General features: G+C 42.9%; 3 protein-coding genes and 5 non-coding genes across 10 annotated transcripts; 2 read left to right on the top strand and 6 right to left on the bottom strand.

The window, feature by feature from the left end:
* Positions 1 to 4957: 4957 nt before the first annotated feature.
* Positions 4958 to 59994, top strand: LOC121572352 (heterogeneous nuclear ribonucleoprotein L-like). Its single transcript, XM_045214957.1, has 13 exons — positions 4958 to 5369; positions 32583 to 32701; positions 35575 to 35812; positions 39878 to 39963; positions 42075 to 42171; positions 42289 to 42361; positions 49719 to 49790; positions 51032 to 51252; positions 51613 to 51734; positions 53289 to 53490; positions 53958 to 54015; positions 54457 to 54555; positions 58543 to 59994. The coding sequence occupies exons 1-13, from the start codon at positions 5160 to 5162 to the stop codon at positions 58596 to 58598; spliced, it is 1653 nt and encodes a 550-aa protein (XP_045070892.1). The 5' UTR covers positions 4958 to 5159; the 3' UTR covers positions 58599 to 59994.
* Positions 59995 to 77002: 17008 nt separating this feature from the next.
* On the top strand, positions 77003 to 96674 carry LOC121572350 (atlastin-2-like). Of its 3 annotated transcripts, XM_045214955.1 has the most exons (14): positions 77003 to 77098; positions 83306 to 83580; positions 85980 to 86114; positions 86485 to 86589; positions 86929 to 86979; positions 89054 to 89110; positions 89325 to 89417; positions 89720 to 89858; positions 90441 to 90568; positions 91695 to 91751; positions 92321 to 92392; positions 93742 to 94173; positions 94830 to 94844; positions 94960 to 95634. In XM_045214955.1, the coding sequence occupies exons 1-14, from the start codon at positions 77026 to 77028 to the stop codon at positions 95068 to 95070; spliced, it is 1743 nt and encodes a 580-aa protein (XP_045070890.1). In that variant the 5' UTR covers positions 77003 to 77025; the 3' UTR covers positions 95071 to 95634. The 3 variants fall into 3 exon arrangements, with proteins under 3 accessions (XP_045070890.1, XP_045070889.1, XP_045070891.1); XM_045214954.1 differs by lacking the exon at positions 94830 to 94844 and having other exon boundaries at positions 95542 to 96674; XM_045214956.1 differs by lacking the exon at positions 94830 to 94844.
* An 8052-nt stretch (positions 96675 to 104726) lies between these two features.
* On the bottom strand, positions 104727 to 112728 carry LOC121572349 (eukaryotic initiation factor 4A-III). The gene is made up of 12 exons (XM_041884408.2): positions 112459 to 112728; positions 111838 to 111910; positions 111406 to 111472; positions 111024 to 111086; positions 110103 to 110235; positions 109384 to 109464; positions 108918 to 109059; positions 107848 to 107986; positions 106816 to 106931; positions 105963 to 106070; positions 105177 to 105304; positions 104727 to 104951 (listed from the first exon to the last, which is right to left on the bottom strand). Exons 1-12 carry the CDS (start codon positions 112610 to 112612, stop codon positions 104935 to 104937), a joined length of 1221 nt encoding a protein of 406 aa, XP_041740342.1. The 5' UTR covers positions 112613 to 112728; the 3' UTR covers positions 104727 to 104934.
* LOC121573092 lies at positions 106280 to 106413 on the bottom strand. Its single transcript, XR_006001971.2, has one exon. It is a non-coding gene; the product is annotated as a small nucleolar RNA SNORA54 (small nucleolar RNA).
* Positions 107046 to 107179, bottom strand: LOC121573091. Its single transcript, XR_006001970.2, has one exon. It is a non-coding gene; the product is annotated as a small nucleolar RNA SNORA54 (small nucleolar RNA).
* Positions 108238 to 108371, bottom strand: LOC121573093. Its single transcript, XR_006001972.2, has one exon. It is a non-coding gene; the product is annotated as a small nucleolar RNA SNORA54 (small nucleolar RNA).
* Positions 109163 to 109291, bottom strand: LOC121573127. Its single transcript, XR_006001993.1, has one exon. It is a non-coding gene; the product is annotated as a small nucleolar RNA SNORA63 (small nucleolar RNA).
* Positions 109745 to 109878, bottom strand: LOC121573094. The gene has a single exon (XR_006001973.1). It is a non-coding gene; the product is annotated as a small nucleolar RNA SNORA54 (small nucleolar RNA).
* Positions 112729 to 113501: the final 773 nt, after the last annotated feature.

The following is a 113501-nucleotide window of genomic DNA, read 5'->3' as shown; positions in this document are numbered from 1 at the left end:
ACACTGCAAATATTGACTCTTTGCATAAACTTAATGTAATTGTCAATAAAAGCCTTTGACACTTATGGAATGCTTGTAATTATACTTCAGTATACCATAGTAACATCTGACAAAAGTATCTAAAAACACTGAAGCAGCAAACTTTGTGAAGACCAATACTTGTGTCATTCTCAAAACTTTTGACCACGACTGTACTGTTTGATATAAACATTTCAATTTGTATTACTACAGAAAGAGTCAAACTGAAAATGCTTAATAGATAATTAAAACTATGTATAATTTGTTATTCAATACATTTTGTTTTGATTTGATTATTTGCTTGAAAGAAAATATATTTTACCCTGTAGCACTCTAACTCTGTAGCCTAGTCAAATTTGATAGTTACATTTACAATTTAGTCATTTAGCAGACGCTCTTATCCAGAGCGACTTACAGTTAGTGAATGCATACATTTTTCATACTGGCACCCTGTGGGAGTTACAATGGAACTTATGCAACCACACTGTAAAAAAAGTAATTTCAACTAATTATTATTAACAGCCTTTTTTTCAGTTCAAGTGTTAACAGAACTAAAAAAAAATAATGGCCAAACTTAGCTCCAACTTGAGAAAACGTCGGCCAAAATTGTGAACTTAAAATGATGTGTTTGCTCAAATTGTCTCATACGTTCAATCAACTAGAAATTATTATTTTACCTAAAAATGGCAGTGGAACTAGTTACACAGACACAGTACTTTTAACATGCAATGATTACATACATGATTACATTGTGCATGTTAATTTAGACAGTAATGAATATTCAACATTGGTTTTGAAATCACAACCTCTTGGTTCACGGCATTCCAATCTTCCTGCTTTGTAACTGTGTCAATTACTGATTTCACCTGTATTGCTACACTTTGCACTTCAAAGTAAATCTCAGCTCTGTTAAAAGTACACTCAAGAAAATATATTTTATTTATCATAGTGATTAAGGAGTAACATTAAAACAGAGTAATATGCCCCACCAACATTAGACAACTATACAGAAAAACCTAACATTGCCAAAATAATTAAATCAAATTAATAATGAGAGAATAGTCAGATTAACTGATAATCGACACAGACATGGTAGCATAGCAGGAAGATCGGAACGTCATGAACCAAGAGGTTGTGAGTTCAAATCCCTGTTGAGGAAATGTTAAATTCAAATTATTGTATAAATGAACATGCACAATGTAATCATGTGTGTCAAATATGTAGGTTGAGAACATTGTATGTGAAAAGCACTGTGTGTGCGTAACATGTTCCCTCTCAGGGCCGGATTGAGAAATCATAGTCCCTGGGAGATTGTTGCTTTTTTATAACCCCTCCCGGCACACCATTATTTTCTGTAAACAAATCTGTGCACCAAGAAATAATTTGATGTGTGGTAAATTTACTGTAGAAGAAAAGCCCCTTTATAATAAAGCCATAATAGCGTTTGCCATGTGGCATAGGCTATAGATGAGCAGAGGCATTAAAAAAATGTCCAAACATGGGGATTTTTTTTTTGCAGGGTGCGGGAAAAAATGATCCTTTTAAAAACGCATTTCATGCAGTTCTACATCATTTACATGACAGAAGACAATATCTGAATATTTTTTAATACCACACAAATTACCGAAATGAGTGGCTACTCAGACACTGACAAACTGAGATCAATCTGGTCTTGAATTTAAACAAACAATAGCCCAGGCCAATGAAGCAACACACAGATTGTACACTATTAGGAGGCAATATACAGTATATACAGTATATATATAGCATAGGCTACAGTAGGCTACTAAATAACATTTCCAGTGGCACACTGACTCACCTAATGATGAAGATGAAGCCATAACCACTCACGGTGATGGCCGATGATGCTCATCGAGGCAATAGCTTATCTCAAGATGAGCTACTTTGAAAAACAGTGTTGCTGTTAGCTACAAATTGGGAGATTTGTAGCTAACAGCAGATTAGTCTTCTCTTTTCAGCAGGAGGCATTTTCCTTCCAAACTGTGCGTTTTTCCGGGATTGTATTTTGAAATCTGCAAAAAGCAAACCGACAGCCGCAACCAACCATAGAAATATAATCCATCGATGGCAGTTCCCATTCAAGTCATGACTGGCATCCATTGCTAGTGTACCCATGGGTTCAACAGTCAAATTGCCAGGGTAACAGGTTACAAAACCCTTCTATGGATTATATGTCTATGGTCGCAACGCAACAAGCTGTAGCCTATATTTGGCGAGCATGCAGCCTTCCCGAATGTAGGCAATCTGGTAACTGCCTAAATAAAGAAAACACTTGAGTAAACAAGGGATACAAAGTATATGTTATGGTGTGGGGTGCATATTCGTAGCATGGTTTAAGTCCACTTGTACAGTCGTGGTCAAAAATGTTGAGAATGACACAAATACTAATTTTCACAAAGTATGCTGCCTCAGTTTTGATTATGGCAATTTGCATATACTCCAGAATGTCATGACGAGTGATCAGATGAATTGCAATTAATTGCAAAGTCCCTCTTTGCCATGAAAATGAACTTAATCCCAAAAAAACATTTCCACCGCATTTTCAGCCCTGCCACAAAAGGACCAGCTGCCATCATGTCAATGATTATCTCGTTAACACAGGTGAGAGTGTTGACGAGGACAAGGCTGGAGATCATTCTGTCATGCTGATTGAGTTAGAATAACAGACTGGAAGCTTTAAAAGGTGCTTGAAATCATTGTTCTTCCTTAACCATGGTTACCTGCAAGGAAACACATGCCGTCATCATTGCTTTGCACAAAAAGGGCTTCACAGGCAAGGATATTGCTGCTAGTAAGATTGCACCTAAATCAACCATTTATCGGATCATCAAGAACTTCAAGGAGAGAGGTTCAATTGTTGTGAAGAAGGCGTCAGGGCGCCCAAGAAAGTCCAGCAAGTGCCAGGACTGTCTCCTAAAGTTGATTCAGCTGCAGGATCGGGGCACCACCAGTGCAGAGCTTGCTCAGGAATGTCAGCAGGCAGGTGTGAGTGCATCTGCACGCACAGTGAGGCGAATACTTTTGGAGGATGGCCTGGTGTCAAGAAGGGCAGCAAAGAAGCCACTTCTCTCCAGGAAAAACATCAGGGACAGACTGATATTGTGCAAAAGTACAGGGATTGGACTGCTGAGGACTGGGTAAAGTCATTTTTTCTGATGAATCCCCTTTCCGATTGTTTGGGGCATCCGGAAAACACCTTGTCCGGAGAAGACAAGGAGAGCGCTACCATCAGTCCTGTGTCATGCCAACAGTAAAGCATCCTGAGACCATTCATGTGTGGGGTTGCTTCTCAACCAAGGGAGTGGGCTCACTCACAATTTTGCCTAAGAACACAGCCATGAATAAAGAATGGTACCAACACATCCTCTGAGAGCAACTTTTCCCAACCATCCAAGAACAGTTTGGTGACGACCAATACCTTTTCCAGCATGATGGAGCACCTTGCCATAAGGCAAAAGTGATAACTAAGTGGCTCGGGGAAAAAAACATCGACATTTTGGGTCCATGGCCAGGAAACTCCCCAGACCTTAATCCCATTGAGAACTTGTGGTCGATCCTCAAGAGGCGGGTGGACAAACAAAAACTCACAAATTCTGACAAACTCCAAGCATTGATTATGCAAGAATGGGCTGCCATCAGTCAGGATGTGGCCCAGAAGTTAATTGACAGCATGCCAGGACGGATTGCAGAGAAAGAAGTCTAGAAAAAGAAGGGTCAACACTGCAAATATTGACTCTTTGCATAAACTTAATGTAATTGTCAATAAAAGCCTTTGACACTTATGGAATGCTTGTAATTATACTTCAGTATACCATAGTAACATCTGACAAAAATATCTCATAACACTGAAGCAGCGAACTTTGTGAAGAACAATACTTGTGTCATTCTCAAAACTTTTGACCACGACTGTAGAATCTCTGCCAAGGCGCATTGAAGCTGTTCTGGCAGCTCGTGGGTGGCGCAACACCCTTTTAAGACACTTTATGTTGGTGTTTCCTTTATTTTGGTAGATACCTTTCTGTGCTTGTGATAAAACTTAATCCACAATAATGTTTTGTAAACTATTGATCCTCTGTGGCTAAATTATGCTCTCTGGTGTATGTTGAACATTGAGAGTGGTATCCTGTGGTTGAATAAAAAAATTACGTAATTCTTATTTTAATTTTATTTTGCCTCTTGGGCTCCTTACGGGCTTGAGCCCAGCCCCTGACTCACACAATTAACCAGTCACATTTATTTATTATGCTTTAAAACAAATATTAATCAATTACCCAATCAAGGCAGGGTCCACCAGTTACCCACGTGGGCCCCCTGCCTCCTCTCCTCCCCCATCTGATGATTAGCAGAGTGGCAGCAGGCAGCAGCAGGCTGTATCTAATATATACAGTATATATTTCCTTCATATATATTTATTTTATTTAAATTTAAAATTTAAAATTGCTGCCTTTTGGGCCCCCCACGGGCCTGGGCACAGGGGCTTGAGCCCCATTAAGCCCCTGCATTAAGCCGGCCCTGCTGGTTCCACAGCCTTTTTTAGGTAAGATGCCCAAATAATACTTTCTAGTTGACTGAACATATGAGATAAGTTGAGCAAACACATAATTTTATGTTCACAGAATTGTTCGGTCACTTAACCATAATTGCTCCTGTAAGTCAGCGCATCTGCTAAATGACTAAAGTGTCATGGGATACATTTGCTTCATTGTTTACCTTTTAATTAGGCCTAGTGGTCCACTCTTTGATGGTATGTCTTCGGTATGGCTCGTCTGCAGCGATCCAGAAGCTTCTATCATATCTGCGCTTTTTACGCATAACCCCCATAGCCAATCAACGACTGTATGCAGAAGAGAAGCAAAGGTTGTCCAATGGAAAACCTGCTGCGCGCTCGGGTTGTCAAATCTGCAATGTGAACAGAAGAGTGAAGATGCACGCACAAAAAGTGGGCGGCATATTGGAGGGTGAATACAGTCAATGCGCACAGCTGTCAGAATTATTGTTCGCTTGGTCGACGTTCTATCGTAGAGTCACATGCATGCAACTTTCCGGACTGCTTTTTGTGATTTCTTTCTCAGGTGGAGAATTCATTTAACACCTTTTTTTGTTGCTGCTATTCATCTACAATGTCTCTCATTGAGGAATACGAGGAAGGGGAATACGAGAGAGCACCTAAGCGTCTCAAGACGATGGATGTGGAGGGAGAGGATTTGGAGGAGGGGGAGGATTCAGACACAGCTTCCGCGGGGCTGCTAGGAGACGAGGAGGATGCTACGCGGACCGGCGGGGAAAACCGGGCCCGGTGGTCAACAAAAAAATATGGGTCTGGAAGAAAGGTGGGTGTAGACATAACATTGCCCATTGTCTTATGGTCCTTTAATGGATGCTTGGCTTGGAAAAAGAAAGTGAGCACCATCAATGACCAGATAAAAAAAAAAAGTATCTCATACATTTATTGGGCAAGTGACAGTCTTCAATAAACTTTTTTGACTATTTAAGGACTGATTTCCAATAATGCATATTTTGTTATGTGTCAAATATATTATGCTAGAGTCTAGCAATTTTCTTTAGAAAGCATACAAAATAAAAATGAAAGATATCAAACATAGGCTAAAGAAAGTGTGTGGAGCTGTGTAGCTCATGTCTGCCAGAACAAGACTTGGGAGTTCTCAACCGAACGAAGCACGCTATTTAACTTCGTTACCCCGTAATTTGATTTTACATTAGTGTCCCCGACAGTCTGGCGGCTTGAAATCTATTTTGTCTCAATAATAATGAACCAAATACTACGCAGGCTACCAGCGTTCATCGATTAAGAGACTGTCCCCCGAAGCAATGTATCCGTGGGTGTCTTTGCTTAACTGAATTTAGACAAACGCTATGAACTGGGGCTTAAAATATTTATTATAACATTTGGATGAATGTCACTGTGAAGCACCATATCCCGTTTCTCACCCAAGGCTAACATTCTTTCACCAAAGAGGATGACAGAGATGTACATACATATCAGTCTGTCCTCTGATGTACGTACATTCACAGTCACAACATAATATTCTCCTCATAAATATGTATGTACATTGTTATCTACAAAAGTATGAACACATATGTTTATCCACATGCTGAAATAGACTTCAAAACCCATGGTATTCTATATGCAGATTTGTGGTCTAGGATCCTTTATGAGAAATACGGGAGGGCTTGTTCAGGATTCCAAATCACACATGCTGCATCGGGTCCATCTCCTGAGAGAGCTGTAAGAGAAATGTAACCATTTGAATACAGAGTGGTCGTGGAGTCTGCCTGGTTGAGCACTGCTTATTTGGCCATATCAGAAAGCACCTTTTCCCCCCTCCACCACCTCAGATTATACCTTCGCTGCTCCCCGGGAAGCCACAGGACACTGCTGTCACTCGTCCAATCAACCGAAAACACACACTCTTGTGCAAACTGTGGACCAGTACCTTTGTGGGCTGCCAATACATCCGATGTGTTCCTCCTGGCATGTCTTAAAGACCCACAGTCTAAATAAATTAAACATTCATTTTAAACATTTGTGGCCTAGTCCTGGAGTAAAAAGTATTCTCAATTGAAAGTGCTTTTTAGTCCAAGACTAGGCCTAATCTGTGTCTGGGAAACTGGCCCAGATGTTCTCAATCTTGGATATTGGATATCCTTTCCCCAAGCTGTTGCTGTAATAAGATAATGTGTTCTTAGTCAACCTACCTAGTAAAATAAGGGTTCATAAAATAAAACAGATTTTTGTACACCGCCCTGATGCCTCAGATTGGTAATTTAAGAAAGAGTCAAATCAAGAGGGAACACTTTTCCTCTTTGACATACTTTGACACATCGCACACCTCCCCTGTTTTCAACAGTAGCACGGTGACATGTTTGTCTCCACTCCCCTTTTGATAGATTGTCCGTTAAAGGATTACCAATAAGAGTCAAATCAAGGGGAAACACGTTCCCACCATGGCATAACACATGACATCACACCCTGTCATGTGTTCAACAGTAGTATGGTGTTACGGTTGCACTATGTAAGGGATAGGGTGCCATTTGGAATGCAGCCAGACAGTGTCCCCTTTGTGACAGCGATGCCCAGCCCTGACAAGCACATCAAAAGAGCCTAGGTGGGCAGCGGTAGGCCTTATCGGCGCCCAACAGAACATTAACATTTTATTACGTGCCTAACAATGAGCCTCGTGGGTGTGTTTGATATGGAGAGATAGTTTGAGGTGAAGTTTGCATTCTTAATCATATCCCATTGGCATATGCAAAGAGGGAATTACATCGTGGTCTCGTGGATGATAGTAATGCCACTACTGGTGCGACACTATCTCATAAAGCCAAGGGCCCTGGCTGATAAACATCTGGGTGAGCGGCAGAGCTTTGTTCAGATGCCGGGATGAATCACTGAGTCACGGCATGAGTCCCACATGGGCCCTGGTCAAAAGTAGTGCACTATATAGGGAATAGGATGCCATTTGGGATGTAGACACAGTCCCTCATGGGGTTTCAGTGTATAACCGTTTGGCATTTTGTGGGCACAAAAGATAGCAATGTTTGCATTTTGTGGCATGGAATTAATCATATCCACAAAATATAGGATGTTACAAACTTTGGCTCAAACCAGTGTGACTAAAGCCTCAGCTTTGAGCTGCATGGAACCTGCTTTCTGAGATAGGACTGCGGCAGCTTGGCTAAGAAATTGGATCTGGGTGGCACAGCTCTGGGAGAACAATGACTGGGACTATATTCCAATATCCATACTAACTATGGACATTAGATCGAACGCTACAAACATATATTTTCTCAATTCAGACACTTTGCTCTCCATATCCCCTTCCCCAGGTGTAAATATTTTACTGTAAATTAGTTTGAGTACCTTCCTTGTATTTATATGTTATTCTATTTTATTCTAGATCGCATAAACAGATCTAGGACCAGGCTAGGTTACCAGTGTCTGGTCTACTTCCTAAACTAGATTTGGGCATTTCCATGTAAAAAGACCCATGAGCATTAACGTGAGAAGTTCATCGGAGCACATCAAATAGGGTGTCAAATGAAAGCTAAGAATCGATACTTTTGAGAAATTAAGGCATATATAAATGTCTCTACATTTTACATCCTAAAAAATTGGAATAAGCAAAGGCTTTAATTTCTGGTCAAACAGATGGAAAAGTGGTCTTAGAAAACATCTAACAGAAACAGTCTTAAAAAGTATTAGAAATACATCAAAACACAATAATGTTGACGTAAAACTCCTGCCAACTAATATCATTTCTATTTAGTTTTGTCAAAATTATTTGCCTTCTGTAAGTTTAGGAAATATTGCCTAGTGTCTTGTCATTCTGTTACCAAAACCCCACATATCTTTAAGATATTTTCTAATGTCTCTCCCTCATGAGGAGGGAGGATAATGAAAGTTCACAGAAGTAACAAGTGAAGGTAGACCTACCACTTAGTTATAGTGTTTTTACGGATAACAATTTGGTTTATGATTTATTAAGTGATTAAAGTGCGTAATTAAAAAAAAATCAGTAACAGAATGACCGCAACTGAATTGGCTACAATGGAAATTCATAGTAGTCCCAAACCACAGTTGGGTTACCTGCTACGGTCCTCTCATTTCCATTTTAAATTAATATGTAGTCAACATTTAGTTGCATCTAGTGCTATGGCCGTTAGCATGACAGCACAAACAGATCTGGGACAAAGCTAGAGCTGTAATGCCACAGAAATGCACATTTTGAAACCTAGTCTGTGAAGATGTTGTATGGTTTGTTTAACCTTGCAATCAGTGGTTTTTGTTTGGCATACTTTTAAAGTGGAAAAGTCTGTTACCGTAGAATTGCCCATTTGTCAAAGATGGGCTGAACCCTCTGTCTCTGCCTCCATCTGACATCCTGTCATTCTGAGGCAGACTGAAGTATACCAACCAGTCTTTGTCTTGGCCTATACAGTACCTGTGTAAAGTATGCTGGTTTGCACTGAATGTGATCCAATCCCATGTATTGTCTTCGGTCAATATGAAATCTGAAATCGTATGGTTTTATCCTGTCATAAAGATGAGTATCAGGGACAGGCAATCGGTAATCTAGTATTACACAATTATAAAAGAGAAACCTTCAGAAAATGTGTTACATTCAAGGAGCGATGTAAAGTTGTTAGAAACGAAAAACCTACATTTGAGCTGAGATAAAGGAGACTCCAAGGGGTTTCATGTTTGACGAACCAGCAATCAACACTGTCAAGGTTGAAGAACACGTCTATGTGTTGCTAAGTGTTGTTCTGTTCTCTCAGTCTAGTACGCTTGTTTTCCACATTCCCCCACAAGGTAGTTACAAAGCAAGCATCTGTTAACCTCTTAAAAAATACTACTACCTATGACAGATGCTGAAGATGGCAAGATGGCTTATTTTAAAGTGGTTGTGGCGTGTGTTTTTCTTCTTTCCTTTTGACTTCAACGCACCAGAGGAAGCATTCAACTGATGCTATCTTTCTTAGCAACGCTTTGTGCTCTCTCGTGCTCTCTCTCTCTCTCTCTCTCTGTCTCTCTGTCTCTCTCTCTCTCTCTCTCTCTCTCTCTTTGTCTGTCTGTCTCTCTGTCTGTCTGTCTGTCTGTCTGTCTGTCTGTCTGTCTGTCTGTCTGTCTGTCTCTTTGTCTGTCTGTCTGTCTGTCTGTCTGTCTGTCTGTCTGTCTGTCTGTCTGTCTGTCTGTCTGTCTGTCTGTCTGTCTGTCTGTCTCTCTCTCTCTCTCTCTCTCTCTCTCTCTCTCTCTCTCTCTCTCTCTCTCTCTCTCTCTCTGTCTCTCTGTCTCTCCTAAGTTCATTGACCTGTAGTGGAAGGCTTAATGCTCCCAGGGTGGCGTTTGAAGTGAATCCGAGAAGTAAGTTTCATTATCGTCAGTTTTTTCTCTCTCCTCCCTTTCTTCTTCTTCTTCTTCTTCTTCTTCTTCTTCTTCTTCTTCTTCTTCTTCTTCTTCTTCTTCTTCTTCTTCTTCTTCTTCTTCTTCTTCTTCTTCTTCTTCTTCTTCTTCTTCTTCTTCTTCTTCTTCTTCTTCTTCTTCTTCTTCTTCTTCTTCTTCTTCTTCTTATTATTATTATTATTATTATTATTATTATTATTATACCCTGCTGACAGGCTCTTGGGCAGATTCCCACTGTGCTGATGTTACCAGGAGTCACTTAGGAGCTTATGAATTAAACTCAGCCGAGGCCTGAGTGTAACAAAATTCTCCACTTGTCCACCATTCTCCTTCAGTCTCTCGATCTACCCTCTCTTCCTTTTCCTCCAGGAGCTTAGCTGGCCCCATAAGTGTCAAGCAGTGAGGCAGTGAAGCAGCTATGCCCCCTGCGAATGCCTTTCTGTGGACACTGTCAATATTGGACAGTTTTCTGTTTGATATCATTTTATATTGCTCCCAAATCAGTAGGGAAAAGGAGGTATAGCAGTCTAATCCCAGAACTGTTTGTGCTCTGTAGCCAACTCCTATCACTAGAAAAGCTGGGCCTGGAGGGACCCCACTTTGAGCCAATGAGCAGTCATTTTGACTGCAACATTCTAACAGTCTAATAAATACATTTCATATATGCTATCACATATGCTATTTGGTTGTGTTTATGAAGGTATTGGGTAACATTAGAATAAAAAATATATATATTTCAAAGAACACAATAGCATTTTCATTAGGTTACTGTAGGCTATCTGCTGCCGCATATGTGTAGTGCATGGAACAGCGGTTATTCTTGGAAAAAGTGATATTTTGAAATAGAGCTAATCTCTTCAATTTTGAGAGTTATTGTCAAAGGTAAGTGTTTTGGAAACTTCGGAATCTGCTCTTTCTGATGCTATATACAAATCCAAACATCTTACCTGCATGTGACTGTAAGAGGATTTGATGCTCCGCGGAACAAAATGACATATCCTCTTAAAACTGCTTATAACACAAATTCTGTTAGTGATATCGAAATTCTAAGAACATACCTGTGTTAAATAGTGTCACGCCCTGGCCTATAGAACTCTAGCTAGTTTGGTCAGGGTGTGAATATATTCTAGGTTTGTATTTCTATGTTTGGCCGGGTGTGGTTCCCAATCAGAGGCAGCTGTCGCTCGTTGTCTCTGATTGGGGATCGTACTTAGGCAACCAATTTTCCTGCCTGCGTTGTGGGATTTTGTTATGTTCATGTTTAGGCTTGTGTGTTAGCCTTTGGACCGTCACGGTTAAGTTTGTTATTTCGTTTACTGTTTTGTGTGTTTATTAGTTAATAAACATGTTCGCCGTTCACGCTGCACCTTGGTCCGTCCCGTTCCTTAACGTACGTGACAGAAAATCCCACCAGACCTGGACCAAGCAGTGTGCCGAGGAGGAGCAGAGAGGATGGACTTGGCAGGAGATGAGAGAGGAGCTGGCAAGAAAGAGGGAGGCCCTGAAAGGGATCAGGGTGGAGAGACAGCCCCAATAAATGTTTTTGGGGGGGCTAAAAGGGTGGTCGGGGAGCGACAGAGAGGAGCCCCGACCACTGCACTCGTGGGGGCTCAAGGAGGAGTCCTCACTGGAGGAGGACGGGGCGCAGAGTGTAAAGGACGGAGACAGTCATAGACCTCCAGCGCCGGTTCCCAGTCCGGTACGCCCCGTACCTGCTCCCCGCACCAAGCCAGTGGTGCGTGTTCCCAGTCCGGCCCGGCCTGTTCCTGCTCCTCGCACCAAGCCGGTGGTGCGCGTCGCCAGTCCGGCCCGGCCTGTTCCTGCTCCTCGCACCAAGCCGGTGGTGCGCGTCGCCAGTCCGGCCCGGCCTGTTCCTTCTCCTCGCACCAAGCCGGTGGTGCGCGTCGCCAGTCCGGCCAGGCCTGTTCCTTCTCCTCGCACCAAGCCGGTGGTGCGCGTCGCCAGTCCGGCCCGGCCTGTTCCTGCTCCTCGCACCAAGCCAGTGGTGCGCGTCGCCAGTCCGGCCCGGCATGTTGCTGCTCCTCGCACCAAGCCAGTGGTGCGCGTCGCCAGTCCGGCCCGGCCTGTCCCTGCTCCTCACACTAAGCCAGTGGTGCGCGTCGCCAGTCCGACCCGGCTTGTTCCTGCTCCTCGCACCAAGCCAGTGGTGCGCGTCGCCAGTCCGGCACGGCCCGTGCCCGTTCCACCGGTGCCTGGTCCGGCACCGGTCAGCGGCTCCACTCCGGAGCCAGAGCAGTCCGCTCCACCGGTGCCTGATCCAGCTCCGGTCAGCGGCTCCACGCCGGAGCCAGAGCAGTCCGCTCACACCGGTGCCTGATCCAGCTCCGGTCAGCGGCTCCACTCCGGAGCCGGAGCCGCCACCGAGGCTGGAAGCCCACCCGGACCCTCCCCGATTCAGTCAGGTTTGTGTGGCCAGAGTCCGCACCTTTGGGGGGGGGGGGGTACTGTCACGCCCTGGCCTATAGAACTCTAGCTAGTTTGGTCAGGGGGTGAATATATTCTAGGTTTGTATTTCTATGTTTGGCCGGGTGTGGTTCCCAATATTATTAGTTAATAAACATGTTCGCCGTTCACGCTGCACCTTGGTCCGTCCCGTTCCTTAATGTACGTGACAAATAGACTTATTTAGGAAAAGTCGAGGAAGGTGGGGGGAGGATGACTTTAAAAAGAGATATTTCCTTTTTAAATTAATATGTAGTCAACATTTCTGCCTCTGTGCATCTAGTGCTATGGCCGTTAGCATGACAGCACAAACAGATCTGGGACCAAGCTAGAGCTGTAATGCCACAGAAATGCAAATTTTGAAACCTAGTCTGTGAAGATGTCAAGTGATGTTGAGATCGCCTAAAGCTATTGGACCTAAAACATGAAAACAGTACTACTGTCCAATTGAAGAGTGTAACAAGAACTGAGAGGCCTGTGCTGTGAAGCGTATTCCCATCGGAAATCACTGCGCAAACAATTGAAAAAGCAAACATTAACATATGACTGTAGTAGAGAGAGAGGGACCGACTCGCTTCATCACCAGGATAAGGCTGTGTTTATCTCTGTCCAACTCGCCCTCTCTTTTGCTAAGGCCTCCCCCTCGGTTTTAGGCCTCTCCCTTTCTCTCGTTCTCCATCTCACTTTCCCTCCCTCCCTTCCTCTCTCCCTCTCTCCATCTCTCCCTCCCATGGGAACACAGTACAGCAGGAGTTGCAGCGTCATAGACAGAGGATGCCCCAAGTTCCATTAAGCTAGAGCTTGATAAAACCACTGCTGTGAGACATGGGGAATAGGGGGAGTCAGACTCAGTTCGCCCTTCCCAAGACTGACATGACGATGTTCTAGGAAATACTGGTTAAGATCTCTGATGACGGTCGTGAGGCTGAAATGGCTGCATTCAATAAATAAGTGATACTCTGCAAGCGCAGTGAGAGACAGCTTCTTTTCTTTGAACTGTTATTCAACGTTTCCTAGCCTACACACCTACAAAGCAATGCCGAGATGTAAAATTGCAGTGCATTTCAATTATGGGAAATATTGTTTTATAACTTGCGTTCATTATATATACAACAAACTTTGTTGGGGGGTTGCTACAGTGGTTGTTGTGGCCACTGGCCATTTTCTATGGTGCCAGTCCAAACAAAGCAACATGGAAAATCTCTTGAGGCAATACTGGTACCACAGAAATGGTTCTACAGCAATTCAATGGTAACATTAGCAAGTATTCAGAGCCCTTGACTTTTTCCATATTTTGATATGTTACAGCCTTATTTTAAAATAAAAAATAAAATCCTCATCAATCTACACCCAATACCCCATAATGACAAAGCAAAACCAGGTTTTTATACATTTTTGCAAATGTATACAAAATAAAAAATGGAAATATCACATTTACGTAAGTATTCAGACCCTTTACTCAGTACTTTGTTGAAGCACCTTTGGTAGCGATTACAGCCCCAAGTTTTTTTGGGGTATGACGATACAAGCTTGGCACATCTGTATTTGGGGAGTTTCTTCCATTCTTCTCTGCAGATCCTCTCAAGTTCTGTCAGGTTGGATGGGGAGTGTTGCTGCACAGCTATTTTCTGGTCTCTCCAGAGATGTTAGATCGGGTTCAAGTCCGGGCTCTGGCTGGGCCACTCAAGGACATTCAGAGACTTGTCCCGAAGCCACTCCTGCATTGTCTTGGCTGTGTGCTTAGAGTCATTGTCCTGTTGGAAGGTGAACCATCGACCCAATCTGAAGTCCTGAGCGTTCTGGAGCAGGTTTTCATCAAGGATCTCTCTGTACTTTGCTCCGTTCATCTTTCCCCCCAATCCTGACTAGTCTCCCAGTCTCTGCCACTGAAAAACATCCTCACAGCATGATGCTGCCACCACCATGCTTCACCGTAGGGATGGTGCCAGGTTTCCTCCAGACGTGACGCTTGGCATTCAGGCCAAACAGTTGGCTTACTCCTGGCCACTCTACCATAAAGGCCTGATTGGTGGAGTGTTGCAGAGATGGTTCTCCGTCTGGAAGGTTCTCCCATCTCCACAGAGGAACTCTGGGGCTCTGTCAGAGTGACCATCGGGTTCTTGGTCACCTCCCTGACCAAGGCCCTTCTCCCCCGATTGCTCAGTTTGGCCGGGCAGCCAGCTCTAGGAATAGTCCTGGTGGTTCCAAACTTCTTCCATTTAAGAATGGTGGAGGCCACTGTGTTCTTGGGGACCTTCAATGCTGCAGCAATTTTTTAGTATCCTTCCCCAGATCTGTACGTCAACACAATCCTGTCTCGGAGCATTACGGACAATTCCTTCGACCTCATGCCTTAGTTTTTGCTCTGACATCCTCTGTCAACTGTGGGACCTTTGATAGACACGTGTGTGCCTTTCCAAATCATGTCCAATCAATTGAGTTTACCACAGGTGGCTCCAATCAAGTTGTAGAAATGGATGATCAATGGAAACAGGATGCACATGAGCTCAATTACGAGTCTCACAGCAAAGGGTCTAAAAAGTTATGTAAATAAGGTTTTTCTGTCTTTTATTTTTAATACATTTGCAAAAATGTCTAAAACCCTGTTTTTGCTTTGTCATTATGGGATATTGTGTGTAGATTGATGAGGGACATGTTTTATTTAATCAATTTTAGAATAAGCCTGTAACGTAACAAAATGTGGAAAAGGTCAAGGGGTCTGAATACTTTCCGAAAGCACTGTAGGTGGTGTTGGTTGTGGCCTGGCCAGTGGCCACCATCTTCTTCGAAACCCCCTTTAGAACCATACAGCGACTGGTCTGGCAACTCTCTCAACACAAATCAAATCAAATGTTATTTGTCACATGCTTCGTAAACAACAAGAGTAACTAACAGTGAAATGCTTACTTACGGGCCCTTCCCAACAATGAAGAGAGAAATAAAATAGAATAGAAAAATAATAACACATATAAATAAAGGTAATAATAAATACACAACGAGTAACGATAACTTTGCTATATACAGTACCTATAATAATCTATAAGTATATACAGTACTTTACTATACAGTATAGTATGGGTACCAGCATGACTTCAAGGCTGTGCTGCTGAACTTTGGCTGCTCGTCATTGCACTGCAACCAGCCAGGGACCGGGCAGCGCAGCTCCATATTAACTCTGTTGCCCTGTCTCTGTTCATTAAAGCTTCATGTTGCGACTCCAGTGGGGGTGGGGTGCAGGAGGGAAGGGGATGGAGGTGGGGGAGTTGAAACGCAGGCGCTTTATCTCCGCAACTCTGTGATCTCGGCATCGTCTTCACAGGGAGAGCTTGAAAGCAGCAGTTCGCCCCCTTGGAAAAGGAGAGTTCTGAAGGCAGGCGGGCTGGCGGCGGCAGCTCCCGACATGCCCTACTTAGCTGGCACATCGCACTGCGGGTCGTTATTTCTCCCAACCCTTTCTGACATCAGAGGGACTGGCGGAGAGGCGTTCCTTAGTATTCCTTAGTTTTTGTGAGTCAATGTCTTATGCAATCCATCTCTGGAATTAATGCTGATCCCGACAGTTTCTTTTTTGCTGTGGTTTATCCAAGTATATGGAAATGAGGCCTGTGCCCTAGCCTAGTAATGCTTCTCCAAAACTAACATCAGGTGGAAGCCTAGAGACGAAATGTTGGTTTTTCTGCCCCATTTATGTTGTTTTTAGTGTTGTTAACCATGGTAAATGTCACACGGAGGTAGGCACACATACTGAAACAGGTTGTCTGAGGATGTGCTTGAAGCAGAGATACATTTACAACTAATTTACATATAGTAGCTGTTGGCATTTTGTCAATACAACTTAGCATTTTACAACGCAAGAACACCAAACAGACGAGAGGAGGGGATTTCATATGTTGTTATTGCTGCTGATTTATTTATACATTTGCATTATCTTCTTTGATTTCCTGTTAGGAGAAAGTACTGCATTCATATTGTATGTGTAGAAGGAGATTCACTGCCATTAGTAAGATGAAGTAAGGTAAACCTGTAGAAAGCTGTAGTAGATCAGAGACTGACTGGCCATAGGGCAATTCTTTACCCCAGTTGGCCTGTCTAAATTGGCTAATAATGGGGGCCTGGAGGGGGGAAAAAATGGTCTGGTGAGTTAGAAATGCTCGGCTGATTTCTGGTCCCAGTCTTTCCCTGCAGTAGTTGGTAGTAGTGGTAACGTGCCATAATGTAACTTGGTAGTAGTGGCAACGTGCCATAATGTAACTTGGTAGTAGTGGCAACGTGCCATAATGTAACTTGGTAGTAGTGGCAACGTGCCATAATGTAACTTGGTAGTAGTGGTAACGTGCCATAATGTAACTTGGTAGTAACTTGGTAGTAGTGGTAACGTGCCATAATGTAACTTGGTAGTAGTGGCAACGTGCCATAATGTAACTTGGTAGTAGTGGCAACGTGCCATAATGTAACTTGGTAGTAGTGGCAACGTGCCATAATGTAACTTGGTAGTAGTGGCAACGTGCCATAATGTAACTTGGTAGTAGTGGCAACGTGCCATAACGTAACTTGGTAGTAGTGGCAACGTGCCATAATGTAACTTGGTAGTAGTGGTAACGTGCCATAATGTAACTTGGTAGTAGTGGTAACGTGCCATAATGTAACTTGGTAATAGTGGTAACGTGCCATAATGTAACTTGGTAGTAGTGGCAACGTGCCATAATGTTACTTGGTAGTAGTGGTAACGTGCCATAATGTAACTTGGTAGTAGTGGTAACGTGCCATAATGTAACTTGGTAATAGTGGCAACGTGCCATAATGTAACTTGGTAGTAGTGGTAACGTGCCATAATGTAACTTGGTAGTAGTGGCAACGTGCCATAATGTAACTTGGTAGTAGTGGCAACGTGCCATAATGTAACTTGGTAGTAGTGGCAACGTGCCATAATGTAACTTGGTAGTAGTGGCAACATGCCATAATGTAACTTGGTAGTAGTGGCAACGTGCCATAATGTTACTTGGTAGTAGTGGTAACGTGCCATAATGTAACTCACTGTGAGATTGAATGGCCGAGCCCTTCCCTTCACGATCATCATCACTCTACTTTTTGTTTTACTGGACAGAGATAGTAAACAGAGACAGGAAAGTATGGGTGCGGTGCAAACTAAATTCAAACGCCAACACCTATATGTTATATCTTAATTTGACCAGTTTCTCACAGCAGGAGGTCATTCTAGATAAGTGTGTCTGCTAAATGACTAAAATGTAAATGTTGGAAAATAATCCTCCAGTAACAGGAAATGTGAATTATTATGTGAATTATAATTAATGGACATTTTGGTAGGGGTTGATACATTTTTTGTTTTAAAGTGGAAATTACAAACTTTAGAAGCCTTTTTAAACCTCTAATACACAACAAGTTTGCATTTCCTGCTGCGCAGGAAAATTATCTGCAACAACAGAGTGATCAAATTAACCTGTACAGTGGGGAAAAAAAGTATTTAGTCAGCCACCAATTGTGCAAGTTCTCCCACTTAAAAAGATGAGAGAGGCCTGTAATTTTCATCATAGGTACACGTCAACTATGACAGACAAATTGAGATTTTTTTTCTCCAGAAAATCACATTGTAGGATTTTTTATGAATTTATTTGCAAATTATGGTGGAAAATAAGTATTTGGTCACCTACAAACAAGCAAGATTTCTGGCTCTCACAGACCTGTAACTTCTTCTTTAAGAGGCTCCTCTGTCCTCCACTCGTTACCTGTATTAATGGCACCTGTTTGAACTTGTTATCTGTATAAAAGACACCTGTCCACAACCTCAAACAGTCACACTCCAAACTCCACTATGGCCAAGACCAAAGAGCTGTCAAAGGACACCAGAAACAAAATTATAGACCTGCACTAGGCTGGGAAGACTGAATCTGCAATAGGTAAGCAGCTTGGTTTGAAGAAATCAACTGTGGGAGCAATTATTAGGAAATGGAAGACATACAAGACCACTGATAATCTCCCTCGATCTGGGGCTCCACGCAAGATCTCACCCCGTGGGGTCAAAATGATCACAAGAACGGTGAGCAAAAATCCCAGAACCACACGGGGGGACCTAGTGAATGACCTGCAGAGAGCTGGGACCAAAGTAACAAAGCCTACCATCAGTAACACACTACGCCGCCAGGGACTCAAATCCTGCAGTACCAGACGTGTCCCCCTGCTTAAGCCAGTACATGTCCAGGCCCGTCTGAAGTTTGCTAGAGTGCATTTGGATGATCCAGAAGAGGATTGGGAGAATGTCATATGGTCAGATGAAACCAAAATATAACTTTTTGGTAAAAACTCAACTCGTCGTGTTTGGAGGACAAAGAATGCTGAGTTGCATCCAAAGAACACCATACCTACTGTGAAGCATGGGGGTGGAAACATCATGCTTTGGGGCTGTTTTTCTGCAAAGGGACCAGGACGACTGATCCGTGTAAAGGAAAGAATGAATGGGGCCATGTATCGTGAGATTTTGAGTGAAAACCTCCTTCCATCAGCAAGGGCATTGAAGATGAAACGTGGCTGGGTCTTTCAGCATGACAATGATCCCAAACACACCGCCCGGGCAACGAAGGAGTGGCTTCGTAAGAAGCATTTCAAGGTCCTGGAGTGGCCTAGCCAGTCTCCAGATCTCAACCCCATAGAAAACTTTGGAGGGAGTTGAAAGTCCGTGTTGCCCAGCGACAGCCCCAAAACATCACTGCTCTAGAGGAGATCTGGATGGAGGAATGGGCCAAAAATACCAGCAACAGTGTGTGAAAACCTTGTGAAGACTTACAGAAAACGTTTGACCTGTGTCATTGCCAACAAAGGGTATATAACAAAGTATTGAGAAACTTTTGTTATTGACCAAATGCTTATTTTCCACCATAATTTGCAAATAAATTCATTAAAAATCCTACAATGTGATTTTCTGGATTTTTTTTCTCTCATTTTGTCAGTCATAGTTGACGTGCACCTATGATGAAAATTACAGGCCTCTCTCATCTTTTTAAGTGGGAGAACTTGCACAATTGGTGGCTGACTAAATACTTTTTTTCCCCACTGTATATCATGTACACCTGTACATGTGCTCTGAAGCCGGCAGCAACAGTAACTGCTAGACCAATTCAGGCCACTGTCTTTACTGTTTCTGTCAGCCTCAAAACAATGGACCAACATCATTAAAGTCTGCCAATCAATAATCAAGCAAATGCTTAGTATTCATTGCCACTTTCAGCTTGAAATGCAATCAGGCTACATAATGGCATGTCTGATAATGTGTGGCCTAAAATGAGTAAGAGACGGACACACCTCACTGGCCCTTCTGAAACATTTGGAACATTCGTTTCTTTTGAATAGCTAGGTTTCATTGGCTGTTTCAGTATGGTTCCGACCAGGGTTCGAAGCAGGGTCTCTCGCGTGTCACAAGAATGCTAGCTCGCTGAGCTAAAGCCAAGGCTAGTCATTAGCTCGGGAAGTTAACACAAATCCTCAGGCCTCTGGCAAGCTTAGTCATCACATGAGCATGGTTTCACCTTATTACACATTCACTCATCTAGTAGTAAAGGTCCTCTTCGCCTTTTCCCTAATGTATGTTTTAGACAGCGTCTGAGGAGAATAAGAATTGTTTTGTTATCTCTTCGTGTGATTAGGGTGATTATGCGTTTGAGTGATAAAAAACACTCGTCTGATATGTAAAAATATGAGAATGAATATTCCACCACATCTGTTGACAAGTTTGTTCCTTTTTTACACTGGCATAATTACAGAACATTTGCATTTCAGAGAGACCTGCACGCCAATGATGTTACCCAAATTAAAATTGGACGATAATCTTTTTCCTTCTGCAATAATTAGAGGTCAAAGACACATTCCAATGTTGAGCCACTGAAGGATATGGCTAGTGTGCATGTCTGTGTGTGTGTGTGTGTGTGTGTGTGTGTGTGTGTGTGTGTGTGTGTGTGTGTGTGTGTGTGTGTGTGTGTGTGTGTGTGTGTGTGTGTGTGTGTGTGGTGTTAGGATGTATGTAAAGCGTGTTCTCTCTAATGCTAAGTAGTTTATTAACCTCACATTCAAAAGATATGCTGATCAGTGGGGACATTATTTAACTTCAAGGTTGAAGGTGACATTCTCAAAACTGCATTGGGATGTATTCACTCTGAATACATTGAAATCAAAGAGAGGAAAAGCAATATGGTGGTAGCTGCACTGATGTTTGAATTAAGTTAAAAGACAATTATCATATTCAAACAGCAGTGGGAGTGGGTGTAGGGATATTTTCAATCCGTGCAACCGGAATCTTTACACAAAAAAAATCAAGAAACCAAAAAGCATCTCGGATCTTAGATCAGGTCCCCCCACCCATTAAATCTTATCATGATCTAAAAGGCAAAACTGATCCTATATGCAAAAAACCTCACACCTGTACAGGTTACCCACTTGTACATACAGTGAAACAAGACTATATACAGTAAGCACCCCCAAATTATTAATATTATTATTATTACTATTATTATCATGCCCTGGTCCGTCAGAAAAGACCTATGAACAGTTATCATGTTTTTCAAGCAATTCTTTGTCAAAGGTTGATGATCAATTTCATGGTGAATATGGTGATTGTGACAGGCCCTCACAGATAACGACCTTGAATGATTTTCAAAAATACACACATTGATTGCAATGCACCATGAGCACCGCAGTCTCTTTAAGCCCAGTTTTTGTGCGTGCCAAAACTCATTATCCTCAATAACATTTTCATTGTGCGTGCAACATCACAGAAACAATCCAAAAGCCTGCAGCCTTGTGAAATTAGGCTTCCCCTTTGAAGTGAAAATAAAAAGCAAGCTTCAGCGCGCACAACGTTGAAACAATATAGAAAAAGAGATGTAGGAGAAAAAAAATCTGTGAAGATCATCAAAGCGGTGGAAAATTCCTGCCGAATGTCAATGTGTAATTTTAAAAGTAGGGCATAGAATCCAATCATATCCATATTAATAACCTCTGTGGCTGCATGGGTGAGAAGGAAAGGAGAGAGAAGGTGTACATCCCCAATGACATCCTATTCCCTGCACTACTTTTGACTGGGGCCCATAGGCAGAAAGGGCACAGGCAGCTGGACAAGGGGGATATTTTATGCCTTCCTCTCGTCGTTTGATGATGGTAATCACCCATGCTCTGTTCTTTTATTTATTTTATTTTACCAGGTTAGTCTCAATATAAGAGAGACCTGGCCGAAATAGTAGCACACAACGTTTCCGACACTGGTGAGTCACTCACCACCTTCTGGAGACACTTGAAACCCCACCTCTTTAAGGAATACCTGGGATAGGATAAAGTAATCGTTCTACCCCCCCTTACCCCACCCCAAAAATAAAAAATAAAAAATAAAATAACAATTGTAAAGTGGTTGTCCTACTGGCTATCATAAGGTGAATGCACCAATTTGTAAGTCGCTCTGGATAAGAGCATCTGCTAAATGACGAAAATGTAAATGTAAATGTTTTACAGCATCCTCTGGAGCTCAGCTGGTAGAGCACGGCGCTTGTAACGCCAAGGTAGTGGGTTCAATCCCCGGGACCACCCATACACAAAAATGTATGCACGCATGACTGTAAGTCGCTTTGGATAAAAGCGTCTGCTAAATGGCATATTATTTATTATTTATAAAACACAAAGCACTACTGTTTAAAAAGATACATTTACACATTGAGCAGCAAGATGTTTTGGGGAGGTGTGGAGAAACTAGGGTTAAAATGATTGACAGCCCCCACTTCATTTCCCATCATAGTGTTTATCTTACCTTTAAACTCATTTAAAGGGATGAGCTCCTGTAATTTCAGGACCATTTGAAGCTCATTCCAAGCGGAAGGGGCTGATAACTGGATCTGTACAGGACTAAGGCACAGTCAACAAGACACAGTCATGTGAGTGCAGGTGATTGTTGACATTTGTCTGCTGGACAAATGTCAAATGGGAGCCGGCTCACTATGGCCTTATTAATAAAAACGTACCAATGACTTAGTCTCCGAAGAGCTAAGGAAGGCCAGCCCACTCTCATATAGAGGATACAGTGATGAGTTATAATTTAGTGGATGGCGCTCTACCTTAGAGTGGGAAAAAGTCCAGAGTCATTGCGCTAACGCTAGTTAGCATTGGCTCGTGAAACTACCTATAACTTCCTTTATACTGGATGCAGATACATAAAAATGGTATCCACAAGTTCATCTGACTCTGGGGAAGTAGATAAAGGGCCTCATTGTGTGTGTATATTACACTGGAGGGTTGTGTGCTGTCCCAATTGCCCTCCAGATGATTGTTTGAGAGAATAGCCATCTATTTTATGAAGAAGGATACAAAAATAGCCTCCAGCATTAGGATAGGGACACTGTAGCCCTTTCTTGAGTTGTGTTTGTGTCTGCTGTGGCCTTAGCCTGATGACGCTAACACTGTTTGAACATTGTTAGTGTTGATTACCATGGCTGCGGAGGGGAGTCGACATTGGCCAATGCAGTGCAGTATTTTTCTGACAGCCGGCTTCGAAGGCGTCTCTAAGTGATGTATTGTGCAGGATATTGCTTGCTATGCCCACACTCTGCAGTTCTGGGTTGAGATGTTGAAAGAGATTCGGCCATGTGTGTGTGGGTGTGTGCATGTGTGTGTGTGTGTGTGTGTGTGTGTGTGTGTGTGTGTGAGAAGCACTCTCCTGTGCTCAAGGACTTTGGGAAAATATCTACTTCCATTTTTGCGGGAAGCGGCTTCATTTGAACCAAACAAACAATGGTCCATCTTTTCTCAAATGAAAGACTTGAAGCAGACCACTGTTCTGTATACCTATTCTCAGTTTGTATATTTCATTAAGACGTTTTAATGGAAGGATATTGGGATTCTGGAAGTCACATTGCAAAGGCGCTTCTCAGAGTGCCTGAAACACTAGTGGAATTCGTAAGTGTCCGCGTTCTCCCTTTACCTGAAGAAACACAGATAGGAACCGGGAGAGAACAAAAGCTTCAAAATGTCTTCTCGTCTCACCCTATGAGCCCTGGTCAACAGTAGTGCAATATATAGGGAATAGGGTGCTATTTGGGACGCAACCGGAGACATTATCAGAATGGTTAAATTAATGACGACTCTCGAAAAACGGCTCTAAAACAAATGTTGCCTCATCAGATTGTTTGTTCCGTGGAACCCTGGCTGTGGGCAAGATAAATTATGCATTACTTCTGCCTTGTTAGCCCTGTTTGTGCAGCGTTTGACCTGGTAAATGGTTACCGCTCTCATTTAGCAGTAGCAGACAAGGCCAGGTTTAATGAGAACATCACTGGAAGAGAAGGAGGGAGAAAAAATAAATGAGAAAAGAGGAATTCGGTTTAGTTAATGGCCCTCGCACGGCAAAACCAAAATGCCTGTTAGTTGCAAATCAACGGGGGCCTAGAAACTAAGTAGCAAGCCAGGGATGATGAATATGTATGTTAAAATGGTAATTATACATCTACATCCGTCCTTGATCGCAAATGTCACTGTAAGGGATGTGTCACTGCTTGTCACCCCCTCACTCCTCATTCCTCCCAAAAAAGCTGAGATCCTGTTGCTATGGAGATGGAGAAAAGGGCAAGGGAGGGGAGCGGGGGGGGGGTGGTACTTAATGCCCTTTGCCGCGGCCGTGCCCCGAGTATGAGATAGCTGTTCAACTGTCATATCCATTCTGTTCTGTCTGATAGTGGTGGTGGTGTGTGTGTGCGCGGGTGTGTGTGTGTGTGCGCGGGTGTGTGTGTGTGTGCGCGGGGGGTATGAAGGGGGGACCACAACACTCAGGGGTCCTAACCCGAAAAAAGGCTAGAGGATGTTCTTCGCTCAGCAGAAACATGGTCGTCTCGCCTGGCACGGATGCTAAAACCCTGACCCCCTACTAACATCATGTGAAACAAACTGCCACAATGATTAATGCCACAGGCTTACGGTTGTCAGGATGTTTCGCTGATGACCTACAGCTAGCATCTCCCTCTGCTCTACTCTGCTGCTCTGGTCCCAAAGGCTAAGTGCTAGCGAGCTAGCTAGCAATGACAACAAAAAGAGCCTGCTCTCAATTTAATTCTAACTTTATTGTCCCATGTGGGGAACTGCTTTAAGACAGTTATTGCGTTATAAATTGAAAATGTTCCAACTTCCAACTCAACCCTTTGGTCTGAGTAGATTCGGTTGGGGACACCCAACCTGAACGGAAAGAGATGCGTGAAGAGACTGGCTGGCCCGGACGGTGACTGACTCAGCAGAAAACCACATCCAGCCAGTGACAGGATGGGTCCTGCTTCAGCAGGCAGGGCGTTGCGGTGAGCACAGAGCCTGAGCCAAGAAGCAACGCTGTATGGTTTTCGATGCATTTGGGCTGGCGGGCTGTGCAGTTAGAGAAAGTATTGGATATTTGTGTCTCGAAGTTGATAATCTGTTGGTTTCTAGATTGGTTCCTCTGTAAAGAAATACTCTACCGTTGATTTTATGGTGTAGACACACACTCTCTCACAAAGATGGCGCCCACAGATATGGCTGCTCTGCTTCTAGCTCCCAAGCAACTTTGCAGTATTTCGTTTTTTTGTGTGTTATTTCTTACATTACTAGCCCAGAAAATGTTTTGTGTTATTTGTCATCAAGGCAAAGGGTGGCTACTTTGAAGAATCTCAAATATAAAATATATTTTGATTTGTTTAACACTTTTTTGGTTACTACATGATTCCATATGTGTTATTTCATAGTTTTGATGTCTTCACTATTATTCTACAATGTAGAAAATAGTCAAAATAAAGAAAAAACCTTGAGTGAGTAGGTGTGTCCAACCTTTTGACTGGTACTGTACCTACTCTCACAAATGCACACTCTTTCTCTTTCTCTCTCTCACACACACAAACACACACATACACACACTCTCTCACTCGCACACACACAAACAGTATATCAACCTTGCAGATAGCATTACTGGGTGATCTGAAAAGTCATAGTCAATCAATCAATAATATAATAATACTTTTAGCAAAAATGTTTATTTTTTATTCACAATCTGTAGAAGCAATGAGAATAGAAAGGTTCAGAACTTTTGTAAAACATCACAGTACGGTTGAAATATATATGGCAAATATAAATCCTATATGGATGGTGTTAAGAGATAGATGGGAGGTATTGAATAGAGTTGAAGGATGGGACTAATAACAAATAACAACAAATAATAACAAAGATAGCTAATAATGTAAGCATACTGTGTCCATAATAAGTATATAGGTTGTATGTTGGGAGCTTTTGGGAGGGAGCGCGGTTGGGGGGGATGTGGCGTGTGGGGCGGGCCGGATGGACATCGTGGAAGTGATCGGAGAGGTTGAGAGTAGAAGAAGTTCAGGAGCAATAAAAAATAAAATAAATAAAAATATATATAATAGAATTATTGTAAAATTGACTCTGTCCATGGGCTGTAGGTGGTGGGTATGGACCGGAAGTGGAGGCCTGGGCGTTGTTGTTCACTAATTTACTCCAAGTAGGAAAAGGATGGTGGGGTTGAAAAGTAATAAAGGGGAGTATATATATATATTTTTTTTAACTAAAAAAAAACATGGGGGATTGGAAGTGATGCAGACAATTACATTGATAGAAGAGACAATCTATCTGCAATATTAAGCTGATCCATTCCCCCCCCAAAAAATAAAAATAAAAAATAAATACTCTACCGTTGATTTTATGGTGTAGACACACACTCTCTCACAAAGATGGCGCCCACAGATATGGCTGCTCTGCTTCTAGCTCCCAAGCAACTTTGCAGTATTTCGTTTTTTTGTGTGTTATTTCTTACATTACTAGCCCAGAAAATGTTTTCTGTTATTTGTCATCAAGGCAAAGGGTGGCTACTTTGAAGAATCTCAAATATAAAATATATTTTGATTTGTTTAACAGTTTTTTGGTTACTACATGATTCCATATGTGTTATTTCATAGTTTTGATGTCTTCACTATTATTCTACAATGTAGAAAATAGTCAAAATAAAGAAAAAACCTTGAGTGAGTAGGTGTGTCCAACCTTTTGACTGGTACTGTACCTACTCTCACAAATGCACACTCTTTCTCTTTCTCTCTCTCACACACACAAACACACACATACACACACTCTCACACGCACACACACAAACAGTATATCAACCCCTGTATCTGGCCTACTGTAACACAACACTAAACATGTATATGTGTCTATTCTCTGACAGAGCCCTGTTTGCCCTAAGTTGTTCTTTGAGTGTCTTCAGCGTTCTAAATATAACATGTGCAAGTGGAGAAGAGATATCTGATGCTGACACCTGATGTTAAAGTGCACACTTTGCTTAGAAGGCTTCTGGAGAGGTTAGTTGTTTTTGGGGATGGTTTTGTCAAATTATTCTATATTGAACCCTTTTGAGACAGTTCTATAATACCTAAAAAGGATAAAAATCTAAAGTGTGTGTATGAGGATTGTAAAAAGGGGTTATTGAGATGTGCTTTGCGGCAGGCAATGGTTATATCTACACTAGAAAGTTTTTTAAAGTGTACTTTAAAGTGTACTTTAATGAACCTTTATGAGAGTTATACCGAAAAGGTTGCTCAAGCAGCAAAAAAACAAAGTGTGTGTGTGCGTGTGTGTGTTTAGTGTTGGCCTCACAAAGCCAGTTGCCAGAAACAAGGTCGCTCTCTGCATCGAGCAAAAACTGCACGCTCTCGTGCTTTTGCTCATGCTAAGGTGTTAGTGTCGAAGCTTTGGAAGGTTGACATTTTGTTTTTTCGTTGTTGTTTTTACCATTTTGACTGAGGTGATTTTCCGACCGCAACTGCCATGATTGTTCAGAGAAAACGGAAAAGAACTCCTGAATTAGCGAGTCTCTCAGAAGACAGAAGAGTTACTATTTCAACATCACAGGGAGTGAATCAGGTACCCCCTAGCTTTTTGCTAAAAAAATACTTTATAAGAATATCACTCAATGGTATTGGCAGGGCATTGTTCTGCAGAGTGTAAGCCAGAGGGACGTGGCATAGCAGTAGAGGTGGAGTAAGTGGTGCGAGATCCTTTGATGTAGCTATGTTTCAGATCAAACTGCAAACAGATCTGGGGAGGTGTGTATCCTGTGTGTGTGGCCTGCGAGGTCCTCTGCTACTGTGTGCTTCTGGATGCTGTTTCACAACAACAGCAGCAGTGGCTTGTGGCTGCGGTTGAGTCTGAATCAGTGGGAATTGTCATTATCAGCTACTGTGCGAGAGGATTGAGTCATTCACATGTGAACAAATACTATTTATGTATTTCTTTGTAAACACATTCGTCTGATCCAGTGGTCTTATCCAGTGTCTGTGTGTGGTTTGTTTGTGGTGTGTGTGTGTGTGTGTGTGAGATTGGGGTTGTGCGCACCTGCGTTAACCTCTTGTGACATTGCTGGCTGCCGTGGATTATTGGCTGGAATAATAGGATGAATCGTTGCTCCGTCACGATTCATCAGTGCCATTTTTAAAGGAGAGAAGAGGCAGACTGAAAGTGTCAGTTGGTGAAAATAGCTTTGTGCATGGGACTGACAAAAGGCACTGTAATGTCTCCTTAGAGCTGGCGGTTACCCATTTGCCTAGGTGAGAGAGAGAGAGAGAGAGAGAGAGAGAGAGAGAGAGAGAGAGAGAGAGAGAGAGAGAGAGAGAGAGAGAGAGAGAGAGAGAGAGAGAGAGAGAGGAGAGAGAGAGAGAGAGAGAGAGAGAGAGAGAGAGAGAGAGAGAGAGAGAGAGAGAGAGAGAGAGAGAGAGAGAGAGAGAGAGAGAGAGAGAGAGAGAGAGAGAGAGAGAGAGAGAGAGAGAGAGAGAGAGAGAGAGAGAGAGAGAGAGAGAGAGAGAGAGAGAGAGAGAGAGAGAGAGAGAGAGAGAGAGAGAGAGAGAGAGAGAGAGAGAGAGAGAGATGAGGGAAATACAGACAGACAGAGTGAAAGAGAGGAAGGAGGAGGAAGAAAGAAATAGTATAGACTATAGACAGGGAGAAAGTATAGATAGAAAGAAATATGTTTAAAAAAAATAGGGAACAAGGAAAGAAAGAAATGGAAGAATGAAAGGTACAGAGAGATACTTTCAGTTTTGAAGACACCCTTGAAAGTTTGGGTAGTTAAAGTAGTGGTAGGTATGCCTGACTGTGTTCAAGTGCAGGCATCAAAAGAAGACAGCTCAGATATTTTCCAAACAGCAGCTGCTCGAGAGCCAAAAAGCGGCTTTTGAAATAGTTTCTATGCTTAATTTTACCCCAGTGAAAAGCACACCACTTATTCTATTATTCGTCATCTGTCTCAACGTGTCATAGAACCGCACAAAAGAAACTTGAGGCTTTCCTTTACCACTGTGACAGGCGACAGTTTTGCATGTTTTTTTTCCCACTCTCCAAGTTCCCGAGCATTAAAGAGATCACCAGGAAAGGGATATGAATATATCAGTGTCTTTACAGGAGCTTGTTGAGCTACACATTGCTTTTGGAATGAATTGACGTTCTTCTTCAGACAAACACCGTCCCTGGATTGCGGTTGTCATTTCTAGAGCTTATTTTAGTTATTTCATTTCCAGAGACGTTTGACTGCGTCCTGATTCTCCACACTTTTCCAAAAGTGTGCACTCACACACTTCCCATCATGGATTTAAAAGCTAATGATTGGTGTAAGCATTGGCTGTAGGGAGTTTCTATCATTGTTAAATCCCTGGAAGAAAGTGTGCAAGTGCACACTTCGGGAGAAGGGTGGTGAATCTTTCTAGAGAGGCTGTGGGTAAGAATGTGGTCAATTGTAAACAAATCTCGTCTTAAGCGCAGTGCCTGTCGGTGAGGATTGAATTTGTCTCTGTGTCTGAAGTAGAGCCGTGTGGGGCTCAGCGTTGTCCCAGAGCGCATGGAGGGCTAGACTAGACAGGGGAGGAATTTGTCGCAACGGACAGCTCCAGTAATGAACCGTCCTGGACTTCTGGAAGAGCTAGCGTCTAACAAAGAAGAGGGCCAAGTAATTGGTTGCCTCAGAAGTGCTGTGGCCCTTGTCAATGCGGTTTCTCAAAGCCGGGCTATGGTGGAAACAAGGCAGCCCAAGTTGTCTTGAGAAATTGGGAGACTGGATGTCAGACGATCTGTTTTGTTGTAGAGCAGACGCTTTGCTGTCTGATTACAATTACTGTTAGCTTATTTTCTTATGTACAGTAGGTCCAGTCTCATCAGGGTGAATTCCCAACATATTGCATCCATTTGGAAGATTATAAGAATGGATGCTATAACCTGTTCACTGCAGCTGCTGTTTTTTTGGTTCATTGTGATTATTTAAAAATCTCATTACTTAAAATCGGCTGAGGTCATTAATTCATTGTGAAGTGGTTTTATAGTAATTTCATATTGGTCTCCCCAATTTTACTCCTCTTGTTTCATAGCGGCTTTTAGTGGATACTTGCTTTTAATTAGTTTTTTTAATGTGCTTTTCCTCATTGTTTGTAATCTGTTATCCAATTTAATTGGAGTCTAAGAAAAGCTTTTTGAATGTACAGCGTTCACTTCGCATATTAATTGTGTCATTTTTAGATATCAGCTTTTGGTACTGTTGCAAGACTTGCATTTACATGGTTGGTCTGTGAAGCATATAAGCAATATTGGCAATGACTCAGAACACTTTTCTTCTTTTTTTTTTCAACATACATATTTGAATCCCTGAATAGCCAGTCCAACATGAATGTATCAGGTGAGCATTCAAATATGGTTTCCCGCTACTTTCAATTCCGCTTGTACTGTCATACGTATAGTCCCGTGTAGCTCTGTTGGTAGAGCATGGCGCTTGCAACGCCAGGGTTGTGGGTTCGATTCACACGGTGGATCAGTATGAAAAATGTATGCACTCACTAACTGTAAGTCGCTCTGGATAAGAGCGTCTGCTAAAATGTAAAAATGTACGTAAGCATTCATTAATTTTCAAACAGAGCTTACAAAGGTGTTGCGCAACAGTTTACAAAGTGATTCTCATGCTCAGCAAGTTGCTATTTCAGAAGTCCTTCCCCCTAAAGGCTTTCATCATTAGCATATTTTCCTCACTTTGAGAAAAGTGTGAAGGCACTGTAAAACAGGTGTGAAGCGCTACTAATTTTAACAGCCTGTGCTGCGATTTAACAACATCCAGCTGCAAGACAAGGACCCACAGTCTGAAGGCTTGCAGTAGAGTTGGGCTTAAATTATGTTACATTTAGGTTGTGTGACAGACAAGGATATACAGTGCATTCGGAAAATATTCAGACCCCTCTATTCCTTTCTCTTATCCGGATATTTCTTTCTCCGGATATTTTCTCTCTTTCACCTCTGAAACCCTCTGAAAATCAGTAGTTCTACTGAGAGGTTCTCAAGTTGTTCGCCTAAAATGAATGAATGAAGTACAGTGCATTCGGAAAGTATTCAGACCCCTTGACTTTTTCCACATTTTGTTACGTTACAGCCTTATTCTAACATTGATTTTTTTTTTTTTATTCTCATCAATCTACAGACAATACCCCATGATGGGGTAAAATGATGATGAAGCAAAAACAGGTTTTTAGAAATGTTTGCAGATGTAATAAAAATAAAAAACGGAAATATCACATTTACATAAGTATTCAGACCCTTTACACAGTACTTTGTTGAAGCTCCTTTGGCAGCGATTACAGCCTCAAGTCGTTTTGGGTATGACGCTACAAGCTTGGCACACCTGTATTTGGGGAGTTTCTCCCATTCTTCTCTGCAGATCCTCTCAAGCTGTGTTAGGTTGGATGGGGAGCATCGCTGCACAGCTATTTTCAGGTCTCTCCAGAGATGTTCGATCGGGTTCAAGTCCGGGCTCTGGCTGGGCCACTCGAGCACATTCAGAGACTTGTCCCGAAGTCACTCCTGCATTGTCTTGGCTGTGTGCTTAGGGTCCTGTTTGAAGGTGAACCTTCACCCCAGTCTGAGGTCCTGAGTGCTCTGAAGCAGGTTTTCATCAAGGATCTCTCTGTACTTTGCTCCTTTCATCTTTCCCTCGATCCTGACTAGTCTCCCAGTCCCTGCCACTGAAAAACATCCCCACAGCATGATGCTGCCACCACCATGCTTCACAGTAGGGATGGTGCCAGGTTTCCTCCAGACGTGACGTTTGCATTCAGGCCAAAGAGTTCAATCTTGGTTTCATCAGACCAGAGTATCTTGTTTCTCATGGTCTGAGAGTCTAGGAAGAGTCTTGGTGGTTTCAAACTTCTTCCATTTAAGAATGATGGAGGCCACTGTTTTTCTTGGGGACCTTCAATGCTGCAGAAATGTTTTGGTATCCTTCCCCAGATCTGTGCCTCGACACAATCCTGTCTCTAAGCTCTACGGACAATTCCTTCGACCTCATGGCTTGGTTTTTGCTCTGACATGCACTGTCAACTGTGGGACCTTATATAGACAGGTGTGTGCCTTTCCAAATCATGTCCAATCAATTGAATTTAACACAGGTGGACTCCAATCAAGTTGTAGAAACATCTCAAGGATGATCAATGGAAACAGGAGCTCAATATCGAGTCTCATAGCAAAGTGTCTGAGTACTTATGTAAAAAGGTATTTCTGTTTTTTATTTGTAATACATTTGCTAACATTTCTAAAAACCTGTTTTCGATTTGTCATTATGGGGTATTGTGTGTAGATTGATGAGGAACATAAAAAAAAAATCAATTTTAGAATAAGGCTGTAAATGTGGAAAAACTCAAGGGGTCTGAATACTTTCCGAATGCACTGTATTTGCCTTCCGGTCTGTAAATGGCCCTCGTGTCAAGGAATCTGAAGAGGCTGAATTTCCTTAGGCCTCAAGAATGAGTTAAATAAAACAATTATGATTGTAGTCATTCAAACCAGACCAAATCAAACATTGCTACAAAACACAAACAAATTCACTATAAACATGCAGAAAACAGTGTTACAAGAGAACATGCGATTTCACTCCTTGTACACTCTAACAGCATGTCAAAGGCACTAAGTGCCGATGCTGACGATGACTTTGGTGTTTGGTTGCATTTACGTTATGTTAAACCTTCTTGGCTGTGAAAGCGGCCTTCGTATGTATCCATGTGGTATACCTCATTTGACCTTTGACCTTTCAACCCCATTTGACCGCTGTCCCCCCTCTCTCCTCCAGGACAATGGGGAGGATGCCCACAGGATCGCCCCCTCTCCGGTGGTCCACGTGCGGGGGCTCTGTGAGTCTGTGGTGGAGGGGGACCTGGTGGAGGCCCTGGAGAAGTTTGGCAACATCTGGTAGGTGATATTTCTTGTTGTCTGTTCTGCTTTGATGGACATGTGGCAATCTTTTGCCTCATTTCCATTACATGGTTGCATGTGCATATGATTATTTTAAATGTACTATATTTTAAATGTACTACACTGTAGTGCATTACATAACTGTATTCATAGTTCAGATTTGCACTTACTGTAACTCAGTTTTCACTTACCAGGAAGAGCCAACTACTATATTACTATACATGTTAGTTAGTATTCTAATACTATTATGCGTCTGAGCAGCTCACTGATTGAACGCATCAACAGAATGTATTGAGATGCATATTTTTTCCCTGTGTGCAGTTTGATTGTTTTTCTGCAACAAAGCCAATGGGATTGGAATCTTTGTCCTGTAAGAATACAACTCCCTCTTTCTGGATTTTTTTATCTCCCATTGCCATTTCTTCAGTGTTGGAAATCCATTTTTAATGCATTTAAATGCAATAACAATCTCCCGGTTATCATATTTCTCGTAGAAAATGACCATTAAGGGCTTGGAAAACCTGAATGTATGCCATTTCGGACAATTTTTTATTTTTAGCTCATGTCTGTCCTCTAAATTGCCTGCTTTTAACATCAGACCACACATGTTTACTCAAGGGTATAAGTGCTCTGGGGACAAACATGATAATGATACTCTTATTGCATGGGACTGCCTGGGGAAGTCTCATTTGAGCCACACACAACGGGGAATACACAGCAGAGGCTTATTTGCAGAGACCCTTCACGTTCACTTAGAGAATCACGAACGTTTTGATTTGAAGTCGAGGTGAATTTGGGTGAAATTTGGAAAAAGACAATGACCCCGTAGACGCACTCAAGTTGCTCAACTGATATACAACGCATTCGGCACAACGGTTGTGACACAAGGGAGAGTTTTTCTACACAAAAGTATTGATACACACGTTTTGTGGAGACACTGCACAATGGTTGGGTAAACGTTTTTATGCAGACAAACTCTCCATTGTATCACAAACATAGCAGTTGTATCACAACCATTGTGTAAAAATGCGTTGTACATCAGTTTTACAACCTGAGTGTGTACGGGGCCAATATGCCTGGGATTATTGTAAATATCTTCCTGCCACCATCCATCCCAGTGTCACTTGATATTTCCGTAACTCGGGGGGTCGCCGCTTTGAGGATATTATGGGATGTGGATTTGATTGCAGAGGACTTGACTTGTGCGCTGGTAGAGTACGTTTCCCAGTGCTGTAGTCGGAATTGAGATCAGGCAAGGGTATTTTTAGGTCGGTGCAATATCGATATACTGTAGGTCTCTGAGTACGCCACAGGCAGACATATTGTGACACGGTGAACGTGAGCTGTCAGCTCCACTCAAACAGTAGCTTCAAGGACAGCATTCACATTAGAATGATGGGGAGGCTTTATTGTGCAATGCTATTTATGGGGGTGAAGAGTGTGCTCTGTCTGCAATTTAAGTAGTGCATTATCTGGTACTTTTTGTTGTTGTTTAAAAAACAATAAGGTATATATATTTTTTGCCTGCGGGTATAATGCAGTTATAATGCAGAGATGACCACCTTCTAATGTCTTATAAACACAATCATTCAATACCAGCCATTCTTAGTAGTAGTATAATGTAAGATACTAGCTAGATGAATAGTTGTTGACTGTAAAATAAAGCGTAACCAGGGGGACATTTTATTTTTTACTAATGTTGAACTCTTTCTAGTTCAACAAAAATAGAATGTGTGGTGAATAAGCAGCACATTTAAGAGAGGCGAGAACTTACATAGAGTTTGGTTTCTATCTGCCGTGTTAGAATCTCTCCACAAATGTTGAGTTGCAAAGCAATTACATCAGTTTGGTTTGAGGTTCTGTTAGACGAGACAAATTCTCACACGAGCATCTACTTTTAGAGTCTGTATAAGAAAAACATTGAGTGATCTAACTAGGGAATTGGGGAGCTAAAATTGAATATGGGCCACTGAGTGAAACACTGGCTAGGTCTTCAGTGTGTGGGGATTCTTACTGTGTATGAATGCTGTCTCTGTTTCCCGTGGCAGGATGTAGTTGATTCGTGAATGCTGATTCTGATTGATATGATTGTTGCCAAAGGAGAGCTGTGTAAAGAGATATATTAGACGTAGGGCTTGTTGCTTACTAATTCTAAAGTTATGAGGATGATAGTATGGTTGTGGATTGAACATCAATGGAAGAAGGTTTCTTTCTTTTAGGGAGGTTTTTCCTTTTGCTTGCTTTTTGGGAGGCTGAGTGACTGTAAAGCACTTTGTGACAAATGTTGTAACCATTGTTTTTTGGGTTGTTGTTGTTGTAAAAAGGGTCATAATTTTCTTTGGATTGATTGAGAAGTACGAACATGGATTGTTGCTTGACAATCAATAAATGTCTGTAACATGACTGAAACCAGGTTTGTTGATTGATTTGTTGATTGATTTAATTTATTAGATCACTAAAAGTAGCAGGCTGCTCCAGCCGGTGACAACATTACATGCAACATTATTGAGGATAAAGCCCTAAGGCTTATTTCCATTGTGGTTCTCTTTGGAAGCAAGATGACGGGTAGTTTCAACTTAGTTTACACTATCACTGTTTTCAACAGATATTGCATCACAGTCTGATTTTTTTGTCGAGTGTCGCATAGCATCCAAAAAAAAGGGAAACCTTTTCTCTGTCATGAGACAAAATAACGAAACTCGCACGACAATCGTGTGTCGTATTCTATAGATGTAATCTCAGAACCCATAACCACATTTCATGCTAGGTAGCTATCAAAATGTTCTACATTTCATCGGTCACCAGAGATCAGCCTCGATGTTGTAGTGGGTTACTAATTGTGTCTTTGTCATTGGGTCTTCCTTTGACAGCTACGTCATGATGATGCCGTTCAAGCGCCAGGCGCTGGTGGAGTTTGAAGCCATGGAGAGCGCCGACCAGTGCGTGACATGCGGCACCAACGAAGCGGTCTACATTGGCGGCCAGCAGGCCTTCTTCAACTACTCCACCAGCAAGAGGATCACGCGGCCAACTAACGCCGATGACCCCAACAGTGGCAACAAAGTCCTGCTCCTGTCCATTCAGAACCCTCTCTATCCCATCACCACTGTGAGTTCATGAACTTCATGCCAGTTCAGTGCAATGGTTGAGTTTACAATGTTGACAATAGTTTAGATCACTATGGTTTAGTTGACGATGGTTTAGTTTACAATGGTTTAGCTTTCAATAGTTTAACTTACGGTAGTCAACCCACTGGGCACAAGCTGGTTAAATCAACGTTGTTTCAACATCATTTGTTAACATATTGTGATGTGGAATCTACGTGGAAAATACATTGGATTTGAAAAATGTCATCAACAGTTGTTTTGAGGGGTAACATTTCAACCACAGGATTATGTCATCATGGTAACCAATTTTCAACATAGACAAACCTTGTATAAAATATGTTGAATTTGTACCTTTGAAACAACTTCAGATCTTCAACCTAATACCCACTATAAGAAAAAAAACAATAGGCTGGGCAACATCTCTTACTGGACAGTTGATCTATTTACAGCTATTCCTTCGGTCTCCCATCCAGGGTTTTAACCAAGCCCTGCTTAGCCTTGATATTTGTCACTGACTATTACCATAATATATAATAATATATATGCCATTTAGCAGATGCTTTTATCCAAAGCGACTTACAGTCATGCGTGCATACATTTTACGTGTGGGTGGCTCTGTGGGTGGCCCAGGGAATCGATCCCACAATCCTGGCGTTTCAAGCGCCATGCATTACCAACTGAGCCATACAGGACCACTTTGTTGGCGCCGCATGTCACGCACTGGTCGGCGCTCTCCATGGCTTCAAACTCCACCAGCGCCTGGCACTTGAACGGCATCATCATGACGTAGCTGTCAAAGGAAGACCCGATGACAAAAACACAATTAGTAACCCACTGCAACATCGAGGCTGATCTCTGGTGACCGACGAAATTTAGAAAATGTAGATAGCTAACTAGCATGAAATGTGGTTATGGGATCTAAGATTACAGCTATAGAATACGGCACACGATTGTCGTGCGAGTTTAGAGATTCTGTCTTTACCAATGTGCTATCGTGAGAATGATTGTTGAGAAATCTCACTGTTGCTATCAAAGTCATTCCAAAGGGTAGGTTCACAGAGCAAATTAAATGTAACCATACTGTATCAATCATTCTGTATATCATCAATGATACTATTTAGGCCTATATAGCATTTGGGAAGTAATCAACAGCTATTGTTTAAATTCAGCCAAGGATTCAACTAAAAATAGACAATACATATAAGCCTAGGGTTTCAAGCTTTGGTTGATTTGAAATGGAATCTACAAGTGAATAATAAATATGTTGGTTTCACGTCTCCATCTCAACCAAAATTAAAAGTTGAAGAATAGGTTTAAATCAAATAAAACTGTATTTAAAGTTAATTTAAAGTTTGATTTGGTTTACTATTCTTTAACATATATTGTTTGGTTGAAATGGAGAAATAAATTATTAATTTGTTGACAAACTGGAATTGAAGCGAAACTCAGTGGCACAGATGGTGCTATCCAAGCAGAATATGCACCTCCTTCAAAAGTGGATATTTGGTTGTGTTGACAACCAAACACAATTCAATATCACTTTTGCAATATGGTAAATAGCCTATTAACTTGTCGACAAGTTAACAAATTATATGTTTGATTCTCGTCTCCATCTCAACCAAAAATTAAAGTTAAAGAATAGGATTAAGCCAGTGGCCCAGATGGAACTATCCAAGCAGTAGATACAGTGGCTTGCGAAATAATTCACCCCCCTTGGCATTTTTCCTATTTTGTTGCCTTACAACCTGGAATTAAAATTGATTTTTGGGGGGGTTTGTATCATTTGATTTACACAACATGCCTACCACTTTGAATATGCAAAAAAAATTTGTGTGTGAAACAAACAAGAAATAAGACAAAAAAACTGAAAACTTGAGCGTGCATAATTATTCACCCCCCCAAAGTCAATACCACTCGAGTGTTGCTTTAGCAGTATGCTTAGGGTCATTGTCCTGCTGGAAGGTGAACCTCCATCCCAGTCTCAAATCTCTGGAAGACTGAAACAGGTTTCCCTCAAGAATTTCCCTGTATTTAGTGCCATCCATCATTCCTTCAATTCTGACCAGTTTCCCAGTTCCTGACAATGAAAAACATCCCACAGCATGATGCTGCCACCACCATGCTTCACTGTGGGGATGGTGTTCTCGGGGTGATGAGAGGTGTTGGGTTTGCGCCAGACATAGCGTTTTCCTTGATGGCCAAAAAGCTCAATTTTAGTCTCATCTGACCAGAGTACCTTCTTCCATATGTTTGGGGAGTCTCCCACATGCCTTTTGGCGAACACCAAACGTGTTTGTTAATTTTTTTCTTTAAGCAATGGCTTTTTTCTGGGCACACTTCTGTAAAGCCCAGCTCTGTGGAGTGTACTGCTTAAAGTGGTCCTATGGACAGATACTCCAATCTCCACTGTGAAGCTTTGCAGCTACTTCAGGGTTATCTTTGGTCTCTTTGTTGCCTCTCTGATTAATGCCCTCCTTGCCTGGTCCGTGAGTTTTGGTGGGCGGCCCTCTCTTGGCAGGTTTGTTGTGGTGCCATATTCTTTAAATTTTTTAATAATGGATTTAATGGTTCTCCGTGGGATGATCAAAGTTTCAGATTTTTTTTATAACCCAACCCTGATCTGTACTTCTCCACAACTTTGTCCCTGACCTGTTTGGAGAGCTCCTTGGTCTTCATGGTGCCGCTTTCTTGGTGGTGCCCCTTGCTTAGTGGTGTTGCAGACTCTGGGGCCTTTCAGAACAGGTGTATATATACTGAGATCATGTGACAGATCATGTGACACTTAGATTGCATACAGCTGGACTTTATTTAGCTAATTATGTGACTTCTGAAGGTAATTGGTTGCACCAGATCTTATTTAGGGGCTTCATAGCAAAGGGGGTGAATACATATGCACGCACCACTTTTCCGTAATTTATTTTTTAGACTTTTTTGAAACAAGTTATTTTTTTCATTTCACTTCACCAATTTGGACTATTTTTGTGTATGTCCATTACATGAATTCCAAATAAAAATCCATTTAAATTACAGGTTGTAATGCAACAAAATAGGAAAAACGACAAAGGGGATGAATACTTTTGCAAGGCACTGTAGATATATCCTTTAAATGTTGATATTTGGTTGCATTGTCAACCAAACACAATTCAATATTACTTTTGTAATACAGTAAATAGCATAATGTTAAGGCTATCTTACAAACTAATATAACAGTATTTATTCAACCTTAAAATGAGTAACACATCCATGGTTACATTTTGAGGTTACTGTAACAATAAATGTCTTCTTATGTAATCATAGAAAGCGTTCAGGGTCGCAGGTCTGTAGAAATCTTTGCAATTGCAATAATAATCTGTACAAAATCTCAAACGGCATTGATCATTTCCACCATGTATTTAATGTATTCTCAGGTAACTGCAATCCAGGTCATGTGATTGTGCTATTAGATCAAGCACAGTGATAACACATTAAGTTGTTGTATCTAAATAAACGAATTTAAATTATTTATTATTTTAAACTATTTAAAATATTTTAGTTCACAATGGTTTGGCTTACGATGGTTTAATTCTTAATGTTTTAATTCATGATAGGTCTGCTTATGATGGTTTGTTTATGATGGTTTAGGATACAATGCTATGGTTAAGTTTGCAATAGTTCAGCAATGGTTTTGTTCACAATAGTTTACATTGTTTAAGTTCACAATGGTTTAACTTTACAATGGTGTTGCTTATGATGATTTAGTTTACAACGATTTAGCTTGGATTTCCCGAAAGCCTTGTAGCTAATGTGGCCATGTTATTTATCTCAACAACCCAGCTGCTCAGCCACAAGAGAGTAACGTAAAGTCTCAAATGGATGTTTAACTGACAGCCAATCTTCTATCCATCAACAAATATAATCAAAAGAAGCAAGAATAAATACTTTTCTACTTGTGGTGTTGGTCTGGGTCATCGAGGAAAATACCACATGAACTACTAAGCTTTCAGGAAACTCACCCCTGAATTGTTACTTATTATTGTGTTCATTATGGCATTAGTCAGAACCCAGTCATTGCTCTTCTGTCTTCTAGGATGTTCTATACACAGTCTGCAATCCCATAGGCAACGTGCTGCGAATTGTCATCTTCAAACGCAATGGAATCCAGGCCATGGTGGAATATCCTTTCTGGAGTCAAGATGGGCTACTGCAGGCGTGTGTGCGTGCGTGTGTGTGTGTCCGTGCATGCACTGTAGATGCATGTCTATGTGTGTGGATTCAGGAGTCTGTCTGTATGAGTGATTTTGCGTAAGAGTTCTGTGTATGTCTCCCTGTGGGTTTGTATGAGTATACACTCCTACATTAGTATAGTAACAAACACACACACACAAACACTCAGGCTGTAAAAAGGTTCAGAATGTCGGAAGCAGTGTGTGTGCGTGTGTGTGTTTGTGTGTGTGTGTGTGTGTGTGTGTGTATGACTGTGTGTGTGTGTGTGTGTGTGTGTGTGTGTGTGTGTGTGTGTGTGTGTTATGACTGTGTGTGTGTGTGTGTGTGTGTGTGTGTGTGTTATGACTATGTGTGTGTATGACTGTGTGTGTGTGTGTGTGTGTGTGTGTGTGTGTGTGTGTGTGTGTGTGTGTGTGTGTGTGTGTGTGTGTGTGTGTGTGTGTGTGTGTGTGTGTGTGCGTGTGTGTGTATGACTGTGTGTGTGTGTCTATTATGGTTTGCACACCTCCAGTATGTGAAGTGGGTTAGAGGCCCTATTTCAACCTTCTCTTCATTACGCAAGCCTTATATCAGATTAACAACCTATGTAATAATTAGCATGTTGTAGGCCAGTCCGTGCATGCAGTTCTGGAGTGTGAACCACATTTGTGTTCAGTTTTGGTATTTTCTTGGAAAACATTATCAACAATGGGAAACTTTTTAACTGATATAATGAAGTACTGATAAACCTAGTTCATAGTAATTTGATAACTAATTCCCACATTGTTCCCTTATTTATAGTCACATTGTAACACTATGGGCCTCTGTTTATATTTACTGTCTAGCATTATAAAACATTTCACTTTGTCCCCAAGTGGGCTCATTATGTGGATCATGTACAGCAGGGTTCTTCAATTCCGGTCCTGGAGGGCCGAAACACTTCTGTTTTTTATTTCTACCTGGTAGTTAATTGCACTCACCTGGTGTCCCAGGTCTGAATTAGCCCCTGATTAGAAGGAGAGGATGAAAAACAGAGGTGTTTCGGCCCTCCAGGACCGGAATTGAAGAACCCTGATGTACAGCAATCAGTTTCTAAAGTTTCTTGTTAATGGTACCACTAGGAGCAGAGATTGGCCAATTGAAAATCAGGAGACAAGGGATTGTGTCACTGTTGTGTCAGGTTTGGGTTTTATGGGAGATGGATGCGTAAATCCCCTGTTTTATTGCCACTGGGATGTGGTTGCTGCGGTAATGGGGGTTTCTAAGGCACTCTGTGTTGCATGTGTGTTTGATCTGATCTGTGGTGTGTTCCAATGGGTGTACCATCACATACTGTATTTGATCATATAATATTTTAAGACATAGGCTCAAGAAGCGAGAAATAGAAGACAATTTGGCCCACCTCGATTAGATTTCAATGCTATTATATTAGCACAACCATTTTGGACCTTTTTATGCTGTTAGGTTTTTATAGTGATTTTTTACTACCTAATTTGCATAACGATCTGCTCGTCTGCATTTTACTGGAACCAGAGCAGATTGATAAGATTTCATGATGGTTAGAGTCACTCAGCCCATTGTGTAATTGTGCTTTAGAGTAGCTGTAATCAGCTCAGTCACTGCCAATAAGGTTCTAGAATAGGGCCTTGTTCAAATACTCTTCAAATGAATCCTTCCTTCCTCCCTTCTTCAACTAATCACTGATTTGACATGAATGGATTGATGTAAGCAAGCTTTCCATTGTATTGCACCAATTATGCCATGTCAGATCAGTGATTACAAGAAAGCGAGGGAGGAAAGATGCTTTTTAGGAGGATTCGAACAGGGCCCTATTCTATTACCTAATCTGCAATTGCTGAGCTGATTACAGCTTCTCTGAAGCAGAATTACATTGGGCTGAGTGACCCAAGAGTATGCAAACAGCCTTAGTCGTCTGTAGGGTGGCTTGTGGTTCTTGCTCCATCTCCTATGTTATTGCCTTCTGGTCATTGTGATTCTACACTGATCTACTCTGTTTGCCACACAAAGTTTTGAATTCCACTGAGATCCTCCCGGTTGCTCTTCCTTAATGGTGTCGCCACATTTGAAACTGTGAAAAACGCCCAGAAGGCGAAATCGGCTCTCAACGGAGCAGACATATACTCCGGCAGCTGCACCCTGAAGATCGAATACGCTCGGGTAAACACACATACTCACAAACCCACATACACACACAGTGCTCACACACACTCCACCAGCATCCCTGTGGACCCCTAACACACATGCAGCGGTGCTCTGCTCTCTCTCCCCATGCAGCCCACGCGACTCAACGTCCTCCGCAACGACAATGATAGCTGGGACTACACAAAGCCCTTTCTCGTCAGGCGAGGTACGATATCCTTCCTTCTCTGCTGAATCTCTTCCTGTACTAGGGTTGTATGCATTAGGTAGCAAACTGAAGAAAACGGACTGGAACAAGGAGAGACTACCTGGACTTGTCCTGTAAAAAAACGCTCATTGTAGTTCTCTGTTGCAAAACGTTTTAAACCATTCTCAGTTGCATGCTCTAATGAATACGACATTTGTGTTTGTGCGTTGTGTGTGTCACAAATATGGGGAGCAGAGCAACCCGCAAATCTGTAGCCGTGGTTGTCAAACCATTTCAAAACCCTTTCAACCTTCACACTCCTACAGACACATAATCAGTTGAAATGGGCTGTGACAAGAAATGAGTTCCGCCATTGTGGTTTTACATTCATTCCTTAAAGAGCGGCCATGAATCTCAACTTGCCAGTTCGTCTGTTGTTTTCTCTTCAACATTAGGCCTCAGTCTTTGTCCCTGCCTCTTCATTGCCTTACTAAAATGAGCCAAAATAGCCTCTGTTAAAAAAGATTTGTTCTCTTTCAGTCGTTCGCACTTGTTCCATCAGAGAACATTGGTTACATACATATCCTTCTGTTTTACGTATTAATTGTCAATAGAAATGTCAGATTTTGCTGATGATGGGCACACTGTCTGTGTACCACTTCAAATCAAATCAAATCAAACCAAATGTTATTTGCCACATGCGCCGAATACAACAGGTGTAGACATTACCGTGAAATGCTTACTTACAGCCCTTAACCAACAATTCATTTATTTCTTAATAAAAAAGTAAAATAAAACAACAACAAAAAAGTGTTGAGAAAAAAAGAGCAGAAGTAAAATAAAATAACAGTAGGGAGGCTATATACAGGGGGGTACCGGTGCAGAGTCAATGTGCGGGGGCACCGGCTAGTTGAGGTAATATGTACATGTGGGTAGAGTTAAAGTGACTATGCATAAATAATTAACAAAGTAGCAGCAGCGTAAAAAGATGGGGTGGGGGTGCAAATAGTCCGGGTAGCCATGATTAGCTGTTCAGGAGTCTTATGGCTTGGGGGTAGAAGCTGTTGAGAAGCCTTTTGGACCTAGACTTGGCGTGCGGTAGCAGAGAGAACAGTCTATGACTAGGGTGGCTGGAGTCTTTGACAATTTTGAGGGCCTTCCTCTGACACCGCCTGGTATAGAGGTCCTGGATGTCAGGAAGCTTGGCCCCACTGATGTACTGGGCCGTACGTACTACCCTCTGTAGTGCCTTGCGGTCGTAGGCCGAGCAGTTGCCATACCAGGCGGTGATGCAACCAGTCAGGATGCTCTTGATGGTGCAGCTGTAGAACTTTTTGAGGATCTGAGGACCCATGCCAAATCTTTTCAGTCTCCTTAGGGGGAATAGGCTTTGTCGTGCCCTCTTCACAACTGTCTTTGTGTGTTTTGACCATGATAGTTCGTTGGTGATGTGGACACCAAGGAACTTGAAGCTCTCAACCTGTTCCACTACAGCCCCGTCGATGAGAATGGGGGCGTGCTCAGTCCTCTTTTTTTTCCTGTAGTCCACAATCATTTCCTTTGTCTTGGTCACGTTGAGGGAGAGGTTGTTATCCTGGCATCACACGGCCAGGTCTCTGACCTCCTCCCTATAGGCTGTCTCATCGTTGTCGGTGATCAGGCCTAACACTGTTGTGTCGTCAGCAAACTTAATGATGGTGTTGGAGTCGTGCCTGGCCATGCAGTCATGGGTGAACAGGGAGTACAGGAGGGGACTGAGCACGCACCCCTGAGGGGCCTCCGTGTTGAGGATCAGCGTGGCAGATGTGTTGTTACCTACCCTTACCACCTGGGGGCGGCCCGTCAGGAAGTCCATGATCCAGTTGCAGAGGGAGGTATTTACTCCCAGGATCCTTAGCTTACTGATGAGCTTTGAGGGCACTATGGTGTTGAACGCTGAGCTGTAGTCAATGAATAGCATTCTCACATAGGTGTTCCTCTTGTCCAGGTGGGAAAGGGCAGTGTGGAGTGCAATAGAGATTGCATCATCTGTGGATCTGTTGGGGCGGTATGCAAATTGTAGTGGGTCTAGGGTTCCTGGGATAATGGTGTTGATGTGAGCCATGACCAGCCTTTCAAAGCACTTCATGGCTACAGACGTCAGTGCTACGGGTCGGTAGTCATTTAGGCAGGTTATCTTAGTGTCCTTGGGCACGGGGACTATGGTGGTCTGCTTGAAACATGTTGGTATTACAGACTCAGTCAGGGACATGTTGAAAGGTGGTCTAGAGTTTTTTTCCCTCTGGTTGCACATTTAACATGCTGGTAGAAATGAGGTAGAACGGATTTAAGTTTCCCTGCATTAAAGTCCCCGGCCACTAGGAGCGCTGCCTAGTGTTGTAGCTTGCTGTTACTTTAGCGGCCCCTACTGCTCAGTGCTGCAGGTCAGAGTGGGTATGGCCCAGTCGTCACTGTCTAGTACAGGGTTTCCTAAACTCGGTCCTGGGCCCGGGTGCACATTTAGATTTTTGCCCTAGTACTACACAGCTGATTCAAATACCCAACTCATCATCAAGCTTTGATTATTTGAATCAGCTGTGTAGTGCTAGGGCAAAAACTAAAACGTGCACCCAGTGGGGGCCCTAGGACCGAGTTTGGGAAACCCTGTTCTAGTAGTACCTTCACTTTATAATCACAAATTGTATTTTATCCACTAACCCCAATCTTATATTATCCAGATGTGTTTGCATTCTTAGTTAGGAAGAGAGACATCTGATTGAATTAAGTCCTGATGGTGTATACATACTCTAAGAAGCAAATAGATATTTTATTGCAACCAATCAATCCCTTTTTACATCAGCAGTTGTCACAAAGTGCTATACAGATACCCAGCCTTAAACTCCAAAGAGCAAGCAATGCAGATGTAGAAGCACAGTGGCTAGGAAAAACTCCCTAGAAAGGAAGGAACTGAAGAAAAAACCTAGAGAGGAACAGTCTCTGAGGGGTGGCCAGTCCTCTTCTGCCTGTGCCGGGCGGAGATTATAACAGTACATGGTCAATTAGGCCAGATCGTTTTTCAAGACATTCGTAGATGACCAGCAGGGTCAACAGTTTAACACCTCAGGAGTAAATGTCAGTTGGCTTTTCATAGCCGAGAAAGGATTCGAGTATCTGTGAAAACAGATAAATAACAGATATATTCATAGTCGCACGTTTCGTCACAATATTGTTTTGAATGTTCGTTTTAGGACTGATGCCCAGCTGAGCATTCTACTCAATGCAATCTCAATGGATGCTGATTTTGTCGAAAGTGCATTATTGTAGCTTTGAAACCCGATTTCAAAAGGAGGCAAATAATTTGTAGGACAAGCTTTTGTCAAATTGTCAAAGACTCCAGCCACCCTAGTCATAGACTGTTCTCTCTGCTACCGCACGGCAAGCGGTACCGGAGTGCCAAGTCTAGGTCCAAAAGACTTCTCAACAGCTTCTACCCCCAAGCCATAAGACTCCTGAACAGCTAATCATGGCTACCCGGACTATTTGCACTGCCCCCCCACCCCATCCTTTTACGTTTATGGAAACATTGGATGTTTTTATCTAATACAGCCAGTCTTTGAAAAATAAAAGCATTCATTTGGTGCGAAAAGTGCAAATCAATCCCAGAACAACAGCAAAGGACCTTCTGAAGATGCTGGAGGAAACAGGTACAAAAGTATCTATATCCACAGTAAAACGAGTCCTATATCGACATAACCTGAAAGGCTGCTCAGCAAGGAAGAATCCAGTGCTCCAAAACCGACATAAAAAAGCCAGACTACGGTTTGCAACTGCACATGGGGACAAAGATCGTACTTTTTGGAGAAATGTTCTCTGGTCTGATGAAACACAAATAGAACTGTTTGGCCATAATGACCATTGTTATGTTTGGAGGAAAAGGGGGTCACTTGCAAGCCGAAGAACACCATCCCAAGGGTAGCAGCATCATGCTGTGGGGGTGCTTTGCTGCAGGAGGGACTGGTGCACTTCAAAAATAGATGGCATCATGAGGAAGGAAAATGATGTGGATATATTGAAGCAACATCTCAAGACATCAGTCAGGAAGTTAAAGCTTGGTCGTAAATGGGTCTTCCAAATGGACAATGACCCCAAGCATACTTCCAAAGTTGTGGCAAAATGGCTTAAGGACAACAAAGTCAAGGTATTGGAGTAGCCATCACAAAGCCCTGATCTCAATCCTATAGAAAATTTGTGGGCAGAACTGAAAAAGTGTGTACGAGCAAGGCCTACAAACCTGACTCAGTTACACCAGCTCTGTCAGGAGGAATGGGCCAAAATTCACCCAACTTATTGTGGGAAGCTTGTGGAAGGCTACCCGAAACGTTTGACCCAAGTTAAACAATTTAAAGGCAATGCTACCAAATACTAATTGAGTGTATGTAAACTTCTGACCCACTGGGAATGTGATGAAAGAAATAAAAGCTGAAATAAATCATTCTCTCTACTATTATTCTGACATTTCACATTCTTAAAATAAAGTGGTGATCCTAACTGACCTAAGACAGGGAATCTTTACTAGGATTAAATGTCAGGAATTGTGAAAAACTGAGTTTAAACGTATTTGGCTAAGGTGTATGTAAACTTCAGACTTCAACTGTATACAATATCAATGTCCCCACACCAAATATTATAGCATTACACAATGCTCTAAAATAGAACCCTTGGTCTCTGATTTTGAAGCTCTCATGTACTGGGGAAGCTTCAACAATATGAGGTGCCGTAGAAAGACTACAGCCCATAATCATATTAATATCAATGGGAGCATGGTTTTTAACCAAGCAGAAAGCCTGCCTTGTATGACTTGGGTTTGATTAAACATCCGTTGGACGGTGTGATTGACACACCAGCCCCGATTCCCATTCTCTCTCCACAAATGGAGGGTAAACAATGTCTTATCACCCACAATCCAGGGCTGCTTTCCAATCGATCGCCTTGCCGTGTATTGGATTTGAAGGTCTGTTTGACTTTCAAGGACTTTTTGGCGTAGAGTTGAAGGTGTGTGGTCAGCTTCCAATTGTTTTTATTGACCGGAGGAAGGAGAGAGACAAGCAACTAGAAAAATAGCAAGAGGCTGAAAATATAATGCTGACATGAAAAAAGGCTGAATAATAACGGTTTGGAAGCCCTTTAGTGCAAACAGAGAAAACTGAAAATAAAACAGCCCCACACAATCCTATTTAGCCGCAGACGGTAAATGTAAATCCTAATCAGCTTGCATTTTGGGGAAACTGAAATGCTATATTCGCACTTGAGGCCCTTACCATATCAGATGCTCTTCAAAAAGGATTTGTTCGGTGTATATACAGTAGCTTATTATACAAACATAGAGAAGGACAGCCTGTAAATAGATAGAATAGATGTATGCCTTATTAAACATTTTGCTAAGACACGAGAGACATGTCATGTGTGTTCCACACATCTCTTACCCCTTATCGTTAAAAACCGTTTCACAGTATAATGTTTGTCGCTCTATAGTTTATTTATTTATTGATCCCCTAAGTACTCCCAGGTTTATGTGGGCAGATACAATTTCGATAGATTTATCCCAACTACTGGGATGACGTCATAGTCAGAGGCCTCTCTCTCTCCTCTCCTCACTCTCTCCCCCCTCCCTCTTTCTCTCTCTCTGCCGCTCTGTCAGGTGAATGGCGAACCTGTCGGCTCAGCGCAAGCATCAAGGTCACTCCTCCTCTCCTCTCATTTAATCCTTCTCCTCTCCCCTCTCTTTATGGTTTCTGTACAAATATGGCAACCTACCAATCCCACCGGTTCCTACCCGCCTAACTGCTCATTTTGTACCAATTAGCTTAGCTCTGCATGAGCTCGGTCCCCCGTGGCCCGCGGGAGCTGGCGAGAGGAAGGCACGCGTTCTCGTTTCACTCAGCGCCGCACCTTCCGTTTGTGTCTGCGCGTGCAGCACCAGTTCTCTCCCGCATTGTTGAAATTAGACTTTGAAATGACGTTCAAATGATGTAACACAGGTTGAGTCGTTGGTGCGTGTGCACACACACACACACACACACACACACACACACACACACACACACACACACACGCAGTCTGGCACACACACTTCTCTCAAGTCCTCAGTGTAACAGGGTTCACTGAGTTGATGATTGTGCATATGTCATTGAAATACTCACGCCACCAACTCCACCAACACCTCTAAAATGTTAATGAACCCTTTCATTTTAGATGACGTTTGTTTGATGAGTAAGGGATGCAGTGAGGTAGCCTGGTCCTATATCTGCTTGTGCTGTTCACACAAAGCCCCATAGAGGTATACAGAACAAACAGATATAGGACCAGGCTAACAATGACAGAGGCTGTTTCCAGCAATGCTCCATATAGTAGTCTGTAACTTGATCGGGACACCTTACATAAAAACAATTACATTACACATGCTTCGGTTTTAGTTCGAGTGCACCCCAATGGTGGAACAAGCTCCCCCACGACGCCAGGACAGCGGAGTCACTGACCACATTCCGGAGACACTTGAAACCCTACCTCTTTAAGGAATACCTGGAATAGGATAAAAGTAATTATTCTACCCCTCCCCCACCCCCCCATAATAAAAAAAAGTGGTTGTCCCACTGGCTATCATAAATTGAATGCACCAATCTGTAAGTCGCTCTGGATAAGAGCGTCTGCTAAATGACGTAAATGTAAATGTCTGTCTGTGACTCTGTGAGTAAGCTGCAAAAAGATAGGCTAAAAAATACCTTTGTCTTTGTTCTGTTTGTCCTTTTCCTGGTGCACAGTAAGAGGATTAGGTTAGAAGGGTGCTTAATGTACCTTTTTTCAATGCGTTTTCCCTCATATCTGGGTCAATGTTTCCACCCGAGGCCATTGAACTGTAACTGTGACATTTTAACTGTCATTTTAACACACCCCTCTTCCCGAAAAAATACGGTTTTATAATTCCTCTGCAATTCAACCAGGCTCAGTCAGCCAAGGAAGAGAAATTTGTCATTTGAAGTGAAAGGACAACTTTGAACCAAAAGTGTCTAGTTTTGCTGTTGTACCAATTACCAAAAGTGTCAAGTAGTGTCTAGCTGTTACTAAATCTAATCTGCTTGCGTAGCGTGGTTTTATGATTTATGGCGTGCAAATGTGTGTGTGTGTATGTGTGTGTGCGTGAGTTTGTGTGTGTGCGTGTATGTGAGCGTGTGTCAGTCTTGTGTGTGTTAGTCCCATGTGTGCGCGTGTGTGTGCATGTGTCTGTTAGTCCCCGTGTATATGTGAGTGTCTGTGCATTTTGAGTGGGTGGAGGTGCAGTTGGCACCTGGCGGCTTTGTCACTTTACAGTTGCCTTTCACTGTGTATCCTGTCTGTGTTGCAGAGCGAGGGAAGGGGAGACAACGCCAGGCCATTCTGGGAGAGCATCCGTCCTCCTACAGCGACAACGGCTATGGTCAGTGAGAGCTCTTTCTCTCTTTTTGTCTCATGTTTCTCCCTCACACGCACACACACACTCCCTCTCTCTTTATCCCCTCTCATTCTGACTCATCTCTCTTTCTCCGTCTCTCGCTCCCTCTCTCAGCATCTCTCTCTCGGTCCCTCTCTTTCTGTCTCCTCATCTCTCTCTTCTTCCACCTTCCTTTCTCCCCGCATCTCCCTTTCTCTTTATCCCTCTCTCATCACCTCTCTCTTTCTCCGAATTTCTCGTTCTCTCTCTTTCTCATTCTATCTGTCTCACCACGTCTACAGTATCTCTTTGCTCTCCCATCCCTCTCTTCATCCATCCATCCATCTCTCTCTCTTCTCTCTCTCTCTCTCTCTCTCTCTCTCTCTCTGTGACTGTCATTGTGCAGCTGGGCTTTGGGGATCCTGTAATTAAGCTCTGTCACCCACAGACACTTACATCTGGAGGAGATGGTGGAGGTTGGGTGGATGGAAAAACATGGGGGAGGAGGGGTGGTGTCTGCGGATGTGTGTGTGTGTCATACAGTCATTGGTGTGCATGTGTGTGTGTGTGTGTGTGTATATGTGTGTGTCGGGGGTTTGGAAAGAGTGTGATGATGTGATGTGAGCGGCCGCTCTTGAAGGCACTTGGTAATTAGCGAGATCTGCAGGGGAAACAGGGTGCAGTGGTGTAGAAAATGGTCTAGGACCTTTTTTAGTACTGCTGGAATTGTTTCTCCTTCTTCATGGTGGGCTGGGGGCTGAGGGGGGAAGTTTGCACTGTCATCTCAACCATCCCAAATAAGGTCCTCCTATGTCTGTGGCAGCTCTCGCACTCTCTCTATATTTCTCTCTCTCTCAGCCCCCTCTGTCACTCCCTCTCTCTCACACACACTCTCTCACTCTCTTTCTCTCTCTCTCTCTCTCTCTCTCTCTCTCTCTCTCTCTCTCTCTCTCTCTCTCTCTCTCTCTCTCTCTCTCTCTCTCTCTGCCCGCCTCTGTCTCTCTCTCTATCGCTTTCTCTCTGCCCCCTCTGTCTCTCTCTCTCTCTCACTCTATTTATTTTTCTCTCTTTCACTTTCTCTCTCTCCCCCTCTCTATCTTTTCTCTCTCTCTCTCTATCTCTCTCTTTCTCTCCTGCCCCCCCTCTCTCTCTCTCTCTCTCTCTCGCTCCCTCTCTATTTCTCACTTTCTCTCTCATCGTCTTATTCTCCCCCCCTACCCTCACCCTCTCTCTCTCCCACTCTCCAGGGTCACAATGCCCCCTGTTGCCCCTGCCCAGCAATAACAGGTACAAGAGGAGATCCCCCCATGACGCCCAGGAGGTGGTGGCCTACCCTCTGCCCCAGACCTCCTCCTATATGGGCCACGCCTCCAGCTCGTCGGTCGCCATGGTGAGCGGCCTGCACCCCGCCAAGATGAACTGCACCCGCATCTTCAACCTCTTCTGCCTGTACGGGAATATCGAGAAGGTCAGTGTCAGCGTCTGTTTTCGCACGCGATTAAAGCTACTGTCTGCAATTCAAACAAGGTCATTCATTTAAAAGTCAAAAAATGTATGTATCAATCCTGGATTGCCCCTTTAAATGAGAGGGTTGAGGGCAGTAGAGTAACAGCTAGTGTGACTAGGGGCTGGATGCAATCAAAGGTGCCATGGCAATCTTTATGCAGTAGCTTTGGTTACAGAATCACTGCCAGCAACCTACCACTGTGAGGGGAGTACCTAGTTTGTTTCAATTGACCCCTGACCCAAGATCAGCGTCACCTAGTAGAATATCAGAAGGTCTGTATGGATTCACAGTGATGCCATTCGGTCTTATTTACGCCCCCAGGTGAAGTTTATGAAGAGCGTCCCGGGCACCGCACTGGTCGAGATGGGAGATGAGTACGCTGTGGACCGATCCATCACACACCTCAACAGCATCAAGGTGTTCAGCAAGAGGCTCAACGTCTGGTGAGGAGGCTACATGTTTCACCTTTGACCCCCACCCCGTGAACCCTAGCTTGATGAGCATGACATTTCTCTTTCTCAGTTCATCTTCCCTCGATTCCTCGGGTCATCTCTCCTTGCCTCCTTCTCAAAATACATTGGAAGAACAGGTGTAAGGGAAGCACCTTGGATCTTCTCCTCAAATGCGTTTTGAGAAGGAGGCAAGAAGAGAGGCCATTTCTTGAAAGAGACATTGTTTGAATACTTATAACCTAATGGTCCCCTTGGTTTCGTCTAGTTTTAGATCAGTAATTACTTATAGAAAGGAAGGAAAGGAGTATTTTAGAAGGATTTTAATAGGGCTTATGCCATGATACTTAACAGCATGCTTTCGCTAAAGCAACAGAAACAAAAATTGATAGTTTGGCTCACATAACTTGTAACTCTTTATTTTGGTCTTACATAATAAAACGTTCCTTAAGTAAATGTTGTAATTTATAACCTAAATATAATATTCTTACATTTAGATTAAACATTTCAACATTTCCTTTAGAAACATCATTATCATCAATCTGTTGCTTAGCAAGTTTGGGTTTTGGAATCTTCAAAGCGTTATGAAAAAAGGACCCGGTAGGTGCACAAAGGCCTTATTTGTCTCGACAGCGTTGGCTGTTCAAAGGCTCTGTATGGGTTGCGTTGCGTTGTCCTATCGAATTGGCAGCCTCCGTCCATCAGAAAAATTAATTGCCTTAGCTGCTAGATCCAATTTAGATGAGGCTTCGTTCAGCTGCGCTGGGCTTAAAACCAGCCGCAAGGAATTCAAAAGCATTGCATTATGTTGGCGGACGGTCCACCACCATCTGAATGCATAGCCAATCTGAAGACATTGCTGCAACATATGGGGCGTTGTTTGTAACATGCTATATGTTGTGAAAGAGATGGATTTTGTGGCATGAAATACATATTTTTCCATAACATGTTATAAACAATGCCCCAAATAATTATAGCATGTTAAAAACGGCACTCCCATAGCAACACTTCTATATCTAGGCCTCTGAATGAGAGACTGCATAGCATTGTAAAACCTAAAGGGCATTTCATAAATCACCTTCAACCTGTTGGGAGTTAGTCTCTCGCAGCACTAAGCCGATACGTACCTAACCTCTCGCTCCCCTCGGCCCTTGAGAGCCAATTTGTTATTAGAGGTTCGGACACGTTTTTTTCATGTTTACTCTTCCTATCCCTATCTGTGCCTTGGCCTCATGGATGTATAAACCCCATTGAAAATGCTCTCTTTTTGTTCACCCACTATAGGAGAGCTGCAAACATAGAATTACATATAGATTCTCTACGGCTGGAAATCTATCAGCTGTGTTCTGATTCCTCTCCTTTACTCTTCCCCCATCCCTCCCTTCCCTTGTTTATCATTCCTTCTGTTACACACTCTCTCCCGTCTGTCCGTCCGTCCGTCTGTCCGTCCGTCTGTCTGTCTGTCTGTCTGTCTGTCTGTCTACCTACCTACCTATTGCTCTATCCATTGATCCCTCCCTCCCTTCCTCGATCTTTCCCTCCCTCCAGTGTGTCCAAGCAGCACGCGGTCATCCCGAGTCAGGTGTTTGAGCTGGAGGACGGCAGCAGCAGCTACAAGGACTTCGCCATGACCCGGAACAACCGCTTCAGCAGCGTGGGCCAGGCGTCCAAGAACATCATCCAGCCGCCCGCCGCTGTGCTGCACTTCTACAATGTCCCGCCCTGCATCACTGAGGACGAGCTGCAGAGGGTGGGTGTGGAGGGGAGGGAGGGAGGGAGGGAGGGAGGGAGGGAGGGGTGTTTAGGCTGGAATGGTGACTGATGTCTAGAGAGGCGGGAGGTGGGGGTAAGGGGAGGTTGAACCCTTTCTATAGTGGAATTACAAGTTTGGATGACCCTGAGAATGGGTAACAGGAGACACCTACCTATAGGGTAGAGAGGACACAATCCACAGCAAGTGGGGAGATTGTTCTTACATTTTTTATAAACAGGCATTCAAATGTTTGCAATATGTCAAGTTATTTGGCATCAGACAGACATTAGCCCCGTGGCCCTCCAATACCAGGTTTGAATAACACTGGCCTGTAGTAGCCTATTTATTGTCCAGTGTTGAGATTCATATCATAACATCGCCATCTAGTGGATTATGTATACAAAACACTGAATGAAGCAATGACGCAATAGCTGAACCCTTTCTGTTGTGCGCTTTATCTTTAGTTATGTACAGAGCACGATGTACCCAGTTTCATCAAGTTCAAAGTCTTCGATGCAAAACGTAAGTGCTCATTTCATTCATTATGTTGGTCTAAATGGACGTTATATAACATGAGTCAATTCAGCTGTTTTTCTAAATAATGTGTCAGCAACAGCACCTAGATTATAAATGTAATTAATAAGGAATAATATAAATAGATAAATTATATTCTACTATCATTGATATGAATAGACCATTATGAATGCTTTTCTATAAATGTTTATAAATGCTTTCAGAATTATCATACATGTTGTAAATGCTTATGAATTGTAATGCGTATCAGTGTTTACAAATGAAATACTTATTTATGAATAGTTTATAGTTTATTAATGTGTATTCATGAAAGATATTATAAAGCGTTACCGACATATTGTTATTTATTATTAACAATCAGTTTCTCATGTTATCTTTTCCCATCACTATCTTTTGAAGTGGGCTGATGTTTTTCCCTCTCCCTTCTAGCCAGCTCCAAAACTATCTCAGGCTTATTCGAATTTGACAACAAGACACACGCTGTGGAGGTTTTAACAGTCCTCAACCACCACCAGATCAGAATACCAAGTAAGTACTGTGTACTACTCCAGAGAGGATGACATAAGAATGCTTGCTTCAATGACAGAAAAGTAGCGAGAGATAATGAAAAGAGCAAGAGATAATGAAAAGTAGCGAGAGATAATGAAAAGAGCAAGAGATAATGAAAAGAGCGAGAGATAATGAAAAGAGCGAGAGATAATGAAAAGAGCGAGAGATAATGAAAAGAGCGAGAGATAATGAAAAGTAGCGAGAGATAATGAAAAGAGCGAGAGATAATGAGAGAATGATAGAAAGAGAATGTGTCACAAGGCTCAAACCTATACCAACACCGTATGTGGGCCAGAGACTGCAGCCATGACCACTAGACAACCCATGCCACCTCCTCTGTCTCTTTTAAGTGACATCTTCCAGGCCTTTAACATGGTTCTGACTGCAACTATCCACCTTAATAAAAAAAACTAAGGTCGATGTCCGCGCCCCCGCGGTAATCTACATTTACATTTTAGTCATTTAGCGGACGCTCTTATCCAGAGCGACTTACAGTTAGTGGATACATTTTTTTATTTTTTTTTATACCCCCCGTGGGAATCTAATTAGCATAATAAAACATTGCCCATCAAAATCTGTTAGTTTAAGCTAGAGATATCATATCGGTATATGATATCTCTAGCTTAAACTGACAGATTTTTATGGGGAATTGTATGGTAGTATAATGTATATGGAGACTGTTTAATGCCAAAAGTATGGGGTTAAATACATGTACAAAAATATATATATATATATTTCTTATATCTATCAGATATATGAGAGACACTTCAGAAAAACTTCCTTTTTATATTTTTTTGGGGGACAATCTGTTGTTCCATGTAGTGAATCTGTTATTCAATACGTTTGAATGGACTAATAGCAGTAAGGCCCAAAATAATTTCTCAGCAAATATAGATATATTTTTTTGGGGGGGGATACTTCATGGGGTCTTAAAATTCTAAATCAAATAGCTAAATGATTCTTGGTATGACCTTCTTAAAACAAATACATATAGCTTAGTAGAACCCCCTCCCCCAGCTTAGACAGGCCTTAGACTCTTATTGGTTAACAAAACAACTATGCTACCCAAGCATAATGGTAATAATCAATAGCTGACTAGTGCAGTCTGATTGCATAGAACCAAAACATTTTTTATAAGATAGTTGAATTGTATATGTTAACATTAATTCTGATACTGTAGGCCTCATCTAAAAATATATTTTCACCAGATCTTTTTCAGAGATTATTTGATTGCTAAAAAGACCAATTAGTGAAAAAAATTATATTAGAATTGGGCTGCTCGTCTAAACGCAGCCTAACTGACTTTCAATGTAAACCATTGTTTTTTCAATCAGATTTGGAGGACATTTTTTTGGAGGAAGTCTCACTAACCTGTAGCATGGAATAAAGCTAGGTAGTAATGCTAGCCTGTGCATGTCATTGACAGGTGCTTAGCTTTACTCCATGCATTACACTTCTTCTGAGGGGTTTCCCTAATACAACTCCCAGTCATACTGTCGGTTGGTGGAAATCCCCATCGACTGAGGATGAGGGGTCACCATTATGTAGCTGTGTAGAAATGATGTTGAATAATAATACACTACATTTATCAATCGGACGCCATTATTATGTGAATAAATGCAACAGACCCTGTGCGTCTCTGAAGGATCTAGCAAGATAGTGAATCATTGCATCACCGACTCAGTATGACTATAATGAACATGAACATGTCTAACTTGCACCGTTATGCAATTATAAAGAGACTAGATACAAATAGCTAATCCTGGCGACCACCTTCAACTAATATAATGTATCAGTCACGAAATAATTGACACTCAAACAATTACAGTGTACATGAAATACATGATACATTACAGAATAACACAGAGTAAATGACTATCACCAACAGGTTAAGACTTAACGTGGTTACACATGTCTTCTGTTCAGAATGTCTGATGGTAGCAAGTTCTCAAAGTATGAGCAAATTCACTGCCCTTTTAACCAAATTCAAGCAGGAACACACCCCCAACCTGAATTAACATTTCTTAACACTTTGCTAGTGAAAACAAAAGGCAGTGAAACACACCCAGATTCATATCTAATCAACTCAATTTGAATGTTATGACTGGACAACAGGAATGTGCCTGATAACCAGTCAACCCAATATACAATTTCAATCCAGTTACTTTAAACATACATAAACCAGAAAACATGCAATGCATATCAAAATGTGCAGCTCTTCATAAGGTCTTGAAACAAACACTACAATTTTATTCACACAGTAACAGTCGTCACTCCTCTCATCAGTGACCCCAGGACTTCTGTGGAAACGTCTCATCCTGGAGATTGCCACTGTGAAGGTGTGGCTCTCTCTTGTGAGATTTTTATTTAACTAGAAAAGTCAGTTAAGAACAAATTCTTATTTACAATGAAGGCTTACCCCGGCCAAACCCTCCCCTAAGCCAGATGTCGCTGTGCAATTGTGCTCCCGATCACGGCCAGTTGTGATACAGCCCGGGATCAAACCCGGGTTTGTAGCGACGCCTCTAGCACTACGATGCAGTGCCTTAGACCACGACGCCACTCGGTCCCCCATATACAGCCAGCCATCCAGACAATGCCAAATTGAATCAACACGCCAGGCTAGCCGCTAGACGCCTCTTCATCACTGGCCTTCATCATCGTTCACATTTGTTCACACTCTCTATTTTTCGACTACAATACAAGTTAAATACATTTTTGTTTTATTCTTCACTTGTGCTCCTCCCTTACACAGCAGGTATTCACCTTCACACGGGCCGACAACACAAACAAAAGCCAATAGACAATTGTGAGGCAAAACAAAAGTGGACCCCCCCCCAAACACCTCCATTGTGTGCTTTCATTATTTGTTTAGTGGCAGAGGAGGAAAATTGCAGGAGAAAGCCTTGTTTTCTGTAATAATAATGTCTGTCATACAGAGAGCCTGATGGGGGTGGCAGACCTAAGGTCCCAGTTAGATGGAAATAGTCTGAATACAGAATATAAGGAGTAACCCCTTGAGGCAACACAACACACACACACAAACACTCACTCCATCATTTTCTCACTCACACATAATATGCACATACATTTCTACTGACTCTACACACCCACTCACATACAAGCTGCTGCTACTCTGTTTATCTTATATCCTGTTGCCTAGTCACCTTACCCCTATACACATCTACCTCCATCACTCCAGTATCCCTGCACATGTAAATATGGTATTGGAACTGTCTTTTTAAATATTCCCTGTATATAGTAAGCTTACTTAATTATTACTTTATTGTGTATTTCTTATTTCTTATTCTTATTTCTCGTGTTTTTGTTTAGTTTTTTTGTAATACATTGTTATGGATTATTGCATTGTTGGGCTTTGAGTTAGAAAGAAAGGCATTTCACTCTACTTGTGCATGTGTCTTGAAACTTGAAACTGGAAACATGATCCTGACTAGTAAATACCAGGCATTCAGTTGAAATGTTGATACATAAAGAGACATTCCATATTATAAGCGTTATTATAAGACACTATAAAGGCTTGTGCATGCTTATAACAAGTAGTAAACAATTATACCTGCAGGCTACCTCCCCTGTGATCTAGAAAATCTATAGAGCAAATGTTGCTACCGAGTGTTTTATCAAAGTTAGCTCGATAACTCATTGATCCTGTCTCTTTAAAATAACACTCTGTAACACTTTACTTAATAAAAAGTTGGCCTTTTATATGGAGTGGTTTCAGAATCTTTAGCTGGCTAACTTACTGCCTCTGCTTCATGAAATATGCCACCAGGGCATTGCTCAAACGGACTCTAGTGTCAACACATGATTATTTAGAGCAAATGTTCACACACACGCGCACACGCACACACCCCACAAAGTAAATGTATAGAGTTAAACGTGTGTGCAAGTCATGCCTTTTTTCTCCTCTCCTCATCCCTTCTTCCTATTCCGTCTTTCCGCCTGCAGATGGCTCCAACCCTTACACCCTCAAGCTTTGCTTCTCCACTTCCTCACACCTCTGAGACCTGGAAAACCAAGATGGCCGCCGCATTAGTTCGCCATCAACAAGGGGAGAAGCGGATAGGGGAGAACGGAAGAGCACCCAACGAAGGAGAACGAAATAAACAACGCAAGAGTGGAGAGTCTACACGCTTTTTCGGACCTGAGAATGGAAAGGCGAGGTGTTAAAAACCCTCATATGAGCTATTTTAATGGATTATTTTTGTTGTCTTTTTTCATTTGGTTACAAAAACTATTTGAAGGAGCTGCGAGTGGTTGGGCTGACAGTTGTAACTGACAGAGGGAGAGGAAAGCCCAACTATGCATCCCAGCAGGGCCGCTTACTCTGCACTACAATTGATTTGATGTTTCCTGTGCTGATTTGATGAGGTCCGAATTTGACTTCTGTCTTTTTGTTGCGTGACCTATTTTAGTGGTCAAAAGACAGTGGCCTACAGTACATTTTCATTCCTAAACTGATGTCAATGGCCAGTGGCCAGTTTTACAACTTTCAGAAGGTTCCCAAAGTTGGAGCATGAGAACTGTATACCCAGTGTTTCCCCTATATTAGTTTCTTCCTTAGGCGGGATGCAAAAGCCCTCGAAGCAACATCTAGGGCAGCTGGGATAAAAATTACAAATTGAAACCAATGGATGGCAAAACAATTTAGGCGGTGGAGGGCTGCTCTAGCTAGGGGAAACACTGGTTGAAACTAGTGGAAATGCGTGTGCCTAACTCTGTAATAGAAGAGATTACTCAGTGTTTGTAAATGAACAACCCGTTCAAAGACTGTAATTTAACATCACATGATATTGTACATATGTGTGTATAGCAGTTGAGTGGGTGTCCTTGCACTATGTTAATTAGAGCAGTTCCAAAAACACATGTTTTCCACACGGTTTCTAAACTTTTTCTGCTGATGGTCCTCTTCTTTGGAGGGCCATTTGAATTCAAACTAAAATTAACACTTGAGACTTGTGTCAGAAGTTGGTGTCAGCTTACTATCTGATGGTCAGCAGCATCCCGCCATGTCAGTCCCTGGATCTAGGGTTGGGAAACACTGAATCAGAGGGGTGAAATACTCAGCCGTTACGACACGTCTGTCTTCTCTCAAGACGACATTCTTTGAAAAGGACGTTTGCTTTTTTCAAACTGTGTTTAGAGATTTTCAAACCCTGAAGGTCCATGCGGGTTGTATGTGTTTAGTGTTCCCAGTTATACTGTGTCTCCATGTTTGTACTTGGCACACCACCACCACGTCTGAAGAACTCACTGTGAGCATGTGCAGTCATTGAAACATTTGCCAGTCGATACACAACAATGTCATTTTATTGTCTTTCCAATAGGCGCCTATCCAATTAGCATAGTATTATATATCCGGTTCTGCTAACACTTTGCAATAAGGTTACCTTTAAGTGGTTATAATTTGTTTATTATTTAATTAAACATTTTTAGAACATTATATCATTACTAAATTTCATTTGAACAATGAGAACAGTGAGACTTCTTGAGATTTCTGCTACTTTGTCATGTTTCATGATACAGAGAGTGAAATTCAGCAGTTTAGCAAGATCAAGGTTGGACTGTCAGCTCCTGACCTAGAATTTCCTGACATCTGGGTCACCGGGTTATGGAAAACACTTCAGACCATTTTAAGTTATGTGTAATCAATTAAACAGGCAAATCATATGATGATTATAAGCAAAAAATGTTTAGGATATAGTCGTCGTCGATATTGGTCGGGGTAGAAGGATAAAGTAATCCTTCTACCCACCCCCCCTTTACTCCAACCCACCCCCCCACCCAAAAAAAATAAAATAAAAATAATAATAATAAAATACATTGTAAAGTGGTTCTCCCACTGGCTATAAGGTGAATGCACCTATTTGTAAGTCGCTCTGGATAAGAGCGTCTGCTAAATGACGTAAATGTAAATGTAAATGTAAATCTTGGCCTCCGGCTGGCCCCCTCAGTAAAGAGGTTTGCAAAGCGTCTTGCTTGGAAAAGCAATTGCCAAACTATCCATCTATATAGCTCTGGGTTACATTATCTAGAGCAGTGTTTCCCAGACGTTTCCCAGAGTACCCCCAGTTGTTCCATTTATTTGATATATTCCTGTACCAGCACACCTAATTCAACTGGTCAACGTTTTTAATTAGTTGAATCAGGGGTGCTAGTACTGGAATAGATCCAATATGTGGAATAGTGGGGGGTCCTCGAGCAGGGGTTTGTTAAGCACTGATGCTGGTACTTTGGGAGAGGTTTGGGAAACAATGATCTAGAGACCATCCATCTGTATCTCTGCTCTGTATTCAACTATAACCACGGGGGCCCATGGTAGTGGCTCCTGCCCGGCTGCCCCTCTGGTCTTCGGGTCTTGAAGAGATGTGTGTGGGGTAAACACAGCTGTGTCCCGAAAAGACCAAACCCACTCTGCATGACTGTGTGCTTCAGTGAAGCATGAAAAACAACCGTCTGGCCTCCCTTATTTCCCTCTCTTCCCTCTTTTCACACTTCCCTGGCTCTAGCAATCCATGTTTTTCTCACCAGGGTCATATTCACTAGGCACAAACAGAAGAAAACAGACTGAAATCCGTTCCAACACTTTTCGCTACATTTTGCACTAATGAATACGACCCAGCTGTGGGAGCCTGAGCTTAGATGATCTGGCTCTAAATTAACCTCAGCCTGCTATCGTCGTTGACGGCACTAGGCCTTTGTACATTTCTAAAATTACAAAGGCCTACTGCCACAAATTTGTTTTTTACACCTGCCCTGGCACTGGGAATCTTAAGGAAGTCAGCAGCAGTCATGGGGAGCAGGACAGCCAATGTTTGTTTACAGTGCAGCCAAATTGGTGTGTTGCATTCCAGCTTTGGCTTTTGAATTATAACCTGGGTTCCCCCCGCGACAGTGAGAGAGTAGCCTAGCTAGCCTATGGTGTGAGTAGCCAAAACGGGCTACTAATGTGGCGTGACTTCGTAGGCCATGCCTGACCCCTTTGAAATGTACAAATAGAGAGCAGAGAGAAGATGAGAAGTGAGAAGAATTCCTCTTGAGCCATCAGAGAGAGAGAGGGAAAGAGAGACAGAGAGCGAGAAAGAGAGAGATTATGGCTTTCAGTCACCCGTGTCATAGACACTCTCCGCTGTAGAACTCTGTGGCCTAGTTTTGTCAGAGTTGATTTTCTCCCTCAGGACCTCACTGGAGTATCAAAGGCTCACTACACACAGGCAGACGAAGAAAACCATCAACTCTCTTTCTATCTGTTACATGTGGCACCTTACTTGTAATATACAATCACAATGAGTTCCCAGAACCATCAGTTTATTATTTCAGAAACTTGTTTCTTTTAAGCTTTTTGGTAATATGAATTGTTGATGGTGGATGTGTAACCCTTAAAGGGACACTTTACTCGAGAACAAAAAAAAAACATATTTTTCATTAGTCCACTTTTGATACATTGCAACAAAATTGCACATGTCATTGTTCAAGTTTTTTAAGATATTACTTTCAGCCTCCTGGGCCCAGTTTTTCAAAACATTTAATCCAGGTCAAAATGATCCTGTCTAAATCCTGGATCCCCCATAAAATTCTGTTCCCCCATCATTTTGGACACTGAACATTTTTTTTGGGCCCACGTCATGAGATTATATAACATGATCTGTGTTGCAGCATATGATGTGTTATATTAGAGATGATGTTCAGTTATCGCTTAAAATTGCCCCGAAGAACAAGGAGGGACCAAATCTGAAGGGGGAGCACAATTTAACCCAACACAGGATAATTTTGATCTGGATTAAATGTTGTTGTTTTTACTGGGCCATGAAGCCCAAAAATCAAGCAAGAGCAAGAAGTTTTATGATGATGCATTTTGCATCATCAAGAGACTTTTCCAGGAAGTAAACACAGGCCTGCTATTAAAATAGCTAATTGTATTTTGAGACGATATTACTGGTGGACTGACAAGAAATATAGGAAAAAATGTTATTTGAATAAAATGTCAAATTAATGGCCTCCCGAGTGACGCAGCAGTCTAAGGCACTGCATTGCAGCGCTAGAGGCATCATCAACTGGCCGTGATCGGGAGTCCTATAGGGCGGCGCACAATTGGCCCGGCGTCGTCCGGGTTAGGGGAGAGTTTGGCCTTCCTCTGACACTGCCTAGTATATACAGTTGAAGTTGGAAGTTTACATATACCTTAGCCAAATACATTTAAACTCAGTTTTTCACAATTCCTGACATTTAATCCTAGTAAAAATTCCCTGTATTAGGTCAGTTAGGATTACCACTTTATTTTAAGAATGTGAAATGTCAGAATAATAGTAGAGAGAATGATTTATTTAAGCTTTTATTTCTTTCATCACATTCCCAGTGGGTCAGAAGTTTACATACACTCAATTAGTATTTGGTAGCATTGCCTTTAAATTGTTTAACTTGGGTCAAACGTTTCGGGTAGCCTTCCACAAGCTTCCCACAATAAGTTGGGTGAATTTTGGCCCATTCCTCCTGACAGAGCTGGTGTAACTGAGTCAGGTTTGTAGGCCTCCTTGCTCGCACACACTTTTTCAGTTCTGCCCACACATTTTCTATAGGATTGAGGTCAGGGCTTTGTGATGGCCACTCCAATACCTTGACTTTGTTGTCCTTAAGCCATTTTGCCACAACTTTGGAAGTATGCTTGGGGTCATTGTCCATTTGGAAGACCCATTTGCGACCAAGCTTTAACTTCCTGACTGATGTCTTGAGATGTTGCTTCAATATATCCACATAATTTCCCTTCCTCATGATGCCATCTATTTTGTGAAGTACACCAGTCCCTCCTGCAGCAAAGCACCCCCACAGCATGATGCTGCCACCCCCGTGCTTCATGGATGGGATGGTGTTCTTCGGCTTGCAAGAAGCCCCCTTTTTCCTCCAAATGTAATGGTCATTATGGGCAAACAGTTCTATTTTTGTTTCATCAGACCAGAGGACATTTCTCCAAAAAGTACGATCTTTGTCCCCATGTGCAGTTGCAAACCGGTCTGGCTTTTTTTATGATGGTCTTGGAGCAGTGGATTCTTCCTTGCTGAGCGGCCTTTCAGGTTATGTCGATATAGGACTCGTTTTTACTGTGGATATAGATACTTTTGTACCTGTTTCCTCCAGCATCTTCACAAGGTCCTTTGCTGTTGTTCTGGGATTGATTTGCACTTTTTACACCAAAGTATTCTAGGAGACAGAACGCGTCTCCTTCCTGAGTGGTATGACGGCTGCGTGGTCCCATACTTGCGTACTATTGTTTGTACAGATGAACGTGGTACCTTCAGGCATTTGGAAATTGCTCCCAATGATGAAGCAGACTTGTGGAGGTCTACCATTTTTCTGAGGTCTTGGCTTATTTGTTTTGATTTTGCCATGATGTCAAACAAAGAGGCACTGAGTTTGAAGGTAGGACTTGAAATACATACACAGGTACACCTTCAATTGACTCAAATTATGTAGATTAGCCTATCAGAAGCTTCTAAAGCCATGACATCATTTTCTGGAATTTTCCAAGCTGTTTAACGGCACAGTCAACTTAGTGTATGTAAATGTCTGACCCACTGGAATTGTGATACAGTGAATTATAAGTGAAATAATCTGTCTGTAAACAATTGTTGGAAAAATTACTTGTGTCATAGACAAAGTAGATGTCCTAACCGACTTGCCAAAACTATAGTTTGTTAACAAGAAATGTGTGGAGTGGTTCAAAAATGAGTTTGAATGACTCCAACCTAAGTGTATGTAAACTTCCAACTTCAACTGTAGGTCCTGGATGGCAGGAAGCTTGGCCCCAGTGATGTACTGGGCCGTACGCACTACCCTCTGTAGCGCCTTAGCAGTTGCCATACCAGTCGGTGATGCATCCAGTCAGGATGCTCTCGATGGTGCAGCTGTATAACCTTTTGAGGATCTGGGGAACCATGCCAAATCTTTTCAGTCTCCTGCGAGGGAAAAGGCGTTGTCGTGCCCTCTTCACGACTTTCTTGGTGTGTTTCAACCATGATAGTTTGTTGGTGATGTGGACACCAAGGAACTTGAAACTCTCAACCCGTTCCACTACAGCCCCGTCGATGTGAATGGGGGTGTGTTCGGCCCTTCTTTTCCTGTAGTCCACGATCATCTCCTTTGTCTTGCTCACGTTGAGGGCTTGTTTCATACCGGACCAGGCTAGTAGGGTGAGCAAAGGGGCTTAAAAACTTGTACTAACGATTAAGGTTTGAAGGTTGTATATGTACACTATGTCCCTGGAACTCTAACACCATGTCTTAGCTTTACACAGGTCCCTGCAGAATTCTGCAGTATTGCTAAACGAGCTAAGACCAGCGCCTCAGCCAGCCCTGAGGTCATTAGCCAAGCTAGATCAATAGGAAGCTACCGAAAACAACATATAACGACGAGGAATGTGTGCCACTCCATGTTGCCCTCATCACTTCAGCAGACCTGTGTGCGTTCCAAATGTCACCCTATTCCCTACATAGTGCACTATTTTTGACCAGAGCCTTATGGACCCTGGCCAAAAGTAGTGTACTATATAGGGAAAAGGGTGACATTTGGGACACAGAGCTGGTATTGATCTCTTACCGGTCCACTGTATATCACTCTCCTAATGAACTCACCCACACACCAAAGGGCACAGATAAATACTAGGCCGTGAGGACTCCATTTTCCACCCCTAGTCCATGTAACCAATCGCCTCGGAGGAAGACGGAAGATGTCTCTGTTATTGTTGTAAATGGTGTTGGACTTCAGAGATGGGAGTCCAGCAAAAGTATGTTTGGCTGGCTGTAGTGTTTTAAACTTTAAAGGGTGTTCCACTTGGCTGAAGTCTTATCCCTGATACAGATGTTGGGTATACAGTTCCTTCGGAAAGTATTCAGACCCCTTGACTTTTTCCACGTTTTGTTGCGTTACAGCCTTATTATAAAATGGATTAAATTATATTTTTTCCTCATCAATCTACACACAATACCCCATAATGAAAAAGTGAAAACAGGTTTTTAGAAATGTTAGCAAATGTATAAAAAAAAAAAAACAGAAAACACTGATTTTCATAAGTATCCAGACCCTTTGCTATGATACTCGAAATTTAGCTCAGGTGCATTCTGTTTCCATTGATCATCCTTGAGATGTTTCTACAACTTGATTGGAGTCCACCTGTGGTAAATTAAATTGTTATGACATGATTTGGAAAGGCACACACCAGTCTATATAAGGTCCCACAGTTGACAGTGCATGTCAGAGCAAAAACACAAGCCATTAAAATTTTTACATTTACATTTTTTACATTTACATTTAACATTTTAGTCATTTAGCAGACGCTCTTATCCAGAGCGACTTACAGTTAGTGAGTGCATACATTATTTTTTATTTTTTCATACTGGCCCCCCGTGGGAATCGAACCCACAACCCTGGCGTTGCAAACGCCATGCTCTACCAACTGAGCTACATCCCTGCCGGCCATTCCCTCCCCTACCCTGGACGACGCTGGGCCAATTGTGCGCCGCCCCATGGGTCTCCCGGTCGCGGCCGGCTACGACAGAGCCTGGATTCGAACCAGGATCTCTAGTGGCACATGAGGTTGAAGGAATTGTCTGTTGAGCTCCGAGACAGGATTGTGTCGAGGCACAGATCTGGGGAAGGGTACCAAAACATTTCTGCAGCATTGAAGTTCCCCAAGAACACAGTGGCCTCCATCATTCTTAAATGGAAGAAGTTTGGAACCACCAAGACACTTCCTAGAGCTGGCCGCCAACCAAACTGAGCAATCGGGGGAGAAGGGCCTTGGTCAGGGAGGTGACAAAGAACCCAATGATAACTCTGACAGAGCTCCAGAGTTCCTCTGTGGAGATGGGAGAACCTTCCAGAAGGATAACCATCTCTGCAGCACTCCACCAATCAGTCCTTTATGGTAGAGTGGCCAGACGAAAGCCACTCCAGTAAAAGGCATATGACAGCCCGCTTGGAGTTTGCGAAAAGGCACCTAAAGGACTCAGACCATGACAAACAAGATTCTCTGGTCTGATGAAACCAAGATTGAACTCTTTGGCCTGAATGCCAAGTGTCATGTCTAGAGGAAACCTGGAACCATCCCTACATGAAGCACGGTGGTGGCAGCGTCATGCTGTGTGGATGTTTTTCAGCAGCAGGAACTGGGAGACTAGTCAGGATCGAGGAAAAGATGAACAGAGCAAAGTACAGAGAGATCATTGATGAAAACCTGCTCCAGAGCGCTCAGGACCTCAGACTAGGGTGAAGGTTCACCCTTCAATAGGACAACAACCCTAAACACACAGCCAAGACAATGCAGGAGTGGCTTCGGGACAAGTCTCTGAATGTCCTTGAGTGGCCCAGCCAGAGACCGGACTTGACCCCCATCGAACATCTCTGGAGAGACCTGAAGATATCTGTGCAGCGACGCTCCCCATCCAACCTGACAGAACTGGAAAGGATCTGCAGAGAAGAATGGGAGAAACTCCCCAAATACAGGTGTGCCAAGCTTGTAGCGTCATACCCAAGAAGACTCAAGGCTGTAATCGATGCCAAAGGTGCTTCAACTACTGATAAAAAGGTCTGAATACTTATGTAAATGTGATATTTCAGGTTTTTATTTTGTATACATTTGCAAAAATGTATATAAACCTGTTTTTGCTTTGTGATTATGGAGTATTGTGTAGATTGATGAGGGGGGAAAAACTATTTAATAAATTTTAGAATAAGGCTGTAACGTAACAAAATGTGGAAAAAGTCAAGGGGTCTGAATACTATCCAATGCACTGTATATTTCACTTATTTCATATTGTGTTTTGTCAGAATCATAGTATGACACTATGTATACTACAATATGTACACTATATGTACATATTTGTGAATAATGTGTACACTATAATACACTATAATCACAATATGATATTACCCTATTCATTCTGAAAATATGTCTGAACCAGTGTACAAACACCCTAATCCAATTCATATTACAAAATAAAGTAACTTTTCATAAATCTAACCAAATCTAATATACAGCGAATTAAAGTAATCACAGTCATGTTGTTGCAAATGCTTGTCTAATAATGATGAAAATGGTTGCAAATATACAACTACAGACTACAGTATAGTGAATAATACTGCTATACATAAATGTTATCTACCAAGATTCATGTAGATGGGCAGTTAAATGCCTCAGAATGTGAAAATCAACTGTAATTTCATTAGATTTGATTGTATTAGTCACGTGCACAGGGTCACAGATTTAGTTGCAGGGTACAGTGAAATTCTTAAGCTCAGAGCTCCATGTGAATGAAACAATAAAAATAATCAATAATAAAAAAATAATCAATTGTATTTTTAAATACATATTTACAACTGCAACAATGATAAATGTCCATTGGGATGGGGGCATGGTAAATGTCCATTACTATTAGTAATAGCTGTAACATGAAAGTGGTGGCCTTTAGAATCTCCCTGTCCATACATTTTAAGCCTTTGTGTACTTGCTTTGGTAAATGTCTTTATTTGTGTGTGTGTGTTAGTCCTTGTGTGTGGGTGTGCATGTGTATCAGGACAGCTCCGGGCTTTGAAATTTCTCAGTGTCTCGGTATGATTCAATCACCCTCACTTGCCCAGGTTAGGCCCCCTTCACATGACATGGGTACAGGGCTTCCTAGTGCCCCAGGCCACTCGGATCAGGAAAACACGAGAACCAAGTCAACACTGTGTGAAATGGCTGCCATTACGGCTCTATTCTCTATTCTCTACCACAGAAAGGCCTGTGAAAACCCCCTGTTCTTCTGTAGGTTCCCTAGTCCAAGGAGGAAACTGACATGGGCGAAGGTCAACCAGAGGGCACTGATGCTAGTATTCACGATTTGGACACATAATGTGATGTTACTAATGTGTTCCAAAGGTTGGATGATGGGGTTTATTGATTTGACCACTGACTGGTGTTTATTGACAGGTGTGTTGCCATGTGGTTGTTGGGTGCAATGTTGAACTTGTTTATGACCATATATGGGCTTACACTGCATTCGGGAAAATATTCAGATCCCTTCACTTTTTCCACATTTTGTTACATTACAGCCTTATTCTAAAATGGATTAAATTGTTTTTTGCCCCTCATCAATCTACACACAATAACCCATAATGACAAAGCAAAAACAGGTTTTTATACATTTTTGCAAATTTATTAAAAAAGAAAACCCTGAAATATCACATTTACATAAGTATTCAGACCCTTTCCTCAGTACTTTGTTGAAGCACTTTGGCAGCGATTACAGCCTTGAGTCTTCTTGGGTATGACGCTACAAGCTTGGCACACCTGTATTTGGGGAGTTTCTCCCATTCTTCTCTGCAGATCCTCTCAAGTTCTGTCAGGTTGGATGGGGAGCGTCACTGCACAGCTATTTTCAGGTCTCTCCAGAGATGTTAGATCGGGTTCAAGTCCTGTCTCTGGCTGGGCCACTCAAGGACATTCAGAGACTTGTCCAGAAGCCACTCCTGCTTTGTCTTGGCTGTGTGCTTAGGGTTGTTGTCCTGTTAGAAGGTGAACCTTCGCCCTAGTCTGAGGTCCTGAGCACTCTGGAGCAGGTTTTCATCAAGGATCTCTCTGTACTTTGCTCTGTTAATCTTTCCCTCGATCCTGACTAGTCTCCCAGTCCCTGCCGCTGAAAAACATCCCCACAGCATGATGCTGCCACCACCATGCTTCACCGTAGGGATGGTGCCAGGTTTCTTTCAGACGTGATGCTTGGCATTCAGGCCAAAGAGTTCAATCTTGGTTTCATCAGACCAGAGAATCTTGTTTCTCATGGTCTGAGTCCTTTAGGTGCCTTTTGGCAAACTCCAAGAGGGCTGTCATGTGCCTTTTACTGAGGAGTGGCTTCCGTCTGGCCACTCTATCATAAAGGCCTGATTGGTGGTGTAAGAGGTGATTTGAAGGAGTCAGGCGCAGGAGGGTAAATCACAGAATACAGAGTTACGTCCAAAGTTACGCTGGATAGCGTCAAAACAGGCGCACTGGAACAAAACAGGCACACAGGGAAAATATACCCCGGCAATACAAAGTACATGTAGCTCAACCGAGCTACTCTCATCTCACATTCAACAATCACCCACAAGGACAAGGTGGGCAGAGGGAACACTTATACATGTACTAAAACCAGTCATCCATCACAGGAGCCTCGGTCTGGCTCTGGTGCCACGGTGCCAGAACCGGTTGGTAACCTAAAACACATTGGAATGGCGTTAGGTTAGTGGAGGAGTGACGGAGAGAGTTCTGGGCATATTTGGCCCATGGCAAGAACACCGACCACTCCCCCGGCCGGTCCTGGCAGTAGGACCGCAGGAACCTACCCACATCTTGATTAACCCTTTGCACCTGCCCATTACTCTCGGGGTGGAATCCAGAGGTCAGGCTGACCGAGACCCCCAGACGTTCCATGAATGCCTTCCAGACCTTGAATGTGAACTGGGGACCCCGGTCAGACACTATATCCTCTGGTACCCCGTAGTGCCGGAAGACGTGTGTAAACAGGGCCTCCGCAGTCTGCAGGGCCGTGGGGAGACCGGGCAGAGGAAGGAGGCGGCAGGCCTTGGAAAAGCGGTCCACAACGACCAGGATGGTGGTGTTACCTTAAGAGAGGGGAAGATCAGTAAGGAAATCAACACTCAGGTGAGACCATGGTCGTTGTGGAACTGGTAAAGGCTGTAACTTACCCGCTGGGAGGTGCCTAGGTGCCTTACTCTGGGCGCACACTGAGCAGGAGGAGACATACACCCTCACGTCTTTAGCCAAGGTAGGCCACCAGTACTTTCTGGTCAGGCAGCGCACTGTACGACCGAAGTGCGATATCCCTCCATCTCCACACCTGAGGTGGTAATACGGTATCCGAGGAAGGAGACGGACTGCTGAAGAAATATACACTTTTCTGCCTTGGCATAAAGGTCATTTTCCAACAGTCTGGCCAGTACTTTGCGAACCAGGGACACATGCTCTGCGCGCGTAGTGGAATACACCAGAATGTCATCGATGTAGACCACTACACCGCGACCAAGCATGTCCCGAAACACCTCGTTCACAAAGGACTGGAAGACAGATGGAGCATTCATCAAACCGTACGGCATCACCAGGTATTCGTAATGCTCCGTGGTTGTGCTGAATGCTGTCTTCCACTCATCCCCTTCTCGGACACACACCAGGTTGTACACACTCCAGAGATCTAATTTGGTGAAGAAGCGCGCCCCATGCATTGACTCGATCACTGAAGGAATGAGGGGGAGAGGATAACTAAATCGTATCGTCTCCTTGTTCAGTGATCGATAATCAATGCAAGGGCACAGATCGCCGTCTTTCTTCTTCACAAAAAAAGACTTGAGGAGGCGGGTGAAGTGGAGGGTTGTATAAACCTCTGGCGCAGGAACTCGGTAACGTATGTTTCCATAGCCTCCGTTTCAGCCTGTGACAGGGGATACACATGACTCCTGGGAGGCACAGCGTCTACCCGTAGGTTTATCGCACAATCCCCCGCCCGATGAGGTGGTAACTTGGTCGCCTGCGTTTTGGAAAACACGTGCGCCAAATCAAGGTATTCGGGGGGAATGCGCACGGTGGAGGTACTGTCTGGACTTTCCACCGTGGTTGCACCAACCTAGCGCCTTACACTGGGGAACTACAATGTGATCAGGAAAGTGGATGGGTAGGGTACAGTGTGCAGCAGAGGGCTCTGAACGAGTGTGGGTGTTCGATACCTGGGGTGATGCGAGAGTGCCCTGCCTGCCGCCTCCAGACCCAAAAGAACGCTGACGACATTGTGCGGTGTAATGTCCCTTCGTGCCAACAGATTGACATTGGCGCTGTCGTCCTCCGCTCTCCCGGATCTCTCCCAGCTCCATCAGCTCGTGATCCGAGTCGGGCGGGGTTGGAACGGGCCAACCCCCTCCAGGACGTCCTCTTTTTTTTTCTTTTCTAAAAATAAAGAAATGCTAAAATTTCTAAAAACCTGTTTTCACTTTTTCATTATGGGGTATTGTGTGTAGACTGATGAGGAAAACATATAATGTAATACATTTTAGAATAAGGCTGTAACATCACAAAATGTGGAAAAGGTCAAGGGGGTCTGAATAATTTCCGAACGCACTGTACATTTTACGGACACAGTATATTTTACATTACTTATCTTTGTTGTTATTAGTCCCAGTCTTCAGCTACATTCAACCCCTCCCATCAATATTGGATTTCTATTTGCCATATATTTTTCAACTGTGCTGTGATGTTTCATTAAAGTTCTGAACCTTTCTATTCTCATAGTTTCTACAGATTGTAAATGAAAGATAAACATTTTTGCTAAAAGTATTATTGTATTATTGATCGATTGACTATGACTTTTCAAATCACCCAGTAGTGCTATCTGCAGAGTTAGCTCAAGGTAAATGTTGCAATTATTTAGCCATTCCTGGACCTGTGACCAAAAACAAGCTATGTATGGACAGTACCAAAATAAATGATCTAATGACTCTGCCTCTTCGCAGCAAAATCTGCAGAGCTGGGAAGGTTGTATCCCCCATATATATAGCATTATATTGGTTGCAAGAATTTTGTATAATAATTTAAATTGAAATATTCAATTTTCTTTAACCACATTAATGCTTCTTACATTAAAACAAAAAGTGCCAAGCAAAACTGGCATGCAAAGTATTGATAATAGCCCTCTGATTACAGTGACGAGCAAGACAATAACCGCTCAAACGTTCTGTTTTTAATGCTTCATGACAAAATAAGTGCATACAGCTGAAGTCAGAAGTTTACATACACTTAGGTTGAAGTCATTAAAACTCGTTTTTTAAGCACTCCACACATTTCTTGTTAACAAACTATAGTTTTTGCAAGTCGGTAAGGACATCTACTTTGTGCATGACACAAGTCATATTTCCAACAATTGTTTACAGACAGATTATTTCACTTATAATTCACTGTATCACAATTCCAGTGGGTCAGAAGTTTACATACACTAAGTTGACTGTGCCTTTAAACAGCTTGGGAAATTACAGAAAATGATGCCATGGCTTTAGAAGCTTCTGATAGGCTAATTGACATCATTTGAGTCAATTGAAGGTGTACCTGTGGATGTATTTCAAGGCCTACCTTCAAACTCAGTGACCCCAAGCATACTTCCAAAGTTGTGCCAAAATGGCTTAAGGACAACAAAGTCAAGGTATTGGAGTGGCCATCACAAAGCTCTGACCTCAATCCTATAGAAAATGTGTGGGCAGAACTGAAAAAGCGTGTGCGAGCAAGGAGAACTACAAACCTGACTCAGTTACACCAGCTCTGTCAGGAGGAATGGGCCAAAATTCACCCAACTTATTGTGGGAAGCTTGTGGAAGGCTACCCGAAATGTTTGTCCCAAGTTAAACAATTTAAAGGCAATGCTACCAAATACTAATTGAGTGTATGTAAACTGACCCACTGGGAATGTGATGAAAGAAATAAAAGCTGAAATAAATCATTCTCTCTACTATTATTCTGACATTTCACATTCTTAAAATAAAGTGGTAATCCTAACTGACCTAAAACAGGGAATTTTTACTAGGATTAAATGTCAGGAATTGTGAAAAACTGAGTTTAAATGTATTTGGCTAAGGTATATGTAAACTTCCGACTTCAACTGTAAAATCAAATCAAATTGTATTTGTCACATGCGCCAAATACAACTGGTGTAGACTTTACCGTGAAATGCTTGCTTACGAGCCATACCCAATGATAATAGTACAAATTAAATAGTAACACAAGAAGAATAAAATAAAATACACAAGAATGTGTATACCTGCAGGAGCGCATACCCGTAGTATGCGCTCCAGCAGGTATATCTCACTGGTCATCCCCAAAGCCAACACCTCCTTTGGCCGCCATTCCTTCCAGTTCTCTGCTGCCAATGACTGGAACAAATTGCAAAAATCTCTGAAGCTGGAGACACTTATCTCCCTCACTAACTTTAAGCATCAGTTGTCAGAGCACCTTACCGATCACTGCACCTGTACACAGCCCATCTGAAATTAGCCCGCCCAACTACCTCATCCCTATATTGTTATTTATTTTGCTAATTTGTACCCTAGTATCTCTATTTGCACATCATCTCTTGCACATCTATCATTCCAGTGTTAATACTAATTGTAATTATTTTGCACTATAGCCTATTTATTGCCTTTCCTCCATAACTTGCTATATTTGCACACACTGTATATATATTTTTTTCTGTTGTATTTTTGACTTTGTTTTGTTTTACCCCATATGTAACTCTGTGTTGTTGTTTTTATCGCACTGCTTTGCTTTATCTTGGCCAGGTCGCAGTTGTAAATGAGAACTTGTTCTCAACTGGCTTACCTGGTTAAATAAAGGTGAAATAAAAAATAAAGTTATATACAGGGAGTAGCATACAGCATAGACCTGATTATCCAACCATTTGGATCAGTTATGGGTCTATTCTCGACAGTTTACAAGGTCCAGAAAGGTACATTAGCAAGTTACTCATTATGGTGTATTTTGATCACACCATCGCATGCACTCTCTCTCTCCTCCAAGCCAGGGGTGTATTCATTATGGAAACCGTTTACCGTTTATAACCAAACTGAAGCAAACAGAGCAAAACGATTCTATTGGACAAATTCAGATAGTTCCCTCCCTGTTTCATTCCATTTGCTTCCGTTTAAGAAACATTTTGCAACAGAATTGGTGTAATGAATATGCCTCAGTTCTTTTGGTTTCTGTATTTTACATTCAGAAAGCAAGACCAAGCTGTAGTAGTAAATAAAATGTGTGAAATAAGTGTACAACAAGCTATTGTAAGTCTAGCTTTTCCTGGGACTCCAAGAGTTAAAGAGGAATTATTAGGAATAATACTGCAGTGAATAGGCCAACGAATTTACACAGTGAAATCTTTTTTTATAAATCAGATTTACATGAAATGACAGGCAGCCTATGATAAACATATCGATTGAAAAAGAAGGATAACAATTCATAGGCATACAGATAGTTCAGCCATCCACATGGACTGTTGTCCCCCCCATTTGGTAGCAACACCTGATTTAATCCATTCACTTTTTTTCCGCATTGAGGAACCATCTCCTTTCGACTCCAAAATTCCATTGAACTTTTCTAGACTCTCTTCAGCGTACAGACACTGCAAGAAACCCTTACATTATTGTGAAGATTATTGTTTCCCGAGTTCTTAGTTGTCTTGAACGCACTGAAGTCGGAAGTCAGAGATTTCAGTTTCAATTCCCAGTTGTTTTGAATGCAGCATTTCTGTTGCGCACTAGCTCCGTATGTCATCACTACAAGCGCTATTTTATTTGCCAGATACTCTACATGCACATGTGCTGGATAGGCCAAGCACAAAGAGGGACTGATCGAACAGCCAACGGAAACGCAAAAGCGAAATGCCCACCCAGCCAGAGACACACAGAGAGAGAGAGAGAGAGAGAGAGAGAGAGAGAGAGAGAGAGAGAGAGAGAGAGAGAGAGCGAGAGCAGGGTTATACACCAAAGTTACACATAGTCAAATTCAATACGTCAATTCCAAAATGCTGACAAATGCTGACATTTAATCGATAACAAATTACATGACCCTCCCATAGATTAAATAAAAAAATACTAAACCCTTCCCCTGAGTGAAATTGAAAAAGCACGACCCTCCCCCATTTTCCTCCCGGTAATAATTGTGAACATTTCGACCGATCCCTAAGAGCCAATCAGACTCATTGTGCTCGGTTACATGCGCACAATAATTCGATTATTGTGACGGATAGTCAGGTTAATATAATAGCTCGTCTGAAACGTTTACATGCTTTGCAAGAAGAACGATTTCCCTAATAATCCTGTTTACATGGACACATCTGAAACCAGGCTGCTGATGGGACTTTTGATAAATGCAGAAAATCGCCAATCCAGATAAACGTTCAACCACAGTGACCATATTATTTTTACGAAGACTATTTGATTATGAGTTCGGACATATAAAGTTTGTATGTGAAAACGATTTATAAGATGCATACTTTCCGAACTCACTTCACTCGAGCATACAGTGGGAAGCTTGCGCTACCCGGTGCTGGCACATGCGCAGATCAAATACACCGCTGGAACGCCGATTAAGCTGTTTACATGTCCTAATAATTCGAAAGATTTCTCAGAAAACCAGGTGTTTAAATCGGCGTATGCTTACTTCGATTATGACCTTACGCCGATTAAGATAAGAAGAGTAAGGTGTTTACATGACTAATGCCATACTCGGCTTTCAGCCATAATCAGTTTAATATCGAATTATTAGTGTGCATGTAAATGCACTCATTGGCTTCTATTTAAAAGGGCTGAGTGCTTTGATAGTGAAATGGCCAATGCATTTGCAAGGACTTTTCCTAACACCACTTATTTGCTCACATGGCATGCTCCACTTATCTCGTGCCACAAACTAACAAGGGTCCACGAAGATGCACACTTGACTTTGTTTGGGACTGAAAAAATGTTTGTAGGCTTTAATCCTTTAATCAACAATTTAGATTTGCCTAGTTAAATAAAGGATACATAAAAAAACATGTAACAAAAAAAGGATAGAGAACATTTCGGATCAATATGGGAAGACCACTGAGTCAATCATTACTTCATTGACTGTTTTAATGTGTCTACTCAGTGAAGCGTGAAACATAATATTACAATCCCCTGCTTGCTTTGCTTTATGTACCACAGTTAGTCATATAAATATGATTGATGCTTTAGGTTGTTCTATTGGTTCACATGTGCTTCCACTTGTTTTGATGGCTCGCTGCCCTCACAATACCGGCATATGTCTAATAATGGATTATATTGGGCTGGGCCTATTTCTCTTTCAGTCCTTGTACATCTGTGGAGTTGGTGATAAGTGACATGGAGTTGAACTATTTCTGTATATTTGTATTTTACGTTCCACGGTCTGTCTATATATTCTGTGGGGAAAATGTTTCATTATTTTGGTCTCCCATTTACTAAAATTCTACAGTCTACATGGTTCAGTAATTGGCACACATCAACTGAAAAATGCATGAACATCACATGGGCAACTGCATAATCACACACTACCATCCTAGATCTCTAAACACTAAATAATGATTTTCATTAAATGATATTTAATAAATGTAACATATTTAAAGGCAACATTTTGTTTTGGCATTTGTGTGTGTGTGTCTGTATGGCAAGAACAATGCCCATTATCAGACCATAATAAACAAAACAAGTCAATCAGAAGGTTGAGTCTTTCAATCAATGCACAAACAATGCTCTTACATATTCCATTCATTAATTTAGGACCCCGCGGAAAAACCCCATCGTTTGAACTTGATAAAGAGGCAAGGGGGTTCGGGGTTTTTGACGTCAGCTGAATTTGATTATTTTGAACGGGTCAAGATGGCGGAGGAGAGCGGGTTGAAGCATCGGAATCACTCTCAGCAAAATTGCAAAAACAGCATTTTCGATGAAGGTATTATTTATCCTTATGTAGTAAATTATATCTGAACATATATACAATTAGGTTGTTTTGTGGGATTGACGATAATATCCCTGTTATTTTCATTCTGAGCTAACGTTATCATGGACGAGGGAATGCTATCGAGTTCCAGTGCACAGCATCCATCCCATTATTCGTTTCCTACTCATCCCCTTTCAATTTTAGGAGGAAAATATTTTGAATGAACATTAACGTCTTGATTGTGCATGACTGAAACTAAAATATTATGACAACCCAAATGTTTCGGTTCAACAAAGTCAAACGCCTCAACTAACTTTAGCAAGCTAGCTAGCCAGCCAGTAATAATAAGTTAGCGCTACACAATAAGCTGTACTGACTGTTCCTTTTTGTAATGCTAGCTAGCTAAATTATGTTAGCTGGCTGACATTTGTCTTACTTGTTGGTTTTAGTAAATCCAGGTAATCTTAGGATTTTGATATCTAGTGAACTACCAGTATGGCTTGCCCCATTAGCCCACACTGGTACCGTATGTGAAGGCATGATCCACCTTATGTCAAAGCAATCTTCAAGTGTCAATGTCATTATTAGATAGCTACTGTTAGCTAGCTAGCATGAGCCTGTAAACGTTTTAAATGAAATATCAAAGTACAGGATGACATGAGTGGCATAAGTGTTTTGTGTACCTAACTAGCTAACTATTTTAGTTGGATATCTAACTAACCTGTTAGAAGGTAAGGAGGCCAATGAACCTATGTTCTAACGTTAGTCTACTGCAAACATAATTAATTTGGCCAGCTAGACGTTAGTTAGCTGCTGTAGTAGCTGGTCTTATCTTCTGTTACACAACCCTCTCAAGAGGATTAGCTAGTTTGCCTGGCCAGTTGACCAAAGATGTTGGAATACTTGATACTTTAGCTTGCCAACTATTGTATCATTAACTGTTTCAATACTGACTGCATGCAAACAAGCATGGAAGTAAGCCATTACACTTTCACTGCTTCCACTAAGCCCTAGAGATCAAGTTTGTTTACTTGCAGCAGTTGTTCCTGTAACCTTACCTAGCCCTGCTGCTTTGATGCACAACTCTAGGGCTATCTTACATGGTGTGTTTTTGAACATTGACCTAGCCAGTCATACCATGGGATTGCATGGTGGATTGGAGGAATGGCTTGAGTTGGGGTGGGTTGAGCTCATGTTTTAAAGGGATACTTCGGGATTTTGGCAATGAGGCCCTTTACCTACTTCCCCAGAGTCCGATGAACTTGTGGTTACCATTTCTATGTGTCCAGTATGAAGTTAGAGGTAGTTTTGCGTGCCAATGCTAACCAGCGTTGGCTAGCAGATACCCATAGACTTCCAGTCAATGCGCTAATATTAGTTAGCAATTGCGCTTGTTAACAACTTCCTTCAAACTAACATAAAAATTACATAAAAAAATATATGGTATTCACAAGTTAATCTGACTCTGGGGAAGTAGATAAAGGGCCTCATTGCCACAATCCCGAAATATCCCTTTAAGTTGGTTCTGCTGGACTTCTTAATTTGGACTTTCTTGAAATGAGCCAAGGTCAGAGGTGTAGGAATTAACTTAATGGAATTGTTAGGAATAGAAATGTTCCCATACAAGGAGAGAACTACGTCTGACCATCCGTCCAAGCGTGGGAGATTAAGAGGATGGCAAATTTGTAAAAGGAAAGCTATGATTGGGATCTTTTGCCTCTAAGAAGTAGGCTATGCCTTGTCCGAGGCTCGAGCCAGGATGGACCATAGGGCAGGAGCCCATCTCCTGTTTCTATAGCATGAGGCAACTCTGTCTTATGTCTGGCTATCCAATTAAACTTTTTCCTATCCAATTTTCTCCCCAGTTCCACCCTTAAGACCTAGGCCAAGCTTTTGCACCTCTTGGCTAACATTTTATGAGCTAGCTAGCTTAGTTGGAGCAGGCATTTGGCATAGCTTACACTCTCAACCAACATATCTCCCCTGCAGTAACGACAAAGTGAGTATGCTTTAATTTGTGTGCTTAGACTGCCTACTGCTTAGCAAGAAATTGTGCTTGACTGGTGCGAGTTCCAGTTGTGCGAGTTGCGTCACTGCAAGGCACAGATTCTTAAAAAGGGGAGTCCCGTCATCATCCTAACATGGCATTTTCTCTAACATAGCGGTCTCAGTGGACAACTGCTGACGGAAGAGATCTCCGGCTATAGGATGATGACTAGGATCATCTTCCCCTCTCCCAATCCTAACCTTAACCATTAGTAGGGAAAATATAAAACTGACCCGAGAGCAATGTCTATGTGCAACTTTGGCCTACACTGATATCTGCACATGCATCTGAACAGAGTGCTGATAAGTGAGCAAGAGAACATTGGCCTAAGTGAACAACATTGCAGGGCCCTAGGTTATAAATAGCCTAGGTTAGCTCCCTTTGACCTATGGCATGATTTTGTTGTCTGGTTTCGTTTGGATTACCAGATTAACGTCCCTACCCCGTTGACGTTTTAAATTTAAGCTTAACACTAAGATCGTATTTTATAACTTGTCAATAGAACAAGCTTTCAAATTATGCCCACCTGACCCAAATTGTGATTTGTAATGAGCTGTTTTTGGATTGCATAAACAACAGTAATTGCGTGATGGTGGGGATGGAGGAGTTGTGTTCCAAACCAGTGTGCTTGCTCTAGTTCCTCAACAGCACAGCTAGGAGAGCTCAAAAAAGCACCTTATAGTTGAAGAATCTATTGAGTCATTTGAGTCACTCGCACCCTTGGCTGGTCCCCTGACGTTTGGCATGATGACGTGTTGGTATATGAGCAAAGCGCTCTAAATAATGCAGCAAGTCTTCCTCAGCCGTGAGAACTCTCTTTCATCCCGTACTTAGTCAGATCGTTCATCACCCGCTCCTCCCAGCAGCATTGGCTTCCAGCTGTTCATTTGGCCAAATGAGCTTCTAGCTTCAACACTTCTATCCTCAAAACTAGGGTTCCGGGAGGGCTGCAGTGTGTGCAGGCTTTTGTTCCATTCCAGCTCTAACAGTGCGACTCCAGGTGCGTTTAGCTAGTGCTGGTCCCGAACAAAATCCTGCACACACACTGTGGCTGTGGATGCCCATTCCGGTGCTGCACTAGGTGTAGGCCTATGCCTATAGGGACATTCTCCGGCCACAGGATTCTCAGTTGAACGCGCTTTTTAGTCCTGGTTTAGGTTTGTGTCTATAGATGCTTATTGAGGTGCCCAGTCAAGCACCCTTGACTGGGCAGTAGGCTGTTTCGATACTGCAGCACATAAGGCAGGGTTATTTATACGAAGGGTCCGGTCATGGTGGTCAAATCCCCCCATCAGTCATGGTCTGTCAAGGCCATGGCTATGATGAACAGTTGCTTGTTGTGTAGATGTCTATCAAGCTATTCGATTAGCAGCGCAATTAGCACAAGACTGGTTGCTTTGCCCTTAACCCCTTAAATGTTGTGCTCATGTTGTGTTGATCTAGTCTGAAACGACGGGGGCTTTATTTGTCTTGCGTTCTTCCCGACCTTCTGGCGATTACTGCCGTGTCATCAACTGTAATGTGATGAGGGTGGCTACGTGTGCGCGCGCCCCTCATGATCCCCCCCCCCTCCCAATGGGCTGACTGTCCTTGGGAGGACAGGGGGAACCGAACCAGAGCCCACAGACTTTATTAATGAAAGAATTTGGCCGGGGAGGCCGATTGATGTGGCGCTGGCAGGGCTGCACCGTCTGCCTGCTAGACGTGGGCATTTTGGTCCATCTGCTCTAACCAATGTTTGTTTCTTACCCATTTGTGAACTGCAAACTTTGCAACCCAGTTCCGGTCACTTTGTTTCCTGTTGTGCGTTTCTGTGAGCGTATGGTACAGACAGTATTTTCATCTTTCAGCTCTGTTTCACTCAAAGAGCAGCTCAACTATTCAGAGAACATCCGCATACAGTGCCTTCGGAAAGTATTCAGACCCCTTGACTTTGTCCACATTTATGTTACAGCCTTATTCTAAAATTGATTAGTTTTTTTCCCTCATCAATCTACACACACTACCCCATAATGACAAAGCAAAAACAGGTTTTTAGAATTGTTTTACTTTGTTGAAACACCTTTGGCAGCAATTACAGCCTCGCGTCTTCTTGGGTATGACGCGACAAGCTTGGCACACCTGTATTTGGGGAGTTTCTCCCATTCTTCTCTGCAGATCCTCTCAAGCTCTGTCAGGTTGGATGGGGAGCGTTGCTGCACATCTATTTTCAATTCTCTCCAGAGATGTTTGATCAGGTTCAAGTCCGGAATTTGGCTGGGCCACTCAAGGATATTCAGACTTGTCCCGAAGCCACTCCTGCGTTGTCTTAGCTGTATGCTTATGGTTGTTGTCCTGTTGGAAGGTGAACCTTCGCCCCAGTCTGAGGTCCTGAGCACTCTGGAGCAGGTTTTCATCAAGGATCTCTCTGTACTTTGCTCTATTCATCTTTGCATCGATCCTGACTAGTCTCCCAGTCCCTGCCGCTGAAAAACATCCCCACAGCATGATGCTGCCACCACCATGCTTCACCGTAGGGATGGTGCCATGTTTCTTCCAGACGTGATGCTTGGTATTCAGGCCAAAGAGTAGAATCGTGGTTTCATCAGACCAGAGAATCTTGTTTCTCATGGTCTGAGAGTCTTTAGGTGCCTTTTGGCAAACTCCAAGCGGGCTGTCATGTGCCTTTTTACTAAGGAGTGGCTTCAGTCTGGCCACTCTACCATAAAGGCCTGATTGGTGGAGTGCTGCAGAGATGATTGTCCTTCTGGAAGGTTCTCCCATCTCCACAGAGGAACTCTGGAGCTCTGTCAGAGTGACCATCGGGTTCTAAATCACCTCCCTGACCAAGGCCCTTCTCCCCCGATTGCTCAGTTTGGCCGGGCGGCCAGCTCTAGGAAGAGTCTTGGTGGTTCCAAACTTCTTCCATTTAAAGAATGCTGGAGGCCACTGTCCTTGGGGACCTTCAATGCTGCAGACATTTTTTGCTACCCTTCCCCAGATCTGTGCCTCGACACAATCCTGTCTCGGAGCACTACGGACACTTCCTTTGACCTCATGGCTTGGTTTCTGCTCTGACATGCACTGTCAACTGTTGGACCTTATATAGACAGGTGTGCCTTTCCAAATCATGTCCAATCAATTGAATATACCACAGGTGGACTCCCAAGTTGTAGAAACATCTCAAGGATGATCAATGGAAACAGGATGCACCTGAGCTAAATTTCGAGTCTCATAGCAAAGGGTCTAAATACTTACGTAAGGTATTTCTGTTTTTATGGGGTATTGTGCGTAGATTGCTGAGGATTTGTTATTTATTTAATCCATTTTAGAATAGGGCTGTAACAAAATGTAGAAAAAGTAAAGTGGTCTGAATACTTTCCATAGGCACTGTATATTGTAGTTCAACTTCATTGAATTGCATCCATAAAATGAATCATGAAAAGATAATGATAGTCAATTAGGCCTAATCTTGGTTACTGCTCTCAACATTTGACTTGAATGTTGTTGCTTTGGCATACTGACATGTCTGAAGTCAAGAACGTTTGACATCAAAACTTGTGACATATGACTGGGACCCATTTATTGTTCTGTCTGCTGTTTCTGGTGTTTAAAGGGACGGTTCCCAAAAATTAAACTATTTTCATCTCGTTCAAGAACCTTACTGGTGTGATCAGAGCGGGTGTCTCTCAGACCATAGACTACCTGTCTAAACCACACCGTAGAGAAACAGGAGGCAGAAAGGCAACCAGACACACCAACTCGCTGCTAGCTAACACAACATTTAGAAAACAAAATAACCTTTGACATCCCGGCGTTTTGATCGGGTTCTCTGCAGAGTACCGTTGCTGATGTCTTTTAAAAGGATACTATAGAACCAAGATTTGGCCTAGTTCCAGTAACCCAAGATTTAGACTAGTTAGATTTAACGAGGCTACAGATTGGTGTTAGCATCGTTGAGTGAAAAATGATGGCGTAGTGCCCCAAAAATCTGGTTAAAGTAGCACAGTTGAATTGATATTGGGTGAATTAGTAGGCATATGCAGGTATGTGTCAATAGCCACTTTATCTAACCAGTAACCACTTTCAGGTTTGAAAATGTTTAACAGACTGATTTGGGGGTGGACCTTCTCTTTTAAGTTATGAACTAAGTGAAGACTTTCCCTTTTAATGATTCTAAACATCTCTCCCAGGTGGGCATGGGGTGGATGATGTGCCTCATAAGATGAGCCCTGAGGAAGAGGAGGCCCTGTTGTCGGAGGAAGACGTGTTGTCGGCCAGGCCGGTCCAGATCGTTGTGGCTCACGAGGACGACCACGCCTTTGAGCTCGACGAGGCGGCGCTGGAGCGCATCCTGCTGCAGGAGCATGTGCGCGACCTCAATGTGGTGGTGGTGTCGGTGGCCGGTGCCTTCCGCAAGGGCAAGTCCTTCCTGCTGGACTTCATGCTGCGCTTCATGTACAACCAGGTGAGGCCACACACAGTTTTACTTGTACAACCTGTTGAGGCTAGACAAGCTTGTATAGTATACATGGACAACTAGGGCCTAAAATGAACTTTTTGGTCCACCAGCCACTGTGGTAGGTAGGTTTTAAAATCTACCAGTCACTCAGATTTTTTTACCAGCCAACATGTTTTTGCTCAAATTACACCAACAAAACGCAGTAAAATGGATTAGCATTCTTTGTAATGTTTCTGAAACAATAAATGTATTACTAGTAAGAAGTGATGTGGTATATTGTTTATTTTTCTATAATTTGTGACAGTCTTTTAACCAAACTATCACAGATGAGACAATGTTCACAGGTTACCGTGGTAATGCGACTGGAGTCATGTTTGTGCCTGTGAGATTGTCTGACTAGTAGCTGCGTTGTCTTCTCTAGCAGTTGAAACATTGAAAAAAAAAAAACCTAGCTTGTGAACAAAAACAATGTAAGTAGCCAAGAAATACAAGGACAAAGTCTCACTTCAGTATATTAGACCAACTTTTATGCCAGTGCTTCTATAAATTAATCTTTCACTCAGCTCCTCACGGGCACAAAGCTCCCAGCCAGGCAGTGTTGCAGCGCGAGGTGGGATAGGCTATAGGAGTCATAGCTCTTTGACTTTGTGCGATGAATTTACCAGCTACTAAACAAAATGGCTACTGCAGCATTTATTTTGCTGTAAATGTGATCATACATGACTTTTTCTTCACCAATGTGAGTGAAATGCTCGCACTGGAGCCCTGACCAGCCGACAACGTGACTGGTGAAATTGATATCTTACCCGCCAATGCCAAAATCTACCTGCATTTGGCGCGTCGGGTTTCAATTTGAGGCCCTGTGTGCTAGATGAAAGCATGTAAAGGTAGGTGAACCTGCACACAGGCCTATATGTATAACCAGGGCTTTTATAGTACATGTACATTGTACAACCAGGAGAGGCCATATAGGTGTAGAATTAGTTGTATTTTTGCCGAGGCAGCAGCTACTCTTCCTGACGTCCAGCAACAATAAGGCAGTTAAATAAATTTAAAAATCTTACATGACATTTACATTTCACAACACATTAAGTGACAGCCTATACTGACACACACCTGATCTGACCCACCAAGTATTGAAATGCACAGGTTGCAATGCAAACACAGTGGCTGTCAACCCGCCAGTCTGGGACATACTAGAATATGAGGCAGGATTCAACATTAACGCTCGCCCGCTTTTTATTTCCCAGAGAAGGTAAACGCGTGCTTTGGGATAAATTGATAGACGACAGTAGAAATTCACTTGGTAGCCAGTAGACTTTTTACCTACTTGCCCCCGAACGGAGAAAACCCATTGACGTCAAAACCCTGTGAGGACTGGAGCACGGCTTATGTCACATGTCTGGTGAACTTGATGTGGGTCTGAGTGCTTTATGACTGGTGGGGTTCCGCAGCATTGAAGAGCTATTTTCTGCAGCTTGCGCTGTGAAATTATCCAGTATCGCTTATTGAAAATATTGTTTGTTGGACTACTTGGCAGTGCTTTGGGACATCTGCTAACATGAAGAGTGCCCTTTGAACAAGTAGGACATTCAGGAGACTCCGGGCCCTGCTAGAAAATGTTAAAAGGATGGACTTCAGACAAACTCGTTAGGTAAAACGCCACAGCCAACCAGAGATGATACTTCTCTTGAGTTGGAGAACATTGTCCTCATATTTTTCACTCAGTGAAACTATTTAAGAGCTGCGAGGAATTCATTCACTCCATTCATCGGACGCTAAGGGAGTAAACTTATCAGGATTTCTCAACATGTCCTTCCACAACTTGCTAAACCCTTGTCAGTGAATTAGCGGTCTCTGTTCATAATTTGTTTAGGGGGATGATCGTAATCCATATGAGCTATGCTTAAAGCTGGGCATTTTCTGGGCAGCACAATGCTTTGGACTGTGGCCCGCTTTTGCAAGAACACTGCCCTTTTTATTCCAGGCATAAAGGCTGCTTTTGTGTGTGCCCCTCGATGTTTGAGCAGGGATCACGTCCAATATGCCACTCAAGTATGCTAACAAACAGGAGAGCCTGGGTTAGGGGTGTTCAATAGGAGAGTAAGGGCCTGTCCAGAAAAAACCCCTAGCCCCTAGATACTTCATGCATATCTGGAATACATCTGATGGGTACAAGCAGGTACTGTAGTATTTCTTGCCATCTAATAGGCTTGGTAGGGCCTTGACCATATTGCTCGCTTATACCTTTCAGGTTTACATGAATTGTCTAGGGGAAATGGCTCGAGGTTGTTTCAGGGCAGGGCCTGCGAGGACTGCTTCAGCCAATGAGTCTCGATACTGTAGCTACATGGCTCATATGATCGCTAAGGCCCTGCTTTGATGTGTCCTCTTCCTCCTTTCAGACATCCTGCTCCTGGCTTGGTGGGCACGAGGAGCCACTGACGGGCTTCACCTGGCGGGGGGGCTGCGAGAGGGAGACCACGGGCATCCTGGCCTGGAGCGAGGTGTTTGTGGTGGACAAGCCAGATGGGAGCAAGGTAAATACAAAGTCACTTTTTCCTTTTGGGTGGGCACACGTTTTCTCCAACCAAGGATTGAATTGTTTTTAAAAGAGATTACACTCCTAAATCAAAGTTTGTCCGATACAGTCAAGATGAGTCCATATCAAACGGCATCAGTTGTGAAGCAAAATGTGGAAATGATATGCCGCTTATCGTCTCCATCCATTTTGGGTTGCGGCATATAGCTGGATTTACGAAACAGATTTACAAACTTTGATTTGAGTGTAATGTCCCTTTAAACACACAATGTAAGATTTCCAGTTGTCCATTGGTTATTGCAACTGATTTAATACCCCTTGATTGGTGAAGAATATGACTTATTAATTGATTTATACTTTCTCTGCAGGTTGCTGTTCTTCTAATCGACACACAGGGGGCTTTCGACAGCCAATCGACCATCAAAGATTGTGCGACGCTGTTTGCGTTGAGCACCATGACCAGCTCTGTACAGGTATGATGCTCTCCCCTCCCACAGTGTTGTGTACCCTTTTATATTAAGGTATTCACTTCTCAAATAAGTAGGGGAGATCCACAATGTGCGATTTATTATAGGCTGTTTGGACGAGGAATGCCTCTACCTATCCCCCTTTCGTCAGTAAGTATCCGAATTGAAAAATGCTAAATGCAGACAGTTTATGAAGTTATATTGTTATGTGCTAGTTCTAGACAGATTGAATACCAGACCTTCCTCCTCCCCGTACCAACTTTTCAATTCATACAAAACATTGATTGAAAATGTGATCCATGTAGACTTTAGTACAGGTTATTGATGATTTGTCCCCCCCGTTAGGTTTACAACTTGTCTCAGAATGTGCAAGAAGACGACCTTCAACATCTCCAGGTGTGTGTGCGTGCACGCGCATGTTTGGATAGTTTTGGAAGGGGGACTTACAATCTTCAACACTGCTTTGGCCATGAGCTTTGGACATTGAACTCCACGAGCAGATGATGTAACTTGAAATGGCTCTTTACTTTGTTATACACTGCTCAAAAAAATTAAGGGAACACTAAAATAACACATCCTAGATCTGAATGAATGAAATAATCTTATTAAATACTTTTTTCTTTACATAGTTGAATGTGCTGACAACAAAATCACACAAATTATCAATGGAAATCAAATTTATCAACTCACGGAGGTCTGGATTTGGAGTCGCCCTCAAAATTTAAGTGGAAAACCACACTACAGGCTGATCCAACTTTGATGTAATGTCCTTAAAACAAGTCAAAATGAGGCTCAGTAGTGTGTGTGGCCTCCACGTGCCTGTATGACCTCCCTACAACGCCTGGGCATGCTCCTGATGAGGTGGCGGATGGTCTCCTGAGGGATCTCCTCCCAGATCTGGACTAAAGCATCCGCCAACTCCTGGACAGTCTGTGGTGCAACGTGGCGTTGGTGGATGGAGCGAGACATGATGTCCCAGATGTGCTCAATTGGATTCAGGTATGGGGAACGGGCGGGCCAGTCCATAGCATCAATGCCTTCCTCTTGCAGGAACTGCTGACACACTCCAGCCACATGAGGTCTAGCATTGTCTTGCATTAGGAGGAACCCAGGGCCAACTGCACCAGCATATGGTCTCACAAGGGGTCTGAGGATCTCATCTCGGTACCTAATGGCAGTCAGGCTACCTCTGGCGAGCACATGGAGGGCTGTGCGGCCCCCCAAAGAAATGCCACCCCACACCATGACTGACCCACCGCCAAACCGGTCATGCTGGAGGATGTTGCAAGCAGTAGAACGTTCTCCACGGCGTCTCCAAACTCTGTCACGTCTGTCACATGTGCTCAGTGTGAACCTGCTTTCATCTGTGAAGAGCACAGGGCGCCAGTGGCGAATTTGCCAATCTTGGTGTTCTCTGGCAAATGCCAAATGTCCTGCACGGTGTTGGGCTGTAAGCACAACCCCCACCTGTGGACGTCGGGCCCTCATACCACCCTCATGGAGTCTGTTTCTGACCGTTTGAGCAGACACATGCACATTTGTGGCCTGCTGGAGGTCATTTTGCAGTGCTCCTCCTTGCACAAAGGCGGAGGTAGCGGTCCTGCTGCTGGGTTGTTGGCCTCCTCCACGTCTCCTGATGTACTGGCCTGTCTCCTGGTAGCGCCTCCATGCTCTGGACACTACGCTGACACACAGCAAACCTTCTTGCCACAGCTCGCATTGATGTGCCATCCTGGATGAGCTGCACTACCTGAGCCACTTGTGTGGGTTGTAGACTCCGTCTCATGCTACCACTAGAGTGAAAGCACCGCCAGCATTCAAAAGTGACCAAAACATCAGCCAGGAAGCATAGGAACTGAGAAGTGGTCTGTGGTCACCACCTGCAAAACCAGCCCTTTATTGGGGGTGTCTTGCTAATTGCCTATAATTTCCACCTGTTGTCTATTCCATTTGCACAACAGCATGTGAAATGTATTGTCAATCAGTGTTGCTTCCTAAGTGGACAGTTTGATTTCACAGAAGTGTGATTGACTTGGAGTTACATTGTGTTGTTTAAGTGTTCCCTTTATTTTTTTGAGCAGTGTATATCATAGCCCTCTGGGGGAAATGTCGATATGATATTCCTTTGATTATCAACCATGCAGTTGGAACTATTGTACTTAGTGGGCCACAAGTAGAGAGCACTTGTATGGAAGTGTATAGCTGATTCCTCCCTTTGTTAAAGATAAACAATGGATGTTTTTAATTGCTATCTAGCAATTCATTTGAACGTCAAATTTTGGCTTGAAATGTGACTATGGGACCCCTTTTGGGTCAAGCGCACACCCAAACCTACTCAACAGAAGACTCTCTTAAGGGACGTGTTATTGACATCACTATCCTATTAGATGGCAACAGTCAGATTGTTTGACTGACTGTTGACCTTTTTTGACGAGGATGTGGACTAATACTTTTGTTTTTCCCTACCTAGCTCTTTACCGAATATGGAAGGCTGGCCTTGGAAGAAATCTATGAGAAACCCTTTCAGGTATTGTCACATTTCTCTGCTGCCTTTCCGGAATGAATGGCCTGCAACACATTTCTTATTGGATAATAATAAAGAGCTTTTTAAGTAATTGAGATGGCGCTAATAGGCATTTCTAGAGTCTTATTCAATATGGCCACCATTACTTGACCATTTGTGAAAAGTCAATAGTCCTATAGTATCTTGTTATTTCTTCCTTCATTGTCTTCCACAACAGACTTTAATGTTTCTTATAAGAGACTGGAGCTACCCCTACGAGCATCCCTACGGTTTGGAAGGAGGGAAGAGTTTCCTGGAGAAGAGATTACAAGTATGTCTTTTTTCACTGGCTCCATTATTCGTTCTAAGAAAATCAGAGCTTCAACTTCGGACATTTCAGGAACTAAAGCGCTTACACGCATCCACTATTCAAACAGCCTGGTGTCATATGTCTGCAGTCTTGCCAACTGTTATGGTCATTGTGTTTTGGCATGACAATGACCAGTAGTAGGCTATACAGCTATGCTGCCTTCATCAGGGTTTCAGCACAAACAGATCTGAGACCAGGTTAATTGGAACAATATTTGTCCAACCATTTACTTGAATAAGCAAGGGTCTCTCCACTGTGTGCAGGTGAAACAGAACCAGCACGAGGAGCTGCAGAATGTCAGGAAGCACATCCACTCTTGCTTCTCTAACATTGGCTGCTTCCTCCTGCCCCACCCCGGCCTCAAGGTGGCCACCAACCCCAACTTTGATGGCAGACTCACAGGTATGCTATAGGAAAAGCTTGCTCAATGACCATTGTGGAAAGATGGCATACCTATCTCTATGAGAGCATGGACAGCGCCATTGAGGGCTATCCATTTTAAAGTAGTTAATTTCTTCTACTTCTGAGTGTATTGACAGTTCATGGCGCTGCCCATGCTAAAACAGGCTTTAGTCAAAGTTCACCCCCTAGCCAACTCTGTCAATTCCAAATAAACCATTCCCTACCCCAAGGCACTCCTGTAGATCTGAAGCGATTGGATAGGTTTTAAGCACTATGGTCAAATTTCTACCTAGCCAATCAGAAGCCAAGGTGAAGCTATTATCATAATGCTATATCTATCCAATCATCTCAGATATCCAGGTGTGCCTAGGGAATATGGTTCACTGTAGACTTGCATTTTTTTATCTTAGATTGCATTTATGTAGCGCTTTTCTTCTATTATAATACAAAGCTAACCTTTTCAAAGTTATAAAACAACACATTTGCCTTTTATATAGTTGCATTTAAGGTCAGCTGATGGTTAATTTTTTTAAATTGAATATTTCAACAATAAATGGATTTCTCACTTGTCTCTCCCTCCAGATATTGATGATGATTTCAAGACTGAGCTAGTCAACCTAGTGCCAATCTTGTTGTCCCCGGAGAACTTGGTGGAGAAAGAAATCGGAGGAGCCAAAGTGACGTGCCGAGACCTTGTACACTATTTCAAAGTAAGTCGATTGTTTTAAATCTTATACCTTTTCCCCTTATGCCTTGCCATCACTAGCTGGCTTCCACCCAGTACCCTGCCCTGAACTTAGTCACTGTCACTAGCCGGCTTCCACCCAGTACCCTGTCCTGAACTTAGTCACTGTCACTAGCCGGCTTCCACCCAGTACCCTGCCCTGAACTTAGTCACTGTCACTAGCCGGCTTCCACCCAGTACCCTGTCCTGAACTTAGTCACTGTCACTAGCCGGCTTCCACCCAGTACCCTGTCCTGAACTTAGTCACTGTCACTAGCCGGCTTCCACCCAGTACCCTGTCCTGAACTTAGTCACTGTCACTAGCCGGCTTCCACCCAGTACCCTGTCCTGAACTTAGTCACTGTCACTAGCCGGCTTCCACCCAGTACCCTGTCCTGAACTTAGTCACTGTCACTAGCCGGCTTCCACCCAGTACCCTGCCCTGAACTTAGTCACTGTCACTAGCCGGCTTCCACCCAGTACCCTGTCCTGAACTTAGTCACTGTCACTAGCCGGCTTCCACCCAGTACCCTGTCCTGAACTTAGTCACTGTCACTAGCCGGCTTCCACCCAGTACCCTGTCCTGAACTTAGTCACTGTCACTAGCCGGCTTCCACCCAGTACCCTGCCCTGAACTTAGTCACTGTCACTAGCCGGCTTCCACCCAGTACCCTGTCCTGCACCTTAGAGGATGCTGCCCTATGTACATAGACATAGAATCACTGGTCACTTTAATAATGGAACACTGGTCACTTTAATGTTTACATACTATTTTACTCATTTAATATGTGTATATACTGTATTCTAGTCAATGCCACTCTGACGTTGCTCGTTCTAATATTTATTTATTTCTTAATTCCATTCTTTTACTTTGAGATTTGTGTGTATTGTTGTGAATTGTTAGATACTACTGCACTGTTGGAGCTAGGAACACAAGCATTTCGCTACACCCGCAATAACATCTGCTAAATATGTGTATGTGACCAATAACATTTGATTTACTATATACCTCTCCTGTTATATACCCATTTTTCCTCTATACTTTTCTTCCTTTATTCCTTTTCTTCTTCTGACAAAAATGTTGCTTGTGTTTTTTTTCTTTTTCGGCACAGGCATACATGAAAATATACCAAGGGGAGGAGCTGCCTCATCCCAAGTCAATGTTACAGGTAGTTAACTCTCCAGATAGTCAATGATACATTCCCCTAACTACTGTATTATGTTCAGTAGGCACAAAATGGAATAGAATAGTTTGAGGCGGGTGTAAAACGGGGAGGTACTACCTGAATTTAACCAATTAGAAAGCTTGTTTTTGTCTTCTGTTGCAAAATGTTCTGGTAATACAACCCTGAAGCATGATCATGTTTTCACTTGTTGTTGACAATGGATTGTGTGACATGAACATTCGTTGCATCCCAAAGCCTTTTACAGACCTTATGATACCATTTATGTTACCGTACTTTGTCAATGAGAGATTAGCAAACAATATATGCTTTTACTCATGGGCGTGGGGCGGTGTGCCCCTTTCTGTCCAATGAGGTAATCTCTGAGCAATATTTGTCTATTTAGAGGGCCCCTTTTGGCTTAAGAGCACCCCCAGAGGCAACACGTATTCCATATAGCCGCTTTAAAACTTGAGTAGAATTTCATGTGAATGTAGGAGAACGTTGATGCACCAAAGGAACCTAATCTCAGGACGGCTGCGTTTTCCCCTCTGCTTTCTCCCGCTGTCACCTAGGCAACGGCTGAAGCCAACAATCTTGCAGCAGTAGCAGGAGCAAAAGACATTTACAACAAAGGCATGGACCAGGTAATTGAACAATTTACTTTTTAGTTTTAAGCATCCAATTTACTGTATGACTTTGACTAATAAAAGCAGTTGAAGCGTTTTCCTCTGCGCAGATGAGTTGTGGCATGTGTTACTACCTACATTATACTCGAGGTTGATTCAGTCGTAAAGCTTTTTTGTTTGTTTTTTTGTTGTCCATTTAACCGTCGATCTTCATTAGACGGCTCTAAATAAACTCGGTAAATAGGTCAGTTTGTGCTCTCCGCAAAGTTGTGCCCTTCTAGCTCCTATCTAGAGACGCAATGGCTCCTTGTAGATCTGAAAGGATTTGGTTGGAGCATCTCTGTGTCGTCTGGTGTGTTCACATTTACCTTGTTTCTTCTGTATTGATCATCTATACTGAACAAAAATATAAACGCAACAATTTTACTGAGTTACACTTCATATAAGGAAATCGGTCAATTGAAATAAATCCATTAGGCCCTAATGTATGGATTTCACATGATTGGGCAGGGGCGCAGCCATGAGTGGGGCTGGAAAGGCATAGGCCCACCCACTTGGGCGCCAGGCCCAGCCAATCCGAATGAGTTTTTCCCCACAAAAGGGCGTTATTACAGACAGAAATACTCCTCAGTTTCATCAGCTGTCCAGGTGGCTGGTCTCAGACGGTCCCGCAGGTGAAGAAGCCGGATGTGGAGGTCCTGGGCTGGCGTGGTTACACGTGGCCTGTAGTTGTGAGGCCAGTTGGACGTACTGCCAAATTCTCTAAAACGACGTTGGCCTATGTTAGAGAAATTGACATTCAATTCTCTGGAAACCGCTCTGGTGGACATTCCTTCAGTCAGCATTCCAATTGCACGCTCCCTCAATCTGTGGTGCTGTGTTTTGTGACAAAACTGCACATTTTAGTGGCCTTTTATTGTCCCCAGCACAATCTGCACCTGTGTAATGATCATGCTGTTTAATCAGCTTCTTGATATGCCACACCTATCAGGTGGATGGATTATCTTGGCAAAGGAGAAATAACAGGGATGTAAACAAATTTGTGCAGAATTTGAGAGAAATAAGCTCTGTATGGAATATTTCTTGGATCTTTTATTTCAGCTCATGAAAAATGGGCCCAACATAGATGTTGCGTTTTTATCTTTTTGTTCAGTATAGTTCTACCAGATCTGAGGGGCAAAGAGACGTGAGGCTAGGGGTTGATTTGTGATCGGAAAGGCATGCGTGTGTGTATGATTGATTGCTATCAAATTGTCTTGCATCTGTCGATGCCCAGGCCATATGGGATTATAAGACACTGAATATTCCATGAGTAAATGAGTTACAATATGTGTATGTCCCTCATAGCGAACTCCCCTTTCTCCCAGGTGTGCGGCGGCGACAAGCCCTACATGGCCCCCGATCAACTGGAGCGCGGCCACGCGAACCTGCGGCAGGTGGCGGTCAAACACTTCCGCTCGGTCAAGAAAATGGGTGGCGAGGACTTCTGCCGGTGCTACCAGGAGCAGCTGGAGGCAGAGCTGGACGAGGCCTTCACCAACTTCATCAAGCACAACGATGGCAAGAACATGTTCTACGCGGCGCGCACGCCCGCCACGCTCTTCGCCGTCATGTTCGCCATGTACGTGGCGTCGCTGGTCACGGGCTTCCTGGGTATCAACACAGTGGCCACAGTGTGTAATATCATTATGGGCGTGGCACTGGCGGCGCTCTGCCTATGGGCCTATGTGAAGTATTCCGGCGAGTTCCGCGAGGTGGGCAGCGTCATCGACCAGGTGGCCGAGACCCTGTGGGAGCAGGTGGGTGACCCGGGGGGAAGAAATGCCTGCTGCACGTCTCTTGATCAATCCGAATATTATGCATGTTCCATTTCTCTCTTGCTCGGGCTCTTTCACACTTCTCTCATCTCCCTTTTTAATGTGTACCTCTTTCTCTTGTTTTCTTTCTACTCCCTTTTGCTCTTTTTCTTTCTACCCCCTCACTCTCTTCCCTTTTCTTTCCCCGTCTCACACCATGTCCCTCTCCTGCTTACTCTTTCACAGAGAGCATTCGCTCCCAAACTTTTTCTCCTGTTCTTTTCCTAACCTATCTGGATGTGACTGAAATGTGATTCACCCAAACATCTCTTTCCTCCCTCTCAAACCAGAATCTCCCCAAATCAAGTTTCTTATTTCCTCATCAGCCCAACCTTTTCTTCCCTTGTTCCCTATCTGCCTTTGTCTCTGGTTGTACCCTGATTCTTTACCCTTTCTCCAGAAGTGTGCACCCGCCATGGATTTAAAATAAATGTATTGGTGTAAGCGTTGGCTGGAGGGAGTTTCAACCACTGTTAAATCCATGAGAGGGAGGGTGCAAGTGCACACTTTGGAAGAAGGCTAGAGAATTTGGACGCCTCCCTCACTAATTTCCCCACTAATTAGTCTTCCCTCTTTTTTTTACTTTGTGCTTCCCACAGAGGACTCCACGAAAGGTGAGAGGTGGACAGAGTGAAAAAAGGCTCCATCTTTTGTCATTTTGGAGACAGAAATAACTTAGTCACTAATGTCATTAATACGGCCACAATACTTCCCTTGCCTTGTTTTCAGATCTTTTCCAAACTCTTTGAGGTGGCGAGGAGTCGAGTCCCGTTGGGTTCCTTGATACCGGCCCAGAGAACGAGACTGGCCTCAAACAACAATGTCAAGAAGAAAAACTAGCGCCTGCTGTTTTTCCCCCTTCGCTCGGTTTCCCATGTCCATTTTTAGGACTATATATAAATGTTTTCTTTTTTTGGTAGTTCATGGTCCCCATGCCATGCTGGCTTAGTATTTAAAAACGGAATAGTATACCTGGTTCTCACCACAAATGTAGAATACAGGTTTGCACTTTCATGGTTGATTTGTTGTTTTTTCTCATTCCATGTTGAGGGGATTGTGGGGCTAAGGGTGGGGTAGGGTGACATCGGGTGCTTAGGTTTTATTGTGTGTGTGCATGATAAGCTGACACAATTTTTGGTATGGATGAATGTACGAATGAACAAATTAAGCTTGCTTTCCTTTCCTCGCTCCTTTCTCTCCACCTCCAGTTGTTGTTACTGGTTTTATCCTCTTTTCCCCCCTTCTCCTTTCGTCTGACATCTTCCCCCTCCTTCTTTTTGTCTTTCCTACCATTCTTGTCTCTCTCCCCAGGTGTTGAAGCCTCTGGGCGATCACTATATGGAGGATAACATTAGGAGTGTGGTCGACAGTCTCTGCTTGTCTGAGCGAGCAGGTGTCGCAGCACGCCAAGTTAAAGACAAAATGAGAGACCGACGGTCCGCTGCCCCCACGAACACTGCCCACCTGCCCGTAGAACCAAAGTTTACAGCTTTACCCTCTGTTATTGGTCCTAGCTGCTCGTCACTTAACTCGGGCACCAAATGAGAAGGCGGCGTTACGAGCGGTTGGCAGTGTGGGGGAAGGATGGGCCCGCCTCATTTTCCTTGATCAGACTGCTGATTGGTTGTCTTGTGAGATGTCTTCCCTCCCCCAGCCAATGGAAACGGATTATTGTTATAGTGACAGGACATCATGTTGCAGTTTTATTCAAGCGGGGCCAGTTTTGAGCTCAGTAGTTTTTATTAATGGTCGTCTGGGACAGGTTTAGAGGACTGTTTAAGCCACCATTTACTCCTTTTCTTGTCTGTAAGAACTTTCTCCAGCTTTCTCGTTTTCCTTCCCACTTGTCGGAGTGAATGGATATCAATGTAAGAACAACCACTGCTCTGTTTCACTAACACTTTGCCATTTTATGAGACACCGTTACACACAACGATCAAGGTATAGCTAGCTGTAGCCTGCCTATCAGTTCAGCGTGACCCTCACACCTCCCGCTACATCTCTCAACCAGCTGCTCTTAAGGTTAATCATTTTGTATTTTAGGATTGTTATTCTGTTGTGATTATTCCATCCAGACCATTACCGCCAATGTGTGCTGTTTTGTACAGTTTAGTTTTTTAAACTCATCCAAAATGGGGCATGTGTATGAAATATACATATATAAATACATTTTCTATACCTTTTTTGTAGCTGGAAGAACAATGGTTTCGTGGTAGGCCACTGTGTGCAGTTTACTGTATGTAAATGAATGCTTTTGTGATTTGTGTATATGTCCAATAAATTCTTTTTTATATACATTTGTAAAGTAATCTACATTGAGCACTGCAATTCCACCCCTGCTGGCAAAGAATGTTTGTAAACTTATTTTTTGTCTTCTGTTGCAGTTTAAAGTTATTTTCGTTAATTTATTTTTAAATACAAGATTAAAACAATACTACAGTATATGAAGTAATGCTTGATTGGTTTGTTTGTACAGACTGAGGCCCCCGTACACATTCAGCGGTGTTGGGGTAGTGAACTACATGTTGTTCAACTAGTAATTTTACTACATTTTGCAGTAGCTTGGCGGTAGCTGAACTCAATTCACATCTTTGTAGTGTTTTCAGTTAACTTTTTTTGCTGTGTAGCTAACTACTGAAATTATGGGTGAAGTAGGCAATTTCCTTTTCTGGCATCAGACCTGCCTAATTGTCGTTTGAAACAGTTTTGTGTTTTTAATAGGCTAAATTGCACATTCTGTTAAGATCTGACTCTAGAATGAACAGTTCTTGCAATTTGTAGTCTGACCTTTTCAGATTCAGATATAATCATTTATTACATTTTAGTCATTTAGCAGACGCTCTTTAGGGAGTGCATACATTTTTCTTCAAGCAGTAGTTTGGATGTAGTGAACTACTTTTTCAAAGACTTAACTATTTTTCTTAACGGTAGCTTAACTTCTCCCAGTGTGAAGTAGCTTGGTAAACTATATATTCAGAGTAGCTGAACGCATTTGACAATGGTTGTGATACAACTGATATTTTTGATTCCAATGGAGAGTTTGTCTACACAATGTTTACACAGCCATTGGTGTCTTCACAACACTTGTGTAATCTTTGTGCAGAAAAATGCCATTGTATCACAACCGTTGTATGCACAGGAGGCTGGTGGGTGGGGCTATAGGAGGATGGGCTCATAATGGCTGGAATTGCATAAATGGTCTCCGTATGTTTTGTGTTTTATACCGTTCCGTTAATTCCATTCCAGCCATTAATGTTCCCATCCTATAGCTCCTCCCACCAGCCTCCACTGGTTGTACGTCAGTTGTACATCTTGGCTGTATGGGGCAAGAATGTTGACCCAGGGATGGGTAAAATTAGGGAAATTAATTGTCTTTAATTGTGGCTTCCTGATGTAACGTATAGTGAGGAAGTTGATAATCGGCTCTGGCGCCACAATGAGAGGGTGCAGGCCAGTCTGCGACTAGTGCAGTCAGCTCAGCTATCCCCATTGAGACCGTGTCTGTGCCTCGATCTAGGTTGGGCAAAAGGATTATCAAAAGCCGTGCTATAAATTCTCGGACAACCCAAAAATTCCTAGATGCCCTTACAGACTCCCTCCACCTACCCAAGGATGTCGGAGTACAAAAATCGGTTAACCACCTAACTGAGGATCTAAATGTAACCTTGCGTAATACCCTAGACGCAGTCGCACCCCTAAAAACTAAAAACATGTCAAAGAATTTGCTCCCTGGTACGCAGAAAATTCCAGAAAATTGGAACAGAAATGGCGCTCTTCCGACTAGCTTGGAAAGACAGTACCGTGCAATATCGAAGATCCCTCACTGCTGCTCAATCAGCCTATTTTTCTAACCTAATTGAGGAGAACAACGGAACAATCCTAAATTTACTTTTGATACTGTTGCAAAGCTAACTAAAAAGTAGCATTCCCCAAGAGATAATGGCTTTCACTTCAGCAGTGATGAACTTTAACTTCTTTGACGAAAAGATCATGATCATTAGAAAGCGAATTACGGACTCCTCTTTGAATCTGCGTATTTCTCCAAAGCTCAGTTGTCCTGAGTCTGCACAGAACTGCCAGGACCTAGGATCAATGTAGACACCTGGAAAATTTAAAAATAAACTATCGGCCTATATCGAATCTCCCATTCCTCTCAAAACATTTTGAAAAAGCTATTGCGCAGCAACTCACTGCCTTCCTGAAGACAAATAATGTATACAAAACGCTTCAGTCTGGTTTTAGACCCCATCAGAGTACTGAGACTGCACTCGTGAAGGTGGTAAATTACCTTTTTAATGGCGTCAGACCAAGGCTTTGCATCTGTCCTTGTGCTCCAAGACCTTAGTGCTGCTTTTGACACCATCAATCACCACATTCTTTTGGAGCGATTGGAAACCCTAATTGGTATACGGACAAGTTCTTGCCTGGTTTAGATCTTATCTGTCGGAGAGATATCAGTTAGTCTCTGTGGAGGGTTTGTCCTCTGACAAATCAATTGTAAGTTTCAGTGTTCCTCAAGGTTATGTTTTAGGACCACTATTGTTTTCACTATATATTCTACCTCTTGGTGATGTCATTTGGAAACACAATGTCAACTTTCACTGCTATATGGACGACACACAGCTGTACATTTAGATGAAACATGGTGAAGCCCCAAAATTGCCTCCCCTGGAAGCCTGTGTTTCAGACATAAGGAAGTGGATGGCGGCAAATGTTTTACTTTTAAACTCTGACAAAACAGAGATGATAGTTCTAGGTCCCAAAAAACAAAGAGATCTGCTGTTGGATCTGACAATTGATCTTGATGGTTGTACAGTTGTCTCAAATACAACTGTGAAGGACCTCTGCGTTACTATGGACCCTGATTTCTATTTTGACTAACATTTCAAGGGCAGCTTTTTTCCATCTTTGTAAAATCAGAAACTTTTTGTCAAAAAATGATGCAGAAAAGCTAATCCATGCTTTTGTCACTTCTAGATTAGACTACTGCAATGCTCTACTCTCCGGCTACCCAGATAAAGCACTAAATAAACTTCAGTTAGTGCTAAACACGGCTGCTAGAATATTGATTAGAACCAGAAAATGTGATAAACAGTGCTAGCCTCTCTACACTGGTTTCCTGTTAAGGGCTGATTTCAAGGTTTTACTGCTAATCTACAAAGCATTACATGGACTTGCTCCTACCTATCTCACCGATTTGGTCCTGCCGTTATTACCTAAACGTACGCTACGGTAACAAGATGCAGGCCTCATTGTCCCTAGAATTTCGAAGCAAACAGCTGGAGGCACGGCTTGCTCCTAGAGCTCAATTTTAATGAAATGGTCTGCCTATCCATGTGAGAGACGCAGACTCGGTCTCAACCTTTAAGTCTTTACTGAAGACTCATCTCTTCTGTAGGTCTTATGATTGAGTGTAGTCTGCCCCAGGGGTGCGAAGGTGAACGGCAAGGCACTGGGGCGACAAACCGCCCTTGCTGTCTCTGCCTGGCCGGCTCCCCTCTCTCCACTGGTATTCTCTGCCTCTGACCCTATTACGGGGGCTGAGTCACTAGCTTACTAGTGCTCTTCCATGCCGTCCCTAGGAGGGGTGCATCACTTGAGTGGGTTGAGTCACTGACGTGATCTTCCTGTCCAGTTTTGAATCCCCTCGGGCTTGTGCGGTGGAGGTGATCTTCATGGGCTATACTCAGCCTTGTATCAAGGTAGTAAGTTGGTGGTCTGTTGATATCCCTCTAGTGGTGTGGGGGCTGTGCTTTGGCAAAGTGGGTGGGGTTATATCCTGCCTGGTTGTCCCTGTCCGGGGGTATCGTCGGATGGGGCCACCCAGTGTCCCCCGACCCACCCTGTCTCAGCCTCCAGGATCTATGTTGTAATAGTCTTTGTTCCAGGGGGCTAGGGTCAGTCTGTTATATCTGGTGTAATTCTCCTGTGTTATCTGGTGTCCTGTGTGAATTTAGGTATGCTCCCTCTAATTCTCTCTCTCTCCCTCCCCTCCCGGAGGACCTGAGCCATAGGACCATGCCTCAGGACTACCTGGCCTGATGACTCCTGGCTGTGCTGCTGCTCCAGTTTCAACTGTTCTGCCTGCGGCTATGGAACCAATGCTACCTTGTACCGGACCTGCTGTTTTCGACTCTCTCTCTCTCTACCGCACTTGCTGTCTCGACCTCTGAAAAGCCAACTGACATTTACTCCTGGCACCCCCTACAACCACTGTAATTATTACTTGACCCTGCTGGTCATCTATGAACGTTTGAACATCTTGAAGAACAATCTGGCCTTAATGGCCATTATAATCTCCACCCGGCACAGCCAGAAGAGGGCTGGCCACCCCTCAGAGCCTGGTTCCTCTCTAGGTTTCTTCCTAGGCTCCTGCCTTTCTAGGGAGTTTTTCCTAGCCACCGTGCTTCTACATCTGCATTGCTTGCTGTTGGGGGTTTTAGGCTGGGTTTCTGTTTAAGCACGTTGTGACATCTGCTGATGTAAAAAGGGCTTTATAAATGAATTTGATTTGTCCAAAATTCATCTATGATCCATCATAGTCATTTGGAGTATGCTTTTGTGTAATTTCAACTGACACTTCAGTCATGGATATACAGTTGCTGGCAAATATATTGGCACCCCTGAATTTTCTTAAATAATTTCCTATTTCTTCTCAAATAAGTTGAAAAAAAAAAAAAGACTTTTCTACGCACCTTGTTATTGGATTTTCAACATTGCAGAACCAATTTGATCTTTGTAAACTTAAGTTTAGAATTTTAATTGAGAAAATAAAGACAAATAGCTTAATTATTGGCACCCTGACACTCGTAGTTGGTTGCACTGCCTTTGGCCAAGATAACTGCCAACTAATGTTTATTGTAGCCATCAATGACCTGCGCCTTTCTACTGGCAATTTGGCCCACTCTTCAGCAGCAAACTGCTCTAATTCAAACCGCTCTAATTCTTCAATGTTTGAGGGGTGCCCTCCACCAACTGGTGTTTTCAGCTGAGGCCCATTGTCGTGCCATTCATCCACCACCATCACCTCATGTTTCAGCATGATAATGCACAGCCCCATGTCGCAAGGATCTGTATACAATTCCTGGAAGCTGAAAATGTCCCAGTTCTTCCATGGCCTGCATACAGGAAAATGGTCCAATTAACGCACTAATCAAAAGAACATCCCTGGTCCTCCCTACTGCCTCTGATCTGCCTGACTCACTAAACACAAAAGCTTAGTTTGTAAATGATGTCTGCATGTTGTAATGCGCCCCTGGCTTAATATAAGCCATTTGAAATTATTTATACTTGTATTTTTGATACTTACAGTGCATTCGGAAAGTATTCAGACCCCTTGACTTTTCCCCCCACATTTTGTTATGTTACAGCCTTATTCTAAAATTAATTTTAAAAATGTTTTTCCTCATCAATCTACACACAATACTCCATAATGGTTTACATAAGAATTCTGACTCTTTGCTGTGAGACTCGAAATTGAGCTCAGGTGCATCCTGTTTCCAATGATCATCCTTGAGACGTTTCTACAACTTGATTGGAGTCCACCTGTGGTAAATTAAATTGATTGGACGTGATTTGGAAAGGCACACACCTGTCTATATAAGGTACCACAGCTGACAGTGCATGTCAGAGCAGAAAACCAAGCCATGAGGTCGAAGGAATTGTCCGTAGAGCTCAGAGACAGGATTGTGTCGAGGCACAGATTTGGAGAAGGGTAGCAAAAAATGTCTGCAGCATTGAAGGTCCCCAAGAACACAGTGGCCTCCAACATTCTTAAATGGAAGAAGTTTGGAACCACCAAGACTCTTCCTAGAGCTGGCCGCCTGGCCAAACTGAGCAATCGGGGGAGAAGGGCCTTGGTCAGGGAGGTGACCAAGAACCCGATGGTCTCTCTGACAGAGCTCCAGAACCTTCCAGAAGGACAACCATCTCTGCAGCACTCCACCATTCAGGCCTTTACGGTAGAGCGGACAGATGGAAGCATTCCTCAGTAAAATGCACATGACAGCCCACTTGGAGTTTGCCAAAAGGCACCTAAAGGACTCAGACCATGAGAAACAAGATTCTCTGGTCTGATGAAACCAAGATTGAACTCTTTGGCCTGAATGCCAAGCATCACGTCTGGAGGAAACATGGCACCATCTCTACGGTGAAGCATGGTGGTGGCAGCATCATGCTGTGGGGATGTTTTTCAGTGGCATGGACTGGGAGACTAGTCAGGATCAAGGGAAAGATGAACGGAGCAAAGTACAGAGAGATCCTTGATCAAAACCTGCTCCAGAGTGCTCAGGACCTCAGACTGGGGCGAAAGTTCATCTTCCAACAGGACAACAACCCTAAGCACACAGCCAAGACAAGGCAGGAGTGGCTTCGGGACAAGTCTCTTAATGTCCTTGAGTGGCCCAGCTAGAGCTCGGACTTGAACCCAATCGAACATCTCTGGAGAGACCTGAAAATAGCTGTGCAGTGACGCTCCCCATCCAACCTGATACAGCTTGAGAGGATCTGCAGAGAAGAATTGGAGAAAATCCCCAAATACAGGTGTGCCAAGCTTGTAGCGTCATACCCAAGAAGACTCGAGGCTGTAATCACTGCCAAAGGTGCTTCAACAAAGTACTGAGTAAAGGGTCTGAATACTTATGTAAATGTGATATTCCAGTAAAATTTTTATAAATGTGCAAAAATGTCTAAAAACCTATTTTTGCTTTGTAATAATGGGCTATTGTGTGTAGATTGATGATGGAAACAAATAAGTTAATCAATTTTAGAATAAGGCTGTAACGTAACAAAATGTGGAAAAAGTCAAGGGGTCTGAATACTTTCCGAATGCACTGTAAGTATACTTACTTTTTATACTTAAGTATATTTAAAACCAAATACTTTGACTTTTACTCAAGTAGTATTTTACTGGGTGACTTTTATTTGAGTCATTTTCTATTAAGGTATCTTTACCTTTACTCAAGTATGAAAATGTGATACTTTTTCCACCACTGCCTAACTCAGGTGTTGGTCTTCCATCCTTAAACAGTTTCAGATACAATACATTAGCCATCTTGATCAGCTTATTTTAGTAAGCAGTAAAACGAACGCAACTGCCAAAAGGCAGCAGACGACGTGCGTTGTCCATCGGCAGGAGCGAGCTCGGCCTATCCCATTACTTTTTTTCAAAACATTTTAAGACAGTTGAAGCTCATTTCCTGCATTTTTACACAATTTAAAAACTCAAAAATTATATTTGGAGAACAGAAAAAAATCTAGAATAAAATGACCCCAGCCATTATCACATTGATTGCTGTAGCTTCATTCACCTCAGTCGATCTACAAACGTAGCATATTAGCTATACAATTACACGCTACACATGAACTCAGCACCGGGATTAAAAACGATAATACATACAGAGGGATCTGTTAGCAGAAAAAGGTTTTGCATTTAAAAAAGCTAATTTCCTGCAATTCTACACATTTTGCCATGATTAATATGATTTCTGAGGGAGAGTGACTAACAGAATCAATGGGGGCCCCCTGGACACGAGCAAAGACATGGGAAATCTAAAAAACACAACAAAAAAATCACAAAAGTAGTGCACTGGGCCTTTACTAGCCCCATACCGATATAGCAGTGTGTAGTGTGGGCAGTGATTCTCAACCAAATTTGAGTGGTGGGAGGTTGAGCAGTATGGAATTATTGAAAATGAAAATTGTTTCCAGTCAATATGGTGGCAGGCGGCCTGATGGTTAAAGTGTTAGGCCAGTAACCAAAAAGTTGCTGGTTTGAATACTGGAGCGGATAAAGGTAGAAAAATCTGTAGTAGTGCCCTTCAACAAAGCATTTTGTTTTCTTATCATATAATTGTTACATTTATTATCAATAGAGCATTATAACTAGTTTCCCACATTGCATTTTGGCCCAAAACCTAACATTTGGTGAATTTTCCACCTGCGCAAGTATTCATCATCATGGTCATCCATGTCACCATTATCAAACAACGGATCTGGTAAATAAACGCTTGAGCCGACATTTGCAGGGATCCACGAATGGAATCACTGCAAACGCCTGGGAAATTTCCTTTAAATGACGCCTTTGTCGGCTGTTCAATGCACTGCCCTGTAACGCACATTAGATTGAATCCTGGCATATGACTGACAGTTGCACCTGGAGGTCTATGGAAGTCTAACAGAAGAAGTAATTGTAAAGTAATAACTAACTTATATATAGGTCTCAGGACCTTAGTTCATCCGTCGTACCCCATCTAAAGACAGAATGTAATTGTAAACAAATACTATAGCCTCATAACATGGTTAAAACTGTACTTTTGATCTCATGGATGGATGGTCAGTCCTTGGATCCATAGCTCTTTCTATGAATTTGAGTGGTTACATTTCTCCAGCCCTATCCCTCAGCTGTTTACCAAAACATAATGGTTGGGGTGCCCATTTAGTTGTTTTTCAAATCCCGGATTGCCCCTTTAAAAACAGGAAAAATAAATCAATTGGCATTCAAATGGGAAACAAAATGTTCTTTATTTACAAAACAACTGATGGTTGCAGTAGGCATTTCCCTAAGAATACAATAGTCACCACAAATTTGAAGGCTGTTCCAAAGCTACTATTAAAAACAAAGCAAATGAGACAAGAATTCCAACAGTAAATAAAACGGGTCCAAAATGTAATCAAAGCGGTCTCTCCACTTCCGTCACCAGCGCCTCAGATCAGGTCAGCCACTGAGGAGAAAAAATGTCATGTTAATGACAGCCATCTAATGTCAATGCCCATTTGGTAAAATAACCCCAGGTATATGGCCCTAAATCTGTAAACCCAGTATATGGTTGAAACAAAACTGAAGAAACACTTACATTTAGTTGCTTGAACAACCAAAACAGCAATACTAAACATATCAACATTGTCTATTAAATATTCAGGCAGAGGATGAACAAATGCTAATTTACCATTCATTGGCATTTCATCGATCTGTGTGGAGTAGTACTGCTCAATGTCACGGAGAATACGGATGTCGTCATTCTTCACAAAGTTGATGGCCACACCCTTGCGGCCGTAACGACCCGATCGGCCAATCCTATGAAGAGAGGAGAGGGTGAGGGACAGAAAACACCAGGAAAATGTTTGCCCTGACAAGACGATTTATGATTGATGCTATGCGGGCCAGAGGCTCCTGGAAAGAGATCAGGGAGGTAATGGGGATAGATGCGGGAAAGCGGCCAATGGAATGCAGACCATGGGGAATAGATGGACGCTGGATTGGCACAAATTCAACAAATCTGAAGTGGATGTGAAATCTGTCATAATTGATGTACTGTAACATGCCCACAATGTGATTACTCAAATCCGTCATGATTTATGTACTGTAACAGGCCCACAATGTGATTACTAAAATCCGATTTGGATATATTTGGCTGTTTTCGCTGCATAACATTTAGAAGTTGTCCCTTTCCGAGTTTGGAAAAAGTGACTGCTAAATGCTAACTCCCATTCGTATAAGCTGGTAGCATAGCTAGCATACAGAAATGGGTGGTAGTAGTCAAGTCGTTTTTAACTGTAATTCAGTTGATGACATGACCATGTACTGGGGTTGACATTCATACAAGCATTATACTCTTGATTTTTACCTTATCATATAAAATACATATAAAACAGCCATTGTCCAAATAGCCACATTGCATCCAAAATATCGCTCCGTTTCTATAGTTGTGCTCTGAGCTGGCAGCCAGACGTACCTATGGATGTACAGCTCTCTGTTGTTGGGCAGGTCGTAGTTGATGATGAGGGATACCTGGGGCACGTCCAGACCTCTCGCCCACACATCAGTGGAGATGAGCACTCGGCTACAGGGGGAGAGGAGCGATCACACGTTAGGCCAAACCAAGGTCATATTCACTTGGAACCAAACGGGCTGAGACGGTCTCAAACAGGGAGGGACTATCTGAACTTGGGTAGTAAGAAACCCTTGTTTTCCTTTTCCTTTGCAAAACGTTTTGCTACGGTATGCACTAATTAAGTCCACCCCTGGGAGATTTAAAAGAACAATGCTTAGACATGTTACCAGGGAGTGAACAGAGCAACGGTACAAGACGTACCGGACCCCTGCCACTCTCTGGGCTTTACTGTGGCACTGGAATGGAACCCACAGCTCACACTGAGGACTGAGCCAGGTTACGAACAGTGCAATGAAGAATGTCAATTTAAGTCTTTTTTTTTGTCCACTAGTACGCTTTATCTGGGTGTGAGAAACTGTCCGGCATTGTATAGGAAAGACAACATTCTTCATCAGGTGGACCAGAAAGAATCCACGCGATACAGCACACAGTCATGTAATAGGCTCAAAATGTTCCCCCTGCTAAGAGACTCAACCAACTGTTCTAAACCATCTAAGCGAACGTCTCGTCATCACAAGACGGACACGACTCAGATATACATCTAGATTACACAACTACATGTGCAAATTATTGGCGATTGCATCCTGTGAGATTTTTTTTATAGAAATATGACAAAGTAACTGACACGAGAGCACATTCATTATTGATCAATATTGACCCAGTGGTCATACACCCAAAATGTAATCATCATTACCTGGCGCCGGACCGAAACTCTTTCATGATAGACTCCCTCTCCTTTTGGGGCATGTCTCCGTGCATGGAGGACACAGTGAAGTTGGCCTCCCTCATCTTCTCAGTCAGCCAGTCAACCTATCGTAAGCAGAGTGAGGACAGATAGAGGCTCAGGCCAAACAGGATCCCTGAAATGTACAATATAGGGAACAGGGTGGCATTTGGGATGCATCCTATGACAGGGGGGGGGGGTCATGTTACCAGGGAGTGAACAGAGAAACGGTACAAGACGTACCGGACCCCTGCCACTCTCTGGGCTTTACTGTGGCACTGGAATGGAACCCACAGCTCACACTGAGGACTGAGCCAGGTTACGAACAGTGCAAACAATGATTTTCTTGACATTCATCGGTGTGATCTGCAGGATCAATGAGAGGTTGAGGAAACACTGGCATTCTTCATTTGACAAACTAACAACGTCAAAGCATGTTGGCCCCGGGGAGAAGGAAGAGACGACAAAATAGCTGGGACCTCTTCTTTTAGTTTTAATTTCTTAAAAATCCAGTTTTTTACAATGATGGGCATTTGATAATGTATTTCGCTCTGATATACAACTGAAAACGAAACGTAACATATCTTCACTGCACTTGACACATTCCACAAACAAACATATTTTTTGGACATTTTGACAGTGCTTATAAATGTAACCTGCTAAATAGTTGCATTAAAAAAATGATGTACACATTACCGATCGAATACAAACCTTCAATGGAGTACTCCTGCCATCACTATTCTTTACCAGTACATATAAGCTAAGGGAGACAGTACTCACTAGGGGGAAAAACATACAATAACTATCAACAGCTGCCACACTACCCAAGTAGCTCCAGGGTGAACTTTCTCCTAGGCACAGATCTAGGATCAGCTTCCCCTCCCCTAATCCTAACCTTAACTATTATTGGGGGAAATGCAAAACTGACCCAAGACCAGTGTTTAGGTGCAACTTCACAATACATGTGTAATACATGTCACTTTGTTTTAGTTGTGTACAGACCTTCCGCTTGGTGTTGCAGAAGATGACAGCCTGCGTGATGGTGAGGGTGTCGTACAGGTCGCACAGGGTGTCAAACTTCCACTCCTCCCTCTCTACGGCCACGAAGAACTGCTTGATGCCCTCCAGAGTCAACTCATCACTGGGAGAGGGAAAGGAAGAGAGGGGTTAACTCAGTATTGGACCTCTTCTGCTGCTAAAGAAAATGAACACATCTAAATACTTTTTTCCCAGTGAGTGCAGGTCTTCCTATTCCAGTAAACTCTGTTCTTCCCATATAATATTTTCTAGGCAGGGTGCAAAGGCCCCAAAAAGCACAACCATGCTTTCAACAAAAATACATCGCAATTGAAGCAGAGCCGCATGTAGCTTGCCATGACAGGGGGGTTTGGTTCATGTTACCAGGGAGTGAACAGAGCAACGGTACAAGACGTACCGGACCCCTGCCACTCTCTGGGCTTTACTGTGGCACTGGAATGGAACCCACAGCTCACACTGAGGACTGAGCCAGGTTACGAACAGTGCCAAAAGGAACATTTCCTTGACTCGCCTATATAATAGTCCGAAATACTGGTATAGATAAGATGGAATATTTCGCTCTGCTCTCTGAAAGTTGCCACAGGAACGGTGGGGGGGAGGCTTTTCGATTCTCTGATGACTATATGAGGTTTATATTCAGACTAAGTACACGTATTCAGACTAAGCCAGTCCCAAATCACTCCCAATCCCTCGCCCTTGGCCCTAACCCCTGGATGATTGCAGATGTGTAGGGTCTGGATACGTATAAGCAGTTCAGTGGTGGAGCATCCACCATATTGCTTCCACCTTACAGAGCTGCAGGGCCATGGGGTATTTAGGACCGGCTGATTTACTTCCCTCCTTTTCACCCCTTACATACATTACACAATGCTGCCCCCTAGAGTTCGCAACTTGAACGAGTCTAACTCCTGGAACCAGGTAGCCTGGTTGAACCAGCCTGGTCATCATTCTCAACACAGCGATCAGGCTGGTTCCACTAGGCTAGAAACCAAGGTGGTACTTCCTAATATACAGCCGCGTAACTCTTGACTCACCGTTTGACCAGGATGCGGATGGGGTCGGTCATGAACTTGTTGGTCATCTCCAGGATCTCGTGGGGCAGCGTGGCGCTGATCAGGCAGACCTGGGTGGCGGGGGGCAGGTACCGGTACACGTCATAGATCTGCTCTTTGAAACCTGCCGGACGGGTGAGGGAAAGATATTCAGTTTCCGCTTCATATTACACTACACTTCCTGGGAAAAGTTGTGCAGACCGTCAAAATGACTTTCCTGTGCAAAAGTGTCTGAGACCAAGCGTCCCTGCCTGCCGTGGGATGCAGACAGACAGGGATAGTAGGAAACTAGTTGATGTGTGCAGGGGGAACGACAAAACAGCACTGAACAAGCTGCACTGTAACTTATCCTGCTTTACCATGAGACCTCTTGTTTTTGGGCATCAGGAGAGACTGGAAGACGTCTTTCGTTTCATCTATGTAATGCACAATAGCGTGTCTGGCTTACCCTTGTTGAGCATTTCGTCTGCTTCGTCCAGCACCAGCATCTTGATGGCGCGCGTCCTCAAACTCCTCCTGCGGATCATATCTAAAGAACAGAAAGACAGCAGGGCCTGCATCAGTTAGCCTGCTGTGTGAAAATGGAGGGAACTCTTCTCAATTCATGCTCCGACTGAAGACACGACCCGTGCGGTGACTACAGTGAGCCTAATTCAAGATGTTCTACTCACGCAAATGTTCTAGTTACCGTTCTTTGAAATGTTCTGTCTCAGGTAAATCATGTGAAAAATTAGGAGATTGGGAGACTGGAGTGGGACCTTAAGTCATTGATTTACTGTCATTTTCCCCCTGTCGGTGTTACAGGGGGGTCATGTTACCAGGGAGTGAACAGAGCAACGGTACAAGACGTACCGGACCCCTGCCACTCTCTGGGCTTTACTGTGGCACTGGAATGGAACCCACAGCTCACACTGAGGACTGAGCCAGGTTACGAACAGTGCAATGAAGAATGATTTTCTTGACTTTACTGCTGTCCTGAGTATGCAGAGTAGCCCTCATTACATAAGTTACAAACTGTTTCAATGAAGGCAGATACAGACTGAACCCACGAAGTGAAACAGAATTCTGAGAGATATTAAAATGTCTAGTCTGCTTAGCTGGGCAGACAGACGTTCATACCTGTGGATGGGAGATCGATACCAGAAGGTTAGGGTCCAGGGAACTCACCAAACACTCTCCCAGGGGTCCCTGCTACCACGTGCTGGCCATAGTCCAGTTTGCGGATGTCCTCACCCACGTTTGTCCCTCCGATGCAGGAATGACACTGGACGTTCATGTAGTCACCTAGGGCCAGGAGTACCTGGAGGAGGGAAGGGATGTTAACGTCTGAGTAATAGGAGATAATGGCTGCGTCCCAATTCTCTACTCTTCTAACGGAGTGTGCGCTTGCACACTCCCCCATGGATTTAACGATGGTGGAAACTCCCTCCAGCCAATGCATCACCAATCCAATCCTTCGCCAGTGTTCTGATCTGGGCCGTGTTCAGTCGGCATAGAACAGGAGAAAACGTTTTGAAACCGAGGGAAACATCTATCTGAACTACTATCTGAACATATCAAAAAAACACTTGTTCCCATTTTCCATTGCACAGCGCTTTGAAGTATTTGCTACAGTGTTTCCAAATGAACATGACCCTGAACCTGTCCAATAGAAACACTTTGTTTCAATACATTTTGTTACTGTGTGCCCTACTGACCAAGACCTTTATCTTTTACATTTTTAGTCATTTAGCAGACGCTCTTATCCAGAGCGACTTACAGTTAGTGAATACATCTTTTTTTTTATACTGGCCCCCCGTGGGAAACGAACCCACAACCCTGGGGTTGCAAACGCCATGCTCTATCAACTGAGCTACATCACGGCCATTCCCTCCCCTACCCTGGACGACGCTGGGCCAATTGTGCGCCACCCATGAGTCTCCCGGTCGCGGCCGGCTGCGACAGAGCCTGGATTCGAACCAGGATCTCTAGTGGCACAGTTAGCACTGCGATGCAGTGCCTTAGACCACTGCGCCACTCAGGAGTACACGTCTTCCATTGCAGTTTTCCCCCAGTCCATCAGAATACACTTGATATTCAGTCACATACCTTCTGTATCTGTCCAGCCAACTCTCTGGTGGGAGCCAGGATCAGTGCTTGGGTTTCACGCACCTGTGACAAAACCCCAAAAAATCACATTTTGCTCACGCTGTCCAAACTCCACATATTCCGAGTGAGAAAATGTCACAACACCAAATGTTGATGGATGATCTAAAACTGATATGTAATGATGACGGAACATCAGTACCTACAACAGGGCTCGTATTCATGTAGTCTCTCAAAGTAAGAGTGCTGATCTAGGACCTCGTCCTACATGTTCATATACAATTATTCATTATGATCTCAAAGGAAAAACTGATACAAGATCAGCACTCCTAGACGCTGGATACGGGCCCTAGTCTGCACATATCAACAACACCAACTCAAATACCTGAATGTCAAGACACTGCAGCACTGATACGCAAAACGTGGCAGTCTTTCCTGTTCCTGACTGAGACCTAATGAAAGAAAGAAGAGTGTTGAAGAACAGAGAAAGATGGTATTCAACGGCCACTATAAACAAACATTTGAACAAGGGCCCTGGGTGTATTTATTAGTCGTATTCCGTTGCAAAACGTTGTCTGCAACGGAAACCGTTTAATCCAAATGTAAAACGTGAGTTTCTATTGGACTAATTCAGGTAAGCCCCCCCCGTTTGGTTCCTAGAGAAAACTGTTTCCATTGCAAAACGTTTTGCAACGGAATCCGACTAATGAATACAACCCTGATGAATAGCCAAATCGAACAAGTTCCAAACATTTAACTATCTTTAGTCTGTAGCTCTGGATGTTGTGGTTCTCCAGTGTAAACAGTCACTACTTACTGTGCAATGACATCTCTACCCTTGATGATCTGTTTAATTGCCCTTTGTTGGATTGCGGATGGCTTCTCGAAACCTGAGAATAAGAAATAAAAGATGGTTAATTATGTAGGCCCATGATACTCTTTCAAGTTAAATAGTTTAATAAACATGACATACTATTCATGTAATCCTTTGAGCAACTGGAAAATATAGCCGGTAGTACTGAATCTTTTCCCAGTTGTGCAGACTGTTCGTGTCAAATTTGATTATCACTGGCTAGAACAGATTGTGGCACAAAATGCTCACACACATCAATATTCATCAACAAGTGAGGAAAACGCAACATGTACTAAAACCTAAAGGGGGTGGGGCATGCCAGTTAACTAACATTAGTTAGGTAGCGAGTTAGCTAGGTTGATTGACAATGAAGCTAGTTAACTAACTAACGTTAGCTAGGTAGTTGGCTAATGCTAACTAATGAAAAACAAATACAAAATTCTGGCTTTTTTCATTACAATACTCGCAGCATGTGTTCGTTCTGGGTGTGTAACTGAGTCATGAAGCACAGAAAATGTGTCCAAATAACTTACTTGGGTATCTGCCTATATGGGCCCACTGTCCCAAACAAACCCCCGGCCCTACCGTATGCGTAGATCCCACGGAGGAGATCCTCTCGTAGGCCCATCGTGTCGAAGGTAGGAGTAACATCGACCTCCTCGCTGGTCTCAAACTCGATCTTGGTCATGTCTTCCTCCTTCAATAGACGCCTCGTACGTGGTACGGTGGCTACTTCCATGGCTTTTGTGAGAGTTTTCACAAAATACGTATGAAATCGACAACTTCACCAGCTCGAGTTCTGCTGCGGGAAGTAGAAAAAAAGACCGCCGCATGTGTCGCTCTAGTGACGCCGAAAGCAAGAGACAAGAATTTGCATGACGTATTTTGGGTCGTCACCATAGAGATCCGATTAAAGGTGTACCAAATATTTTTTATAACTAAACCAAGATAGACCACTGCTTGTAGTTTCCAATGGAAACAAATGAGTCATAGTGGGCAGAACAAACAAGGAGGTGGGCAGAGCCAAGCACGCGCTAGCGATATCCTATTGGCGCGTTCTAGTATCTGCATATTTCCGTTACGGAAACTCAATTCGCTTTTGCACTCCTTCCAAACAGCGCGATTTTAAAAAACGTTTGAAAAGGGTCAAGTCTACAAAACTTAGCCCATTCTGTTCATAACATATTCTAGTTTTGGGAACAGAAAACTGTATTGAGATCAAATGTTTAATCGATGAGAAAATGTGCAACATGTCGGCCAAAATACATATTCTCCCATCTTCCCTCTCACTACCATATTTGGAGTGGATGCTTCACATTTATCGATCCAGTGAAATATCTGTCTCATTGTTCTATCTGTGGGTGCACTATGAGAAATCGCTCCGCCATTTCCTGGTTGCTAATTAGGAATATATGCCGAGTTCACATACTAGTCGGGACTAGAAAACGTGGAAGATTTCTGACTTTTTTACTGGTTGAACACGTGTATAACTACAACCATTTAACAAATCGGAAAATTCAGAGTTTCCTAGTTCTGACTAGCACATGAACGTGGCAATACAGAGAAGGAACCGTCAGATGTTTCATAATAGCCCGGAAGTAAATCCGCACTGGGAGCCACATTTGAAA

Source organism: Coregonus clupeaformis, unplaced genomic scaffold (assembly GCF_020615455.1).
Source record: "Coregonus clupeaformis isolate EN_2021a unplaced genomic scaffold, ASM2061545v1 scaf0345, whole genome shotgun sequence".
In the NCBI taxonomy this organism is placed as follows: Eukaryota; Metazoa; Chordata; class Actinopteri; order Salmoniformes; family Salmonidae; genus Coregonus; species Coregonus clupeaformis.
The sequence above is the reverse complement of the archived record's forward strand: the minus strand, read 5'-3'. Positions and strand labels throughout refer to the sequence as shown.

Excerpts from the sequence above, each read along its gene's own strand:
- LOC121572349 (XM_041884408.2), bottom strand. The coding sequence starts at position 112,612 with ATGGAAGTAGCCACCGTACCACGTACGAGGCGTCTATTGAAGGAGGAA. Across the intron at positions 111,087-111,405 it reads TGCAGTGTCTTGACATTCAG|GTGCGTGAAACCCAAGCACT; the intron begins GTATTTGAGTTG and ends GTTTTGTCACAG. Across the intron at positions 110,236-111,023 it reads TGGCTGGACAGATACAGAAG|GTACTCCTGGCCCTAGGTGA; the intron begins GTATGTGACTGA and ends TCCCTCCTCCAG.
- LOC121572350 (XM_045214954.1), top strand. The coding sequence starts at position 77,026 with ATGGCGGAGGAGAGCGGGTTGAAGCATCGGAATCACTCTCAGCAAAAT. Across the intron at positions 89,859-90,440 it reads CTTTGATGGCAGACTCACAG|ATATTGATGATGATTTCAAG; the intron begins GTATGCTATAGG and ends CTCTCCCTCCAG. Across the intron at positions 90,569-91,694 it reads ACCTTGTACACTATTTCAAA|GCATACATGAAAATATACCA; the intron begins GTAAGTCGATTG and ends TTTTCGGCACAG.
- LOC121572352 (XM_045214957.1), top strand. The coding sequence starts at position 5,160 with ATGTCTCTCATTGAGGAATACGAGGAAGGGGAATACGAGAGAGCACCT. Across the intron at positions 51,735-53,288 it reads AGCAAGAGGCTCAACGTCTG|TGTGTCCAAGCAGCACGCGG; the intron begins GTGAGGAGGCTA and ends CCCTCCCTCCAG. Across the intron at positions 54,556-58,542 it reads CCACCAGATCAGAATACCAA|ATGGCTCCAACCCTTACACC; the intron begins GTAAGTACTGTG and ends TTCCGCCTGCAG.